Below are 144,179 nucleotides of genomic sequence, written 5' to 3' on the forward strand. Positions count from 1 at the left end.
TCTTGAGATATGTGAAGGCTACATAAGAATATGGTCTATTTTATGAGCATGGTAAGCCTTTGGAGCTTACAGGATATATAGATGCTGACTAGGCAAGAAGTGCCTATGATAGGAGATCTACTAGTGGGTATGCATTTTCCCTTGGTAGTAGTATGGTTAGCTAGAGCAATAAGAAGCAACCCACAGGTGCACTCTCTCGTATTGAGGTAGAGTATAGAGGTGTTGCACTGTAGCTGAATGTGAGGTAGCATGGCTCATGAAGCTTCTTGATGATTTGGGCATGCAAGAAGTCAGGCATGTCACACTTTATTGTGACAACATGAGTAGTGTGCTCCTAGTCAGTAATCTTGTCTATCATGATAGGACTAAGCACATTGAGGTACACTGTCACTTTATCAAAGAAAAAGTGATTGCAAGTGACGTTGATTTGATCCATGTGAGGACAGAAGACCAAGTTGCAGATATCTTTACCAAGTCATTGGGTAAAGATAAGTTCGTACATTTCAGAGACCTACTTGGAGTGAAGTACCACACTTGATCTTGAGGGGGAGTGTTGAGAGTCAAGCTCATAGTCTTTGGTCAATTGTTTACCTTAGTTGAATAAGGTTAAGTCATACTGACTTAACCATGGTTAGATCTAGGTTACTTGTTTTTTGTATGAGTGTGTAGTACTATGTGGAAGGAAATGGATTGAACAGGGAACATGACTGCTACCCTTATGAATTTGCCTTTGTCCATCTCTCTCCCTGATTCATTACACCTTCGGGGTGGTTGATGTCCTAAAACTACCCTATTTTCTATTAGCATTAAAAGTGGGATAAGTAGGTAATTTGGGGCTGCCACTAGGCATGCTATTGCTGTGATAAATCCCACCATATTGACCCTACCCTATGGGGGTTCTTTCCTTTCCAAAACCACGCTGTAAATTGTCACTCTTGCAGTAAACTCTATGGCCTCAAAAAGCTAGATGCTTTTGAGCCATTACATCAACTCAAAGACTTGGTTCTAGCCCATAAATATACTTATGAAACTTTACATAATCACTGATATCATCTACATACACTATCAAGTTTATGAACTAATTTGTATACCCACGTATGGTGAGATTATGTTGATCAAGTTCGTACCATCTACTTGTCAATTGTTCCTTTTCATCGAGGACACAAATGCATGCACCATATGCATCTTGAAGTCATTCCAATCACAGAATTGTTGATTTTACCATATGCATCTTGAAGTCATTCCAATCACAGAATTCCAATCACAGACAGAGCTGCAGCGGCCATGGCTGTCTAATTGGTCAGCCCCGTCACAGAAAGGAAGCTTCACAAAGACAAACGTGTTCTGATTTCTGCATAGGGAGCTTGTATTTTGCAGCAATGTCCTTCGATTCAAGCTATGCCGAAATAAAAACACAAAGGACATGGTGACTCCGAGCTATTCTATTTTGCTATGTAGATGGATTGATTTCTTGTCACAGTGTGACTGCTGAAGGATCACAAGCAGGAGAGAAATCGTTGTACTCACTTGATCTTTCACACAACTGTATTGGAAGAGATTATGTCCTGTGAATCCTTGTCAATTGGCTGATCTAATAATGACCTATCTGATGCTATTCCTGCTGGTATTGGAAATCTTATGTCCTCGGTCTACCTAAATCTATCTCATAACCAGCTGACAGGACAAAGTTCTGTCTCTGTTGCAGATTTGCCAAATATTCAGCTGTTCGATGTATTTGACAACCAATTGGTTGGGCTTGTTCCAGATATAGAAGCTTTCCAGCAATTAAGGGTTTCTTCATTTATAAGAAACAAATGGCTTTGTGGTTGGATCACAAACCAATTCCGATAGGCCTGCTTAGTGCCTTTGAACCAAAGAGATATCTTTGGCCATGTTTCTTTGCATATTGCAATTGCTGTGATTGTTGAAGTTTTCTTCTTATCAATGTTGAACTTGAAGAGTACTTGGATCAATCTTATCAATGATACAAAAACTCAATCAATTCATTTTGGCCCTAGAAAATGATTAATTGAGAATACCAATAGTTTGCATGTTGGACAAGTACAAGTGATTAGAACCTACTTACAGATGTTGGACATGAGATCGAGAATGTCACTATGTATAGACAAATGGTGGGTATCCTGATTTACCCTATCATTACTGGACCAGATCTTAGCTATTCAGTTGGACTGATTAGCCAATTCATGTAGAAGCCTATGAAGCCTCACTTGATGCAGTGAGGAGGATCTTGAGATATGTGAAGGCTACATAAGAATATGGTCTATTTTATGAGCATGGTAAGCCTTTGGAGCTTACAAGGTATATAGATGCTGACTGGGCAAGAAGTGCCTATGATAGGAGATCTACTAGTGGATATGCATTTTCCCTTGGTAGTAGTATGGTTAGCTAGAGCAATAAGAAGCAACCCACAGGTGCACTCTCTAGTATTGAGGTAGAGTATAGAGGTGTTGCACTGTAGCTGAATGTGAGGTAGCATGGCTCATGAAGCTTCTTGATGATTTGGGCATGCAAGAAGTCAGGCATGTCACACTTTATTGTGACAACATGAGTAGTGTGCTCCTAGTCAGTAATCTTGTCTATCATGATAGGACTAAGCACATTGAGGTACACTGTCACTTTATCAAAGAAAAAGTGATTGCAAGTGACATTGATTTGATCCATGTGAGGACAGAAGACCAAGTTGCAGATATCTTTACCAAGTCATTGGGTAAAGATAAGTTCGTACATTTCAGAGACCTACTTGGAGTGAAGTACCACACTTGATCTTGAGGGGGAGTGTTGAGAGTCAAGCTCATAGTCTGTGGTCAATTGTTTACCTTAGTTGAATAAGGTTAAGTCATACTGACTTAACCATGGTTAGATCTAGGTTACTTGTTTTTTGTATGAGTGTGTAGTACTATGTGGAAGGAAATGGATTGAACAGGGAACATGACTGCTACCCTTATGAATTTGCCTTTGTCCATCTCTCTCCCTGATTCATTACACCTTCGGGGTGGTTGATGTCCTAAAACTACCCTATTTTCTATTAGCATTAAAAGTGGGATAAGTAGGTAATTTGGGGCTGCCACTAGGCATGCTATTGCTGTGATAAATCCCACCATATTGACCCTACCCTATGGGGGTTCTTTCCTTTCCAAAACCACGCTGTAAATTGTCACTCTTGCAGTAAACTCTATGGCCTCAAAAAGCTAGATGCTTTTGAGCCATTACATCAACTCAAAGACTTGGTTCTAGCCCATAAATATACTTATGAAACTTTACATAATCACTGATATCATCTACATACACGATCAAGTTTATGAACTAATTTGTATACCCACGTATGGTGAGATTATGTTGATCAAGTTCGTACCATCTACTTGTCAATTGTTCCTTTTCATCGAGGACACAAATGCATGCACCATATGCATCTTGAAGTCATTCCAATCACAGAATTGTTGATTTTACCATATGCATCTTGAAGTCATTCCAATCACAGAATTCCAATCACAGACAGAGCTGCAGCGCCATGGCTGTCTAATTGGTCAGCCCCGTCACAGAAAGGAAGCTTCACAAAGACAAACGTGTTCTGATTTCTGCATAGGGAGCTTGTATTTTGCAGCAATGTCCTTCGATTCAAGCTATGCCGAAATAAAAACACAAAGGACATGGTGACTCCGAGCTATTCTATTTTGCTATGTAGATGGATTGATTTCTTGTCACAGTGTGACTGCTGAAGGATCACAAGCAGGAGAGAAATCGTTGTACTCACTTGATCTTTCACACAACTGTATTGGAAGAGATTACGTCCTGTGAATCCTTCTCAATTGGCTGATCTAATAATGACCTATCTGATGCTATTCCTGCTGGTATTGGAAATCTTATGTCCTCGGTCTACCTAAATCTATCTCATAACCAGCTGACAGGACAAAGTTCTGTCTCTGTTGTAGATTTGCCAAATATTCAGCTGTTCGATGTATTTGACAACCAATTGGTTGGGCTTGTTCCAGATATAGAAGCTTTCCAGCAATTAAGGGTTTCTTCATTTATAAGAAACAAATGGCTTTGTGGTTGGATCACAAACCAATTCCGATAGGCCTGCTTAGTGCCTTTGAACCAAAGAGATATCTTTGGCCATGTTTCTTTGCATATTGCAATTGCTGTGATTGTTGAAGTTTTCTTCTTATCAATGTTGAACTTGAAGAGTACTTGGATCAATCTTATCAATGATACAAAAACTCAATCAATTCATTTTGGCCCTAGAAAATGATTAATTGAGAATACCAATAGTTTGCATGTTGGACAAGTACAAGTGATTAGAACCTACTTACAGATGTTGGACATGAGATTGAGAATGTCACTATGTATAGACAAATGGTGGGTATCCTGATTTACCCTATCATTACTAGACCAGATCTTAGCTATTCAGTTGGACTGATTAGCCAATTCATGTAGAAGCCTATGAAGCCTCACTTGATGCAGTGAGGAGGATCTTGAGATATGTGAAGGCTACATAAGAATATGGTCTATTTTATGAGCATGGTAAGCCTTTGGAGCTTACAGGATATATAGATGCTGACTGGGCAAGAAGTGCCTATGATAGGAGATCTACTAGTGGGTATGCATTTTCCCTTGGTAGTAGTATGGTTAGCTAGAGCAATAAGAAGCAACCCACAGGTTCACTCTCTCGTATTGAGGTAGAGTATAGAGGTGTTGCACTGTAGCTGAATGTGAGGTATCATGGCTCATGTAGCTTCTTGATGATTTGGGCATGCAAGAAGTCAGGCATGTCACACTTTATTGTGACAACATGAGTAGTGTGCTCCTAGTCAGTAATCTTGTCTATCATGATAGGACTAAGCACATTGAGGTACACTGTCACTTTATCAAAGAAAAAGTGATTGCAAGTGACATTGATTTGATCCATGTGAGGACAGAAGACCAAGTTGCAGATATCTTTACCAAGTCATTGGGTAAAGATAAGTTCGTACATTTCAGAGACCTACTTGGAGTGAAGTACCACACTTGATCTTGAGGGGGAGTGTTGAGAGTCAAGCTCATAGTCTTTGGTCAATTGTTTACCTTAGTTGAATAAGGTTAAGTCATACTGACTTAACCATGGTTAGATCTAGGTTACTTGTTTTTTGTATGAGTGTGTAGTACTATGTGGAAGGAAATGGATTGAACAGGGAACATGACTGCTACCCTTATGAATTTGCCTTTGTCCATCTCTCTCCCTGATTCATTACACCTTCGGGGTGGTTGATGTCCTAAAACTACCCTATTTTCTATTAGCATTAAAAGTGGGATAAGTAGGTAATTTGGGGCTACCACTAAGCATGCTATTGCTGTGATAAATCCCACCATATTGACCCTACCCTATGGGGGTTCTTTCCTTTCCAAAACCACGCTGTAAATTGTCACTCTTGCAGTAAACTCTATGGCCTCAAAAAGCTAGATGCTTTTGAGCCATTACATCAACTCAAAGACTTGGTTCTAGCCCATAAATATACTTATGAAACTTTACATAATCACTGATATCATCTACATACACGATCAAGTTTATGAACTAATTTGTATACCCACGTATGGTGAGATTATGTTGATCAAGTTCGTACCATCTACTTGTCAATTGTTCCTTTTCATCGAGGACACAAATGCATGCACCATATGCATCTTGAAGTCATTCCAATCACAGAATTGTTGATTTTACCATATGCATCTTGAAGTCATTCCAATCACAGAATTCCAATCACAGACAGAGCTGCAGCGGCCATGGCTGTCTAATTGGTCAGCCCCGTCACAGTAAGGAAGCTTCACAAAGACAAACGTGTTCTGACTTCTGCATAGGGAGCTTGTATTTTGCAGCAATGTCCTTCGATTCAAGCTATGCCGAAATAAAAACACAAAGGACATGGTGACTCCGAGATATTCTATTTTGCTATGTAGATGGATTGATTTCTTGTCACAGTGTGACTGCTGAAGGATCACAAGCAGGAGAGAAATCGTTGTACTCACTTGATCTTTCACACAAGTGTATTGGAAGAGATTACGTCCTGTGAATCCTTGTCAATTGGCTGATCTAATAATGACCTATCTGATGCTATTCCTGCTAGTATTGGAAATCTTATGTCCTTGGTCTACCTAAATCTATCTCATAACCAGCTGACAGGACAAAGTTCTGTCTCTGTTGCAGATTTGCCAAATATTCAGCTGTTCGATGTATTTGACAACCAATTGGTTGGGCTTGTTCCAGATATAGAAGCTTTCCAGCAATTAAGGGTTTCTTCATTTATAAGAAACAAATGGCTTTGTGGTTGGATCACAAACCAATTCCGATAGGCCTGCTTAGTGCCTTTGAACCAAAGATATCTCTTTGGCCATGTTTCTTTGCATATTGCAATTGCTGTGATTGTTGAAGTTTTCTTCTTATCAATGTTGAACTTGAAGAGTACTTGGATCAATCTTATCAATGATACAAAAACTCAATCAATTCATTTTGGCCCTAGAAAATGATTAATTGAGAATACCAATAGTTTGCATGTTGGACAAGTACAAGTGATTAGAACCTACTTACAGATGTTGGACATGAGATGGAGAATGTCACTATGTATAGACAAATGGTGGGTATCCTGATTTACCTTATCATTACTGGACCAGATCTTAGCTATTCAATTGGACTGATTAGCCAATTCATGTAGAAGCCTATGAAGCCTCACTTGATGCAGTGAGGAGGATCTTGAGATATGTGAAGGCTACATAAGAATATGGTCTATTTTATGAGCATGGTAAGCCTTTGGAGCTTACAGGATATATAGATGCTGACTGGGCAAGAAGTGCCTATGATAGGAGATCTACTAGTGGGTATGCATTTTCCCTTGGTAGTAGTATGGTGAGCTAGAGCAATAAGAAGCAACCCACAGGTGCACTCTCTAGTATTGAGGTAGAGTATAGAGGTGTTGCACTATAGCTGAATGTGAGGTAGCATGGCTCATGCAGCTTCTTGATGATTTGGGCATGCAAGAAGTCAGGCATGTCACACTTTATTGTGACAACATGAGTAGTGTGCTCCTAGTCAGTAATCTTGTCTATCATGATAGGACTAAGCACATTGAGGTACACTGTCACTTTATCAAAGAAAAAGTGATTGCAAGTGACATTGATTTGATCCATGTGAGGACAGAAGACCAAGTTGCAGATATCTTTACCAAGTCATTGGGTAAAGATAAGTTCGTACATTTCAGAGACCTACTTGGAGTGAAGTACCACACTTGATCTTGAGGGGGAGTGTTGAGAGTCAAGCTCATAGTCTTTGGTCAATTGTTTACCTTAGTTGAATAAGGTTAAGTCATACTGACTTAACCATGGTTAGATCTAGGTTACTTGTTTTTTGTATGAGTGTGTAGTACTATGTGGAAGGAAATGGATTGAACAGGGAACATGACTGCTACCCTTATGAATTTGCCTTTGTCCATCTCTCTCCCTGATTCATTACACCTTCGGGGTGGTTGATGTCCTAAAACTACCCTATTTTCTATTAGCATTAAAAGTGGGATAAGTAGGTAATTTGGGGCTGCCACTAGGCATGCTATTGCTGTGATAAATCCCACCATATTGACCCTACCCTATGGGGGTTCTTTCCTTTCCAAAACCACGCTGTAAATTGTCACTCTTGCAGTAAACTCTATGGCCTCAAAAAGCTAGATGCTTTTGAGCCATTACATCAACTCAAAGACTTGGTTCTAGCCCATAAATATACTTATGAAACTTTACATAATCACTGATATCATCTACATACACGATCAAGTTTATGAACTAATTTGTATACCCACGTATGGTGAGATTATGTTGATCAAGTTCGTACCATCTACTTGTCAATTGTTCCTTTTCACCGAGGACACAAATGCATGCACCATATGCATCTTGAAGTCATTCCAATCACAGAATTGTTGATTTTACCATATGCATCTTGAAGTCATTCCAATCACAGAATTCCAATCACAGACAGAGCTGCAGCGGCCATGGCTGTCTAATTGGTCAGCCCCGTCACAGAAAGGAAGCTTCACAAAGACAAACGTGTTCTGATTTCTGCATAGGGAGCTTGTATTTTGCAGCAATGTCCTTCGATTCAAGCTATGCCGAAATAAAAACACAAAGGACATGGTGACTCCGAGCTATTCTATTTTGCTATGTAGATGGATTGATTTCTTGTCACAGTGTGACTGCTGAAGGATCACAAGCAGGAGAGAAATCGTTGTACTCACTTGATCTTTCACACAAGTGTATTGGAAGAGATTACGTCCTGTGAATCCTTGTCAATTGGCTGATCTAATAATGACCTATCTGATGCTATTCCTGCTAGTATTGGAAATCTTATGTCCTTGGTCTACCTAAATCTATCTCATAACCAACTGACAGGACAAAGTTCTGTCTCTGTTGCAGATTTGCCAAATATTCAGCTGTTCGATGTATTTGACAACCAATTGGTTGGGCTTGTTCCAGATATAGAAGCTTTCCAGCAATTAAGGGTTTCTTCATTTATAAGAAACAAATGGCTTTGTGGTTGGATCACAAACCAATTCCGATAGGCCTGCTTAGTGCCTTTGAACCAAAGATATCTCTTTGGCCATGTTTCTTTGCATATTGCAATTGCTGTGATTGTTGAAGTTTTCTTCTTATCAATGTTGAACTTGAAGAGTACTTGGATCAATCTTATCAATGATACAAAAACTCAATCAATTCATTTTGGCCCTAGAAAATGATTAATTGAGAATACCAATAGTTTGCATGTTGGACAAGTACAAGTGATTAGAACCTACTTACAGATGTTGGACATGAGATTGAGAATGTCACTATGTATAGACAAATGGTGGGTATCCTGATTTACCTTATCATTACTGGACCAGATCTTAGCTATTCAGTTGGACTGATTAGCCAATTCATGTAGAAGCCTATGAAGCCTCACTTGATGCAGTGAGGAGGATCTTGAGATATGTGAAGGCTACATAAGAATATGGTCTATTTTATGAGCATGGTAAGCCTTTGGAGCTTACAGGATATATAGATGTTGACTGGGCAAGAAGTGCCTATGATAGGAGATCTACTAGTGGGTATGCATTTTCCCTTGGTAGTAGTATGGTGAGCTAGAGCAATAAGAAGCAACCCACAGGTGCACTCTCTAGTATTGAGGTAGAGTATAGAGGTGTTGCACTATAGCTGAATGTGAGGTAGCATGGCTCATGCAGCTTCTTGATGATTTGGGCATGCAAGAAGTCAGGCATGTCACACTTTATTGTGACAACATGAGTAGTGTGCTCCTAGTCAGTAATCTTGTCTATCATGATAGGACTAAGCACATTGAGGTACACTGTCACTTTATCAAAGAAAAAGTGATTGCAAGTGACATTTATTTGATCCATGTGAGGACAGAAGACCAAGTTGCAGATATCTTTACCAAGTCATTGGGTAAAGATAAGTTCGTACATTTCAGAGACCTACTTGGAGTGAAGTACCACACTTGATCTTGAGGGGGAGTGTTGAGAGTCAAGCTCATAGTCTTTGGTCAATTGTCTACCTTAGTTGAATAAGGTTAAGTCATACTGACTTAACCATGGTTAGATCTAGGTTACTTGTTTTTTGTATGAGTGTGTAGTACTATGTGGAAGGAAATGGATTGAACAGGGAACATGACTGCTACCCTTATGAATTTGCCTTTGTCCATCTCTCTCCCTGATTCATTACACCTTCGGGGTGGTTGATGTCCTAAAACTACCCTATTTTCTATTAGCATTAAATGTGGGATAAGTAGGTACTTTGGGGCTGCCACTAGGCATGCTATTGCTGTGATAAATCCCACCATATTGACCCTACCCTATGGGGGTTCTTTCCTTTCCAAAACCACGCTGTAAATTGTCACTCTTGCAGTAAACTCTATGGCCTCAAAAAGCTAGATGCTTTTGAGCCATTACATCAACTCAAAGACTTGGTTCTAGCCCATAAATATACTTATGAAACTTTACATAATCACTGATATCATCTACATACACGATCAAGTTTATGAACTAATTTGTATACCCACGTATGGTGAGATTATGTTGATCAAGTTCGTACCATCTACTTGTCAATTGTTCCTTTTCATCGAGGACACAAATGCATGCACCATATGCATCTTGAAGTCATTCCAATCACAGAATTGTTGATTTTACCATATGCATCTTGAAGTCATTCCAATCACAGAATTCCAATCACAAACAGAGCTGCAACGGCCATGGCTGTCTAATTGGTCAGCCCCGTCACAGAAAGGAAGCTTCACAAAGACAAACGTGTTCTGATTTCTACATAGGGAGCTTGTATTTTGCAGCAATGTCCTTCGATTCAAGCTATGCCGAAATAAAAACACAAAGGACATGGTGACTCCGGGCTATTCTATTTTGCTATGTAGATGGATTGATTTCTTGTCAATGTGACTGCTGAAGGATCACAAGCAGGAGAGAAATCGTTGTACTCACTTGATCTTTCACACAACTGTATTGGAAGAGATTACGTCCTGTGAATCCTTGTCAATTGGCTGATCTAATAATGACCTATCTGATGCTATTCCTGCTGGTATTGGAAATCTTATGTCCTTGGTCTACCTAAATCTATCTCATAACCAGCTGACAGGACAAAGTTCTGTCTCTGTTGCAGATTTGCCAAATATTCAGCTGTTCGATGTATTTGACAACCAATTGGTTGGGCTTGTTCCAGATATAGAAGCTTTCCAGCAATTAAGGGTTTCTTCATTTATAAGAAACAAATGGCTTTGTGGTTGGATCACAAACCAATTCCGATAGGCCTGCTTAGTGCCTTTGAACCAAAGAGATATCTTTGGCCATGTTTCTTTGCATATTGCAATTGCTGTGATTGTTGAAGTTTTCTTCTTATCAATGTTGAACTTGAAGAGTACCTGGATCAATCTTATCAATGATACAAAAACTCAATCAATTCATTTTGGCCCTAGAAAATGATTAATTGAGAATACCAATAGTTTACATGTTGGACAAGTACAAGTGATTAGAACCTACTTACAGATGTTGGACACGAGATTGAGAATGTCACTATGTATAGACAAATGGTGGGTATCCTGATTTACCTTATCATTACTGGACCAGATCTTAGCTATTCAGTTGGACTGATTAGCCAATTCATGTAGAAGCCTATGAAGCCTCACTTGATGCAGTGAGGAGGATCTTGAGATATGTGAAGGCTACATAAGAATATGGTCTATTTTATGAGCATGGTAAGCCTTTGGAGCTTACAGGATATATAGATGCTGATTGGGCAAGAAGTGCCTATGATAGGAGATCTACTAGTGGGTATGCATTTTCCCTTGGTAGTAGTATGGTTAGCTAGAGCAATAAGAAGCAACCCACAGGTGCACTCTCTAGTATTGAGGTAGACTATAGAGGTGTTGCACTGTAGCTGAATGTGAGGTAGCATGGCTCATGCAGCTTCTTGATGATTTGGGCATGCAAGAAGTCAGGCATGTCACACTTTATTGTGACAACATGAGTAGTGTGCTCCTAGTCAGTAATCTTGTCTATCATGATAGGACTAAGCACATTGAGGTACACTGTCACTTTATCAAAGAAAAAGTGATTGCAAGTGACATTGATTTGATCCATGTGAGGACAGAAGACCAAGTTGCATATATCTTTACCAAGTCATTGGGTAAACATAAGTTCGTACATTTCAGAGACCTACTTGGAGTGAAGTACCACACTTGATCTTGAGGGGGAGTGTTGAGAGTCAAGCTCATAGTCTTTGGTCAATTGTCTACCTTAGTTGAATAAGGTTAAGTCATACTGACTTAACCATGGTTAGATCTAGGTTACTTGTTTTTTGTATGAGTGTGTAGTACTATGTGGAAGGAAATGGATTGAACAGGGAACATGACTGCTATCCTTATGAATTTGCCTTTGTCCATCTCTCTCCCTGATTCATTACACCTTCAGGGTGGTTGATGTCCTAAAACTACCCTGTTTTCTATTAGCATTAAAAGTGGGATAAGTAGGTACTTTGGGGCTGCCACTAGGCATGCTATTGCTGTGATAAATCCCACCATATTGACCCTACCCTATGGGGGTTCTTTCCTTTCCAAAACCACGCTGTAAATTGTCACTCTTGCAGTAAACTCTATGGCCTCAAAAAGCTAGATGCTTTTGAGCCATTACATCAACTCAAAGACTTGGTTCTAGCCCATAAATATACTTATGAAACTTTACATAATCACTGATATCATCTACATACACGATCAAGTTTATGAACTAATTTGTATACCCATGTATGGTGAGATTGTGTTGATCAAGTTCGTACCATCTACTTGTCAATTGTTCCTTTTCATCAAGGACACAAATGCATGCACCATATGCATCTTGAAGTCATTCCAATCACAGAATTGTTGATTTTACTGCAAAGCCCTTTAAATGAAGAGAGGCAGAAGGATCTTTGCCTCATTAGTGCATGGGTAGATGTGAAGACAAGCCTCTAGCTTAGAGATCCACTCTTCCAAGCTAGCCAGGGGTGGGGATTGTCCATTAAACTTGGTAAAAATGATTGTTTCATGCAACTCATTAGTGCCCTGTTACCCATACATTCCATGTGGTGCCCATGCATATGCTATCTATGAGGGCCATGCTAACCAAATTTTCCATAAGGGCCTTGCTAGCCATGACTACCATGTGGGGCATGCTGCCCATACATCCCATGCTATCCAATTTGAAAATTAGGGCCTTGCTACCCAAAACTACCATGTGCATGTTTCCCATGAGTGCCATGCATCCCATGCTATCCATAAGTACCTTTTGGAGTGTGATGTCCACATTAGGAAAAAATGAACTCACAAATGGGCATTTTAGCCCCCCCTCTCTCCTCCTTAAAACAAGGAAAAGAGGAGAGAAGAATAGTAAAATAATCCTCCTCTCTCTCCACTTTTGCAATCTCATTTTACCTTTTTTATATTATCTACAAAGATATACTCAAATTCCTTTTCTCTCCTCATTGAAGAAGTCTTTTTCAACCAAATTTTACATTCAAAAAGGAGTTAGTTACGGGAGTGTGGTGCTTCGTTTTCAATGCAAAATGATTAGTAGATACGAGGTAATTGATTTATTAATCGAGAACAAGGAAAATGAAATTTCAAAAGTTCCTTTTAAGATATTTTGGGGGTTTTTTATATCCTAGCTTTTGGTCAAAAAATAAGCCAACTGGTCAAATTTCGTGTTTTTTGGAGATGTTTTTGGAGGCAAAATAGAAATATCTAAAATACGAAAAGTCTTGGACATCCCTACCCTCTGAGCTATTTCCCCCCATATCTATACTCTCTCATGGCTCTATCGTGGCCTCTTCTCTATGTTTATGCAACCTTCATTAACAGAGTGAATTACTTACACCCTCCTTTCCCTTGGTACGTTTGTGTGCCTCTATGTGCATCTCCACTCTACCTCTTGTGACAACCAAGTAGGCTCCCCGTTTCTATTAATAGTAAAATGAATATATGAAAGGAGCTGCATATTGAGGTAGAGATTGAATATGCCCCATTATTCAAAAGAACCCAGCGTACCAGTGTCAACCCTCAGGTTTTGCAGAGTTACATGCAAATGGGATTGAAACATGTGGATTTGTGGGTTGATGGGGGAATCTACCCAATTGACTTGTTAAACAATAGACCTCCAACTTTCTCAAGAATCACAAATTTGCTGAAGTATGTGTGCGAGGGTGAAAATGGGTTACTTGGTTATACTAGGCGGCTCAATGATCAGGGGTTCAAAGTATTTACAACTTGCCAGACAACCATAAAAATTTGCCATGATGTGATCGTTGCACATCAACTTCATATACAACAGCTCATAGGACAAGTGGTACAACTGAATGACACTGTAATTCAATAAAACAATCAAATTATTTCAATGCAGGATACTATCCATGACATTGGTATCTCATATGAGGAGGCAAAGGCACAATTGGAAGACTTGAGAAATATCAATAGAGCAAGCTAACACAGGAGCGCAAAAACGAAAGAAGAAGCCAATCAATGACTTAATTGTGAATAGTGGCCAGTGGAAGCAATGTATCAAAGCATGTAAGGTAGCTCAGAAAGAGAACCTAGGTGAGGGTGAGTTTGGATCGTGTATTAGTAGATTGCTGAAGGCAAGTACACTGGAAAATGCTTTGAGTAATCGTAAGTTTAAGGTTGTGAAGAAAAAGGTGATTGAGTACACATTAAAAGATGTGTCCAATGAGTTCTCAACTGTGGATGCACAATCTATTTGTGACAGGGCCAGCATTAGCACAACGACTTACTCAAAGATATTCAAAGGTTTGAAGGTTGGGTTTGGTCGTGTGCTGAAGAGAAATAGAATCGTGCCTCTTCCTCAACCTTCAAAGTTAATAGAGGCCCGACGGTAACTTAATACAAAGGTTTTGGAGTTGATAGGAGATCCCATGCATATTCAATGTGTGGAAACACTAAAGGTTGGGACCAAAAATGCATGTGAGGTGAAGTTCACCAAACTCAATAATTACTATTTAGATTTGAACAAGGTGCAGTCAGCAATGGTAATATACTACAATATGTCTATTGAGGAATGTAATGGTAAATTGCAGTTTGTTATAAAATTAGATGAAAGTGAGGTTGTCAAAGGAGTAAAGCTTGAAAGAGTTAGTGTAACTCTGATGAATAGAGCTTTACAATTCGACAAGAACAACAGGAAACTTTAGTGTTCAATCTGAGTGCCATGTGTGGTGGCTCGCTGCATTTGAAGTTCCTAAGGAAACATTTGAGGTGTTGCAACTATTCTTTATGCACACAAGCATTCTGAGCATCATCAATCATCAGAAACATGGTGAGATGATCTTGCAGTTGAAGGGTATGGTCAATACTTGGTTGAATGGCATCTTGCAGGAGACTAGAAAACTTTAAAATGCATGTGTGGAATCTCCAATGGTGCAAATACAAAGAATCCATGCCTATATTGTTTGACAGAGAGGGTGGAAGGAAAGGACGGAAAGAAGAACTGGCGAAAGGTGGCAAGTGCTGCACCGACACGCAATACAGAAGATCCCACTTGGAAGCCCATCTTCAACATTCCCTTGGATCGTATTCACATTTTTTCATTGCATGCTTTTGTTAGAATCATGGAGAAACTTGTATATGAATACATTTGCTTTGCTTATAGGATGCAACCAGGAAAAAAAGCCATTGCAACGTATAGGAATGTGGAGCGAGTGCTATCAGAAATTGGGCTACACAAGCATCAAGTGATGATTGAAAAAGATGAGAAGAGATCAGGAAAATCTGGTAACTTGCCAAAAAAGCCTTTCTTTGGAGAAGCAAAGGCTAGGAAGTTTCTCTCAGTACCCATCAATGAGGAAGGAAATGTCATGGTTCATAGGCCGCAGGACTAGGATGGGTGGAAAAAGTTACATTTTGCAGTTCCTGATCGAAGTAATGGAGGAAAAACAAGATTGGCCAAAGCTAAGGTTTGGATAATTCTTAACAAATTTGCTCCCTCACTTCACAAGATGGTGTTTAACAATGAAGATAAGAAAGAATTTATCAATGTTGTGCATAGCTTCTACAAAAACATGGTGGAAGCATGGGGCAAAAGCTATATCACACATTACATGGTGCATACTAAGTTAATATTTTAAAATTGTATGAATTGTATAAATTATTGAGCATAGTTTTACTCATGTGTGATATGTGTCTTTGTAGCATATCCTTGAGGCACATGGGCCATACTTTGCAGAAAAGGGAAGCATTGGAATTTGGTCCACACAAGGGATGGAAAATTCACATTGGATAGCGCATGGTGCATACCAAAGAAAAACTGATCATGGTGGAGGGGTGAATGGTAGCAATCCAATGATCCAATTGCTATGTTGGTGGTATAGGATTATAGTAGTGGATGAAGCTAAACTCTCGCAAAAGAGAGCAAATGAAAGTGTTGATGAATCAGCTCCATACATGATGGAATCACGTCATGTCACTAAAAGAGTGTGTTATGAAGCCTCAAGTGCCAAAGAAAACCATGCCAAATGGTTAGAAACAAGGCTTCAACAAGGCAGCAAATGGGTTCGAAAAGAGCTAAGATAGTAAGATGAACAATGTGAGTCAGTGTGAATGCAATTCATAGTTTAAGAGAGAAAGAGAGAATGTGCATCTATGTGAATGAGTCTCACAGCTTAGGGTTATATAAAAGAGGGTTTCACTTTCTATCTTATTCATTGAGTTCTCACATCTCTTATGTAGGAAAGATGGCTAGGTCTAAGGCAGTTGCAAATAAGCTTTCGCTCAGAGCCCCATAGGGTGTTCAGTCCCTTGGAGCATCTACTAGCTCAGACACAGCCCCTTCTCAACCTAATCCACCTTCCTCAAGTCACCCTCACAAGGGTCCTCCTCAGCATCCCCACAAGAAATGCAAGTGGAAGCCAGGTACAGTGGCCTTGAGAGAAATTAGAAGGTATCAACACTCTTTTGATCTCATCATTCTGAAGGCGAGCTTCTCGAGACTTGTTCGCAAGATTGTGCAAGACCTCTACCGCACAGAAAGCAGGAGGTGGTTTTTGGTACAAGGTCAAGATAGACCTGATTGCTTCACAAAAGAATGTCTTCATACTCTACAATGTGCTACAAAGGCCTTTTTAGTTGACCTGATGGCTGATGCTCAACATTGTGCAATACATACGAAGCACATCACTGTAACTCCCAAGGACTTCCAACTTGTAAGAAATCTTCAAGTAGTGAAGGATGCATTCGTTCCAATGGAATGAACACAGTTTGCAATGTTATCTTTTTTGGCATAGTGTTATCCTCGTGCATTGGACATATGACTATGTCCCAGTGCAAAACTATTGTATGCGCCCTTAAAATATGAATTAAAATTTTACACTTGTCCTTCACTCTCAACTTTAATTGTGCATCTTCGCTGTATTTTCAATTCTTACTTACAGTTTTTGTAAGCACTATCAATTTCAATAGGAATAACATGCAAAAATTTGACATTTCTTGTTGTAGACTTTACTCCTAATGCCTCTGTATAGTTTATGTGGTGCGAAGTTTTTAAGGGCCAGTAGTCACGATGTTGATTTCTCAATTATCAATCCATCCATAATTTTGGTGTGGGATAATTTTTAAAATACTAAACTATATCGAAATGTGACAAAACTTCACATGCGCACTCGTTGGGTAGCCAAGAGCCTTTTTTTTAATGAAAAAAAAGTGTCCGTAGACCCTTGGTCTGAAGTCTGGCATCTGGAGCCACTTTTCAGCACCCAACGAGTGCGCGTGTGAAGTTTCATCGCATTCCGATACAAGGTTATGGATTTACGATCACACGATGGACAATGTGTATGAAGCTCCATTAACCCGATTTCGGGGTTTAAATGGGTTAAAAGCTCATTCTTCTTCTCATTTTCACATCTTGATTTCTTTGCTTCCTCCATTTTCACATCCCCAGCCTCTGTCTCTTCTCCGTCTTGCCCTCCTTGCATGGCACGGACCAAGCAAACATGTCACCGTTTTGGCCCCGAGAAGACATCACGCCAAGGCCCGCCACCTGGAGCACAAGGTGGAGGCTCCTCAAGTGTAGCAACAGGTGTTCCCTGTAGAGCACAATGACCACCACAAAAGAAGAGGAGATGGAAACCGAGCACTATCGCTCTTCGAGAGATAAGGAGAATCCAACGTGGATATGAGCTTCTCATCCCAAAAAGTTCTTTTCATAAAGTTGTTCGAGAAGTCATGCAAGACTTGGAGTTGAAAGGGATGGGAAGATTTTGGGCACGAGTCCGGGATGGCCCACCAGCAGAACGGTAGACTGTTGCAGCCATGGAGGCCCTACAAACCGCTGAAGAGGAGTTTCTCATCGACTTGTTTGACGATACAGAGCTTGCAACCATCCATGCAAAGCATGTTACAATCACAGACAAAGATATGAACTTTATCATTTGGCTTCAACACAGCAAGGGGACCCCGCCATAGTTTACTAGATTAATGATGCAAGGTTTGTAATGGGTGTTACAATGCCATAACATCTTGGAAACCCAAAAAAATTTGTACTCTGCCACATTGGAATATTTATTTATATATACATAATATCTCGTGCGATGTGTACTGAATTCAAATAATTGAGTAAAGTTGTTTTGTTTTGTTTCTTGAAATGCATGACTCTTAATATTTTTTTAATGTACGAACGTATCAAAAGTAGTAATACGCGTTCAATTATGTTAATATATGCAGATGCGTCATTCACGTACCACACATTATCATCACACTTACACAATCGCAAGTGCAGTACTACACGTTGAATTATGTTAATGTATGCAAATGCGTCATTCACGTACAATACATTATCGTCACACTTATACAAACCGCACATTTATTTTATAAATATTTATTTGTAGGGACAAAGTAAAGTATCTTATATTCATCAAGAAAAATACATGTGATGGTTGTTAGTGATGGTAGATACAAAAAGTCGATAGCTAATAAGAACTCTCAATTGTTCCTTGGCTTTTTCTTCGGTCCGATGAAAATATAAGTTCCTTCTTTGCTTCAAAAATGATGTGCTTCCCCTTCAGCTCTTTGTCCAGGAGAAGTGGATCTGACGCTTTAGTGAGGTCACCTAATGTTGCAAGCACACACATAGCTCCACCTCAACAAATAAAGAAGCTTTGACCGCTTGATTAGCACCACCTTCTCTAAGCTAGATGTCATAGGTATCACTTGAAAATGTCCAAACTTGGTCAAAGCTCAAATTGTCATAATTATTTCTTGCCCTCATGGTGAGCACTTCTTATGGAAAACCACCAAATCTGTAACTCCTTGGTAGGAAGCTAGGGCCTTGGTCAAAACAAATCATGCTATAGTGCTTCAAATTCAGCATCGGGCACAAGGTAATCCTTTTCAACCAAGATTATATCCTCCTGTGCTGCTATGATCGCACTCACAGTATCTAAGCTTGTGCCATCATATCTTTCAATCTCTGCCATTGTTGGATGCACATCCGTGTAATCATAATCGATCAGGTCTTCCATTGAATCCCTGAATAGGATAGAAAACAACTCTTCTTCCTTGATTTCCAAGTATTATAGTACATCTGATAAAAGTAAGTATTGTACACCATCTACTTCAATGGGTGTCAAGGAGGCAAGGTTGGGTTTGTCGACTTGTGGCTGTTCTGAAGAAGATGGCACCATGAGATCCAACCCTTGCTCTATCACCACTTGATGTTCCTCTTCAACATTTATGAGCTCTTCAATTGGTTCTTCTCCCATGTATGTGATACAAACAACCTGTGAAGTTGTATCTTCATCGCTCTCCTCCTCTAGGGGTGTATCCAATGCAAGGAGGTAAATTGCCAATTCGCAATCACACTCCACGAGATCCAAAGGTGATGTAGGTGGTGCACTTTCCATGGAAACAGTGCATACTCTATGCAAAGGATCCACATGGGCTAGACTACTCACCACTTTCTGGTGATTCTTCCCTGTGCCTGAAATACTATGAGCTATTCCAAAGGCACCCAAGTCATGTCGGATCCCTCGATGGAGTATGTGCATGTAGCAATGGTGCTCACAAAGTCTTCCAAAACCTCAAGGGGGGGATCCAGCGATGAGAGCACGCTTTCAAGGTTGAAGTTCTTAGAGAAAACCTGGAATATCTCGTCACCTTGGTTGGCAAAGATAGTCTCGTGGATCCACTCATCAAAGTATGCACGAGCATCCATTGTAGCAGGTAGGAGGGATGTGGTGGATATAAAGAGATAAAGAGAGAAAGTGTGAAACGAAACAATGAAACAAGAACTAAACTAGTTCTACCTTAAAAACCTTAAGTTTTAAACCATTAAGGATTGTTCGTATACGATATTTAGTTATGGATTTACTTACATCTTTGTAAAGTTTACATGCATATGTAAATGTGTTGATGTGGAAAGTGTGTAACAAGTGTATGATTTTGCATAAATACCATAATTTTTAAATATTGCAAGTTTGTAAGTGACAATATTCTATTGGCCAAAAAATCCAAAATTTTACAAGTGTTGGATATTACAACTTGTGGTGTTGGGATTTTTAGGGAGACTCTACAATTTCTAAAATATGTGGAACCACACACTTTCCGCTGGTAATAGTATCCTCAGCTTGGCTTCAAATTTTCCTACCATCTAGTTTAAAATAGAAGCTAACATGTGGATTCTGCATTAACATTGTAATTTCCTGCCGCATTATACTCAAGGGCCCAATCATCCTCCATTTGCAACACTTGGGACTCGTGGCCCTCACAAATGACAGTAACATCCACAGATGCACTTTCACGCATGTCTTGATCAAGGCACAACCATTTACCCTTGAGCATCCTCCATCTACGATACTTGAACACTAGGCATAAACTTTGTCGTGCGACAAAGTACTTGTAATTGGAAAGGAAAGTTAGGTGATTCATCCCAAAGTAAGATAATAGTCAACTAAGAGAGAAAATTTTTACCTGAAAGCCATGTCCCTTGCTGTGACTCAACACTCCACTGTGTCAGGACTATGAGTTATTTTTTATGTCCAAGTTTTGCCTAGAATCCTTGTTACATAGTCCTCTGATGTATTTTTTATGATGTGCGTGCTTTTGGTACGTCTCAAACCCTTACATTCCTTGACCATGTATGCAAAAATTGCAATCGGTATGAACCAGCTTAAATGTACATTCTTTGAGCCGATGCTTGGCTTCATAGAATTCAATATGTCTGCGGAAATTTTTGTGCTATACATGTGCAAAATGTCGCTACTACACAATGGCCATTCTATGCTATTGAGATTCGATATGTGCATATACTCAAGGGTTCCATATTCTCGACTCCCCTTGGGTAATATGTACTTGGAGTCATAGAAAAAAACAAGGTCCTCTGCAAGTTGCTTAGCTGTACGCCCCTCAAAGAGCAATCTACCAATTTTGAGGTGGTAACACTTAAAAGAACCAGTGAATCTCTCAATATTTTGCCACTCACAACAATCTGAGGGGTATACTTGTGTAAATACAAGACAAGTTGTTACATAGGTATCATGAAAGTTCTCATTCTCAATGAGTTGCAAATACTTATTGTTTGCAATGTTTCATTGAAAGGGCACAGTGGGCGCAATGTGTATTTGTTTTTGCATGAATACATGTTGTACAAATGCCTCTGTTACAAGGTGCGAATCAACTTTCATTTGTTTGAGAGCTAAAATTTTACCCTTCTAGTGCTTTGATACATCTGCAATTGCAGATGCTTTCACCCTGAAAGCTCCCTTCATACTTGGACGCATATGTACCCAAGATGAGCAATGATACATATCAGTGATCCAATTCCCTTCTTCATCTTTTCTATTACGTACTTCTATCGAGAGAATTCTTGTTCTTCTCTCAGGCATTATAACCTATGCATTAGATGTAAAGAAGTATGCATTAACCCCTAAATAATAAGCATTTTAAGTCTATCCAATAATCACCAATATGCCATAAAATTCAACATGGCATTAAGAGATGTTTACACTTTTGTAAATAGACATAAACATCGATATCGAAAGGCATGTGGATATATACATCAACACAAAGTATAGATTTAATTTCAAGACATCACTTTAATCATACCATTTACATGAAATATAATGAAAAGAATAACACAAGAATACTCAGAGAATTTCGCCAAAATAAATTTCATTATAATGAAGAGGAGTTTGATTTGACTCAATACATTGTATGAAATGTGGGTATTATAGAGTAGTTGTTATAAGGATAGCAGCCACACATGGCATGCAAATCTTAATAGGCACATTGGATTGACACGTGAGATATTCTAAGACTCAACATTGTGTGTTATATGGATGATATGATACAAGAGTTTCATGGATCATTGCCAATTGTCATGGAGATCCAAATGGACACATAGGACCAATAAAGCAGAGGATTTTTGAACCATTGACTTCCAGCAGATCCATATCATCCAACACAAAGGAATCACTCATCACATCAAAATAGTTGATGGAGAATTATATGCTTCACCTAAACCTTGTACAATACCTACATGTACAAAAAAAACACCTACGTGAATCCCTTTTAACAAAAATACTTGCATGAATCCCTTTTAGCAAAAAATATCTAGATAATTGCATGAATAGAAGGAATACAAAACAAGGCCAATTTACCTATAAGCTGATTTGCTGAAGATAAGATTGAATAATTGCTAATCAAAACTCATTGCAAATGATGGACATAAGAAAACATCAATCCCATCAAATATAAAAGTCACTAATTAAATGAATAAATTTTGGTACCACAAAATATGGTAGATCTACCTGTAAATTGAGCTACAGAATCTCTGATGTACTTTGTGTTAAGTGCTACAACAATAATTTATCCTTAAGTTAGAACTAGCATCAAACCCTATTGTAAAGATAGTAGAAAAGGAATAATGCAGAGAGGAAGAAAGAGAGAGTTTGTGTGAGTATGTGGGAGAGAGAAAGAAATGAGCACCTATCCAATCTTGCCCAAATTGATCTTTGCAAAAGACAGTTTTGCAAGAGTTAGTATTTACATGAAGGTATACTGAAAAAACAGTAGAAAAGAGAAAACATACACAGAGAAAGAGAGAGGGAGAGAGAGATAAGCACTTATGCAATGTCACCCAAAATGATCTCTGCAACAAAACAACAACAAGGGCTAGAACTAACATTGTGTTGTATTGAAAAGATATTAGCAAAAAAAAAAAGCAAAGAGAGAGAGAGAGAGAGAGAGAGATTAACACCTTTGCCTCTTGCTCCAAATAAACTCTACAAGAAAACAACAATTAGAACCAACATCAATTTCTATTGAAAACATAACATAAAAGAGAAACAACACATAGAGAGAGGGGGAAAGAAAGGAGAGAGAGACGAGCACCTCTGTCTCCTGCCCCAAACAACCTCTACAATAAAACAACAACAACAATAAGAAACGACATCAAACCCTATTGAAAAAATAGCAAACAAGAGAAAATGCAAAGAGAGATGGGCACGTGTGTTTTGCCCAAAATCTAGAGCTGCGTGGAGAAGAAAGTGCAGAGGTAAGCAGAACACTCAAAACCCTAATTACTCTCAGCAGGGAGCTTCAATGGAGACGAAAATTCACGAGTATAGAGAAGAGAGGGAAAGTGGTATGTTGCTCAACTTTTGGGTCAAACTGATTTTGTGAGAGGGAATAAAAACCAAAATTGAAAATTCTCCAAAAAAAGGGGGGAAATACGAGGTGAGAGAAACTCAAATTTTGTGTACTATTCATTCTCCCTTTTTTTAATCCCCCACTACCCCTTTTTTTAATAGAAAACCTAAGATTTGGAGAGAGAATATTCACCCTCCATGGATGTCAACATCTAGCCTTCCTATTGGACAATCCAAAAGGCCCACATCTTAAATTATATTATTTTTAAGGGCCCATTTGTGAGTACATTTTTTTCCTAATGTGATTTTGGGTAGGCATCTAGCTGCCATTTCTAGTGGCTAGCTATCCCATGGAAGGAATAGACGGATTGGAAATGGGGGATGTAAGGATAGGCTCATCATGCCTTGTTGAGGGCTCACCTATCTCATAGGTGCTAAAGGGAATACTTGCATCCCAATGATGCCTTGCTGGCCATGCACAATCTCCAAGGGAGGGGGCCGGTGGTTGGCCTCAAGATTGGACATATGCTCCTTTGCTTGCATCTAGGGGGATTTTCATGTAACACATATTGGGGAATATGGGAATTTTCCATAAGTTTGGGATATGCGGTCAAATCTTTGGATTTGTCATAATTTGAACACTATAACTCCAAATCAAGCGCTCTATAGCTCAATAGATTCCATTTTTCAAGTGCTTTCCAATGATAGATCACATCATATGGTTTTGAGAAACTTATGGGCATGTTATCCAGGTGCCATCTTTTTAGTATTCAAAAAATGGAAATTGCTCACTAATATTGTGTTATGTTGGCATAATGTGTGAGTAAGCATAGAGTAACGATCCAATTCAGGGGACATTTCTCTAGGAAGATTCTCATGGTCCTCTTGGGCAAAGCTAGGGTCATTTATTGATGCCTGAGAATCCTTGATCTCACATTGAAACTCCTCTTGGGCCTTTTCCTTACCTCTTTGTCTTGCCATGCTGAGTGCTATCCAAACAAACCCTCTCGCACAAAATTTGAGATATCTTTAGCTAGAAGCTCTAATCGAGGAAGTTTCTAATTCAAAATGGAAGGGAGAGTGCCCTCTAGAATCTTATGCAAAGAAAAATTATCACATAAATATTTTAGAATTGGCTGTGAGTGACTTTCTGTGGCAGTACAGAAGGTGATTGCAGTGTGTCCCATAGGACCACTACACACAAAAGTGGATGTATCTCTCCAATGGGAGCTCCGATCAGGGATCTTTCTGACTATACTCAAAGCGGACAAAGCCCTATTCAAAATGAGCTATGGGATTTTAGCATAGTCCTCCAAATCCCTTTTGTTCTAAAAGGTTCTATGGAGCAGTCTTGGAATGCTTGCACCCTATCTCACAGTCTGTCTTGGTCAATATTGTTTGACCTTTTTATGATGCAAAAGCCCTAGAAAACTAACTGTAGCATATATATAACCTCTAGACCATACTATAGCATCCATACATGGCCTATGCAACTACCTGTAATGATTCGACAAACTCAACAAGAGTCCCAAGTAGCATACATTCAACTCACTACATATGTAGTGTGACTTACATCCCATATGCATTTCCAATGTTCTTCCAATGGTCTTTGGGATAGGAATGGCTTTTACTTGCACCTACAAACAAGTTGTTGGGCTTCGAGACTTGAGGGGTGTGCAAAGTTCCACCTTGAGCCAGGTTGTGCATCCCTTCAGCATCATTAATGGCAAAAGGGGGGGGGGGGGGGGTTGCTCCACTATTGGCTTGCCATCTCGCCTAGCATCATCCTTGATTACATCAGTTAAAAGAGACATGACATAAGCATTATATGCTTCTGTCAACTAGCATGAAATGCATATTTTGGAAATAGACTTTCAAGTTTCATGAGATGTAGGAGCATAATAGAAAATTGAATGGGGAAGGGTGTTACCTTAGCAATTCAGTGACTCACTTGCTTACTTATCCCTTTTACAACTACCATGCTGATCATCCAAACTCTTTGAACCACTAGAATCTCCATCAAATCCCAAATGAATAGTAGATGCATCATTATCATTTTGACACTTTCTTTTTTTCTTTTTCTTTACCTCCAACACTAGTAGTCACATTTAAAGATGTGGGACTACTGGTTAGTATCCCAAATGATAGCTCTAGATCTAGTACTAAATGATGTTTTTGGACCACTAAGGTCCATGATTCTTGCTTTTCTTTCTAAACATGGCTATCTTGATCATCATCACCATCATCATTGAATGCATCACCACTAGATGCATACATTGCTCATCTCATAAAAAATAACATTCATGCTCACTCTAAACTCACTTGTGATAGTGTTATAACAAGGATACCATTTTTTCTCTAAAAGGTATCCAATGAGAATTGCCATGGTTACCAAATAAAACCTTCATGTTATGATCGCATTTATACATCTCTTCACAGCTTATCTCAATGCGTATTTTATTTTTCATCAATACTATGCAACAAATCAAATGAACATAAAATTCTTATTTATCCATAGGGAAGTGTAAGCCTCAAGTACAATTATTTAGAAATAGATAGAGATTGGTTGGGATGCTTTTTCTTTCAAGAGTTACATCAACGCTAGGTTAATAATTCCCTATTAGATTCAACTACAGGGATAGAATAGTAGTATGGATTGGGGGAATGGATTCTCAGGAAGTGGCAAGTCATGGGAAGTTCAAGAAATCCATGTTTTTGATAGCCATGACGTTCATTTTGTCCCCTTACTTTAATTATGTCTGTTGGCAAGACTTTGACCACCTCCTCATAGATATAGCGATTTTGTTCTACTTGCCGACATCCGATGTGTAGGATCGAATTCACATAGGCCTCATGGATGATGAATAACTTGATTGCTATGCATCCTGTAACACAAGGTTTGTTTACTAAACATAGCAAGGCTTGATGGTCCATAAAGAAAGTGAAAGGCATGGCTAATAAATAATGCCAAATTTTCTTCGTGGCAAATACCATGGCTAAACCTTCTATTTCTGTTGTTGAGTAGTTCATCTCGGTCTCAGTGAGTTATCTACTAGCAAAGCTCACTGGATAGTCAATATTGTGTTCACCAAGTTGAGACAACACTACCCCCACAGCGAATTTTGAAGCATCAATATGCATGTGAAAGGTAATGGTCCAATCTGGGGCTCGTAGAATCAGTGTTGTGGTCACAGCCTTTTTCAATTCCTCATATGCGTGTTGGCATTCTTTATTTCATTCGAATATAATCAACAATTTGTATAGAGGTCTAGCAATGAATGCATAATTCAATACAAACCGCCAATAATACCCCATATGTCCTAAGAAGCATTGAACTCTCTTATACTTGGTTGGGGGTGGAAGATCAACAATGACCCTAACTTTTGAAAAGTTTGTGACAATGCCGTTCTTCAACGCACGTGCCCTAGGATGCATCCGTGCTTTACCCAAAATTGACACTTTAAGGAATTTAGAGAGAGACCATATAGGCGATACCGTTCAAATACTACTCGGAGTTTATCTAAGTGTTCTCTCCTGTTCGACTGAACACACAAGTCGTCTACGAAGACTTACCCTGTTCCGAGTTTGTCGCCATGACTTATTATGAGGAAAGGTTGTGAACCATATCGCCCCTATGGTGCCATGTTCTAAGATGGTTGATTGTGAATCCTTGTGAGCCTGGAACTCTTCCCTGGTGTGATTCGAGGACTCCAAGTGTCATTTTACCCTTGTGCAAGTTAGAAAAACGTGTTATGCGTGCTGTGAGTGAGATGCTATGTGGGAGGCAATGGCGTTGATCTCTCATTCCTATGGAGCCTCTACAGTGGGATGGCTAGTCTCGCCATAAGAGGCTCAGAGCCATCTACGCGTCCGATGCATAGACAGTGGTTGAAGTAACTCTAAGTCATGGTGACTCAAACTCAAAATAGGGGGCCCAACTGCCTCGCTCAAAATGAAAACCCTGCAAGCTAGGAGGCAAAAACGATGGTTGCTCCATGAGGCATGGCCTACATGGAGGAGGTGGGGAGACATGGGTTGCCCATGCCTCACACTCCCTTCCCTCATACCATGTCTTTAAATAAAGTTTACATAAGGCGTTGAAAAGTGGTTGGAGCATTAATCAACCTGAAGGGCATGACTATGTAGGGAAAGACACCCCAGTTAGTGTCAAGAATCGCGTGGTGGGGAGAGTTGCTCAAGATGCTGCGCTGAACACACACAGAATGCACAAGGAGAAGCTCACTCAAGAGACAAGAAGAGAGATGGAGGCCAAAACGTTTTCTTGCTGGTTTCTTCTTCTTCTTCTACACACTTTACAATGTACACAAAGTCTAGATAAGATACAACATAAAAGGAAAGTGGCCTACTAAGTTAAACAATGCATAACCAATTACACTAGTCGACTGGCGCTATAACTATGCCAGCTATAAATAGGTGTAACGACCTGAATATAATAAGTAATGAGTCAATGGCCATGTGAGATACATAATGACCACCGACGTGCTAAGTGTAGACGTGTGGACCCATCTAACCAGGCGGTCCATCATCCATGTCCACATGTGTTGAGCTTGCCATCTCAACAGTTAGTGGAGAATGCAATCTTATGCCTATCATCAAGATGCACCTACACCTGATTGTATCCAGAGAAACCGTCTAGAAAACTGTAGGCCTCTTTGCCTGCCATTCTTTCGAGCATGTGCTCGATGTATGGCGATGGGTAGTTGTCCCTCTTGGTGGTAGCATTCACCTTCTTGTAATTGATGCACGCTCTAATCTTTCCATTTTTTTCATTACAATGACTATGGGTGACACCCAGTTTGCATGCTCAAATTCATAGATAAATCCCACTCTCATTAGCTTGTCAATCTCTTCCTTGACCGTAAGAGCATGTTTTGGATTCATAGGGTATGCTGCTGCTTGACCGGCCTTGCGTCTAGCGTCATGGGTATGTTATGAGTCACTACACTCAGATCTACCCCCTTAAGCTCTTCTAAGGACCAAGTGAATATGTCTATATACTCTCACAAGAGAGCAATGAGACTTGTCTCCTCTTCCTCCGTCAAGTCATCGGTAATAAAGACAGGTCGGGGTGGTGTCTCCCCTTCTTGGACTAGGTTCACCTCCTTGACTTTGGCAGGTCCCTCGATGGGTTCACTTGCTTACCCTTGACGTTTGGCACCCAGCAAGATCACTACCCCATCACCCTTCTTGAACTTCATAAATCTCTTAGGGAGGTCCTATGGTTTTCGTTGTTCATCTGCTCATGCATCTTTAGTCTATTTTTCCCTTTCTTCCTTTAACTGTCTACGCCTCAGGTGGACGGATAGGTCCACCTTGGTATGTCTAGTCTTGGAAGGCCTAGGTATTTTTGGGTCACTCTCTAAGCTCAGTTCCGACTCAAAATCAAACTCCTCATCTTTGCTAGAAGAGGTAGTCTCTCTCGGTGGTCGTAGCTCAGAGGGTGACTCAGTTCTAAGCATTGGCATGGCACTTGGTTGGGTTAGATTTGCTTGTTTGAAGTCTATGGCTCCTATATATTCCAACCAAGCATTGTCACAATCCATGCACATGATCCCTCACTCTATCCTGAAGGTATTCTTTCTCTGTGGCTTGGAGTCTACTCATATCTGTTCTATCTCTCGTCCTTCAGTATTGTATTATATGGTATCTATCTTACCCTCACTCTCATCACTGAAGAAGCGACAATCTTCATATTTGTCATTGGAAGCATCTTCATCTAACTCCTTGTCATCTCCTAGGTCTTGGTATGTCTCGTGTCTTTGATCGAGGACTAGGGCCCAATTGTACATGAGTTTTAGATCATACACCCTGGTCCATTGCCACCTTGGTTCATCCAAGTTATCTTGAAGTGGCTTGAAATTTGATGTTGGATTGCCAGCTAGCTTGTCAGTCAAATACTCTAAAATATCCTGGAGTTCCCTCTTGTTGTTTGGCACTTGGAAAGTGATAGGGTTGGCGAAGATTTCTTGCCGTCATGCATATCGATGCCAAGGGTATACCCTTGGGTTTGCTGATCATTTTAATGGCGTGTTTGTACTCCTCATTGTCCGAAAACGGCAGGTTGATGGTAGCAAGGACATGCATCCAATCTCACTCGTCTTTAGGGCATGGGATATACTTAGTCAGGGGCCCGTAGGATTTCTTGATCTAAGCATCACAGAAATGGCATTAAGGTCAATTGGTTTAGCCTTCCAAGAGTCCATTTCTACCCTTACGGCTTCTATTCTATTGCCTAGGAAGATGAGACCATTCCCCCAATCTTCGATCACTCTAGAATGATGAGACCATTCCCCCAATCTTCGATCACTCTGGCATGATGAGACCATTCCCCCAATCTTCGATCACTCTGGAATTGTGCATCTAGGGTTAGCCCAATAGGATATCGTAGTCCACCCCCTTCATGACTATAAAGTCAACTGAGAATTGGACTCCTACGATTTTCACTAGCCAAATTTTTAGCACCTCAAATGGCTTCACTTTCATTCCGTTAGCTAATGTGGCATTGAACCTAGTAGTCTTGACAGGTGGGTTGCCCCAAGTCTAGAGCACTGCGTGGCTCAGTACACTAACACCCACCCCCTATGTCTACAATCCCTTTCCTTGTTGTGTCGCCTAGGGCAGTTAAGATTGGCAAGACCGCATGTATCTCGATGCCTTCCCAACAAGTATTAACGTGGAAGGACTTAGTCACAGAATGCAACACCAAAATCGGTATCTATGTCTCTGCTTCATGTTTTTGTAGGTCTGCAACAGCTTGCTCTCGTGATCCTTCAACCCACTGCTTCAAGTATTGCCATAGGGTCGAATACTACCTAAGTAAATCTCCGAGGTTTAGCGTCACAAGGGTGGTCACTAGAGTGGTGAGGATATCATTGATTGCTTGTCTTTCTCCTATTTCGAATTGTCCTGGCCAATGGCCATGACTAATTTGCTAGCCCCTAGCGTTAAGGCTTTCCCTAAGTAATACTGCTTGCGGCGTAGTCGCATCTCTCCATTTTGGTCAAGGGGGTGAGACTAGTGTGCTTATGCTAGAGAGATCCTTGATCTTGTCCTCTAAGATGCGTTCAACATCTTTCAGGTGTTCTTGGGCCTCCTTTACCCACTCCTTCACCTTCTCGATGGCCTCTAGTTGGCGCTTTGGGTTGGGGTACTCCCTGACCTTAGCACTTCCCTTTTCAGCCATCTTTGGGGCTGATGTCTCTATCTCAACGGCATCTGTGGCTTTTTTTCCCAGCAGGTAGCATTGTGGCACTCTCAATTTTGAGTGTGACTTTAGCTTGGAGTTTCTTCTTCCTTCACCTATGGCCCTTCTTTCCTATCGAGGCTGCATCAAGATTGCTAGGACCTAGCAGTGATATGCCGGTCTACTTCATTTGAGCATGGGTCATGACATGCAATGGATAGGTGTAGCCTCCCCATCAAGATTCTCGACACACCAAACAGGCCCAATGGGATGGATGGCATGCTAGCCAAACTTGAGGATGGTTTTCACTTTGGACAATCAACGAAGAGATGAGTGATTCTACACTCAAGGCACCTTAGGTCAACCTTGTCTCTATTTTGTTGCTCCCTTTCAGGACATTGTGAAGAGATGTATCCTGGGTGACTGCAATTCCAACATACGATTGGTTCTTGGGTCTTCCCTCCTAGGCCTCTACCTCGTCCCCTACCTAACACCATCACCGAAACTGGTCAATAGTCCACTGCATTACCCTCATCGTCGTGCGAGACGTAACGGTATATGTAAGTCTCTTCTTCATTTGGCTCTTCCATGTAGTGGATTGGAGAATCTCTCAAAGAATGGGTCACATAGGGACAAGGCAGTCTAGGTATTCCAGTAGCATTTATGTCCATTCTAGGAACAGCCGGCTTAACGTTGTTTGGCGCGGGAAGGGCCAATGGGGCTCCCCTTCCAAAGAATTTTTATGGCCCATTCGCTAGGTAAGATTGACCGTATGATTGTGAGTATGGAAGTCTTCTAGGCAATCTACAATGTGCAATGTCATGACCAAACCTACCGTAATTAGTACAAGGTCATAACCTTGGTTCTTAACACTCGGCTCACAAAAGGTTTTCGCCACAGTACACACATTGGACGTGTGGGCGCATTGGTCATCTTAGCATCTCCTTCATCTTGGCTATTTCCATTTTCATGTCAGCCAATTCTTGGTTAGTGTCCATGGCCTTTCCCTTATCTTGGGTACTTGTGCCTAATCACTCCCTGGATACTGAAGCTCTCTCCAAACTACTAGAGTTGGTCTCTTCTTGGTTCGAGTTCCTGGAGCTCCTCTCCTTCAACTAGTCGTCTACTTGAATGGCTAGAGTGTCTCGCTGCAAGCTTGAGTTGCCTGCCAAGGCTTTATAAAGCTCCTCATTTCATATTCCACTGATGAATACCATCGACACTGCTCTTTCGGTCAGTGGTCGTTCACCCATCGGGATTCTCTTGAAGAGACTCCTCATGTGGGTCACATAGTCACGGATGTCCTCTTTTTCTTTCTGCTTGACATTCATAAGTTTATTAATAGGTTGTTAAAGTATCCAAACTTGAAAAATCTCTTAATGAAGAGGTTTTTGAGGCCATTGAAGTTCACTTGCTCTGCGGCATCTAGACTCGTGTACCAAGTCCGACCCTTATTGCTTAAGCAAAGCCTGAATGCTTAAGAGCGCTAAGTCAAGTTGGTGAGATCGTTGGCCTCGTAGACCTGCTCGAACTACTCTATGAAGCTGTATGGATCATTGTGGGGTGAGCTGCTTAGCGACAATTGGTATCTTAAACTGGCTCTTGGAGCCTCGCTTTACCCCTAACCCTGCTAGTAGTGAAGTCGTTAATGCTGCAATGCTCTACTCTGCCACTCTGTTGTCTAGCAATCGCTTCATGAGAAGCTCACTTAGTGTCAAGTCTCCTTCTAGCACTCTCTCATGGTCAGTTCGATTCCCGCCTGCTAGGTTCAGTACTCATTGTATCTCTCGTATCTCTGTGTTCTACCTCAAGCTCCTAGTCTACTGGTCTCGGTTATATTCCACTATGCCTTGTAGTGATTTATGGGCTAGCTTCCTTTCCTCCTCTAAGTCAGCTATGATGGCTTCTGCCGTTCTGCCACGGCCCTCATACCGAGCGTGAGAATCATAGCTATTCACCAACTACTGAATCACTTCTGGGAAAACTCCCAAGTCGAGTTCCTCGTTTTGCCTACGGTCTGAGCTTTCTTCTAACATGGTTGCGTTCTCGTGCTCCACCAAGTTGTTGATAAGGTTAAGCAAGTCGGGTAGATCCACGTTTTTGTCGATGTTCGCTTGGTCCTACACTGGGCTCTGATTACCCGTTTATGTCTTGGGATCTTCTCCTATTGGTGGGTTCCTTCAAGTTCTTTTATCTAAGTAAGTTCCTTAATTATTGCATACAATGCTCAAATTACCTCCACTCTATGTGTGTGTGTCCTTTTCCGTGCACTTGTGCTCAATCACGCTTTCAGTTGTTCTTAGGTGTACTTCAAGTGCTAGAAATCAAGGTGAGTGCGAAGAACAAGTGTCTAAGGGGCTTACGCACTCTCTTTTTGTCTTAGGCTTGATAGGCTTGTCCAATCAATTTATGGTCGTCTTGATAGGTTGTAGGGTTTCTTGCTCCTTTGTCTTACTCGTTTTAGGTTCGTTTCAGGGTCTATGACTCCACCGGCTGTCATTAAGGCGCTGACTCTCTCAACAACCTACTCAAGCTGCTAAGCAGTTGCGTCCTACAAATTTTCCTATTCCTTGCGCCAGAATCAAGTTATGGGTGTCGGGATGGCTCAAAAAGGTTTGCACGGTTGAAATCTAGTTGGGTCTGGTGCAATTTTCCAAAAAATTTGTAAAAATCCGACTCAGTCCAACTCGTCCGAATTGCAGGGGCCATTGGGACAAGCTGAGGGACGAATAGAAACAATGGTTGAATTTGCAGCTTGAACGGCCAAATGGACGTGACCGAGTCAAATAGGGCCAAGTGGAAGTGGCCGAGTTGGTTTGGACCAAGGGCCAAATCCAAACAAGGTTGAATGGTACGTTCGGATGGCGGACCGAGGCGTGAGGGCCGAATTTAACGATGTTGGCCGAGTTTTTCGTTTGAAAGGGACAAATTGGCCAAATGCAAGAGAGCCGAGGGCTAATTTTGGGACTTGGCCCAAAACCAAGCCACTTGGATGGGCCGAGTTGTACACGATGACGGTAGTGCTAAGGATGATTTCATTAATTCTGGAAATCCAAGCAATCACAAGGCACACAAACTTCCAGATCACAACAAGGACATAGGAGGAAGGGTTTGATATACCTGGCGTGTGCGAAGGACTCTTGGATGGCAAGATCGAATTGAATCACCAATGGAAGCTCTCTCTCTCTGTCTCTCTCAATGGTAGGGTGAAAATGAGCTCTTTTATGGTCTTCTGGCCCTTAAACCCCTTCCCGGGTAAGGTCTTGCTATCCCCAATCACTCACTTCCTGACATTAATCATTTCAAACACTCTTTTTTTCCCCATTTACCATGATTTGTGCCCTATTTTGCCCTATATTATAGTAGTAAATCCTATGCTTTTCCAATCTCGATTTCTTAATCCTAACCTACGCTAAATGCAACAAGAATCAAAAGCAAATAACTGAAGTGATTTCCCCTTCTTTTCCAATCATCAAGCAACCAAAATTACAAAAATACTTACTTGTATCAAAGATCAAAAATCCAAACTTCCTACCTATCTCAAGCTCCATTTCGGGGATGAATCATGTGGGGGCGACCCGCTGACCTCTTATTGCTTCAAGCATTCTAAGCCAAGCACTAATGGCTACCTCTTACATAGCCAACATGCTATCCATCTCTACGAGTGTAGTGAGCTTACCTCCATGCCCGATCGAGTTACCTCCTCTCTTGAGCACTCTAGTAGATCCATAATCCAAGTGCAAGCTTCAAGCAAGCTCCATTCTCAACCTCCATGCTCCAAGCTCCATTGTCGTGAGCAAGATAAGATAAGAGAATAGAAGAGAAGAAGAGAGGAGAAGATGGAGAGCTTCTCCTCTCTTCCATGGTCCCTCACCCTCACACACTTACTCCCTCACACTCTCACACTCCCTCTCTCAAGCACAAGCTCAAGCAAGCAAGCAAGAAGAAGAAGAAGAAGAAGAAGAAGAGAGCTACTTTTGGCCATACACAAGAATGAGCTTCTCATTTGCTTTTTAACTTTATATACAAACCCTAAAAGCCCATGGGCACCCATCCCTTTTTACATGACCAGCCATTGTGGCAATATCCATTTTCCTATTTTTCTCTTCTTGCCTCATGCCTTAAGCCCACACCCATCTATTATTTTACAAATGGCAAAGGAGGGAGCTTGCTGCTCTCTTACAAGAGTTTTTAGAGTTTTTTTAGGCACCTTCCATTTAAAATTGTGCTTTTTGCCTCAACTTAGCTTTAGGGGCCACCTCTGTGTCTTTGCTCTTTTTTTGTCCTTTTTCCACTCTTTGCTTCATATTTCCGCCATCTTGAATTGAGGTTAACATACAGATAGGTAGTCCCCCTCAGTGAATACCAAGCTTTATGGATATATTCTTCATAGTAAAAGGCAAACAATAAACTTGCATACTTTTAATAATAGGAGCAGAGGAGCAAGATCTAGATTACCTTGAAAAAAAATTGGCTCAAGCAACAAAAATGAAGTTGGAGCATCAAAATAAGGAAAAATGAAATTAAATAAGCATAGTTTATAAAGAGATCCCTAATCTATAAATAGATGGCCCCCTCAATGAATCAAAAAAGCATGATCAATAATTCCACTTTTAGATCCTTATCCAATCGTGTCCACAAATGGACAACTGGTCCATGATTAATACATTTACTAGAGTTCTCATTATGCTCAAAAATAAAAATACCAAATATGTGGTCCCTTTACATCATGTATCCAAAATGAATGTCCACCTCCACTTCTTCATATGCCATTTAAATCTTCCGTTCTCTTGTGCATGGTCCCCATCTCATTGAACAATAGCCAAAATAAAACTCTCAAGTCTTTGATTTGGATTTTATGTGTCAGGGAAGGACAATCATAAAATTTAAATTAGTTTTCTTAAGGGAAGGTTGATACATTATCATATGTTGATTTTTGTCCATCCCAAGCACATGAATGTAGACATAATACATGTGCTTGCAAGCCAGGAAGGGTTTGCTTTTCAACTCTCTCTTTTGAAAGTCGGGACACATGCAAAAGGGCTCAGGATTGACATGCACCTCATACAAATGCTTTGATATAACATAAAATATGACTTTCTCATTTGCCACCACTACTTTCTCTTCCATGAAAACTACATCCAATGCCTCAGCCAATGCAATTTTTCTTTCTAAATCCTTAGAAATACCATGTCTCCATATTTTGCTTCACTTGCCACTTGAAGAGGTAAGTGGTCCTATCCCATGGGTCGTAGTATTTTTGGGGGTAAGTGGAATGCCATCATGCTTGAATGCAAAACCTCCTTTTATAAGAATTGAAATCTCCTCTATAGAAGCATCAGTGCCCTTGTTAATAGACCAAATCCTTGGTCGCAAGGGCACATGCTTAACTTGTTTATCAACATCCCATGTATGCTCCACATCATGATTGCAAAACCAGAACCATTGTGCAATAGGCCTACCTTGAAATTCCCTCTTTGACCAAAATGAAGGGCATAGTAACTCAGGTGATCTAATTTCTATCACATTGTCGCACTTCTTTCTATTTATAATACCAAAACATTTTCATTTGCAAGTGGGCATTCTCCTGATGGTCCACAAACTTCTATGCATTTCCTCCTCTAAGACAATATTAGTTGGGAGATCCATTTCAATTGGCACTGCATGCACCTCATGGTCCAAGCCTACTTCTATAGCTTGGTCATTTCTATTTTGAAAATTTATCTTGTGTGGTCGTCCTTTTTTTTTCCTATCCCTTGACTCCATTGCATAGCCAGGTTTATGAGAGCTACAACCATCTAGAGCTCTTCTTTTCCTTTGAAATATTTCTTTGTTCCAAGACATGAAAGGCTCTCCGTACAGGGGGGTGCCAAGAACTGCTCCTTGAACTGTTCAAGCTATGAATGCAAATGAAGGGGTGTTTCTTGCAACCACCCTATTAATAAAAGCATCCATGTCGGGACCACTTCCAGAGTATCTTTCAGTTGTGAAGGTTAGTTACCTTGAACATTGAATATATGAGTTGATCAAGTCAGTGACACATGCATCATACAAACCAATTTTATTCTTTCCATCCTCCCCTGCCAACCAACTTACATGCACCCTCTCATGAAGATTTGTGTTGGAAATACAAGCCCTCTCCCAAAAGGACTCAAGGAAGCCTGCAACCCAATAAAAAAGTCAGCAATTCCTCTTACATGTCTATTTTGTTCTTGTACTTGGATATTCCCACCCCAATGATATTAGTACATGTGCATGTAACAAATAGAAACAAATAAAAACATTTACATGTGTAGTACTATCCCAATGGTCTATTCTATTCTCCCACCATTTGATCCATCTCTTCAATGCTACGGCACTATCTCGAGGTAATCCCACTTGCTGCCACCAATTTTGTATAGCTATGGCATTCCTCTTGCCCTCTTCAATGGATTTTGAAAGCCGCCACCTCTCACATAAATTCAAGTGATGCTTCAGAAAGTTTGAAGGCACGTATTTTGTTGTGTGCTTTTGTAAGCTTTGTTCCCAGTGAAATAAACACGATCGCTCTCTTCCTTCCAACACATTCTCAGGTCCCCCATTGAAAATCGTGTGGATTGCCATCCAATTTGCACTTGCTTCATCCGCCATAAAACCTACAAAGTCTACAAAGAGGGTGTCCACACTCGAGCATCACATTATTAAGGCATCTCCAAAAGAGAATTTTTGTTTCTATATCCCCTTCCTTTGTATCACAAATAGAAATCACCATGATCCCCTTCAAGCTGCAATAAAAAATACAGTGATTAGCAACTAAAATATGTCAACAAAAATTGATAACAAGTAAGGTTCCCGAATGAACCATGGATCATACACAGAACAAGACATCATTGCCCAATCATGTATTCTGTGTGTAAGGTCAAAGTGAACCCAAGACTTGCAAAGGTCTCCATTTCCTAAGCATCGCATTCGATTTACCAATTCCACTCTAGAGTCGAATCATTTAGTATACATCTTGAAAATGTAACTTTTTTCACCCACCCCTCCTTGCCTTGGAATCTACTGCCATGAAAAAAAGGAAACACAAATATTTTTTTCAAAAGACTCCAAGGCATTTGTCTCATTTATCTTCACATTGAACTTAGGTATAATCTCAATGGGTTTTCCTTTACTTTCCCCTTGTCTTTCTCATTGTGATGCCTATCATTGCACATTTTATGGCACTACAGACTAATATGACTTTGTTGCCCACAATAATGGCATGTCAAAGAGGAGTTATGACCACAAGACTTGCTATGAGATTACCCATGCGACTAAGACTTGCCCTATTGGATTGTGAGTCTCTACCACGATTATTATTATCAATTCCATCATTTCTATCTCTAACAATCACTACATGAGAAGTAAGAGGTGCATCAATATAATTCATGTTTGCTTCTTCCATGAGTAAAGCACTCTCTAAAGCACTAGATTTAACACCATCCTCACGGAGATTAGCACTCATAGCAGCATAAAATGTATCCCATGACTCAAGCAATGTGGCAAGCAAGAACAAATACTTTATGTTATCCTCAAACTTGATGTCTTGCGAGATGAGTTGGCTGAAAATAGAGTGGAACTCATTCAAATGGGTAGACAAGGAAAAATCTCTGCAATTTCTCCTGAGATCAACTCTACTTGTCACAAAGATCAAGTATCTTCTTCCATAACTCATATGCACCACCCTCAGTAGAGGTAACATTGAAATACACCTACTTAGACAAATAGAGTATGATCATAGACTTGCATAACTCATTTAATTCATCCCGATATTCTCTATCCCAACTATTTGGCTTTATGCCCTTTGTCTTCAATGGATTGACATGCTTCTTCTACATCGATACTTGCAATATTTGTATCTTGCAATATTGGAAGTTGTTAGCATAAAGCTTTTCAATGTTGAAAATAGTACTATAAGCTAATTAATGAGAAGTACTTGCCATAATAACTACAAAAAAGATTGTAGAGTACAAGAGTATGGGTTGCTATAATTACAACAAAATAGCCCCAAAACTAATCCAAAAGGGTGAGCAAAATGGTGGGAATAAAATATAGTATAGCTATCTACAAAATGCAATCAAGAAAGTGCCAAATCAAAGTGTTTTCTCTCCAAAAGAATGTTAAAAACAACAAGTATAGCACTACTGTAGTAAATGCAACAATGTATCTCAATCCAATAGTGAGTAAACATAGAAAATGAAAAGCTACCACTACCTAGAAGATCCAGATAGCAATTGGGATAGAAATAATGCAGCTAGTAATGAAGGCATAGAGCATCGATACCAAAGACTATCAAGAATTCAAAGTTCCAGTGAACCATGCATTCCACAAGTGTATACATCATGCATGTAAAAGATCTCAGGAGCAATTGCAGAGATTTGCCAAATGCATAACAAGCGGGTTAAACAGCAATGATACTCAATACATAACCATTATGCATGTATACATTACTATCAAATTGTTGACAGAGGTTAGTGCTAGTGTCCAAAGCATATGGAATCAAATCAACCCACAAGCAAAAGTAACAGCATCAAGTAGTATATATGAGAGCATAGACATATGTCAAAAGAGTTCCATTGTCTCAAAGAACCAAGCTTTGCCAAATGAATACAAGTGTCTCCCACTAAAAGTGAATCTAGATGCAAAGTGAGTAAACCAAGCTCAATGCATCAAGCACATAATATCCAAATGTCCAAAGCATATCAAAGATATATTCTAGAGTAAGACATTTAGTAAGTCTTCAATACCCATAAGTGGGAAGGTCAAAGCAACTGATTAAGGTGCAAATACATCAAGCAAGCTCAAATCCAAGCCTCAAGGCATGTCATAGGCATATTTGGACCCAAACATTAAAGCCAAGCGTCAACACATACATGTGGCACATGCAAATAGCATGAAGACATAACATGCATAAACCTTCTTAGTTAAAATGCTTGTTTTCCACACTCTATGCAACACTACAACTCTATCATCATTGAGCTATGCAAGCTCAATACATCCCAAATAGCACCTCAATACATCCATTGATGATTCTAGCACCAATACATGAGCAGATGAGCATTAATGAAGCTTAAATATGAAGAGATGGCTATTCTAGCCTTGTATACATCAAGTTTTTTGTGTGCTACAACAGTAACAAACCAATACCACTCAAAACTGGGGCTCAAGATCAACCCACTAATACCAAGAAAAGTGTCGAAGTGTTTTCCCAATAGCCAGAGAGCAAAGCATAAGTTGTAGTCAACACGTAAATCTAGGACAAGGGGCTGTAAAATCCATGCAAATGGCACCTATTTGCTGATGCCAAGAGCTAGAGCTAATTGAGATCAAATAACTCTTTTCAATGTTCAATGTATCCCTTGGAAGGTCCTCAAGTATTTTGGAATAAGCTGAATCAAGTTGGGACAATGAAAAACTCAATGCATATCTCAGGAAGAAGAGACAATGGCTACCATGAAACCTTTAGCTGATGCTTCTTCATAGGCTTTGATGAAGCTCCTCGAATGCCCACTTTGATACTAGTTGAAAGGTGAGTGAAAGGTGGAACTATAAGCGAAAGCAAGAAAGGAGTAAGATCCATGGAGGTTTAAATAAGAAGAGAGAAATCAATGTGTGGGAACTCCAACAGTCACAATGTATGACTTGTCTTCCCTTATTCTATTGTAACTAAAAGAGTAAAGAATAAAGTGATAGTGATAGGTTCCCACCACCTGTAGCAGACATGTGTGTGGGTACTGCATATAAGTAAATGTAGGTAGCTAGGCACATGTGCGGCCTTTAACCTGCAATAATGTAGTAAAGGTAAGGGGTTGTCAACAAGCAGATCATTTAGATCCAAATGGTCATTGGCCTCCATCTCCTCCTCGTGATCTATAAAAATGTTGCCTAAAATACAACATGCATTTATAATCTTTGGCAAGAAATGGATATCATGGTTTTGAATAGTTTTACCTAAGTAAAGCATGGAATGTTCTAGTCTAACAAAAGCATGCTTGACAACAATCCTAGTTGATGACTGCATGTTGTTGTAGCTATGTTTGTTGTCATTGTTGTGGTGAGCTCACCTCTTTGAGAATTTTTGAAAAGCTATGGAAAAAGAGGGTATCTTCTCTCACCAACAATGAACTCTTTGATATGAAGCTCAACAAAATCAAAGGGAGTACCTATCAATCTCCTTTGCTTGTGGCATAGTTTGAAGAAAGTGGAGTTCCATAACACTTTGTTGTCATGAGCCAAACCTAGCCATCCAATATATGACATGGAAGAAATGCATATTAGCATCCCTAGTTCCTTGCACTATCATACTATAGTAGCCATAGCAATTGAACCAATCAGCTCCACTTTCTAGTGGAGGCAAATCAAGCTTCAAATGCATAGCATCGATTATCCATAACAATTAGGAAAGCCATCATGTTGTACTTTGAATCCTTCATTGACTTCGCTCAGCTTGGACTTGGTTTGAGGCCATTGCAACAAGTGTTTATCATTTCCTCCCAAGGATGACGTGAACTCATAGACTATTTTAGAGACCATGGATCAATTTCATCCAAAACACTCTAGGACATCAATGCATCTCATGCCAGGTGCAAGGGAAAGAATAGCAATCACCACTTTTCTCTCAAGTGAGAATATTCTACTAGAAACCTTGTGAAGTGCAACTTGGGGAATATGTCCTTGTCACATGTCATTTTAGAACAATAAGACACAACCTCAAACAAGGCAGTAGGGAAGCAAAATACATTTGTAAATCTTGCATCATTTGTGTGTGTACGAGTCATAGTGGTTCCACTAATTTATTGATGATCTTGGTTTGCATACCTAGACATTAGGGAATCTTGGAATTATCATCACTTTATGGCACTTGTAGCACACCAAATTGATGGTAGTTTCTCTAGAATGAAAGCTTCCTCATCATCGCTCTCTTCTTCCTCAAGTTGGTGTTAACCCTCAAACAAACAAGGTGGAAATTTTGAAAAATCCAAACCAGAAGACAAGGTCAACGAAAAGGTGAAACGGAAGACGAAGGCATGCCATGAAAAATATGGAAACACAAGAGGTGCAGAAAAGTCCTAAATCAAGAAAAAAGGTGCACAAGAAAAAGTGCGAGTCTATACTTCTGTAAAAAAGTGCAAGGTGCACAATGATTTATTTTAAGAGTGCCAGGCTCTCGCCGGTGCAATTTGTAAAGGTAGATGGGCGATAGGAAGGAAGCTAGGAAGATAGGAGGAAAATGGGAAAAAGGGCCTAGGCCACGGTCGGCCATGTAGAAAAGAGGATAAGGGGATGACCGCCCAAAAGGGATTTAGGGTTTTGTATATAAAGTTGAAAAGTGAATGAGAAGCTCATTCTTGTGTGTGGCCAAAAGTAGCTCTCCTCTTCTTCTTCTTCTTCTTCTTCTTCTTCTTCTTCTTCTTCTTCTTCTTCTTCTTCTTCTTCTTCTTCTTGCTTGCTTCCTTGCTTGAGCTTGTGCTTGAGAGAGGAATTGTGAGACTGTGAGGGAGTGAGTGTGTGAGGGTGAGGGACTAGGGAGGAGAAGCTCTCCATCTTCTCCTCTCTTTTTCTCTTCTCTTCTCTTGCTCACAGCAGTAGAGTTTGGAGTGTGGAGCTTGAGGATGGAGCTTGCTTGAAGCTTGCACTTGGATCGTGGAGCTACCAAAGTGCTTGAGAGAGGAGGTAACTCGATCTGGCATGGAGGTAAGCTCACTACACCCGTAGATATGGATAGTGCATTGGCTATGTGAGAGGTAGCTATTAGTACTCGGCTTGGAACACTTGAAGCAATAAGCGGTCCGTGGGTCTTGGCGGTTGATTGCCCTCTACATTTTGGTTCCGTTTGCCAAGACCAATGAATTCAAACCTTGAGCACTTGCGCACTTCGAATCGAGCATCGAAGTAGGGTTTTCCCAAACCGGTTCTTGAGTTAGGTAGGTAGGAAGCAAGGGAGTTTGAAGAGGTATTTGATCTCCTTAGCAAGTAGGTTTCTGGGTTTTCGGATTTGGAAAAGCATGTTGGAGTAGTGTAGGTATTTCTTTTACGATTTTTGCTTGCAATTAGGTAGGATAAGAGCAAAACATTGGAGCATGCAATAGGGTTTTTTGTTGCTGTATAACATGGTTAAACAGAGAAAAGAAGGGCAAAAAATGAAAATTTGGGTTAGATACCGGTAAGGGGAGAAAGACTAAGGTGAATGGAGGCCTGGGTAGGGTAATAAGAGGCTAGGAGTGGCAGGGAAGACTAATTTTCATTGCAAGGTTTCAGGACAGTTGAGAGAGGGAGAGAGAGCTTCATCGTGTGGACCTGCTTTGATCTTGCCATCGAGGAGTCCTTTGCCCAGTATAGGTAATTCTACACCTTCCCTTGCATGAGTAGCTAGGATCTGGAGAAGGTCTAGATTGCTCAGCACGATGAATTCTGTGGAGTTTGGTGAAAAACGCATTGCACTCGGTCCATCCAAGTGACGGCAATTTTGGGCTGAGTCCTAGAATCAGCCCTCGGTCCACCCGACTCGGATTCCCTGCACTCGGCCCACGTGATTCAGACACTTATTGCTCGGCCCGTCCTAGTCAACCACTCAGCCCTTTTTTGACTCAGCCCGTTTGAACAAGCAACTCGGCCAACACCTTTAAATTTGGCCCCTCATCCCTCACGCCTCGGCCCCATTCGAACCCCCCACTTGGCCCATGTGATTCGGACAATCATCACTTGGCCCATCCAAGTGATCCACCAATTTAATATTCGGCCATTTGAGTCCACCACTCAGCCCCTGCAATTCGGATGAGTTGGGTGGCTGAGTCAGAGTCTTGCAAATTTTTTGGAAATTTGCACCAGACCGAGCTAGATCTTAACGGTGCAAACCTTCGTGAGCCATCCCGAAGCCCAGAACTTGATTCTGGCGTAAGGAATAGATGAATTTGCAAGACATAGCCGCTTATAAGCTTCCATAGGCAGTTGAGAGAGTCAACACCTTAACGATAGCCAACGAAGTCATAGACCCCGAAACGAACCTAAAATGAGTAAGATGATGCAGCAAGAAACCCTAGAACCTGAATGGGCCAATCTAGCCAACAAGGGAAAAAAGGCCACACCACACAAACATGTATAGGTTGCATTCGTACTGCATCTGGTCAAAGCGGAGTGCAACAACCTCAAGCTGCAATTGCGAGGATGACTAGACATGACAGTCCTAAAGAGGGATGCACCTTGAACGACACTACCCAGACGACCCAAGATATCAGTAGAGAACTCAAATCTAGCTATGTAGTTGGGGGCACAAGGGCATACATTAGAAGAATTAAATTTACAAGCCAAGACCCGGAAGATGAAGACATAGTACCACCTGCTTATATTAGGGTCAAACTCACCGCAAAAAGAGAGTATAGTGCCGATGCTCTCATCAATGAAGGGGCAGATTTCAATATCTTGACCTATGAAGCATGGACTCTACTAGGCCAACCAGAGCTCACACCGACTAATGCAACTCTTAGTCCATACGTGGAATGCCCACAAGCACTCATAGGAAAGTGCAAAATCCTTGTAACTATTGAAACTAAAAGCTTGCCTATCCTGTTCCATGTTGCTAGTTGTGGAAAGGAAACCCTCCCAGGACGACCCTTCAAAAGGGCGACGAAGTGTGAGGCTAGGTGACCTCATCAAACCTTGAGGTAAAGACAAGGAGCGTTCTAACATACTAGGCAAGCCTGGTAATGAGAGCAAGGACTTGTTGAAAGAGTTGATACAAATGCAAGTTGAACAGGGAAAACCTGTGAGTGAGGCCATACTCAAAACAAGAAGGTCAGGAGGCAATGCCAAGGATGGGCTTTGGACTTATAAATATCATAGAAGACCCCAAAAGAAGAGCAAACCTTATAGATGAAGGTATCAATGGAGAGATAGCACAACGCTGAGATGGATATCCAAAGCGTTGCTACATGCTCAAGGGTATTATGCAGGTAACCGATGGATTTGGGTACCAAAAACCCCATGCTAAACTACCTCTGTCAGCTAAAGGCCAGGACATATCAAGAGCGAAAAAGTGGAGGAGAAAATCTAAACAAAAAACTAAGTCTCGAGTCAAAAACATTGGAGTGACCACCGAGCCCCTCACGAGTGAAATTAAGAAACCAAAGGAGATTATTCGAAGGGTAGATCCTCAGTCTAGCGTGCATATGTACCTATCAAGTGTACACAAAGACCACTAGAGCCCAAGGAGCCTTCGATTTCCCAAGAGAATAACGATTGGCTTAGGTGCAATATTGCTCATGGTAAGGTTGATTGCTCAGCAAAGCAACTGGCACAATCATCTAACAGCCACACGAGTAAATCTCTCAACTAGTGTCAAGTCCACCTAGGAGCCCCAAATCTCCTACACCCTCTTTTCCTAAATAGACACAAGAAGCACAACAGCAGTCGTCGTCAAGTGTAGCTGCTCAATCCCAATCCCTGTCTCCATCTAAGCTTCCAAATGTCCAAGAGGTGGGACATGACACCACCCTTAGCTCTCAGCCTAAGGATTTGCCTGTGCAATCCATTGTGACTAGCTCAACTCATGCTCTCAACCTACATAAGCAAATGCGCAAAGGGCAACAAATGACATGGCCACTTCCGACCTGCTTAATGACTTGACATCGCAATCTATCAATAGTGGCCAGTCCACTAAACTAGCTGCTAATACCTCCAATCAGGAATCACAGCAGTCACAGCCTTTGACCATGACAATGCCTCTTGCGGAATGTGTCTTTAGCAATTCACCCATGGAAGAGGTGTCGCAATCAACATCCTTGACATCTCTAGCACTATCGAAGCACCGCTTGAGGAGAAAGCTCTCGAAGATGTGGCCAAGGAGATGGCACATTTGACCAATCAACCTAGCAAGGTTGTCCAGCAGGTCACAGCTACGTCCCATGAGGACACACTAGAGAAAGAGAAAGCTGAGGCCCAACAAAGCATATCAATAGCTGAACTAGTTCAAGGTCCTAAGTCTTTAAGGGATACACCTTCACTAACCAAGAAAAAGAGGGGAAAACAACAAAAACAATGGTAGTTGCAAGCGGTTGGGGACACCAAGAAGACAAAGACCAAGAGCACAGAAGGGCTTGAGAATAAAGTGTTGAGCCTACCCACTAAGGAACCCATGGCCATCTCTCCTAGCAGCAGTGAAACCTCAGGCATATACGTGTGCTCTAATGAGTCAAAGCAACCATTACCTTCAACAGTCTCTTGCAACACTCAATCCACCAACAATAGAACTTATATTGACCAGTTAAGAGTGGATACCACACTGTCACAATAGGGTGACAAAACTAGACCAGTCACATCCAAGGAGAACCATGACACAATAGCAACAAAGCCTCTGGAGAAACGTGAAAACCCCAAGGACATAAGCAATCCTAGCATTGACCAATCTCGCTCATCTAGGCCCAAGCCCTGAGCTATGCTAAAGCCTAGGGAAACTCCAAGAACCTTGCATGAGATAGCAACCGAGCAAGACTTCATAGAGCATAAAAGTGTCACAAAATGCTTAACTGAGTTGGATGCTAAACTCAAAGTATTCTCATGTGTCTACATCCTTGTCGCAGACATGGGTACATTCCCTAAGGAGCAACTTGAGGAATACTTGTCATTTTCCCTATCTTGGGAGGAGCAAGAATATCTTAATGAGCACTGTGACAAGCTACTACATGAACGCATGCAACTCATCTCTGATGAGGAGGCCGATGAATTGCGCTTAACTATGACATTTAACAAAGAGCTTTGCCAACCAAATCTCTTAGAGATAGAGCAATTTAAGCAACAATCAAAGGGTCAAAGTCAATTTGAAGAATGTTGGTTTGAAAACCGCGTTACAATGGCCGAACTAGGAGCCTAGATTATGATGATCTCAAAGGAGCGATTGGCCAAATGGTGGTCTCAAAGGGACCTAATCTATGTGGCGCCAACTTTCTTCCAAAGTACTAACTGCATTCGGGGCATGGACTTAGTCGGAACTAGTCAAGAGAACCCTCTGGTTGATAAGGTTCTCACTGAGGAGGAGGTACATGTTGCGAGTAGACTTGGACAAGGTACCATGCTTCTCGATGTTGCAAAATACCTGTTGTTATTAAGTAGGTTGCCACAAGTACTGGATGCGTGTGCCACACTCCAGTACAATCCTAAGTTCTACAATTGGTTTTTATCCTCATGAAGTGACATGGGTCCATAAATATGTACATAAATAAACAATGAATTTTGTAATTGTATATAGATAATGCAAACACACGTGAGCAATGATAGTCAAGCATAGGGAGAAAATTTGGGTTTGATAGGATGAGCTCCTAAGGTCCTCTTCTCACCACGCATTTAGGAGTCATGTGATCGATCCCATCTCCAAGTAGAGTGCATGTAATCCTCATGGCAGCCATGGGAAGCCTTGACCAATGCCTCTGAGGGCATACACGGGCACCGTCCTATTCTACAAGCTTTTCCCATTTATACTCCATCCTTCTGAGGACGAGCCATGCCCCATTCCATCTCAACCAATCCGTGTAACTATGAGTGAGTAAGGATTCCCTATTGGCTGGAATACGCCCTGCAATCGAGGCATGGCTAACATCAATAAGGGGGCCATCCCTCTACAACGACTACTATGAGTTTAATTATCTACTGGTTAATCCCTTTCATGCACATAATTCCATCCTGCCTTTGGGCCTAACCCTTGGTTCACTTCTTGCAGGTTCCCCCACAATAGCCATCATGGAGCACCCAGTGCAATTGGCTTGCAAGGAAGCTATCTACTATCGGAGGAAACATATGGCACAAGCTCCTCCACCAGAGCGCTATGTGCCTACCCTTAAGAGGTATGCATCAAAAAGAGACCCTATAAGCGACACCACCCCCAATGCAGGCCGAAACTTTCCCTGGCTAGGAGAACAAAGGCTCAAGGGAACGCCCTGGGGGTGGCAACTCGACCGTGCAGGCCCTCACTAGATGGTCGGACACCAGGTGCTCAAAGGAAGAGAAGGAAGCGACAAACAAGAGGGAATTCGATGAATTGTTTAAAAGCATTCTTGAAACGGCAGCAGGCAGGGACTACACCATTTGGGTCCCAGCCGATATCTCCCTTGCCTAGCTTGATAGGAGCCCCTCACCAGCAACGCCCCTGTCACCTCATCACCCGGACTCGCCCCACTTCATACAAATAGAATAGCCCTTGTTTTGTATAAAATGCTTAACAAATGCTCTCTGGCCACAACTTTTTGCCATTAAATGGTTCAAAGGGGAAGACTCTCCAATTGTGCAAACTTTCTATATCTATTTTTAATATATTTCACAACTTTAACAAAAATCAAGCACATGTAATATGCATATAAGTCAACACCATGGGATTCTCATGAGTGATGACTCTTTGTGTTGCACCTATTACTATAATTGAACAAATGATTTGCACATACCTTCACAAGTTGTCAAGTGGATACAAGATGCATAGGTCTCTATACAAAAGTGTTCAATGTCCAAGATGCCACAAGACCACCAATCCCACATGGAGCCATCATAGAAAAAGCAATAGAAATACCAAGAACAAAGAGCCACGATGGAAGCCTCACTGCCGAAAGCAAGGATCACCCTTGCAGATCGCCCACATCGCATGGCCCAAAGAATAGTCATTGACTACTCCCTCTTTCTGGGTCTCTACAATTGGCTCATGGCAATTATTACCTCAGTTGTATCGATGTCGCATGTTACAAAGAGGTTTTGTGAAATCTCAGGTGTATCTTACCATCTCCACAATTGTTCCTCTCGCAACGAGGCTAGTAACACAATCGACGTTGTAATATCCATCTTCACAACCTTTGACTCTCTCCATTTCCTAGTCCCAATGAAAGAGTGATGGCCTCAACGTATTGTAATGGTTTATTTTCAAAAAAAAAGAGACAAAGCAAAAAGAAAGAACAATCACAGCAAAGAAATAAAGAAACAACAAAACAAAAATTTAAAAAAAAACACTCACAATCACAGCACAACACCTAGGGGTCCTCAAATTGGGTGCGTCCAGTGACCCCGGTTGGCTGGCTCTATCCGTAATCCCCTAGTCCCTTTCCACATTCCCCACAATTGTTTAGGGCACATCAAAGGCAGGACATACCTAGGGAGCTTGTCTTGCCTATGGTTAGACATGTCACCCTGACCCATTGCGCGATTTCTTTTTTTTGCATTCCACTTCCGTACCATTGCAAGTGATTGTGGTAAGCAACGCACGAAGGGCCATGGAAAGTACACCATACTCATTGAACAAGTCCTGTAGCTACTAGCTACCAAAAGCTAGGTGTCAATGTGTTCAATTATTCTACATTGTGTTGTCACATCGCCAAGGATGTCTCATACACCTTCCTGTGTACTTCTCCTCAACATTCACAACTTTGCTTCATCCACACGCTGCTACGAGGAACCAAACCAGTGGTCTTCTAACTATGTGATATCTAAGTATGCACATGCACTCACATAATATATGCACCACAATATATACATTGTTTGGGTCCTCAAGTGTAGGACATTACTCTCGGCTTCAACCTATCTCCCAAACTAATCAAACCATCTTGTGCATGATAAGAAGACTAGCACTATCCCCAAGGAGAGACCACATCTAAAGGTTTTCAATTGTAGGTATTGCAGACTCTAACGACAGTTTCGTCGGCTCCTCATTGACACTCCAAACTGAATTCTTATCCTTTATCATCCTACAAGCCCACCAACGAATCATCGCCCGCCCCAGAATCCCCCGAACATCAACACCTGTGCCAACCCATAAGGAAAACTCCCAACAAAAACCGGCCCTATCCCCAACTTTAACAACCCTATCACCAACCAAGCCGGCCAACCGAGTGCCCCCAACCACCTTCATCTACACCACCACTAAAACTCCTCTAAGATAAACCACCATAGTCCCTTCCACCCACATCTTTGGTGCATGCCAAAGCCTGCTACCTACGACCGTCAATGCCATGGAACTGGCACTCATCTAGGAGGGGGGTAATGTTAACCCTTAGATGAACAAGGTGGAAAATTCAAAAAATCTAAAGCAGAAGACAAGACCAAGGCAAAATGAAACGGAAGAAGAAGGCGCGCCAAGAAAAATATGGAAACACGAGGTGCAGAAAAGTCCTAAATTAAGGAAAAAACATACAAGAAAAAGCGCAAGTCTATACTTCTGTAAAAAAGCACAAGGTGCACATGATTTATTTTAGAGTACTGGGCTCTCACCCGTGCAATTTGTAAAGGTAGATGGGCAATAAGAAGGAAGCTAGGAATATAGAAGGACAATGAGAAAAAGAGCCCGGTCATGTAAAAAAGGGGATAAGGGGATGACCACCCAAAAGGAATTTAGGGTTTTGTATATAAAGTTGAAAAGTGAATGAGAAGCTCATTCTTGTGTGTGGCCAAAAGTAGCTCTCCTCCTCCTCCTCCTCCTCTTCTTCTTCTTCTTGCTTGCTTGAGCTTGTGCTTTAGAGAGGGAGTGTGAGGGAGTGAGTGTGTGAGGGTGAGGGTGAGGGACCGGGGAGGAGAAGCTCTCCATCTTCTCCTCTCTTTTTATCTTATCTTCTCTTCTCTTGCTCGTGGCAATGAAGCTTGGAGCGTGGAGCGTGGAGCTTGAGGATAGAGCTCACTTGAAGCTTACACTTGGATCATGGAGCTACTAGAGTGCTCAAGAGAGGAGGTAACTCAATCGGGCATGGAGGTAAGCTCACTACACCCATAGAGATGGATAGCGCGTCAGCTATGTGAGAGGTAGCCATTAGTGCTCAGCTTGGAACACTTGAAGCAATAAGTAGTCCGTGGGTCTTGGTGGTTGATCGCCCTCTACAATTGGTCATGACACAATGTGGGAAAAATTTCATAGCCCTCCCCTGGATTGTCAACAAAGTGATCTATGTTTGTAGCAACATAATCAAAGTGAATCTTGTGTTGCACACACTCAATCACAGTTATGCTTCAAGTGACACTGGATCCAGGATTTCTTTGCTACAAAAATGTCTAGAGGGTGTAGAAAAGGTTTCAAAGTTTTCCATTTGAATGAGAATGTATATGCGAGTTTTTCTTCCAATTACAAAAAGGTTTGTGAATTTTTCAAAGATCTATTTGGCCAATGTATTCACTTTTGCATCATCTCTGAACATAGGTAAGGAGACTGACAAGGAAACTTTAGTAAGACTCTAAATATAATTTGCAAGGTTTAATATGCTAGTCAAAGGTGAGAACTGGCAAATAGAGAGAGAGAGAGAGAGAGAGTGTGTGTGTGTGTGTGTGTGTGTGATATAACATGCAAGTCAATGTTGCCAGTAGAGAGAGAAAGAGAGGGGGAGAGGGAGAGAGAGTTGGGGGGCGTAAGGCACATGTGAATGTACTAGTTGTGAGAGAGAGGCCTTTGAAAACATAGAGCCTGAGGGTATCATTGGTCATTGGTACCAACCGGGCTATTTAAGACTAGCACATGGCCATGGTAGACTATCGGTATAAATGTGCCTTGGTCAAGTTACTTATGTGTGGTTGGTGTGGCTCTAACTTTATTGTCGTCCTCTACAAGCCGTTTATTAATATGAAAGAGCTTAAGTTAAGCTTTTAAAGCTTAATCTTGTAAGTTTTGTTCTTATTGAGAAATTGTTTCTTTTAAAAGCAATGCTACAGTTGGTGATAGTACTTCAAGTCTTCAATTTGATGGGAATGAAGATAGAAAAGGGATTGGAGTGGTTTTGTAGTTGCCTCATAGTACTAGTCACATATCTAATGGCTAATTTGCCTCCTTCCTCTGTGACTAGTACTAGTTGCTTCATAGTACTAGTCACCTACCTAATGGTTGATTTACCTCCTTCCTTCTCTTAACCAAAACCACTTTTGGATTGGTAAAACTACTAGTAGAGTGGTTTTCCTATTGTCGTGGTATTGTAGAGGATTAATAATGAAAAAACCACCTTTGATTATCTCTTACTTCAATAAATTGACAAGAAGTACACAATGAATGTGGATAAAAAGTCTTTTAGCCAAAAACCCTTGGTACTACAGAGTCTTCATCTAGTGGATACAAGAGTGAACCTTGATGCGGATGATTGTGTAACCCTTCAAGATGGATGTATGCTTCCACAATGACATCGACAAGTTGACCAATAACTATGCTATGACACCAATATTGAGGTCCTTCATCATACAACTAGACTTATTAACCCAAAATTGAAAAGAACACAATTTGCAAGGGAGAAGAGAATTGAGAAAGAATCCACAACACAAGATTAGGTAAGTCTCCTTCCATGCATGGGTTGTGCCTTCTAGGCCTTACAAGATAATTGCATCTAGATAAATAAATTACATGTACACATACAATGTCCTTGTGCTAATGAGTGCCCAAAAATATACTAATTCCATGCTATGAGGCATACAACCATAAATGATTTTCTACATATTAAAATGCACTTCCTCAGACATTTAATCCACATAAATCCTTCTAATAATCTACTCACCACAATACAAACACATTAGCTCCTTGCTATCGTATTGTAGAGGAGGAGGAGATGTTGGTGGCAGAGAAGGTGGTAGTGGTGGTGGATCCCCAACATATGAGAGAGAGAGAGAGAGAGAGAGAGAGAGAGAGAGAGAGAGAGAGAGAGAGAGAGAGAGAGAGAGAGATGGCTGATGGCTGGTGGTGGTACTAATGATGAGGAGGAGGACATGTTGGTGGTGGAGAAGGATGTGTGCTATTCAAAATGGCATACTTTCCATATGGAATTAAAAATAGAAATCATTCTAGTGCTTCTTATGAATACTCATCTAGTTACATACTTTTGTCTTCTTACAATGAAGTCTTGTAAAACTGGATATTTTGAACATTTCACTAAGAAGTAGATTGTCACTCCACAAACATTTCTAAAACTGGACATTTTTAACATTTCACTGGGAGTGGATATTTTGAACATTTCACAAAGAAGTAGACTGTCACTCTAGAGACATTTCTAAAAATAGAGGCATTTCACAAAGAAAGAAAGATATGTGTAGACATTCTTCTATACCAAGATTATTAGGTTTTTTATATAATTTTGTGTATTGAAGTGTGTTCTATGGCATTGCATATTCATTCACAAATGGGGACAATATTGCCCCCATGTTTTCCCCTAATTTTGAGAGATCTATGCTACCTCACCACCATACTTTTCATGTGGTACCCATGTAGACAAGAACACTATGTATATGATGAATGATGTCATCTTATGTTCTCAATTTTGAATACTCTAATAACCCATCTTGTTTTTGTAGGGTCAAAATGATGTAGCAATATAACAACATGTTGTTCAACCTTACTGTCAAACAACTCGCTAAAGGTTTGTATCATCATTTTTTATTTGTCAGTCAACTTTTAGAATAGAACAAAGAACACAAACCAACTATTCAAAGTAAACCTTTACAACAAAGGAGTTGCTCTCATGATGGGAAATAGCTTTTAGCACAATTTTTGGTTTTCAAAAGCCAATTGTGTTCACATGGGGGGCTTCCAAGAACCCCCTCTAAAATTTTCAAGTAAAAAAACCTTTGAGAAGCCATGCCATGTTGGGCCCGCCACTCAAATATTCAAATCAAAGGAACCATGGCAACAAACTGTATGCACTTTTCTCGACACCAATAATGACAACCATGTGTCTTTTCTCAAAATAGAGAGGGATTGAAGGGGAGCTACAAGCTCTACCCTGAGACCTACGGACCACTTATTGCTCAAGTGTTTCGAACCGAGCGGCCATGACTACCTCTCACATAGCCGGCACGCAATGCCTACCTTACAGGTGTAGGGAGCTTACCTTGATGCTCGATTGAGTACCCTCCTCTTTCTTGCACACCGGTAGCTCCACGATCCTTGAGGCAAGCTCAAGCAACCTCAATCCCTCTCCCATGAGCTTCATCCTCCATAGCCACACGCAAAACAAGAGAAGAGAAGAGAGGAGGGGAAGATGAAGAGAGAAGATGGAGAGCTTCTTCTCCAAGATCCCTCACTCTCACACAATCGCTCCCTCACTCCCTCACACTCTCTCAATCCCTCTCTCAAGCACAAGCAAGAATGCAAGAAACAAGAGAAGAAGAAGAAGAAGCTTTGGCCACACACAAGAATGAGCTTCTCATTCACTTTTCAACTTTATATACAAAACCCTAAATCCCTTTTGGGCGGTCATCCCCTTTTTCCCTTTTTTACATGGCCGGTCATAGCCTAGACCCATTTCTTATTTCCTACCGTTCTACTCTATCCTATTCCCAACTAATGCATACAATTTGCACAGAGTGAGCCTGGCGCTCTTTTACAAGGATTCGGGAGCGCTTTCACACTTAATGGTGTGCTTTTTACTCATTTACTTTCCTTGGGTGACTCTAAGACTTCCTGAGGGTCATGCCCGTGCTTTTAATTTTTTCAGGGTCTGGTTATACCGGTTAAGGTGCCTTTTTCTTCCTTTTGTCCTGCGCCTTTTGCTATTTCCTTTTTTCCATTTCCCGCTCCTATGTGATGCGGTAAACATTACCCCCCTCCTAGCCAAGTGCCAGTCCCATCGCACTGCGGTGGGACGTAGTGGCTAGTTAGGACGACTACTAGGTGGAACAGGTAGGTGGCTGACACTGCTTCCAATGTGGTTGGGTGAATGATAATGATGGGGTTTAAGGACGATAACCAGGAAAGATTCCGGCGTGCTTTAGGCTCCATGAAGATACTCGGAATCTTTCACCCTGTTGTGGCGCCCCTTATGTAGCCGGTCGTCTTTTGAGTATCCGAAACGCTTGAAGCAATAAGCAATCCCTTAGGAGGATGGTATTGGAGGGATTTATTCTGGAGAAACCCCCCGAACACTGTTTGCCTTGAAAATCCGTGGCCTTGATTGAAGACCCTTGTCTTTGAGTAGAAGGTCTTCAGTTTTGAGTTGAAGGTCTTCAGGCTTGTGGAATCAATAAGCAATCCGTAGATCTTGAGGCATTGGGCATGGATCATTGGACGATGAGGTTCCAAGATCTATGCCAATGGCAGTTCTACCTTGACTTGGTTCAATCAGGGTAGCCATCAACAGGCAGATGGCTGGTGCCAGCACATGAAAAGAAGTTTTGATCATTAAAGGTTGCCGTGGGCGATCCTCTTCCGCGGGTAGCCATTTCTTGAAATGCGAACACAACCTACAAGAAAAGTTGTGCACTCCCTAAGGGGTGTGTCTGTCTCGGCGTGTAGTGTGTGGTGCCCGTGGCAGTGGAACTGGGAGATGGGTCTAACCTTGGGCAAGCCCTTGGTAATGTCCCACACTTGAGGACCCAGTTTGTGTGTCGTTGGAGGTGCGGTGCAAAAATTAGGGTGACATGTCTGAAAGTCCTGCCCCCTTGATGTGCCCTAAGTGTGAAGTGGGAAAGGGACTAGGGAGAACCCTAGATGCAGTGAGTGTGGTGCACAATAACAATGAAGGGAGACTACAAGCACATGTGAAGTGTTCTCCTTGTTAACTTGCTTAGTAGTAGATTCATATTTCAGCTTTGCTATTTTTTGCTCTTGTCTTTCTCTCGAGTCACCTTGTCTTTGTTTCCTTGTGGCTTTTTCTCTCTTTGCTTTCTTTTATTTTATTTTCTTTTCTTTTCTTTTCTTTTCTTTTTTTGAGAATGAGAGAGGGAGTACAATTGTCAAGGCATATCACACCCATTTAATCATGAGGTGGTCGCAGGCATTGAGATAAGAATGCGCGACTTTGTAGGTATTCTTTAATATCGGCCTTAGCTCTCAGAGGAGTGGTTGACAAGAAAGGGTGATTACACCTTGTGAAGCAGGTGTCACTCATATTTTCTAAGAGCTCTAGACAGAAGGAAGGAAGGAGAGTAGCCCGCATCATTAACCTAGTCATAGCTCTACTATCTATTCCTAGGTTGATATCAAAGAAGAGTGGGGGGAGACGGGCTTCCTCTGCTGTGGATTTTTGGAGTAGCAGGAATTTGATAAGTCGAAGGTAATTACAAGTGGTCAAAAATGTTCGATCTGGATAGGAAGAGAAGTCTGCAAGGAAACGATTTATAGAAGGAAGTATATCTTCTAACCTAAACACTAAGCATTCCTCAGGGCTCCTAGCATTTACATTATATATTTTTGGGAAGTCGTAATCCCCATGCAAGTCTCTATCATAGTCCACTCCATGCCTACGGGGGTAGGGCATGTAGATAGGATCATTGCGCTCTTTGGGGAGTGAACTGCAAAAGGCGGTCCATGCATCAAAATTGGTGTCCCAAATCCTCCTCCACCATTTCAGCTGTGCCTCATAGCCTTGGACGGTTTTGGGAACCAGATTGACCTTATCTTCCTAGTAATCCTGTGGTTCTTGTTGCCACCTAGTTATTATCAGGCTCCTCTCTTCAATCCACCTGTTTGCAAGTTCATTAGCCAGATCCTTGATCTTGGCTAAGACTCCTAGAGGCAAGGCCTGGTCCAGAGAGCGTGGGAAAGCAAATGAGAGCTCAAACAGCCTTTTCTGGAACTCTCGTTGACGCCAGATGACCAACTCCTGGGGCTAGTCTACAAGATGTGCATCACCTCTCAATGGCATGGGCTCTTCAGGAAGTTGTCTTGGAATCGCGCGTGCTCGACATTGGGCCTTCTCAGCTAATTCTTGTCTTCTCCTCCTTGCTGCAACTATACGCTCAGGCAGATAGGCATCTGCAGGTTCTTCCTGTGGGAGATCGGGTTGAGGCGGACTCGGCATTCTTTATTGCTCTTCTTCATCACCTTGCTCGAAATCCGGACCCTCTTCGACATGTCGCTCAACCACCACAGATGGGATGACTGGCAGCAGTGGTGGTGGCTATTCATGCTCCTCAAAACCTAGCTCCTTGAGCTCAGTAGTGGAAAGGCCCGTACAACGTAAGTAGTGGAATTGTTGCTCCTTAGTGATCCCTATACTCGTTGGGAGATCCCGCTCTTGAAGACCATATCTTAGAGCTCGGGTGGTCAGCTCCAACTTTCTTTTCATCTTTTCCACTGGATCATCGCCCTCAGCTTGTGTGACATGGTGTACCGTGTTGAGGAAGGCCTGCCGCTGTGTTTTAGTAGTTATTTCGGCAGCTTCAACCCTAGCTTCTACAAAGCACCCTTTCGCATTCTGCCACTGCCAAGTGTTCAGTCAAGTCTCTCACCTTGTCAAAATTATTCCTTTCCCAATCCATAGCTCTTTCTTCCATCCTTTTTCTCTCTTCCTCTAGTTGGCTCGCCAGGGTGGTCACTACCTTTTGCTGCTCATTTGTTAAAAACCACAACTGGTTCCTTTCTCTTAACTTCTGAGCCAGCTGCTCTTCAGCAATCCCTTTGGCTTGATCTACAATGCTGAGCCTTTGGTGCATCTCGACCAGTATTTCTGATTTTTCCTGCACTAGCTGCTCTTGGCTTTGGATCTGAGCAAGGAATAGCCTTTTTTGATTGAAAGCCATGGCCATGAGGGCCTCTACATCTTCCTGGGAGGTCTCCAATGCATCTTGTAATCTTTGTGCTTCATCTTGTAGCCATTTTTCTTCTGCTGTGCTGAGACTCCTAGCCCTTCACTCTTCAGAAACTCGATTGCACTTATTAATCTGCTTTGTTCTTCTAGCTCCTACCACAAACGGAGCTCCATGGTATATTCTTGTGGTGTACTGGCTTTGCCTTCCTGAACCTCCTGTATTAGCATTTCCACTTGAGCGACCTTTTGTTGTAGATCATTGTATTGCTGCACATGTAGCTTTAGACTCCTTTGCTCTGCCACCAGGTTCTGCTCTTCGTCTTCCAGCCTTTGTCTAAGGCAGTTTTCATGGTCCTGGGCTTCCTTTGCTTTTGCTACTAGCTGGTCCTGCAGGGCCTTCATTTCTCTTCGTCGATTGGCTCCCTGCCTTGAGACTTCTAGCCCAAGAGCAGCTAACATTTCTTTTTCTTTTTCGAGCTCCATCAAGGCCACTTTATTCTCTTCCTTTGTCTTGTCTAGTTGTGCCAGTATCTCAGCCACATATGCGTCATAGTGTCGGCAGCCATGGGAGTATGGGGTGCGGTGGTTGATGCCTCCAGGCTTTGTCTTTTAGGGTCTTGCCGTGACTCTGCATCTGCGGCAATGGGCCTTTTCAATCCGGTTTTTGGCACGATCTCGGACAGTTGGCTCACTAGCATTTGCATCATGTTCATTAGCTGTGCCGTGTCGAGGGGAGGTGTGGGTTGTGTGGTGGTTGTAGTCGTGGTTTCAGTCGTTGCACAAAAGAGGAAGGAAGTGGATGTAGTAGAGACTTGCCCTTTCCTACAGCCACTGGAGCTGCTTCCACACTTGAACTAGCTTTGGCTTTATGACGGGGGCTCACAGGTTCGAGCTCTCCACCCCCGTGGGTCTCTTCCACAGATCTTTGTGTAGCCTCTGCCAACTCGTCCAGCTCCTTCAGTCTCTGCTCTTCAGCTTCTTCTTCCGCCCTTCTTTTCCTGTCCTCTTCTGCCTTCTTTGATTCTTCTCTTATCTTTGCAAGCTCTTCCTCCTCTTTCCTCCTTCTTTCTTCCTCAGCCCTCCTAAACTCTCTTTGAGCCCTCTTAATTTCAGCTCCTTCTTCTTTGCTTAATTCCTCTTTCCTTTCCTTTTGTCTCCCGTCCCCTTTCTTTTGTCCTTCTGGTTTGCTTGCTTGTGTAGGCGGCACCTCCTGCTCTCCCTTGTCACTTATCGTTCTTTCACTTGATTCTTCTCCTTCGTGGTGAGGTGGGCTTTGATGTGGTGGGCTTTGATATGCAGCTTGCTCTTCCATCACTCCAGCATTCTTCATTGCTTCATCTATGATGGCTGTCAAAACACCACCATATCTAATTGTGGCCACCTTTGAGGCAGGTTTCTTCCTTGTGGAGCGTGCTGTTGAGGCAGGGGATTTTCCTCCTGCTGGTGCTTCCGCTGGAGTGAGAAGGGCAGCTGAGCTTTGAATGGTTTTCTACATGAACCCATTCCAGTCTACCTCCTCAGGGACTCCTGCTACGATGATTTCTAACAACGAGACCCCGATTCTATTCATCAATGCGTTGTACCTTTGGCCCGAGAAGAGTGTGTGGATCATCTTCGCTTCACCTTCACTGCTGGATCCGGGATGTCAGCCAAGCTGATTCCATCCACTGTGTGCACCTCTTCTTTCTTTATCCCCAGCATGGCGTAAACATCTCTTCTCGGCCGCCTCTCTTTCTTGGGTACGAGCCCCAAGGCCTTCTCTACGATTGCCGCATTGAGGGGCACTTCAACTCTTCTTTCCTGCTCCCCTGTCCTCACTGTGACAGTGCCACGGTTCCTGCCTTTGTCAAAGTTCCTCAGAAATTCAACACACATGCCGTAATCCATGGCCTGCCCCACCTTTTCCACATACTTGTGGAGGTGGCATCTATCCACCAATTCTTTGATCATCTCTTCTTCAGAAAATGGGAGTTTGCCCCCTTTGTCTTGTCCTGCCATGGTGGTTACCTATCAACACACCATGCCAACATTAATGCTTAAAATTCAGCTTATTTCTAATAAAACTCAAATTTGAGAGAAAAATGAATGTGTCAAAAATTGGTATACTTGCTTAGAGGCTTGAATTTTAGAGACAGGCTCACAGCAGCAATTGCTATTGTTTTCCCTTTGCAGTATCTTCCATTGAAACTCAATTAATCATAACATTCTGCTAGATAGCATGACTCTCATTTTGCTCTGCTCTTGCTCACATTGCTCCCCCCCCCGTCTTGAATCTTTCAAAGAATCCTTCCTAGGATTAGCACAGGAAGTACGAGGCAAATAACGTTTTTCGTGGATTGACTTACTTAGCCAATAACCAATCATAGAAGCTTGGATTGTATTCGAGTTGGGCATGACAATAAAGAGCAGATGGTTGGATGGAGACTTGGGAGATGTGGGTCAAGACATCATGAAAGAGATCGCCAGTATTAAGGCAGCTTGCAACATGTAATTCCTCTTCCGTAAGGAATTGGTCAATGTAAGGGTGAGCGAGCACATGGTCGTCTAAATGCTGGTTGCGGGTGATGGCCAAAACCCTAAACAAGATAGGTGCCACATAAGTAGGGTCATATTCGATGGTTTTAACTGCCCTGCATTGCTCAGCATTGGTCATTATCCGGCAACCTTTTTTCTCCCATTGGATTCTCAAAGCAAACCACTGCCGCAAGAACATGGAAGGCGAGCTTGCCATCTGCGTGAGCTCTTGCAACTCGTGCTCAGGAACAGAACGAGGAGGCTTACGATATGAAGTGATTAGTCTTCTGAGGGCAACTTGCTCCTTTGAGATTTCGTCGTTTGCTATCAGTTCAACAGCAATTTTGGGGAATTTAGTGGTCATAAGTTCATATTCTTCCCAAGTGCATGATAATGCATGAACATCCGAAGCAAGTGTTTTGTCAAGAAGACCTAGGTCTAGCCTCTCATAACTTCTAGCGAATGTAGTGAAAGTTTTGTCCAACATCTTGATGCGGGTTACTAAGTCATCCCCAGAAGTCACGGCGAGGTCTTTAGCCAAGGAAAGGAAAGGTCGTACCGCGTAGGAAGGTTTAAGACCTGCTAGTGGGAATAGTGCAAATGGACTGGATAGTGGTGACTCCATCATTGGTGTCACAGGTGTGGCTTTGCATTCCAAAGCACTTTGAGGTGCTGTAGGAAGCTCTGGGGGCATGGGAGTTGTGCTGGGTTCTGAGTGAGCAGTCATGGGGGTATTTAAGTTCTTTGGATTAGGTAAGTCTAAGGCTTGTGGCATTTGCTTTGGTCGATAGATGAGCTGGGGCTTACTAGCCACAGCAGGCAATGGTTTGCTGACTATGCCCTGGGCACCATGTGTGCAAGCCTCCCTCACTAGGGTGAGATTGCTTGTAGATGAGCTTTTAAACTTGCCATTTTTAGCCACCCAAATCCAAGGGTTGCCCTCGTAGTATCCTTGTGCTCGCAAGAGATCTTTGGGGATCTATCGCGGCGTGGTTGTGTGTCTACATCGATAGCGTCTAGACTGCCTCTTAGGCCGTGATGGTGGCTGATTATTTTGGTGTTTAGAATCACGTTTGGGTGGTCTACCCAGATGTGGTTTTTGCCGTTTTGGCACCCATATAAGCTTGGAATCCTTGGCCTTGTGAGCACTCTTGGTGGGTTTAGGCCTAGGGTCGAGAGCCTGGTATGAGGCCTTAGTTTTCTTCTGTTTAGACTTGGGCTGAAGCGTGGTCGTAGGGGTTTCTACCGATGGCTTCGTAATGGTGGAGGAGTCAGGATAGCCCTTGCTGAAAGTCGTCACTATATGCATGGCGGTTTAGGTTGTAATCCACATTACAGTTCATTTGCTTCTTGAAAGTATGACCTAATAGTGACATATTACTAGCTCCTTTAGTGTCAGGCAACACATGGAAGAAAGCTGGTAAACTTTCAGACTCGATAGAAACGACTACCTTGCACTTCCCAAGGAGCGAATAAGCATTACCTCCAAATGGGGTGAGTTTGGCATTAGTGGGCTGTAGTTTCGGTTGACCAATGTGTGTCCAATGGTCATGCGTCAAGATGTTGTAGTCGGCACCTTCATCAATCAAGGCATCGAAAGAATACGTTGCTCCTGCTGTGACTGTGATTCGTAGATACGCCAGTGCCACTACTTCTTCGTCCTGATCTGTAAGGTCGGTTATAGTAGCCATGCAGACGTTCATTGGGGGTTCTAGCATGGGTGGCTCATGTAATGGATGGGAAGGAGGATAGTACTTCTTTATGCGGCTGCCATTAAAAAAGCCTATTCCTTCGCCTTCAAGTGTCTCTAACTCAACATTCCCTGTTCTACCAATCATGCGTACTCTGAAAGGCCCTAGCCCCCGAAACTTCATCTTCTGTTTATGTCCTTTCACAGAGTATAGCAGAACAAGGTCCCCTTGTTCAAAGTCTTGCTGTTTGACATGCTTGTCAAACCACATCTTTTGTCGAGCCTTCTCACAAATCAGAGAGTGAGTGGCGAGGAGTCGAGTCTCCGTTAGGCGCTCTAACTCCACTAAGCGATTGGTCCAAGCCTCTCTTCCCTCCCAACGCTCCTAGACTGCTATCCTTAAGCTAGGGATGAAGAATTCTAAGGGTAAAATGGCTTCAGTTCCGTACGTCAGCCTAAAAGGCGTCTGTCCTATAGCCGTTTTATAAGCTGTGCAATAGGCCCACAAGGCCACCATTAGCTTGTTGTCCCAGTCACTTCTTGAAGTATACACTACCTTTGTAAGCACGTTGACTAAGATTTTATTCGTGGATTTGGCTTGGCCATTAGCCTAAGGGTAATAGGGAGAGGACTTCCGATGAATTATTAGGAAGATAGAGAGCAGGTGGGAAATCGCCTCATTAATGAAGTACATGCCTGGTCGCTTACAAGTTCGATTGGACAGCCAAACCATGAAATGACCTACTCCCACAAGAACTTTGCAGTGGTTCTAGAATCATTCTTCCTCGTGGCTCGTGCCTCTGCCCACTTCGTTAGATAATCGGTTGCCATGATGTAGGGAGCTTGGGAATATTGTGCCACGGGACTGATAGGTCCAATAAAATCGATGCCCCATTTTTCAAAGGGTTTTCAGGCTATGACAGGGGTCAACTCCATCTTGTCCTTCCGCACAGGCACTTTGGTCCTTTGGCACTCATCGCAGTGCTTTACGAATTTAGCTGCTGGTACAACCTACACCTTTCAAAGACAACTCTCAATTTCTCTAAGTGTTCGGCCCAACTAGAGTGTATGCATAAGTCGTCTACAAACACCAGTTCATGCCTAAGCATGTCCTTAAAGATAGTGCACATTAGGCGTTGAAAAGTCGCAGGTGCGTTCATTAGCCCAAAAGGCATGACAATGTAGGCGAATACACCCCATTCCGTGACAAAGGCATTCTTGTGCCTATCATCAGGGTGCACTTGCACTTGATTATAGCCCAAGAAACCATCCAGAAAACTGTAGGCTTCTTTACCTGCTACCCTCTCAAGCATGTGCTCGGTGTAAGGTAAAGGATAGTTATCCCTCTTTGTAGCAGCATTCACTTTCTTGTAGTTCATGCACACTTAGATTTTTCCATTTTTCTTCATGACAATCACAATAGGTGATACCCAGTCCGTGTGCTCGATCTCATATATGAATCCTGCCCTCATGAGTTTATCAATCTCCTCTTTTACTGCATGGGCATGTTTGGGATTCATGGGGTAAGGTCGTTGTTTCGTTGGCACTGTATCGGGGACCATTGGGATATTATGAGTCACAACCCTAGGGTCGACTCCCTTAAGTTCATCCAATGTCGAGGAAAATACGTCAATGTACTCTTGCAAGAGTGCAACAAGTTTGGTCTCCTCATCCTCCATCAAGTCATCTGCAATGAATATAGGTCTTGGCTTTTCACCTTCCCCAGCCAAGTTAACTTCCTTGACTTTGGCGGGTCCCTCGATCGGTTCACTAGTTTGGCCTTGTCTTTTCTCACCTAGCAGAATCACCACTCTGTCACCCTTTTTAAATTTTGTAAACCGTTTGGGTAGATCCTGCGGTTTCTTTTGCCTTTCTGCTTCTGAGTCCTTTGCTTGCTTCCTGGCCTCCTCCTTTAGCCTCCTACGCCTTAGGTGGACTGGCAAGTCTCCCTTGGTGCGTTTGACTTTGGAAGGTTGTGGTATCTTGGGATCACTCTCAATGCTGACTTCCGACTCTGAGTTAAACTCGCATCCCTCACTTGAGGAAGGTGTTTCCCCATGGGGTCATAGTTCAGTAGGTGCATCCGTCTTGAGCACTGGGATTACCCATGGTCGTGCCACTCCGACTTGCTTGTAATCCACGACTCCTATGTGTTCTAGCCAGGATCTGTCACACTCCATTCGCATGACTCCTTTTTCGTTCTGACTGGTCCTTCCTCTCCTAGGCCTTGAGTCTGCCCTGATTTGTTCTATCGCTTTTCCTTCCGTGTTGTACTCTATTGTATCTATCTCTTCTTCACTCTCCTCTCCCGTAGAGCGACAATCCTCGTACTCCTCGTCATCAGAGTCCTGTCCTTCTGACTGCTCATCATCACCTAAGCTTTCCTCTCCAGTCTCCTTGTCATCAGTAACTAAAGCCCAATTATATAACAAATTCAAGTCGTGGACCTTGGTCCATTTCCATTCTGGCTTAGCTAATAGATCACGTAGAGGTTTTAAGTTAGCAGCCAAGTTGCCTTCCAGTTTATTGGTCAGATACTCTACGATTTCCTGAAGCTCTAGTTTGTTGTTGGGGATATGGAACGAGGCTGGTTTGCCTGGGTTGAGTGAGCTTCCTGCCATCATGCAGAGTGGCACAATTGGCTTCTCAATTGGCATGGTTGGGGCTTTAGCAGCTTGCCGATATAGTTCTTCCTCATCCGAGAATGGTAGGTCAATGGTTGCCAAAACGTGAATCCAATCCCTCTCATCCTCAGGGCAAGGAATATATTTAGTGAGTGATCCATAGGGTTTGGTCATTTGAGTAACGCCTTTCAGCATAGCTGAGATGACATCTAGGTCAACGGGGGTCGTCTTCCAAGTGTCCATCTCTACCCTTACTGCACTAGTTCTGTTCCCTAGGAAAATCAAACCATTGCCCCAGTCCTCAATGACACACGCATTCCCCATCCAAGGTCGGCCTAATAGTATGTCGTAATCCTCTCCCTTCATGACAATGAAGTTTACGGAAAACTGCACACCGGCAATCTTTATTGGCCAATTCGAATGGTCTTACCTTCATTCCATTTGCTAACGTGGCGTTAAACCTGTCAGTCTCTACAGGAGGGTTTCCCCATGCCTCTAAGACTGCATGGCTTAGTACACTAACACCTGCGCCTGTGTCTACAACTCCTTTTTACATCATATCTCCTAAGGCTAGGACAGGTAAAACTGCATGCATTTCAGTGCCTTCCCAAAAAGCATTGATGTGCAAAGACGTAGGAGTTGAGTGTAGAGTTAGACTTGGGATCTGTGCAACCGCATCATGATCTTGCGGATCAACACCCGCAAGTCTTGTGTGTCCCTCCATCAAGTCTTTTAACTCCTGCCATAAGGAATGATTCTGCCTAAGCAGGTCTTCCAAGCTTAGAGTTACTGGAGTAGACAACAAGGTTGTGAGGAGGCTACTGGGCTCTTGTCTTTCCCTGAGGCTAGCATTTCTAGGCCATGCGTTCTGTCTACCCTGGCAAGTTTCCCCTTGGCCTTGCTGAGTTGCCCCCAGTGGTGCAGGTATGCTCGCAGCTTGTGGTTTTGAAGGTGAGATTGGTGTGCTCACGCTGGAGAAATCGTCAATAGGATCTTCTAATATGGGTTTAGCATCCTTGAGGTGCTTTTGGGCGTCCTTGACCCACTCCTTGACCTTAGCTATAGCCTCGAGCTGCCGTTTGGGATGGGGATATTCCCCTACCTTGGCGCTCCCTAGCTCGACTGTCTTAGGAACTGAGGTCTCCGCCTCTGCGTCTGTGACCCTCTTTCTAGTTACTAACCTAGTCACTTCCTCGATTTTAAGAGTTATCTTTGTATTGGTTCTCTTTTTCCGTCTCCTCCGGCTTTTCTTTCCTATTGAGGTTGCGTTAAGGTTACTTGGCCCTGGCAAAGAGATGCCTGCCTGTTTTGTTTGAGCTTGCGTCATAACATGTAGTGGGATGGGTGTATTCTCACTGTCAAAGGTTTCCACTCCAAAAAGCCCCAAAGGCACCGATGGCATGTTGGCAGAGCTGGTTGATGGCTTCCGCCTAGGATAGTCAGGAAACAGATGTGTGATTCCACACTCTATGCATCGGAGATCCGCTTTGTTCTTGTTAGCTTGTTCTCGTTCTGGGCAGTGTGATGAAATATGGCCTGGGTGGCCGCAAGTCCAGCATGTGACTGGATCTTGGCTTGGCCCTCCAAAGCCTCTGCCTCTTCCTCTTCCTAAAGCCATCACCGGCACCGACCGATAGTCCATCAGGACTGGGTTGCCCTCCTCGTCATAGTATATGTACGAGTTGACATATGTTTCTTCCTCATTAGGCTCCTCCACAAAGTGAACAGGAGCATCGCTAGATGGGTGGGTTACAAAAGGCCCTGGTGGTCTGGGTATACCAGTTGGGTTCATCTCCAGCCTAGGTACAGCAGGTCTTGACTCAGTCGGTGCTGGGAGAGCTAACTAGGCTCCCCTCCCAAACAAATTGGGTGGCCTATTACCTAAGTATGGAGGGTTGTATTGCTACGCGTATGGGAATCTCCTCGGCATTCTGCAATGCACGGCATCATGCCCGAATCTACCGCAATTTGAGCACGGTCGAGATCTAGGATCTTGGCACTCAACTGGAAGGTGATTGCCGCCGCAGTATATACATTGTACATGCGATCTCACAGGCTTCCTTACCAGCTCTTGCAGCCGTGCAATCTCCATTCTCATTTCTGCCATCCCCTAGTCGTGGTCTACACTCTTTCCCTTATCCTGCACACTAGCAGTTGCTTTTTCCCCCGAAGTAGTTGATCTCTCAGGGTCCCTCTAGCTTGCACTCTCTCGGTTGGTAGTCCTCATGCTGCATTCCCTGAGTTGATCATCTACACGTATTGCCTCCTCGAAAACTCTAGCTAGCACGTCTCGTTGCAAGGTGGAGTTACTGGCCAAAGCCTTGTAGAGCTCCTCACTCCAAATCCCGTTCATGAACACTGTAGACACTGCCCTCTCGGTAGGTTGCTCATTGGCAGGGATTCTCTTGTAGAGGCTACGCACCTAAGTGGCGTAATCCCTAATGTCTTCCTTCTCCCTTTGACTAATATACATCAACCTAACGATGGGGTTATCCGAATGCCCTACCTCCGAAAACCTCTTGATGAAGAGGCCCTTAAGGCGAACAAAGTTCGTACGTTCTGCGTCATCTAGACTAGAATACCAGGTCCTCCCCTTATCGCCTAAGCACATGCCGAAAGCTTGAGCTCACTGCGCAGGGTCAGTAAGACCGTTTGCCTCACATACTTGCTCGAACTGCTCCATGAAGATGTACGGGTCATTGCTAGGTTCATATCTAGCTAGTTGTTTTGCTACGATGGGGATTCTAGTCTGCCCTTCTACCCCTTGCGTGACTCCCAATCCCGATAGTAGCGCGGTGGCTAGGGTAGTAGCACTCTGTTCAACAGACGTATTGTCCAAGAGTCGCTTTGCTAGCAGTTTGCTCAATGTCATGTCAACCTCTGTTGCCCGTTCCCTCTCTACATTTGGTCCAAATTTGGCCGCTCCAGCTAAGTCTAGAACTCGTCTAGCCTCGTGCATATCTACGTCTTGATGTAGCCTTCTAGCCCTTTGCTCATGGTTGTAGGCAATTATGCCTTCTAGCGCTCTCTTGATTACCCTTCTCTCTTCTTCCAGGTTTGCTACCACTTCCTCTACAGGTTTGCCCTGGATCACGGTCCTAGTGAGTAGATCGTAGTTGTGGACCAGTTCCTGGACCGAGGTTGGAAATTCTCCTAAGTATAATTGGTCCTCTCCTCGTTGCCTCTTGATCTCGACATTGTTTCTGCTTCTAGCCCCACGAGGTTGTCAATAAATCCAAGCAGCTCCAGCAGTGTCCAATCCTCTAGATTGTTGCTTTCCGTGTCTTCGTGTCTTCTCCAGGTCCTACTAGCAGGGCACTTAGGCACCTCTCTAAGTCTTAGGGTCTTCTCCTACTAGTGGGTTCCTTAATGTTATTAGATATCCTGATGTGTTTCTTGTTATTTGAAAGTAGCTGCAATCCTTATTCACACGTTATGCTTAGTGCTTTCGTAGTGCTTGGTGCGAAAACAGGCTTTTCTCTTTTCTTGCAATGCAAACTTAGTGGAACACAAGAGTGAAGTGCTGATGCAGAAAGTGTTTAATGCGAACTCCACTCTATTTCTCTCCACATTCTTAGCCTGATTTGAGTTCTAAGCTCGGTTCCCGGCTATCCTATGGTCTTTCTGAAGGTCTGTGCTGCGTTTTCTATTCTGCTCTAAGTTCGATTGGTCTCTGAGGTTCTAATGGTCAAACTGGGTCTTGGGGGTGTTCAGGATTGTGTCCTGGGGGTCAGGTCTGTGTGGCAGGGTCAACTAAAGATCCTTATTTTTCCTTCTGGCAGGATGGTTCGATTCCCAGAATCGGACTATCTGATTCTGGGAATCGGACAGGGCTGGTCCGACTCTAGTAGTCAGATAGGGCTGGTCCGACTCTAGGAGTCGGACGATCCGATTCTTGCAGTCGAACAGAGTGGTCCGAGTCCAGTACTAGGACAGGTCGGGTCCGATTCCTAAAGTCTGATGGTCGGACTATGATGGGCGGTCCGAGTGCCACGTGGCACGTCCGATCGGACACAGGGCTGGTCCGACTCCCTCAGTCGGACGGTCCGATTCTTGGAATCGGACGGTCCGACTTCAGGACTCGGGTGGTCCGATTCTGGGAATCTGACCACTAAGACCTGGTTCGACTGCGTCTGGCGGCAGGCGCGATTTCGACGCGTTTCGATCCCACTTGACGCCTGCTACACACAATCACAAGAGACTTTCCAGATATGATTAGGGCACTACTAAGAAGCACCAAACTCACCTGGAGTAGCACAAATCGATGGCACCCAGAATCGTAATAGCGCTCCCTCTTCCTGGCAACCAGAAGCTCTCTCTCTCTCTCTCACACACAAAGCTAACCAGTGAAATGAGGTTTACCCTGGCCTCCCAAGCCTCTTAAGGTCCTTTCCTAGCACTGCAAAACCTCAAAGCCAGTTCCCTTTTCCTTGTTTTACCCAGAAATTTGAATCTGGTCCCTTGTTTCCCTGTTTCCAGCAGCAGCCAAAACCTTCTGTTTTCTCTTTTCTTAACCTAATCTAACCTTAATCTAGTGCAGCCAAAATGCAAAACAATGATGCAGAATGGTAGTCCTACACTAATGCTTCCAACAAACCAAAACACTTACTTGTTTGACGGATTAAAACCTCCTAAATCTCCTAGCTATCTCGAGCACCGGTTCGGGTTGCAAACCCTACTTCTATGCTCGATTTGATGCACACGGCGCTCAAGGCTCGATTCCGTCGGTCCCGGCAACGGAACCAAAATGAAGGGGAGCTACAAGCTCTACCCCGAGACATACGGACCACTTATTACTCAAGTGTTTCGAACCGAGCGGCCATGGCTACCTCTCACATAGCCGACGCGCAATGCCTACCTTACGAGTGTAGTGAGCTTACCTTGATACTCGATCGAGTACCCTCCTCTTTCTTGCACACCGGTAGCTCCACGATCCTTGAGGCAAGCTCAAGCAACCTCAATCCCTCTCCCATGAGCTTCATCCTCCATAGCCATGCGTGAGACAAGAGAAGAGAAGAGAGGAGGGGAAGATGAAGAGAGAAGATGGAGAGCTTCTTCTCCAAGATCCCTCACTCTCACACAATCACTCCCTCACACTCTCTCCATCCCTCTCTCAAGCACAAGCAAGAAGGCAAGAAACAAGAGAAGAAGAAGAAGAAGCTTTGGCCACACACAAGAATGAGCTTCTCATTCACTTTTCAACTTTATATACAAAACCCTAAATCCCTTTTGGGCGCTCATCCCCTTTTCCCCTTTTTTACATGGTCGGCCATAGCCTAGACCCATTTCTCATTTCCCACCATTCTACTCTATCCTATTCCCAACTAATGCATACAATTTGCATAGGAGTGAGCCTGGCGCTCTTTTATAAGGATTCGGGAGCGCTTTCACACTTAATGGTGTGCTTTTTACTCTTTTACTTTCCTTGGGCAACTCTAAGACTTCCTGAGGGTCGTGCTCGTGCTTTTAATTTTTTCAAGGTTTGGTTACTGGTTAAGGCGCCTTTTTCTTCCTTTTGTCCTGCGCCTTTTGCTATTTCCTTTTTTCCATTTCCCGCTCCTCTATGCTATGGTAAACATGAATTTTTCACAAGGTCACCACCCCTCAAGTGTTTTGATGCAAAACTGCGGTTTCACATGAAAATTGAAAACCCCCCCATGTGGTCTTGGGGAATTTCCAGTTTTCAAAGAAAAATTTTTAAAAACCTCCACCCACCCAAAACCCCCCACAAGAATAGCCCCAAACTTTCCTAGTCACTTTTGAATGAACTTGTATATAACAAAAACATAAACTAATATAGCCAAGCAAGGTTGGTTTATCTTTTGTTTCTTTTGAGAAGAAAATTCACCAAAGTATTTCTATTTTTAAAAATAATTCAAAAACACCCCTCAAATTTTAAAAAAATATCGAGACACCCTTTATATTTGGTCAGTCTGTTGCTAGGTTCTAAAATTGGTAATGACTTTGCATAAGTTTTTCTGATAAGTGTAAATAAAGTTCTAATTAAGATGGGAAAAAGTAGTAAACTAAAAACAAGACAACACTATCCAATATATATTCTAATTTAGTCAAAGTCTTCAAATACCCTCAAATTTTGCAAAAATTCTCAATATACTCCTTAACCTTTTATACAAATTAACTTATACATTAAAATTTACAACTTTATATGAGGGCAATCGTGTTTCATAAGTACAAGATGTTGACTTGAGAGACATGTGTATCATGTATAGAAGATAGCTATGGGGGGGAAATGAGTGACTCTCCATCTATAAGCCCCTCCTAATTAGGAGATTGCTAAGAGTCTATTGTGACAGGATGCACTCTAAGGTAGCTTCTCTCGATAGACAAGGGCGACAACTAGGTATTGGATTAGCACACACACGACATCAAGCTCACATTCCCCCTTTGGCCTAATGTTGCATAACTTGCTCATGACCCTACGTTGTGTCATTTAGCAAAATAAATGCTATCCTTCATGAGCTCAAGTTGATTACACACCTAATGATGAACGCTCACTTTGCAAGTTTTAACCAATCAAAGTGCTTATTTAGGGGTTGCATGTCCACTCTTCTTTATACACAAAAGAAAACAAGACTTGTTTTTTTGCTAAACTTGGTCAACCATACTTTATAAAGTGATGGACAAGGGTACACTTTTTGCAAGTGCAACCAATCAAAAAATGATATGTTTATTATTTTTTGATTGGTTGCACTTGCAAAAAGTGTATCCTTGATATGTTTATTATTTTTCATTTATTTACAAAGTGTGTCCTTTTGGTGTGTAAAGGTATTGTGTCCATGTCCACTCCTAGTTTCAAAAAGTGCATACCATGCTTTGAGCAGGGATTGGGTGTCCTGTCACTCAATGTGTTACCACCTCCATTTCCCATGTGACAGGTATCACTCAAGTGCCTCGTTGGGTCTTCGGTTAGGCATCCTCTAAAAAATCTATGGATTGGAAGCTTAGCTAATGTGTTAAAGGCTTTGCTTGGGGAGTATGGTTGCAAGATTGAAACTCAAAGAAATTGAGGGCAATTACACGCCGGGCAATGACCCCTGCTCGCCCTCAAAAGACAATTTGAGACAATGTTTACATATTGAATGGCATCTATTTCATCAAAAAGTCAAGCTTGCCCTAGTGGTATTAAGTACGTCTATACAGGCCAATTGATGGGGGGTTCCAATCCAATTATATGTGTGACATTTTTTAATTGAAAACATATTGTCTTTTAGCATATTGGGCGTGGATGGATATCGAGATGGGGAAGATTGCAAGCACAAAAGTGTACATCGGCTGCGAATTGCAAAACCTAAGTAGTGGTGACACGTGGTTGATGGAAACATTTTTTTTTCTTCAAACTTATACATCGGCGCGGGACCACGGGTGTGTAACTGGCGTGAAAGGGGGCTTGTGCAAGGAGTGGAGCACATGGTTTAATTCGATGTTGTGCCCCATGGGCGGCATGCTTGGTTAATGGGATAGGAAATGTGGGGTTAGGAGGAAGAGCAGGCTTTTGTACTAAAGATCGGAGAAGAGGCGATAAGAGAGAGAGAGAGAGAGAGAGAGGCAGGGAGGGAGAAGATTCAAGAAGAGGAAGAGAGATCCTGTGCTCTTTTGTGATGGCGAGTGCCAAGGCCACTTGGAATGGGGCCATCCTGGCCTCCACAGACAAGTACGAAACTGTGGAAGGGAATGTGTATTTCCCCCCAGAGTCTGTCCACATGCAGTACATGAAGGCCAGCTCCACCCACACCACCTGCGGCTGGAAGGGCCAGGCCTCTTACTACACCATCGAGGTCGACGGCAAGCAGAACAAGGATGCCGCCTGGTTCTACCCTTCTCCGAAGCCCGCTGCCGCCAACATCAAGGTCAGTAATTCTGCCTTACAAAACGTTTGCATCATTTGCATCCTCATCATCATGATCATCATCATACCAATGTCAAGCAATTCTGTTTTTTCATCATTATCATCATCTTCACCACCACCAGTACCTTGTAGGTGAGCGATTCTGCCTTATCGGGCATTTTCTTCATCGGGCAACACATCTAGGATAGTTATTCTGTCATTAATTTTCCATGGTTGTCGGCGTTGTCATCATTGTCTGCATCATCATACACCACATAGAAGCTGTTACTCTTAATCGATCTGCTGTCGTCATCGTCACAATGTATTATCATTGTCTTCATCGTCATACACCACATCTAGGGCTGTTACTCTTAATCAATCTGCTGTTGTTATCGTCACAATGCATAAGCTATTATGGAGTCATCTGCTGCCATCCTTGTCATTGACATCATTGTGCAACACATCAAGGCAATTAAATCTGTCATCAAGTTGTCATTATTGTTGTCATCATCATCAACACCAGGCACCTTTTTGAGGTGAGCAAATTAGTCAAGTACAATCTCGTGCCTATTTTGTCCCAGAAATCATCAGGTGCGTTAAATCAATCATGATCATTAGTAAAATCTTTTCCTGCATAGACACTATAGTCACTATAATTAGTGTAATTATAATCAGCATAATCTTCTGTATTTTGTCCCTCAGGTTATCCATCACCATACACGATCACTATCATCAAGCACTCTTCACCAGCACAAGACCCTGATCACGAGACCCTTTCTGTTCACATCCCATCATCCACTATCAATTTTAATCACTTTTCAATCTGTCATCATTATGACTGTTATCCCACCCATCACTTTCAGTCTGTCAGCATCCTCACAATGTAGAACCTCCTAACTTTTAGTTTATTGTACGACATGCCTGTCCATTTATCATTTCTTTTCTGCATCATTTCTACCCCATGCATCTCCTTCTCTTGCTTGTTATGCCTTTATTGAAGTCATTTAGATCTGTGCATGACATGTTGGATGTGTTATGTTTGACAGGACCATGTTGCCTTTTGGAAAGGGGTTACTGTTGAGAAGAGTTGAAGGATTAGGTCACTTCGTCAATTTAGAAAGCCATCAATAAATCCATCTTGCCCAGTGTATCTGACATGAACACAATTATGGCACTGTTCTTGTCTTCTTAACTGGTTGGTGTCGATATTTTTCTTCTGGCTTTGTTCAATGGATATTGTTGGAACCAGTTCATCATGTCAATTGAATAAGTTTGGAGAGGTTGTTGGATGTTAATTCCTAGAGAGGGAGAGAGGGGTTGGTGGTTGGGCGATGAATTTTGAGTGTGTGATCAATGCCTTGGAGCTGAGATGGATATTTTGATGAACTCATGGGATTAAATTTGCTTTAGTATTATGTATATATAACTGTGGAGAAAGCAGCTTGAATTCATTGAATTGAGAATGAGTGCCACAAGTCATGACGATGGTAAGGTCACAGCATTCTGGAAGTCATTGATCTAGTGTGGATGGATGGGACTGGTGTGAATTGAGGAACAGCATGATCTGTATCGTTGTGATTGCATTATCTGAGAGGTTGCAACATCAGACCTTCCAGCTTCAGCAACAAAAACAGAAGCCTGTTTCTTATTTAGCAGCAACGTACAAAATAGTGTAATCACTTCCTTTGAAAAAAGGGATCCAAAAAAGCATGCGATTTATCCTGTTCATACACAGCATACAGCTGGTCAGCATAAAGAATCAGAATTGATTGATCACACCGAACTGAAAACCCCTTTGGGGCAGCAAAACTCCATCCACCTCATCATTACTATCTCCATCGTCAGAAGTTCAGCGAGCTTCTTTAGAGACAACGTCATTGTCTACATCTGCATTGCTTTTGAAGCTTGAATCAAGAACATGCACGTCATCATCACCAACATCATCATACACAGCATATAGATGCCAAGCATAACAAATGGCACTAGATTGATCACCGAACTGAAAAGTGCTCCTTCAGGGCAGCAAAACTCCATCCACCTCATCATAACTGTCTCCATCATCAGAAGTTTGGAAAGCTTATGTAGAGAGAGCATTGTCTGTCTGCATCTGCATCGCTTCTGAAGCTTGCATCCACAACATACATATCCTCATCAGCACCAATATCACTAGGATCATCTGTGTAATTCATTTTGTGATATCCTCTTGATCATTGGCAGAGCACTATCTTATTGAGCCATTGGAATGGCTGTTGTAGATTCCGGGGCATGTATAATGATATGTTGACAATCAACAGTACTTGTGTTTGCGACCCAACAATTGCATGCAGAATGAAAATCTACAGAAAGAAGAACCAAGATTTTGCAGGGAGTGCCCAACTGGGGCTCTGGATCCTTGATCCCTTGATCTGCAACAGCACGACGAGAATCATCATTTGCATGTGGTGAACAGTTGCAACCACAAAGCAATTGGCACTGCAGGTTATTTCTGCAGGATAGATTAGTGGATTCTGGACATTCTGTAAATTCTGCTTTGTCTTCTCGATGCCTTCCATGGGGCTGCTGCAGAACGTTATCTGCATCAGTGTCACCAGCTGTATTTAGTGGCAGCAATGTGCCTTCGTTTTTGTGCCCCCATTGGGGTTGCAGGTTTTGTTGTCTGCATAGGCTCCTTGGCCTTCCTGAATGTGCCCTTCATCTGAGGGCCGTGGGGCTGTGTTAGCTGCATGTGCTTAATCTGAGTGATGAGCATTATCTGCATTGGGGAGTTCCTCCACATTGCAAGGGTATTCACCATGGGTCTCTTTTGATGCATGCCAAGTTTGTGGCTGTGGTATGGGATCCATGCTTGTTGGGAAGGGCCACCCACAAGGAGGAGAGCCCAACCATTAGATGCAGTGTAGTGAATTGAGGAACATTCTGCATCAGAATATGTTTTGCTCTCACCCCTGGGAAAAGGAGGCCGCCCACCTTTGGGGAACAGCAAGAAGGGAGAAGCCTGATGGACCATCTCCAAGCGCTCTGACAGGCAGGGCTTTCAATTGACTGGTATCCTTTCAATGTTGACTGCATTAAGCTTCCATTTGACAAATTCTTTAAAACTCAGGTGCTTACAACTTTGGCTGGGGGCAACACAGCTCAGGCAATGATGTACCCCTAGTCATGAGAAGTCCCTCAATCAATGAAGTAGTCGGATGTTAAATATACAAAATAACTTCCAGTTACATCTGTTGCATGGTTGTCTTTTCAATGATTGCCAAGTGGGAAGGCGTTATTGGTCTTACCATCCAATAGGGACAATACTAGATATGATCATCTCTAGGCATTAGCTTATGCTCGTAGGTGTGCGTGATGCTTCGCACCAGCATTGAAGCAACCCTAGTCAGGGTTCCAAGACACTTCATACGGCAAGAGGGCTCTCACATAAGCATCATTTTGCATCATTACCCCATTTGAGTGAGTTTCTTAATGATATAGACATATTATCTAAAGTAAGTCACAAAGATACTACATTGATGATGGTAGAAGCTACACAATCTAACATTGTTTACCAAAAATCCATTCGAGTGAGTTACCCAATGATATAGGTATGTTATCTAAAGTAAGCCACAAAAGTCTTACATTGATAAGCTTAGTGACCTAAGTGAGCTACACAATCTTACATTTTTTCCTAATTTGTTTTCTTATAGGTAGACGTACTATTTATGTTAGGCTTCTAATCCACGTGGTTTTGAATAATATGTCCCATGCACCTAGCTCCAAAGATTTATTACAGCCCATTGAAAGTGCCAAGGTAGTTATGATGATGGGCTTTCCATGAGAGCCCATTGGAGAGGGCATGAAATTGGGGGATATTTACAAATTATTAGGATGTTTACAATTTCGATTCAAATAGAATATAATCCATTAAAATTATGCAAGCCTAATTTGTGTGCTTGTGCGCGTACAACTTAGAAGCTTATACCTAAGATCAATTACCTAGAAGTATGCATCATGAAAACAAATTCTTTCTTGAAAATTAGATAGAAATTTTGCTATTGTCAAGCATGATATCAATCAAGAGATAGTAGAGAGAGTTAGCTCTCAATGTGTCGCACCACATGCTACATGCTACATGTTGTCTCCGCTTGCCTCCCTTGTTTTGAGTTGGCCACTTACTCTTGCTCATTTTGAGTTGTGCACTAGCTCTTGACCTATTTACACTACCTCCCTTGTTATGAGTCATACTCTTGCGTTGTGCCATTTGTCTTGCACTTGAGAGAGAGAGAGAGAGAGAGAGAGAGAGAATATTGTGTTGCTAAAAAATGCTTGAAGTGTGTCCCTTTCTACTCATCTCTACTTTCTCATGTACTTACCTTATATTTTTCACCATGGTTTTCAGAAACTTCCATCACATAATAGATTCACATAATAGGCACTTTGATGGGCATTCAAACATATTGTACTTGTTTCCTTTGAAATCAACTTAAGACTTTTGAAGAGGTGAACTTATATCATTGAAGGTAAACCGCCTTATGTGGTCCATATTGGTCCCCTTTTCTTCTTTTGTTTAGGTATGGCTTTCTTTAGGCTTATGGAAGGATCCTTGAGAATTTCACATTGACCTTGATAGTTGAAACCTAGCAACTCTTTATGTCGGACTAATAATCTAGCAACTCTCCTCTCTTAGTAGCACGCATTATTCTATCGGTTGTCCTTGCGAAGGAAGAGGCATATAAGCACATGTTGACCAATTTGCCCGAGATGAAAATGCTTCAATAGTTGACTAGGTGGATCCTCTTCAATTTAGCTTTGATCTACTTGTATTTTTTTTCATATCTTTTAGGTTGTCTACTATCAACTCTTAATTGACCTCTTCAAATTTGCAACACACACACACACACACACACATTGTGTGTGTGTGTGTGTGGCATCCAAATCATTTCTACTTGCTTTTGAGAACATATATGACTTGCAAATTTGTAGGGGGGAGAGAGAGAGAGAGAGAGAGAGAGAGAGAGAGAGAGAGAGAGAGAGAGAGGTGACTCCCAAATGGTTTAGGATACTTGGAGGTCAAGAGAATCTTTATAAGTCTTCTTGCAGCATGAGATGGGGAGTAGCAAGTGATTGTTCAAGAGAGCATTGTGAGCCAACCTTTACTGTTTAGTCATGTCACATTGACTAGCATAGGTGGGAGGCTAGTTTGTATTCAAAACAATTTTGATGTAGAGGTCTCAAGGTCTCAAAAATGAAAGAAAGAGAGGTGTGTGTTGTGGCCATAAGGTCTTGAATTTGAGGCGCTTTAATGTGTGCCAAATGAGAGAGAGAGAGAGAGAGAGAGAGAGAGAGAGAGAGAGAGGAATAATATCATATTTTTCTTAATTATATAGTCATTTCTATCTAGTTTAGTTCTTGGGAATTGGAGTGAGCACTTTGGGAATCATTGTATGGTCACCATGTTAGCTTGGTGTTAGGTTTAGTATATGTCTGAATTATATGCTAGTATAGATGATTAGCTTCATAGTTTTTGGATCATTTAATCGAAATGTCATTTTATTATCTACTAAATTATATTTCTTTTTTCTTTGCTACTCTTTCTTCTTCCTCCCTCTCTCTCTACGTGTGTGTGTGTGTGTGTGTGTGTGTGTGTACATATATGTGTGGATGTGTGTAGATATATGTATGTGGTCTCACAAGTCTATCCTCTCTCTCCATCTCATTGTTTTTCTATCATCTCTTTTATATTTTTTTCCTTGATTCTTGTCTCATCTTTTTTTCAACTCATATGTGTGCATGCGTGTGCACTTGTGTTTGTTTGCAAGGATATATTTGTGTACAGATGTATGTGTGTGTATGCATTTATGTAAGTTCATCTTTTATAAATTTGCATCATTTTCTCTCCTCTCTTTTATTTTCTCTCTCTCTCTCTCTCTCTCTCTCTCATTTTGCTTATATATTTACATGTGGGCGTGTGTGCATGTGTACATATATGTGCATATATGTTTGCATATATGTGCATGTGTATTTCATGTATACATGTATGTGTGATAATATAATGTGTATATTAGTTGATGTTTTTGGAATATGTAGACATTACATGCGCATTCAATCCTAATAACATTGTCATTAAAAAATAGAAAATTAATCGTTTCTTTTATAGTGTATGTGCATTTGTGACTTTTTTTAGAGTATGTACACATTACATGTACATTTTCATACATTAAAATATATATTCTCCTCTCATCTCATATATTCAATTAGAAAATAAATTTATGAGAGAGAGAGAGAGAGAGAGAGAGAGAGAGAGAGAGAGAGAGAGAGAGAGAGAGAGAGAGAGAGAGAGAGAGAGAGAGAACCAACTTTGAAAGACTTACCTTTCCTCTTTTCTCATTATCAAATATCCTTCAAAAGAAACCCCTCTCTATTTCTTGAACACTAAATTTCTCTTTTGAGATAGATAGTTCTACTTTAGTTCTTGGAATTGGAAGGAGTAATATTTAGAAGGTTTGGGAGTCATTGTATGGTCGCAATGTAAGCTCAATGTTAGACTTGGTAAATATTTGTATAAGGTAGTATAGATTGTTAACTTCATACTCTTTGGATTGTTCATTCAAAATTGTAATCTATTATCTACTTTGAATTATAACCCTTCTTTCTCTACTACTATTCTCTCTCTCTCTCTCTCTCTCTAAATGTGTGCGCCCGCATACACATCATTTTCTCACACACACACACACACACACACACACACACACACTCTCTCTCTCTCTCTCTCTCTCTCTCTCTCTCTACATGTGCACATATATATGTGCATATATATGGATGTGTAAATATGGTATTCAATACATATGTTTGCACTTTTGTGGTCTTGTGTGTGTGTCTAATCTCTCCCTCATTGGTTTTCTCTAAAATCAATTAGACTTTCAAATCACCCTCATTGGTAAAAAGAAATAGGGACCAATTAGACTTAGTACATTCTTTTTACCAATGAGGGTGATATTCCTTTTCATCATCATATCATCCTTCATTGGCTTTCAAATCCTAAATGGTAGCTTTATGCAAATCAATGATAGTAATAGCTTCAGCCATCTATTTGTGAATATCACACTAAGGGTATCCTTCTCTAAAGCCAATTTCTCTTTTGGAAGTGTTGATCCATCTTCATAAAAAGAAATAGGGACCAATTAGACTTAGTACATTCCAAAAGTTTGATAGAAGCAATCAATAGCTCTTTAGATGGACAATGAGATGGGGTACTTGTTGGCATAAACTGATCTTCAAATAATTGACATAACTCCTTCCACATGAAGTTAGAGACAATGGCCAATGACACCCTAGAATTGCTTGGCTAGGCATCAAAGTTGTAGAGGTTTCCTTTTGCAACATGGTGACAATTTTCTTAGCTAACAACAAATGAGTAGCACTAGGTATTGATAGAGTAGAGAGAGGCTAGAAAATGGCCTCATTGATATTTGTAGGGAAAAGGTATAAAATAACACTAGTAGACCAATCCAGTCTATTGTTTATAAGAGGACAAGAATAGTAGAGTGCAATATCAATAAGAGGAAACTAAAGGGCCATAAAGTTGCGTTTGCATTTTGCAATAGAGAATAATAATGGAATAATAGTGGAACATGCTAAACCACTATTGGGGGTGCCTTTCAGACTACACAAGAATACAACAATGCACATACATAAACCAAGAAGAACAAGGGAGAGTACTTGCAAAACCACAGTACCAGGAATGAGAAGTAAGTATAGAAGAAGAGATTGACAATTGGCAAGATGTAATAGAAAGTCTGCAAGTAGTCCACAAGCCTACACCAAAAAATTAGACATGATCCACACACACGTGCAACTGACAACTTCATGTAATGAAAATATACAAGTACCCATTCAAATCCCATTATCAGGTATACATAAAAAAGAGAAAAATCATTCATACCATCCCATAGATAGACACAGACACAGACATAGACTAGATGGAACTAGACTTACACACGCATGAACAAGACAATTGGAAGATGGGGGGGTGGGGGGGGGGGGGGGTGGGGATCGATTTCCATGATAAATAGTAAAAGATTAGACTCCACACAATTGAACCCCATTCATGTTTACGTGTTTCATTCCTAAGGTATAGCACACTGAGTGCAAAGGACTAAACAGGTTTGTTTTATTAAATGAGAAGGTAATCATTGGTTCATTAATCAAATATTCCATTTATGCAAACTGAGTCAATATTTCATAACCCATCCCCACTCAAATATAATTGACTTGATAAGCCTCTATAATGCAATCCATTGTTACAATTGGATGATTTGTAGCATAGAGCGCATGCATGTGTGATGGCATGGATTGATTTTAGTTACAATTTAATGTGTGTTGCACATGTGCACATGCACATGTGAATAGTGGGACTCAGCTCATTTTAAAAATTAAGTGGATTATTGTGCAAAGTGCTCGTGCAATGACGAGGATTTATTTTATCAATATTGATGACCAATTAATTTTAATTAAAAATTATTAGGATACACTATGACTTTGTGGTGTAATGACAAGTTGATATTATTGAAATTTATCTGTGTGTTGGGGGTGCATGTGGAGAAAGGAAAAGCAAAATCCCTAATGGTGTGTTAGTACACTCGCAAGGTCTAAAGGCATGAAGTGAAGGTGAATGAGCCCAAGCCCATGACTCTATGAATCCACATGGAAAAGAAATAGTGGGTCCACTATCACATAGATGACCACTATTCATAAACCCATAAAAATACTAATAAATCTAAAGAACATGGAGCAAGGAATTACAGTTTGATCGATAGGGAAGGTTTGGGGTTTGGTGGGTGGCCATTTGGTTAGTTATATATTATATTTCTAGTTTAAGTGGGTTTGGAGGGTTGGAGTAGTGGCGGGGGTTGTGGGTGATTTGGTTTGTGTTTATTGTGGTTTGTGTTATTGTTGTGTATGGTTATTGTGTTTGTTTTTTGTTTCTTATATTGAAAAAATGAGAATGAATATGAAATAATGTGTAGGAGTGGGTGTTATTTATGGATGGTGAAGTTGTAAATAATTTTATTGAGTGATGGATTTATTTGATGTATGTATGTATGCTTTTTCTTGTTTTTGGATTGCATTACTTTTTTTTTTGGTCTTTTGCTTTCTTTTGACTTGAATGAATGTTTTTTTGTTTTTTTTTTGTTTGTGAGTTTTGTGTTGATTTTGATTTTTTTTCCAAATATGGTAAGTGTTTAATGTTTATAATTTTAATTGATGTTGTGTGTATAAGTTACTTTTATTTTGATTGCATGGTTACGCTAGTACTTAAAAAAAAATGATATTGGGTGTATTTAGGTTTGGGATTTTAAAAAAATATTTGTGTATTTGTGAATTTTTATAAAAAATATAATAATTTTTCAATGGAAAGATGAGTAAAACACCCCATGAGAGGGGGGGGGGGGGGGGGGGGGTGGAAGAGGGATGCAATGGAAGGCCATGTAGAAATAGATGCAAAATTGATGTAGCACATGCAAAAACATGGGCCACACACACATGGTTTGCACATGAACAATAGCAATAAGCACATGCAACAATGGAGTGTGCATTGGGACCACTATTGTCAGCACAACGAAATTATGAAAAAGCTGCATGTGAATGAGCTTCGAAAAAAGAAAAATACTTGGGGGCACATAAAGAACACGAGGGTGGGAAAGGGGGACTTGGAGAGGATAGAGGGTGGGTGGTTATAGGTTAGGAGGTGAGAGTGGTATTTTAATTAAAAAAAGGGTTTTATTTTTTTATTTTCTCGTCTATTTGGTGGTTTAGTTTTGTCTATTTTTTGTTTTTTCTTCAAAATGAAAGAAGGGGTGTCGGGTGTGGGCTTTTTTTGATGTCTATTTTAAAAAAATAATAATCAAGTAATATGTTTGGGGCATCTAGGAAGGGATATGTGTGGTTTTGGTGGTGGTTGATAAACCAAAAAAACAAAAAATGTAAAAAAAGTTACTAGATCGCAGGAACTAGTTAAACATGAAAAAGTTGAGTGGATGAAGACTATTAGGGTGGGTTAAAAGAAGAAATTATGCAAAAAATGTGAAAAGTTGGATGTGTGCATGGAAAATGCACGAAGATATGATGACACATAATATGTTACGAAAATTAATACGAAGGGATTAGGAACTCAAAAATTGATGCAGAAAAAAAAAGAACCGTGCAAAGGCATGAACAAGAGCATGATGCCAAAATTTTCTTTTGGTGCAAAATCAAGGCATTCACATGAAAAAAAAACCCACAAAGTGTTTGGATTAATATTAAGAAAGTTGTAGCTCAGAATGGGGTGCAATAAAAAGGAAAATTGGTTCATTTGAAGGGAGAATAGGATAAGAATAACTTGTTTTTACTCACTATTAGTGTATCCTTTAATCCTTTAGGCCCCTTTGCATCAAAGCCCAATATCTTAGATGTTGTCTTCCATACATAGGCATTGAAATCATATTTTTCAATTCTTCCTACCACAAAATCCTCCAACAGCCCCACATAGATTATGCTCATTGTTGAGCTATATTTTGTCCTAGAGAACATGGTAATGTTCATTTTTGAGTTGTATTTTGTGTTGTAGAATAGAGCATAAAGAAACTTTGCTTATGTCTTAAGGGTAGGTTCCAGGATGGCCTCTATTTGTACTCTATCATTTCTACTCACCTCTTTCTTTATTAGGTTTGATATGTGAAAACAACCATTTTACTTTGATGCATTTTCTCCCATCTCTCTAGCAAGTCCAAAGCTTTCTACACTATGTTTGCGTGCAGCAGCATCACTTCCATCTTGTGTTTTCCTTCAATCATTTCTACTAATACTTTTTTATTTGTTTTGTAGGTTCATAGGTGGTTAGAAATTCTATACACTTGGAATAATCCATTTCACGCTCAAACCTTTCCACATATTTCTACAGAGCACATAGCTCCACTAGCTTTGAGGTATTCACTTGCAACTTTGAAGAGTTTTTGGATCTATATGTGTCTTAAGTTGTAGCATTTCCATATTTCCATGTTGAGAGTAAATTTTACTTATTTCTCTTCCAGTAAAAGGGAGCTAGGGCTTGTTGGTTCTTTCAAGTATGATCTTATAACCTACACATGCCATTTTTAGTGTGTCTACATATAACAATAAATGATTAGAAATATTCATGTGTTAGAAATTTTTAAACCATATTGCAGAAACAAAAAGATTTAAATTAAAGTGTCGACATGTGTGTGGCATGTAGTGTGTCCCCTCCACCAAAATGACAAGAATACTTCCTAGGATTGTAGAAGGGTGAATTCTTGGAAACTCTTCTATTGTTCTTTATGTGTGATAAATAACTTTAAATGATTTTTATGTAAAATGATGAATTTTTATTTATATACATTCATTTTTGTAGCAACCATTAATAAAAGTGAGGATTATATTGGAGGGCCATGTAATGATCTATATCATACATGCGTACATCATTGTGGGTTATGTAGGTTAGAACATTAGTTAAGAGGTCACTTGAACTCAATTAACTACATACATGAAGATCTTTCTCACTTAGAATCCAATTCAAGTATGGATGTAGCATAATGTGCTCCTCTAGTGTGTTGGAGCAATGTAGATAGGGTCATACTCATTGGTCATTATTATGTAACACTAGCATTAGTCATAGTATGACAATCAAACCTTTCCCACTCTACATGTTATGTGATCCAATTCTACAAAAATGGAGAGTTGGATTTGGCTAGTGGATCTAAATCATCTAGATCTTCTAGCATAGTGTCTAAGCAACTCTTTTTGAATGAGGTAATCAAGTTTCCTTTGGGAGCTTGTTCTCTAATTACTTATATAGCTATCAATTTTTCTACAATGCTAGGATGCTTGGTGAAGGTGAACTTTGAATCCTCCCACAAACATAGAAGGGACCTAACTATTGTTGTCATGTTATCATCCAAAAGGTCTAGGTCTAAGCAATCATTATTGTGAGTGAACATGATGAAAGTATTTTTGAGGTTTTTAATGCTAGTGATGATGCTTTCACTTGTATTGGTAGCCATATCTATGATTAATGCCAAGATTGAGGGTCTTTCATAAGAGGGATGCAATCTTGGAGATAGGTCTAGTTTAGTGCCACATACATGGTGGTTATGGTTACCTAAACTTGGAAGAGGTTTTGCTTGGGATTGACTTTTGAGTCCTCCAAGGAGAGTGTAGCCTTTGTTTGCTTTGATTATTATTGTTCATGGTTGGGCTCGATGGTGGCAATGATAGCCTTTGGCGATTGCGACTTTGGTGGACTTCGGCTTCAAGAAAGTGTAGTTGTTAAAGATTGAGAAGAGTAAGAGGAAATGGTAGTCATCAATGGTTCCTTATGACTCTTTTCTTGGTTCATGGACTTGTAGTTTGGTAATGAGGCAACGACTACTGCCTTTTTTGGTACCTCTTATTGCACAATCAAACTCTATTTGTAACTAGAGGTTGTTAGGATTCCAAGATCTTCATATTTACCACTATTTGGATTAAGAGTGTTTGCTTTTGTTTTAATTTTGAGGTGACAATAGGCTATGTTGAGTGTGTTTGCACAATAGGCTCTTTCTTTTTGTAGGTGATCACATGTTTGGTTTCTTTGTTCATGCTAGGCTTTGGGTCTTTGTCCTTTGATTTATCAGCTTGCTTGGCTAGTGGTTGTTGTTGCCAGGGTAGTAGGCCAAAAGTTAAGGACATTAATGTAGCTCTAAACGAGAGGGATATTCCTAATAGCTTTGGTAGGCATATCCATTTTCTCACTGCATAATATCCTTTGGTACTAACTCATCCCTTGTATCTTTAGCATCTTGGTCTCAACCTACAGGAAGTGGATCCCATTGGTTGTTTTGTAAGAGGGTTATTCTCTGTTTTTTCTTTTGGGTGTGTCTTGGGAATCCACTTTTTTGGATTGTATTTGCTTAGATGTCTAGCTCAGTATGTAATATTTCCACACAATAAAAGTTAGTTGGTTAGTTTGAAAGTTAGTTAGTCAAATAATAAGTTAATAAGATTACTAACTAAAGACTAACTAAGGTAAGAACTAACTAACATTAATAACTAATAAGTTTTATTTAATTAAAAATATTTTATTTAGAAAAATCGAGAGTCGTAAATCCGATATTTTTCTTGGATTGACAAGGATTGTAGCCACCCTTCACGTAAATTACAACGTGAACGAGACTTATAAGTTATATTAATCACTAGGTTAATGTGTATAGTTTGGATGGTCCAAAAATATTAGATTTTGGGCAAAACTAGTATATTTTAGATATTTTAGATATTATCCTAAAAAAGATATGGAGATTTTTAAAACTAGACGCCATTTAAAAGAAAAGACAAGTGATGTTTTAGTTAGTTTTGGAGAATTTATAAAAATTAAAATAAAGAAAAGTGATTAACAAAATCGCGTGCGCCGTGATCGTAGTCCATAGACAGAAAACATCACTTCGAATAGAGAAAAGGAGTGAACTAAGAGATTTCTAATCAAGTGTCTTGGAGTTTTACCCCCCTTTCGGAGTCAATGGAACCATCAGATTTATGATTTGAGTATCAGATCAGTGATTTTTTCAAGATCCCCCTCCACAAAGAGCTCCATTTCTCAGCCACGTCCTCTCCTCTAATTTACTATAAATATGAGGCATGAGGAGGCACAAGATAGCATAAGGAGACCCCGAGAGGCTGCCAGAGAGAGATAGAGAGAGAAGGATACCCTCCAAGAGAGAGAGAGAGAGAGAGAGAGAGAGAGAGAGAGAGAGAGAGAGAGAGAGAGAGAGAGAGAGAGAGAGAGAGAGAGAGAGAGAGAGAGAGAGAGAAGAGTTACCCTGAGAGGCTGCAAAATTTCATTTATCTTGATTCTTAACTTAGCCATCTTCTCCTACACTCTCCCATCTTGAATCTATTTCACCTTCTTAATCTCTTGAGTCTACTTGCAGACAATGGCCCCCAAGCGAAGAATGTCACGTGCGGATGGCAATCCCATAACCAACAATGAAGCTTTGGGCAAAAGCATCACTATCAATCCAATTGTAGTTTCGGTCGTAAGTAATGTATTTCCAAATTGTTAGATGCTTATTTTCATTCTTGTATGAGATACATTAGGCCCCATACTATGATGCATGAGTATAAATAATTTCATCTCATATATTTGTAAGATGGAGCTTGCGAAGTACATATATCAAGGAAAGTTAATTGCACCTAGTTGCATGTGGCTTATTCGTTGATAGAGCAATTACAAGGAAGAATTGGTCAAGGTTTATGAATGGCATAATCATGACATTAAAAATTGTGCATACAAGCGTTAAGTAAATTTTATATAGAATCGTTCGTTGATCCCAAGAGAGAGAGCAGATATGCGATGATTGCATAGTATTGCTCTTTGATCCCAAGTGCGAGAGTAGATATGCGATGGAAATGTTATCGTGACTATTCTTGCATTGTTTGGGAAGAATGAAATTGGTTTTGTTGGTTGATTGAACAACATCCTAAATGCTTTTACATTCAACTGGTTGTTAGTTGTTGTGTGGATAATTATTTAAAGTACTTGTGATTTATGCTAAATACATGGCAAGGGTCTGTGATGACAAGATGCTACGAGAATAAATGAATGTTTTTCTAGAAAATAATATTAGGACTGAATGCCTTGTTTGTGCTTGATTCTTAAAGGATTTAATTAAGGAAGGATATTTTGCACGGGTGGATCACCTCTATGATCGCACCGCAGATTAACCCAAAGAGGGCACTGCTCGATTCATGGGCCGAAGGTCGAGTGGTGAAAAGGCCAACAGCGGGAATGATGTTTCGCTCCTAGAAAGCTTGCGGTGTTACGTGAGCGGTGATCGAGAGCAAGCCTCACTCACAACCCGATAACGAGACATTAAGGAGTGCCGGTTGGGATAATTGACTTTGTCGAATGCACAACACAACTTGAAAAATTCAAATATTCGATAATACACCACAAGCCACATATAAAAACAAGACAAAACACAATGTCTCTTGAAGCTCAAAACAAGTAAAAACCCGAGAGCATCACACAACCACAACACAACGAAAATACCAATAAGTGAGATATATTTTCGTGCCTTAACAACCTTGCGCCGATGCTCGACGCTTTGAAACCCAAAAGCTCCAATTTCCAAATTGGCATGACTAGAGCTCACTCTAGCATGCGACCCTCCACTCTCCACTGTCCTCTCTCACAAAATACAATTATAATCAAGGAGGAAGGCCCTTAACTCTCCATTCTCATCTCCTTATATAGTTTTCTATCCACACTCACACATATTAGGCTTTTTGCTTTCAGCTTTTGGCTTTTTCTTTTCTACCGCTTTTCACTATTTTCGTTTTTTCTGCCCTATGCCTGTTTGCAACTTGTTTGGATCATAACTTCGTCATTTGAACTCCGAATATATTTGTTCGGGTACTCAAAACGATCAGAACGCATTTGGTCGACAAGCTTGCACGGGTAGAATTACGAAAATCCATAAAGAATGGGCAAAATACTGATATTCATAAACCAAATCATTTTTCTCCATCTTTTATCTTGGACGACTTATTCCCTTCCTTGGCCTATTGTTATTGTAATTGCATACACTTCCAGTACACATGTCCTCTTTTTCTTCAAGAAATACTCACTGATGATGTAAAATGTACGACCTTTTGTCTTCAAAATAAATATTCTCTAGATTTGGACCTGTTTTTTTATGCAGTGTGCCCTAGCAGGAATATGCTATGAAAGAGAACTCCGTGCACAACCATGCACGATTTGAGAAAACATGTAATTGATCGAATCCATGACATGTTACCATTCAAACAATGCTCACAAAAAAAAAAGAATGCAATGAAGATATTTGTGCCTAGCCTATCTAGATGTGCTTGTGCATCATGCAAAATGCAAACAAAATTCCTTGTTAATTTAAATCCTTATCTTCACCTCTCAACACTCTTCAAAAAAATATAACATACTCCGCTCCTCCCACCCCCCATAATCTCACCAACACTCTAGAAAAGATGGTCCTCAAGATGTTGAGCAAATAAGAACAACCCATCTCACAATTGGCGGCGTCCTTCACGACCCTCTAAACTTACCTAACCTCCTTACATGCTCAACCAGAGGTTCCTAACTTGGTGATGAAAATCCCAAATATCGTGCATGCAAGAAATGTGCATGCTCAATAACAGGTGCTCTCTCATGTGCGCGTGCATCTAAAACTTACTGCATATAGCTGTAGCGGACCTCATGCCGTGCTAGTGCTCAGTGATGGTCCAAAACGTGCATAATTCCAACCCATGACATGGAAGTATTTGATAAGAACATGAGACGACCGCCGAGTGCAGAGCATCAACAAGTGCAATGTGAGGTACTCGTGAACCCATTATCCCCGTGATGTGCAAGAGTCTCGACAAGAAAACATACCTAGCTCCTCAATGTTTAGTAGCTATTGACAAATACAAGCTTCATCCTGTCCAAAAAAAAAAACCAAGCTCGACCAAGGCTATCAAGTTTCACACTCAATAAATCAAACAAAATGACAGAAGTAAATCCTAGGCTAGACGAACACAAGAAATCCAACTACAAAATAACAAAACAAACTGTCACGCAAATAACTAAGCTAGCAAAAATCAAACCTAACTACAGTTTGACTAGGGCTTTTTAGTTTTTAGAAAAACACTTGCTATATTTAGCCCTCCCCCTAGTCTGCAAACATTCATGTGCAGCAGTTGCTTTCATAAAACGATGCAACATTTATAAGCCAATCAAAAATCGAATCCAATGATCTATCCACAATCTTCTCAACAAACATAAACGGCACATTTCTTTCAAACAACTCCTTTATAGGTAGACAAAACTCATCAATGAAATTCTCATCAAAATCCTTGAGACAATCCTCTTCATCTAAGAAAAATACATCATCCTCCAAATTCTTCAAATCCCAACCATAATCCAACATCTTCAAACCCCTCAAATTGCAACCACCTTAAAAAATATTCAAATCCCACAAATCCCAACCATAATCCAAAATCTTCAAACCCTTCAAATTGCAACCACACTAAAAAAATGTTCAAATCCCACAAATCCCAATCATAATCCAAAATCTTCATATCCCACCCATCCTCCCTAGGAAAAACCATGTTACTTTTAGAGTCTCTAAATAAAGTTTTGACCCTTTCTTTGTTGCCAATGTCAAATTCATCCATTGGTTCATCTACAACTTCTCCTAAAGATACTATGTAAGGATCTCCCAACTCAATATCCAAATGAAACACAACATCAAAAGGAGTCAACTCCAGACTCATAACACCACAAGAACCAAGAACATCCACAAATGGGGTCACTTCATCATCAACAATACAAGACTTCATCAAGTCTTTCACACACAAAGAGTGGTAAACGCCTTCCATAGTATCCTTACAAACACCCTCACAAGAAACTGAAGAAAATTTCACCTCTATATCATCACAAGTAACATCTTCACACTACAACAAGTTTGGGTCTAAAACCTCAACCAAAGACTCCTTAACTACCAAATCCCAAACTACCTCCTCACAAACCTCTTCCAACTCTATTTTCTTGATTTTAAACCACTCTTCCCTCAAATTCTCAATCCTTTTTAAAGCCTTACTCAAATTCTCTCTCATATCCTCATCAATGTCACTCTCAAGATCCTCAAAACCCCAATCAGAATCATTATAAACAATATCAAAACCTTTAGAAGAACTCGAAGAAACTAAAAGACTATCAGATGAAGTGTTCTCTTTGACATTGTTGCCAAAAACAATCAAACAATCATCATCACAACTATCAAGGAGTAAGAGATTAGGGCTACTCAAAATAACATCATCAACACCACAAACAAAAGCCTCTCCAGGGCTACTCAAAACATCACCAAACAGCTCACAAGACTCAACTGACTCAACAACACCAATACCAAAATCACAACATGAGTCAGAACCTAAAACCTCCATACTCTCTTGATCATTAAACTCACAACAAATCTCCACAAACTCATTAGGCAACAAATTTGAACCCTTAACTTCATCTTGAAAATTTACAGTTTCTAAGCCCTCCGCCTCATGGTCTTCTAACAAACTCAAAAATTCATCCTCAATTCTCTCTTCATCTTTCAAACAATCAGATCCATCTACTATCACCAAGGCAAACAAGCTCACTCTCTAAATTATCTTTACTCTCTTCAACACTGTCATGTCTATCAGAATTTTCATCACACCTTCCCTCATCAGAAATATCAAAACTTTCTTGACTCTTATCCTCTCCCAAGGAACATGAGAACTCTTGGTCCTTAAAACAATCTGGTCTCTCATTTTCTTCTTTACAACTCAGATCCATCTCTAGCTCATCTTTATAGTCCTTAAGCTCCAAAGTATCATCAGTCGATCCCTCTTCTTTAGTTAAATCACTAATCACTGAACTAGAAGTATTCGTGGTCAATGGGTATGAATTCACACTCCTAGACTCTTCACTCCAATCAGTCAAACAAGTATTTTTTCTTCTCAACCACCCTAGGGAGTTTCTCCTCACATACTTCAATTGATTTGTCACAAGTCAACTTATCTCTCTGATGGGACCTGAAATGGGCTAGCACTGGCTATAGCACTAGCTGGACCTCATGCTCATGACACACAAACACCCTCACGGCCTCGCGGACCAGGAGCGTCAATCTAATGCTAAAGGACAAACTGTCCTAAAGCTTAATTTATGCGTTTATAGTTTATAGTCCAACGGTTCCCTTAAGCTCCTCAAAGGGAGAACCCATGCACATTGACAATGCCACGATCACACACATATGGAGGCAACCTCTCGGTAAAAACACCGGGGCCCCACTGCAGCTCTCCTACATCGCAGGGATTAGCCCTTTGATGCACTACTAAACATATAACACAAACGAATACAAACTCTTCTCTTTTATATTTCTCGTATTTTCAAGAGATATACCATGTGTCCTCACTTAACAGTCCCTTAGGAAACCGACCCTCTATCCTACGGCAAGGGATAACCTCACACTCTCAATCGTGGGTCAAATTCCTAAGAAAATAATTGCTATGCAATCTAGGAGATTTTCCTTTGATACCATGAATATGCATAGTGCATAATGTGAATGGGCTAGTACACAAACAAAAGAAAATCGGCATTGTGCATCGTGCGAAACCAATCTTTTCATGATTTTCATGCTAATGTTTATGTAATGAGAACAGGCATTGAGCCTTACGCTCATGCTGCCTTTTCCTTTATTTTAAAACCACGTCTTATAGGCATGATGCAACACATAAATCAGATTTAAGATTATACTTTGATGCTCAAACTCCTCTCTTACCCTACCGTTTAATGTTTTGCATTCGTTGATAGGTGAAATAGTCATTTTATGTGTATTTTTTTATAGAGAAAGCGATAAACACGGACAGAAACATAGAAACGAAGGTAAACTGAGGCCAACCTTGTGCTCTAATTTCATTATACATTGCACAAACACTTATGTAAAATTTTGAAATTTTTCTTTTATCGTTTCCTAATTTTCTCCCATTTAAAACCCATTTTTCACAAATTTTTGGTATTTTTTCTCTATTTTCTTCAATAAAAAATGACTAGAAATTAAGATTGATTGTGGGTTGTGGCCTTTAGGTTTCTTGACAAATTTTTTTTAGGTTTTGTTGATATTATGTCTCATATCTTCCCTTTATTTTGCAAAAAACTCCCATTTTACCCCTTAAACGCATGTTTTACGGATTTTATACTATTAATTTCAGCCATATCACTTTTGATTTTCTGATTTTCAGAGCATAAATTGATCAAACTCATATCAAACAACATTATGATGCATAATCAGCCCATGGGAACAATATTTCATCAACCAAATAGCATAAAGCTCATTTTTTTTCATAAAAATTGAATTACCGCTTAGGCTTTGTGTCTCGGGATCTCGGTTTTGCTACGGGACTGCGGGTCAGCCCTCATTCAATGTCCAGCACCTTCAAAATCAGCAATTTTCATGTCTTCATTGATTCGGAAGCAATCCGGTTCCAACCGGATAAGCTTTCCTTCACCATTCTTCATTTTCCTCTTGCACACAAGAATAGCCCCTTAAGGGAGAGAGAGGGAGGAGAGAAAAGACTAGAATCAGAATTCTTCATTCAGGCCACCATTGTAGGAGCGAAGGGCGGTGATATGATCAGCAGGGAGAGTCAAGCCCCATGATCAATTGGGTGGGTTGTTTGCAGGTTGTCATCTCCATTTCCCCCATCATGAGGCGCATTTTTCGGCCGTTCCATGGCTCCCTCTCCTCCACGTGTTTTTTTTGCTTCTCCTATCTCTCCACGTTTGTCATGTGGCATAAAATGCTTCTTGGCCCCAAAGCTTACTACCCCACTTGGCCAAAACAAGTCCACCTTTTCAAATCTTGCCCATTTGTTGGCCATTTTCCCGTTCGGGCTCCAATCGAGTGCTGTAAATTTTTGGGCGTCTGGCTTGACATCCCGCATTGGCTGGCAACTCCTGACAATCCGCACGACAGTCTGAAAAATTATTTAAAATCAACAAGTGTCACTCGGGCGCCTTTTAAAAATCGTATTTCACTTTGATGCTTAAAGTTGTCCTAGCTGGAGCCGCTGCCTTTGATGTTGAATATTTTTCCCCTGAATTCTAGATTTTTTGGAAAATTTTAGGCACATCCCGAGCTCAAAACTCCGCTCTCATTGGCGACCACGGGATAGGGCAACTCAGCCCATCGAATCCCACAACAGATCTGCACAAAACAACCAAAGGAAGCATCAAGCTGATACAAAATAGATACATATACTAAAAACACAGCACAGTACTCATCCTACCCCTTGACAAAACCAAGACATGACATCCACAAGGAGTAGGCCTAGCATAATCTGATAGAAGGTCCGAAGCTAGTCATTAACCAACTACTCCAACATGGCGAGACTAAAAAGAACGATCAAAGAGGTTGCCCTAAGTGGTGGTCTGAACTACCTACCTAACTAAGGACAACACAACTAGGAGATCCTACTAGGCGAGGACTCCTATAGCCTGATCAAGAAGTATTTTCTTTCAGCACATTTCTTCTTTTAGGGTTTTATTTTTCCCATACTCGGGTATGTAAAAAGGAGGGAGCTAAGCGTAGTGACCCAAGGAGAACAGGGCATCGGCCTCAGGTCCTGTCTCGGTACCCAAGAACCTACCAAGCCCTAGCAAGGCGATACTTAATCCTTTTCTGATGCTCACTTTTATTTTCGCTCCAACCTTCCTTACTTTCTTCTTTTCTAGCAAGAAGCTACCCCTAGGAAGACAAGGCATCGGCCGCGGGCTGACTCGTCCCCAGGAACCTACCAGGCCTTCGCTAGGCGATGATCAACTGCTTATAAATTTTCGTTTCTTTTCTTTTCAATTTTTATAGGGGGTTAGAACCCCTTTTTACACACCTTTGTATATATTTATTTTCTTTGAGATATTCAGGGTTTCTTTTTCTCTATCAACATTATTTTTCTTCTAGCAAGCTTCTCTAACTGCCTCACAACTAACAAGAACTCCTAGAACGGCTGCCTAGCAGGCTAGCAAACAGGGTCACTAGGACTTCCTTCTAAAACAGGTCTTTTGGTGCTAGGCAATGTCTTTATAGGAGGCAACAACTACTTAGACCTCCCTCAAACATACTGAACCTAAACCTGGGACTTCATGCCTTGGTTGCCGGTCTCCAACAAGAAAAGAAAATCCCCTACAAGTACACAGACACAAATAGCATAAAAACACGGTACTCATAAATGAGAGATATCACCTGGATAGGGCCACGAGAAGCTCCCGCGCAACAAAGGCTTCTTCCAAGCTCTTCTTCAAACCTGTCTAGCACAAAACTAAAACAAGAAATCATTAACCGTACCTGCACTAAACAGACAACTGACCCTCTTGGCCTAATGAAATAAAGCACTTCACTACAAAACTTGGTCGGCCCTCTTGGCCTAATGAAATAAAACATTCAAAACCTCGCAAAACGGGCTCTCTTGGCCTAACGAGATCAAACAGAATAGCACCTACACATCCCTCCCCGAAATAGTACAAATATACAATAATAGGCTTCTTTCCAAGGAGGAAAAACACAGAGCTCATAGCCCTAAACTAAATGCATAAGGTTATGACCCATCTCTCCTGCATATATAGTAAGAGGCATACGCATAACATGTTGTCTAATCAACCAATGGGTCCAGGATAATAACGGTAGATTGGTCTCGACTACTCTTTGCATCACCCATATCAACCATCATATGCTATATATAGCATGCTTTGATAACATTCCCCACAAGTGACCGGGTCCTGTTTCATTGTTGATAACAATGTCCAAATTAGGACCACAGTTAAAGAAAAGGTCTTCTTCATAAGCAAGATTTGCCAGTGAATCCGCAAACTGATTCCAGTAGCGTGGAATTAGTTGAAAAGACACTCTCTCAAACTCAAGTAGGGTCATCGCAGTTCAATGATACATACAAAGAATGGGATTCTGCACTGTGTATGTCCCATCTAGCTGATTCAAGATCAATTGGGAATCCCCTTTTACTAACAACCGACGAATACCACCTTGTTTGGCAATATGCAGTCCCATAATCAAGGCTTTATACTCTGCCATATTGTTAGTGAATCCTACCCCGAGATAAGCAGCTAACTTCATCATAACTCTACGTCGGGGATCTCGGATTACTACTCCAACACTCCCTTTTTTATTAGGGCCCCTGGACGCTCCGTCAAAATATAGTGTATACGTGCACAATGGGTTTACACAGTTTGCCATCACGAACTTCTCTATTCGTAATTATGGTAGTCAAAATCTAGCATGTTTAGAGGGTGAACTGATGGCTCCATCCCACCTTCTTCATTGAACTCAACAGGGATACTTGTCAACAGTCGTAAGTAGTGATGGCAGAAGACTTTAATCTCCCACACAAAGGTTCCGTCTTCTTGCTCAATCACTTTGTATCCTTTGCTCCACCAGATATGGGTGCTCCAAATAAGGAATTAACCGCCCCATCAACTAGCTTTAAGCTTTTTTGTAGGTCTCAAATCATCCCCAGCATAGACCTGCAATGCATTTTCCCCGTGTTAGCATACTTAGAAATAATAAGGTTTAATCTTATTAAGATTAACCTTATTTTTAAACTCTACTCCCTGTAGATCAGCTAATAGAGCCGTAGATCTATTTTTCCCTATCCTAACAATCTTGTAGGGGCCATCCCATTTAGGTTCCAACTTCCCTGGAAACAGCTCCCTACGTACATCATAGTACAGAACTAATTTCCCTTTTTTAAAGGTATACTTCTTTGCTCTAAGGTCGTGCAACTGCTTCATCCAACGTTTGGCTACCTCCTGGTGTAATAAGCTCTGCAGTTTCAGCTCATCCAGGTGGGCTATGGTCGTGAAACGTTCAAAAAGGGAATCCTCATCTCCCAACGAGTGGTTAATTGCAAACCGTATGGTTGGCAACTCGATTTCGAGGGATAACACACTCTCTTTTCCATAGACTAATTTAAATAGAGTATGGCCGGTAGCTCGCTTGAACGTTGTATTGTACGCCCATACTGCCACATACAACTTCCTGTTCCAGTCTTGTTTCTTCTCAGAGACTATTTTGGACAAGATACCCATAAGCTGCTTATTAGTACTTTCGACTTGCCCATTTGCTTGTAGATTATAGGGGGTCATTTTATTATGCTTGATTTGCCAAGCTTTAGTCAAGCTTTTGATCACTTTGTTCAAAAAATGGATTCCACGGTCCGACACTAATTCTTTCGGTAGACCGAAACGGCAGATAATCTGCTCTAAAAGGAAACTTGCAGTCTCTTTTGCATTGTCCTGCCTTGTCGCCCGCACTTCTGACCATTTTGTAAAATAATCAGTTGCTACTATAATGTACCTCTTCTGAGTAGTAGACGACAGGGTGATAGGACCCACAAAGTCAATGCCCCACTTCTCAAATGGAAGGATAGCCATGATAGGTGTAAGTGGGTGTTTCCTATTCACTCGGTTGTCATGTCTTTGACATGTATCAGATCTCTTAACATACTCAAAGGAATCTTGGAAGATGGACGGCCACCAATATCTAGCTCTTAATGCTTTCTGCGCCATCAACTGTCCATCGAAGTGCCCTCCACATGCAGAGTCATGGCACTCTTCCAAGATGAAAGGAACCTCGTCAGGCATCACACATCGGTGATAGATATCATCAACACCCTGCCGATATAGTGCTCCTGCAATCAAGGAAAACTTCAAAGCCTGTTGTTTGATTTTCCTCTTTTCTATCTTTTGATAAACCAGCTCCGAAATCTCCTATTGATAGATAATGCGTAATAGCAGCATACCAAGATGGGATAGAAGCTGTATCAATTTTAAACATTTTCTCAATATCACTTCCTTCAGCCAAAGTCTCTTCCGGCTCCCCAAAATCCACAAGGCATTCCACAATACCCTGCAACCTCGGTGGCTTACTCTTAATCTCATAATCGAACTCTTGCAAAGTGATTAACCACTTTGCCAAATGATCAGGCGGTTGCAGCTTGTTCATAAGCAATCTAAGCCCTTCCGCCTTCATATAGAACACTACCTTTTCATAGAGGATGTTATGCCCAAATTTCTTAGTCGCAAAGACCATCCCAAGACACAACTTCTCCATGTAGGTATAGTTGATCTCTGAAATGCCTAATTTTTTACTAGCAAAAGCTATCGGATGATACCACTTGTCCTCCCAAATTTGGGCTAAACAGCAGCAGCTGATGCTATGTATAGTGGACTGCTGAAAATATATAGAACACCTCGCCTCTTTTAGGTGCTTCCAAAACGGGTGCTTTTACTAACTCTTGTTTCACATCCTTGAAAGCTATCTTACAAGGGTCGCTCCATTCAAATAGACAGCTAAAGGATAATAAATTCGTTAATGGCAACGTTCTTTCTGCCAAGGCATTTATAAACCTCCGATAGTACCCTATCGATGACAGAAAGCTATGAACCTCTTTCAGAGTGCGTGGTGGACTTATAGCGACTATGACCTTGATCTTTTCGGGGTCAGTTGTGATCCCTACTGAACTGACCACATGGCCTAGCAATAGCCCATAAGGCACTCCAAAGACACACTTCCGTGGGTTAAGAGCGATGCAAAATTGTCTGCAGCACTCAAAGCACTTTTTTAAAATAATCAACATCCTTTCTCTTACAGTGGCTACCCCCAGGTCATCGATAAACACTTTCAACTCATCTAGGGAGATGTCACCAAAGGTCTTGTCTGCTGCTCGTTGCCATAATCCAGGTGCATTGCATAAACCCAAGGCCATCACATGGTACGCAAAAGTACCAAAGACAGTAATAAAAGTTATTTTCAACTTGTCCTCTTCTGTAATTGTCATCTGGTTGTATCCTGCAAAGCAATCCATGAACGAATATATTTCCCTACCCGCTAATTGATCCAAAATCTGGTCAATAAATGGCAACGGGTAGTAATCCTTAAATGTCTGCTAATTCAGCTCTCTAAAATCCACACATAGTCAGATCTGGTTGTTTTTATTCTTCTTGATGACAACTGGTGAATACCATTCTGTGTGCTGAACAGGGAAGATTAAACCAACTTTCCTTAACTTCTGTAACTCCTCAAACAGCTTGTCCCTCAATTCAAAAGGCATATGCCTTACTTTCTGATGCACAGGACGACTGCCTTCTTTTACAGCAATAGTATGAACATCTAGGCTGGGAGGAATGCCTCTCAGCTCATCATAACTCCAAGCAAAGATATCGCGGAATTCTTGAATCAAGGACACATAGTCCTCCCTTTCTGCTGAACTGAGCATGGAACCTAATTTAATTGGCCACAAATCATTTGGCGTGCCAAAGTCTAACTCAATCACATCCGCGTCTCTTATCCTATCTTGTGGCTCTATCAGCTCATTTAGAGTTATCTGATAAATATCCTCTGTAGTGGACCCCTCTTTAGATTCGTCACTGGATGATGTCTCACTACCATATGGATCATCTACTGTCTCTAATTCAGTAGAAGATAAATGAGCTCTCTCACTTTGAGGAGACTCAGGGTAAGCATCGACTATCACTCGATTAGCACCTCTACCTACGACCACTCGACTAGCGGGTATATCGACTTGACAGTCTATTCGTAAGATCCAAGGCCTCCCTAGCAAGACTTGATAGCTAGGACGTCCTGCAAATCTGATCACCCTAAAGTTCAAGAAGCATTCTACACTTGTGACTATAACATGGACCTTAGTAACGTAACCTTTTGGTTGTCTCAGACTATCATCAGCCATTCTAAGAAGGGTAGAGCTATCTTTTTGGATGCCTAGACCCAGCCTCTCCATTACCTCTTGACGGAGGACCCAGTGTCTACAATAGCATGTTCCACCAATATTCCATCCACATAAGTTGGAACCCTAGGGCAATTCTTTTCAGCATGATTAAACCAATCTTCCCCTACTCGTGCTATGCCCAAAGGTTCTACAATATACCCGATACGCAGGATCTTCTTGAATTCCTTGTGTACTCCTGAAGATAATTTGATCAATTATAGAAGGTTTATGTCTGGTTTGACTTCACAAAGAGAACGTGCTAAATCAAAATCATGATAGGTAGCCAAAGCTCTCTTTTCTCGCCAAACCATCCTCTCTTTTGGTCTATGGACCGGTTTTGGTACTTCTTTCTTAGCTCTTTCCTTCTTTCTTGGTACTTCCTCATCCTTCTTAGGATCGATTTTTTTGTCAATGGGCCTTAGAGGTCCCCCTTCCACGCTGGGACTCTCGACTTGCGTCCCCTTATCCCCGTGTTTAGGGTTTCCCTCAACTGATTTTGCATTATCTTTGTCAACCTCTTTAGCCTTTTGGCCTCTTGTCACGGCTCTTAGGTTAGAGATTTCAGCGTCATTGACACGTATAACCTCGATAAGGCTGACTCCATTGCCTTGTGGCAGTTCCTCTATAGTGGTTTTTCCCCTTTGCGGTATTTGTCTTCGTACATAATTTTGTTGCAAGTTATTACCTTGCGCTCTATGATTAACATGACATGGCTGTTTCCTCCCTTGTTGGAGAGAACTAATCTTACTCCAACAGGTAGCGGCTAAATGGCTCGACTTCCCACAAATATCACATTTAACATTTGGACAGTTTCTAGGAAAATGTTGTCCACCACACCACTTACAGCTGAATCTTGAGGGTCCACCCTCTTCAGGGCGTCGACTCCTTATCAGATTCTGCTGCTTCTTCAAGAAATTGATGTCAATAGCTATTTGCTGATATTGTTTAGAAATCATGTCAGTGTAGTGCTTCATCATATCCTTAACTTCGCCAAGGACATTAGATGCACTCGACTCGTAGCCTTGATCGTCTACCCGTCGTTCCATTGGCCTAACAATCTGATTTGGCATTGGTTGTTGACTCACAGGAACAACATTAGGGTTCGAAACTTGGCCTCCAATATTTGGTGGAGCCAATTGACTTGCCATAGGCATAGTCACACTGGGAGGAGCTAGCAGCAAAGGTACATTCTGAACCATGCTTCCTCTCCCATTAGGGTTAGTCATAGGCATCCCTTGACTTCCATTTGTCAATGGTAGATTGCCTCCGGTACTAAACCCGCCTTAAAATTCATTCGAGAGGAGTAGGCCGTTTGTAATCGTGCTTCTACTCCCTCTGCCCGTGTAATAGCAGTGTCTATATAAGCCAAAGCCACACTGCTCAATTATACTTGAATATTAAAATCCAATCCATGCAAGAAGTATTGCAATTGGGCAGCCAACGGAATAGGAACGTAAGTTTGTAACTTACGAAATACTTCCTTAAGCTTCTTGGCATAGGCTTTCACATTCTCATGGGGGTCTTGGCGCATTACATTCAAGACACACAACCAATATTGGCCACCTCTTTTAGGGGCATATTCTCCTCGGAAAGCTGTATAAAATTGATCAATTGTGGTTATGGTTCTAGAATCTATGCTGTGATACCATACCGCAGCCCTTCCTTTTAACGTCATATTAAAGAACATCATGAGATGTCCCTAATCTTGGATGCGATAATTGAACATTAATATTTGGAATTCACAAATGTGAAATTCCGCATCCTCTTCAGCTAACCCATTGAAAATGGGCAAAGGAACTCCTAAAGCTGACAAATTCAGCGTCCCTGCAGGAATTGCAATGGGTTGTGCCATGGCGACAATCGGATTAGCAATGGGAGTTTGAACTGATAGAATCACACCCCCACTTGAAGTGGGTAGACTTGGTAGAAGAGAGGAAGAACTTGCACTTCCTCCTGCACCTAACGGACTATGTGGAGCAGTTGGGTTACTAAGACCACTGCCTCTTATGCATATCGGGCTACTCCTTTGAGGAGAATAATGGCTTACGATCTCTAACCGCCGTCTAGCCCTCTTAGCACGTTCTACTTTTTGTATTTCGGCTTGACGGTCCTTGTCAGAGGACATAAACTAACTTTTTGGTCCCTAGAAACCCTAGATTCGAGAACCACCACTTGTTGGCGGCTCCCGACAGACGCACCATTGATGGGACCTGAAATGGGCCGGCACTGGCTATAGCACTAGCCGGACCTCATGCTCATGACACACAAACACCCTCACGGCCTCGCGGACCAGGAGCGTCAATCTAATACTAAAGGACAAACTGCCCTAAAGCTTAATTCATGCGTTTATAGTTTATAGTCCAATGGTTTCCTTAAGCTCCTCAAAGGGAGAACCCATATGCATTGGCAATGCCACGATCACACACATATGGAGGTAACCTCTTGGTAAAAACACCGCGGCCCCACTGCAGCTCTCCTACATCGTAGGGATTGGCTCTTTGATGCACTACTAAACATATAACACAAACGAACACAAACTCCTCTCTTTTATATTTCTTGTATTTCCAGGAGATATACCATGTGTCCTCACTTAACAGTCCCTTAGGAAACCAACCCTCTATCCTACGGTAAGGGATAACCTCACACTCTCAATCGTGGATCAAATTCCTAAGAAAACAATTGCTATGCAGTCCATGAGATTTTCCTTTGATACCATGAACCATGCATAGTGCATAATGTGAATGGTCTAGTACACAAACAAAAGAAAATCAGCATTGTGCATCGTGCGAAACCAATCTTTTCATGATTTCCATGCTAATGTTTATGTAATGAGAACAAGCACCGGGCCTTACACTCATGTTGCCTTTTCCTTTACTTTAAAACCACGTCTTATAGGCATGATGCAACACATAAATCAGATTTAAGATTATACTTTGACGCTCAAACTCTCCTCTCACCCTACCGTTTAATGTTTTGCATTCATTGATAGGTGAAAGAGTCATTTTATGTGTATTTCTTTATAGAGAAAGTGATAAATACGGACAGAAACATAGAAACGAAGGTAAACCAAGGCCAACCTTGTGCTCTAACTTCATTATACATTGCACAAACACTTATGTAATTTTTTGGAATTTTTCTTTTATTGTTTCCTAATTTTCTCCCATTTAAAATCCATTTTTCACAAATTTTTGGTATTTTTCCTCTATTTTCTTCAATAAAAAATGACTAGAAATTAAGATTGATTGTGGGCTGTGGCCTTTAGGTTTCTTGACAGCAAAATTTCAGGTTTTGTTGATATTATGTCTCATATCTCCCCTTTATTTTGCAAAAAACCCCCATTTTACCCCTTAAACGCGTGTTTTACGGGTTTTATACTACTAATTTCAGCCATATCACTTTTGATTTTCTGATTTTCAGAGCATAAATTGATCAAACTCATAGCAAAAAACATTATGATGCATAATCAGCCCATGGGAACAATATTTCATCAACCAAATAGCATAAAGCTCATTTTTTTTCATAAAAATTGAATTACCGCTTAGGCTTTGTGTCTCGGGATCTCGGTTTTGCTACGGGACTGCGGGTCAGCCCTCATTCAATGTCCAGCACCTTCAAAATCAGCAATTTTCATGTCTTCATTGATTCGGAAGCAATCCGGTTCCAACCGGATAAGCTTTCCTTCACCATTCTTCATTTTCCTCTTGCACACAAGAATAGCCCCTTAAGGGAGAGAGAGGGAGGAGAGAAAAGACTAGAATCAGAATTCTTCATTCAGGCCACCATTGTAGGAGCGAAGGGCGGCTATATGATCAGCAGGGAGAGAGTAGTCAAGCCCCATGATCAATTGGGTGGGTTGTTTGCAGGCTGTCATCTCCATTTCCCCCGTCATGAGGTGCATTTTTCGGCTGTTCCATGGCGCCCTCTCCTCCACGTTTTTTTTTGCTTCTCCTCTCTCTCCACGTTTTTTCATGTGGTATAAAATGCTTCTTGGCCCCAAAGGTCACTACCCCACTTGGGCAAAACAAGTCCACCTTTTCAAATCTTGCCCATTTGTTGGCCATTTTCCCGTCCATGCTTTGATTCAAGTGCTGTAAATTTCAGGACGTCTGGCTTGACATCCTGCATTGGCTGGCAACTCCTAACAACCTGCACGACAGCCTGAAAAATTATCAAAAATCAACAAGTGTTGCTCGGGCACCGTTTTAAAATCGTATTTCACTTTGATGCTTAAAATCGTCCTAGCTAGAGCTGTCGCCTTCGATGTTGAATATTTTTTCCCTAAATTTCAGATTTTTTGGCAAATTTTAGGCACATCCCACTTCCTCAAAAGTCTTAGGGTTTTTTTACCTCTAATTTCACTCTCCAATCATCTAATTTCAACACATTTATAAAATACATTATCTTCAACATAACTGGGGCTATCTCACCTTCTAACAATGTTAAACTCCATCGATTCCACAATCCTTCAAACTCCTTAGCAAAGTCCTCAACACACCGATTATATTTTTGAACACAAGTTTCTATTTTCACCCACATTTCACTTTGACTTTCTCTTTTTTTAAACCTAGATAGAAAAGCATTTTTAGTAGTCTCATAGTCCAATTTCTATCTCTTATATTGCAGGCTTCTCTCAAAGTCAAGCAACCAATTTTGTGCTTCTCCCTACAATTGATACCTAAGAACTTGGAGTTTAGCCCCAGGATTGGTCACTCTCCCTATTAAACAACACAGCTCTATTTTTTCTAAAAATCTTTTGGGATCTTCAGAATGATTACCATGGAACTCAGGAAATTCATTAGCCATTTTTAACAATCACAAGAAATCAAAACAAACTCACATTCAAAACAACAACAATGTCAATTTCGGCACTCCTCAGTGGAGGTACAAAAAAGAGATGTTACGCGAGCGGTGATCGAGAGCAAGCCTCACTCACAACCCGATAACAAGACGTTAAGGAGTGCTGGTTGGGGTAATTTACTTTGTCGAATGCAGAACACAACTTGAAAAATTTAAATATTCGATAATACACCACAAGCCACATATAAAAACAAGACAAAACACGATGTCTTTTGAAGCTCAAAACAAGTAAAAACCCGAATGTAGGTAGAGCATCACACAACCACAACACAACGAAAATACCAATAATTCGAAAACAAACCAAGTGAGATATATTTTCGTACCTTAACAACCTTGAACCGATGCTCGGCGCTTTGATACCCAAAAGCTCCAACTTCCAAATTGGCATGACAAGAGCTCACTCTAGCATGCGACCCTCCACTCTCCTCTCTCACAAAATACAATTATAATCAAGGGGGAAGGCCCTTAACTCTCCATTCTCATCTCCTTATATAGTTTTCTATCCACACTCACATATATCAGGCTTTTTGCTTTCAGCTTTTGGCTTTTGCTTTTCTACTGTTTTTCACTATTTTCGTTTTTTTTGCCCTATGCCTGTTTACAACTTGTTTGGATCATAACTTCGTCATTTGAACTTCGAATATAGTTTTTCGGGTACTCAAAACGATCAGAATGCATCTGGTCGACAAGCTATCGCGGGCAGAATTACGAAAATCCATCAAAAATGGGCAAAAGATACTAATATTTTTAAATCACATCATTTTTTTCCATCTTTTATATTGGACGACTTATTCCCTTCCTTGGCCTATTGTTATTGTAATTGCACACACTTTCAGCATACATGTCCTATTTTTCTTTAAGAAATACTCACTGACGATGTAAAACATATGACCTTTTCCTTTGATCCTTGAGTCTTCAAAATAAATATTCTCTGGATATGAACCTGTTTTTTAATGTAGTGTGCCCTAGCAAGAATATGCTATGAAAGAGAGCTCTGTGCACAACCATGCATGATTTGAGAAAACATGCAATTGATCGAATCCATGACATGCTACCATTCAAACAGTGCTCACAAAAAAAAAAAAGGATGCAATGAAGATATTTGTGCCTAGCCTATCTAGATGTGCTTGTGCGTCATGCAAAATGCAAATAAAATTCATTGTTAATTTAAATCCTTATCTTCACCTCTCAACGCTCTTCAAAAAAATATAACATACTCCGCTCCTCTCGCCCATAATCTCACCAACACTCTAGAAAAGATGGTCCTCAAGATGTTGACCAGATAAGAACAACCAATCTCACAATTGGCGGCGTCCTTCACGACCCTCTAAACTCACCCAACCTCCTTACATACTCAACCAGAGGTTCCTAACTTGGTGATGAAAATCCCAAATATCGTGCGTGCAAGAAATGTGCATTCTCAATAACATGTGCTCTCTTATGTATGCGTGCATCTAAAACTTACTGCATATAGCTGTAGCGGACCTCATGACGTGCTAGTGCTCAATGATGGTGCAAAACGTGCATAATTCCAACCCATGGCATGGAAGAATTTGATAAGAACATGAGACGACCCCCGAGTGCAGTGCATCAACAAGTGCAACGTGAGGTGCTCGTGAACCCATTATCCTTGTGATATGCAAGAGTCTCGACAAGAAAACATACCTAGCTTCTCAATGTTTAGTAGCTATTGACAAACACAAGCTTCATCCTGTCCAAAAAAATACCAAGCTCGACCAAGGCTATCAAGTTTCATACTCAACAAATCAAACAAAATGATAAAAGCAAATCCTAGGCTAGACGAACACAAGAAATCCAACTACGAAATAACAAAACAAACTGTCACGCAAATAACTAAGCTAGCAAAAATCAAACCTAACTACAGTTTGTTGACTAGGGCTTTTCAGTTTTTAGAAAAACACTTGACAGCGGGTCAGTTTGAGCTCTGGGCACCCCTTGCTAGGTCTAGAATGGAGTTGAAGACCTCCGTGGCCCCCAACGTCTGGGCATGTTGGGAGATTCTATTCTAGATAAAGGATTGAGTTTGTGGTGCCATGAGATTTGGACCAGTTACTTTTGTAGGGCAGAAGAGATACTTCTGTTGGACAGAAGGGATACATAATTTCTCTTGTTATGGGCAGGAGACAAAGATAAACTTGAAGATAAGTTAAGGAACTTGTTTGAACTTGTTTGTCAATAGATTGCTTGCTCTGTTCTCATGTCTGTGCTATAAGTTATGCGAACGAACCCCATTCCCTAAAAGGCTTAATTAATGAAGCTGACTTTAAGTGTCACACATAAATGTGGTAGGACCTAATTAGAAAACTAAATCTATTAAGGGAAGTAGGTGGACGGGTCGGGTCTGTCTTACGGCAGGGTGGTCCCAGAAAGCTGGGAGGCTTCTCACAAGGTTTACCATCTTTGACCCTAGAAATTGTTAGGATAGAACCTCGATTCATGCCGTTTTAGGGGACCGAAATGGGACTATGCCCTACGGGCAGAGAGGTTGAGCAGCGCATCCCTCTCGTTTCCCATTCTCTTTGAACCAAGTGCAGTATGGGTCTGCTTTGGATTGGATATCTCTGCGTAAAGCAGGATGTCCAAAACTTGAAGCTAGAATGCTATTAGGAAACCTTGATAACTAGGAACCTGAATTTCAGGTCGATCCTAGTGGGTTCAACCGTGAACGTTCCGTTGCGAGGCAGATTCGGAAAACCCTAGGTGACAAAGCTCGGAGCATTCCATGGGAGTGCCGAGCAGTGACACATAGATTTGTTTCTCGATAGACCGCTAAAAGTGTGCCTAGATAGCCGATGGGCGGGCACCTCACAGTTAGTATTAGAGCCAAACTTTGTAATGATACGTGATTGATTAATTTATGGTTTGTAGACATATCCTAAATAAAATAATCTAAGCAGTATGGCTTGATTGTTAGGCACCTTCTGCACCCACGAATGTTGACATGCAAGAGAAGAAATTCTTCTCAAGCAAATTAAGGCACCTGAGTTTGATGGAGAAGGGATAGACATCGCAGTTGAGGCAAAGATATGGATTGAGTCGATGGATGACTATTTCTTTGCTTCGGGAACTGCCTCTACCAATCAAGCAATGATAGCCAAACTTAAGTTAGTTGGCCATACTCGATTATGGTGGAAGCAATGGTGCAAAGATGATGGTGTTTCTGAAGCCACTGTTACTTGGGTTTTGCTAAAAGATGTTGTACACATGCAGACGATACCTTCCGCTAACCTACCAGACTTTGAAGATGAATGAATTCTTCAAGCTAAAGCAGCTAGAATTAACTTTGGAAGCTTACTACTCAAAGTTTGTAACCCTACTAAAATACGCACCACTATGGATGCGTCCAACGGACTTGCAAGGCGCATTACTTCGAGCGAATCCAATCGTCCAAGAATTTAAATCGGAAAATTGTAGTAAAGATGACTCCCGAGATCTGGTTAAGAGATGCCATACATGTAGAGAGATAGGGCACATCCGTAGGAGATGTCTCTACCATCAATGTTTCCATTGTAATGAGCTAGGACACATCCAAGCAGACCGCCCTGATCTAAGTCCAGAAGATGTTGAGCCTCCAAGAGAACGAAGCTACACAAGTGCAGCCTATGGATATATGGAGGAATCAGATGAAGACGAAGACCTAGAACCGACAACACCTCTTTAGGATGACTAGAAATTCTAGAAATTTTGTCAACATGAAATACAACTTGTATTGGAATAAACTTTACTCTTGTAACTACAGTTAACTTGAGTAATATGAGTTGCATCTATTTTGAGCCTAGAACTTGTTAATGATTAGAGATACACTGGTAAGGAATGATAGTTATAAATTGCAATGAATTTTTATTTAGTCCTTCCCTCTCAACTAATATAGATTGGGTCTTACCAGAATGTCGAAGCTTGGAAGTATTCTTTAGTATTACAAGCAAAGCCAATTGTCCATGGAGCTCAGTCCCGAACTAAGAATCTGGTAATGTAGTTTCCAAGACAAAGGACTACTCCAATCTGCTAAAAGAATCCTAGGACACTTTGGTCTAAAGAAGAAAATCCTACCAAGGACAACCAAGAATCTTGTGACCACAAGTGATAAAGCTCCTCGCTGTTTCTATTGCAGGGAGTTAGGTCATTTCAAAAGGGAATGTCCAAAGCACCCTAAACAACGATACTCTGAGTGCCACAACATTGGACATAACTACATTAATTATCCCAATAGAACTTGAAGAGAACTTGAGCTTACAAGAAATGAAGTTGTACAAGCTCTAGTGATCCAGAATATACCAGGTGCTTAGGAAAAACCTAGCAGATATCCATGAGATGTAACTACAATAAATTTTCTCTTGTAATCAGGACTTGGATATATCAAATACAATAGGTTATTGTTGCAAAAGACCGCATGCCTGTGAGTGATCAGAGTAGCGTAGTGAAAGCATGGTGGGCCCATAACCCAGAGGTTTCAAAATAATACCCCCTGTTTCTCTCGAGTTGAGGACATCTTGATTTCTCTAAGGGAAGGAGGATGTAATATTTCCACACAATAAAAGTTAGTTGGTTAGTTCGAAAGTTAGTTAGTTAAATAATAAGTTAGTAAGATTACTAACTAAAGACTAACTAAGGTAAGAAATAACTAACATTAGTAACTAATATTTTTTATTTAATTAAAAATATTTTATTTAGAAAAATAGAGAGTTGTAAATCCAATATTTTTCTCGGATTGACAAGGACCGTAGCTACCCTTCATGTAAATTACAATGTGAATGAGACTTATGAGTTATATTAATCACTAGGTTAATGTGTATAGTTTGGATGGTCCAAAAATATTAGATTTTGGACAAAACTAGTATATTTTATATATTTTAGATATTATCCTAAAAAATATATGGAGATTTTTAGAACTAGATGTCATTTAAAAGAAAATACAAGTGATATTTTAGTTAGTTTTGGAGAATTTATAAAAAGAAAAATAAAGAAAAGTGATTTGCGAAATCGCGCATGCGGCGATCGCAGTCCATAGACAAAAAAAAACACTTCGAACAGAGAAAAGAAGGAGTGAACTAAGAGCTTTCTATCCAAGGGCCTTACGGTTTTGCCTCCCTTTCGGAGCCAATGAAACCATCAGATTTATGATTTGAGCATTAGATCACTGATGTTTCTAAGATCCCCCTCCACAAAGAGCTCCACTTCTCAGCCACAAGCTCTCTCCTCTAATTCACTATAAATATGAGGCATGAGGAGGCATAAGAAAGAATAAGGAGACTTTGAGAGGCTGGGAGAGAGAGGTAGAGAGAAGGATACCCTCTAAGAGAGAGAGAGAGAGAGAGAGAGAGAGAGAGAGAGTTACCCCGAGAGGCTGCAACATTCCCTCTATCTTGATTCTCAGCTTAGCCATCTTCTCCTACACTCTCCCATCTTGAATCTATTCCACCTTCTTAATCTCTTGAGTCTACTTGTGGATAATGGCCCCCAAGAGAAGAAGGTTACGTGAGGATGGCAATCCCATAACCAACAACGAAGCTTCGGGCAAAGGCATCACTGTCAATCCAACTGCGGTTTCGGTCGTAAGTAATGTATTTCCAAGTTGTTAGATGCTTATTTTCATTTCCGTATGAGATACATTAGGCCCCATACTATGATGCACGAGTATAGATCATTTCATCTCATATATTTGTAAGATGGAGCTTGCGAAGTTCATATATCAAGGAAAGTTAATTGCACCTAGTTGCATGTGACTTATTCGTTGATAGAGCAATTACAAGGAAGAATTGGTCAAGGTTTATGAATGGCATAATCATGACATTAAAAATTGTGCATACAAGCGTTAAGTAAATTTTATATAGAATCGCTTGTTGATCCCAAGGGGAGAGCAGATATGTGATGGTTGCACAGTATTGCTCTTTGATCCCAAGGGGGAGAGCAGATATGCGATGAAAATGTTATTGCGACTATTCTTGCATTGTTTGGGAAGAATGAAATTGGTTTTGTTGGTTGATCAAACGACATCCTAAATGCTTTTACATTCAACTGGTTGTTAGTTGTTGTTTGGATAATTATTTAAAGTGCTTGTGATTTATGATAAATACATGGCAAGGGTCTGTGATGACAAGATGCTATGGGAATAAAGGAATGTTTTTCTAGAAAATGATATTAGGGATGAATGCCTTATTTGTGCTTGATTCTTAAAGGATTTAATTAAGGAAGGATATTTTGCACGGGTGGATCATCTCCATGATCGCACCACGGATTAACCCAAAGAGGGCACTTCTCGATTCATGGGCCAAAGGTCGAGTAGTGAAAAGGCCAACCACGGGAATGATGTTTCGCTCCTAGATAGCTTGCGGGTCAGTTGGAGCTCTGGACACCCCTTGCTAGGTCTAGAATGGAGTTGAAGACCTCCGTGGCCCCCAACGTCTAGGCATGTTGGGAGATCCTATTCTAGATAAAGGATTGAGTTTGTGGTGCCATGAGATTTGGACCAGTTACTTCTGTAGGGCAGAAGAGATACTTCTGTTGGATAGAAGGGATATATAATTTCTCTTGTTATGGGCGGGAGATAAACTTAACTTGAAGATAAGTTAAAGGAACTTGTTTGAACTTATTTGTCAATAGATTGCTTGCTTTGTTTTCGTGTCTGTGCTATAAGTTATGCGAACGAGCCTCGTTCCCTAAAAGGCCCAATTAATGAAGCTGACTTTAAGTGTAACACATAAATGTAGTAGGACCTAATTAGAAAACTAAAGCTATTAAGGGAAGCAGGTGGACGGAACCCTGATGGGTCCGTCCTACGGTAGGGTGGTTCCAAAAAGCTGGGAGGCTTCTCACAAGGTTTACCGTCTTTGATCCTTTTCCCATTCTCTTTCAACCAAGTGCGGTATGGGTCTGCTTCGGATTGGGTATCTCTGCGTAAAGTAGGATGCCCAAAACCCAATGCTAGAATGCTATTGGGAGACCTTGATAACTAGGAACTCAAATTTCAGGCCGATCCTAGTGGGTTCAGTCGTGAACGTTCTGTTGCGAGGCGGATTCGGAAAACCCTAGGCGATAAAGATCGGAGCATTCCATGGGAGTGCCAAGCAGCGACGCTTAGATTCGTTTCTCGATAGACCGCTAAAAGCGTGCCTGGATAGCTGATGGGCGGGCACCTCACACAGTAGTAGTTGGCACTCTTTTTGTGCTCAGACTAATCACTTGAGCAAAAATTTACCCCTCTCACTACAAGTATTACTAGGTGTAGTTGGGGTCATTGGCAAGATTTCTTGCTTTGATGGAGTAAGTTTGTCCTTATTAAAATCTTTGATGATTTCATGTTGGACAAGGCCATATGTATTTGTTGCATATCATAATCTACACTCTACTTGACTTTCCATTTGAATATCAACCCAATAGTGTTTCCTTCTTAACTCTCACTACATTTGGTAGTAAATAGAAAATGTTGGGGAGGCTTTCAATCTCAATGGTCAATATCACCTTGCATTTCTCTAGTAGGTATAAGCTACACCCTCATATACCTTGATTTTGATAGTAGTGTTGTGATCAATTGAGATTTTCCAATCTTTGTCCTGTCCTTGTGCATTATAACCTTGTGATCAACTCCCTCATCCATTAGAGCATTGATCATGTGCCCTCTTTGTGCAATGAGCTTGACCCTAAGATAGGCTAGTGGTACTATTTCTTTTTCTTCAAGGTAAATTCTAGTGATACTCATAGCACGCCATAGCAATGATAGGCTACACCCTCATATACCTTGATTTTGATAGTAGTGTTGTGATCAATTGAGATTTTCCAATCTTTGTCCTATCCTTGTGCATTATAACCTTGTGATCAACTCCCTCATCCATTAGAGCATTGATCATGTGCCCTCTTTGTGCAATGAGCTTGACCCTAAGATAGGCTAGTGGTACTATTTCTTTTTCTTCAAGGTAAATTTTAGTGATACTCATAGCACGCCATAGCAATGATAGGTGGCAAAAACTCATCAATTCATGTAGTGGATGTGTAGATGGAAACTATTTCGTGATACAGATTCTATTCAAAAGTTAATCCCCTCACCCTTTAGAGCATCTACCTCCATATTTCTCATTCTACTAATTTGGTGTACTTGGAAAGGATCAAGAACTCAAAAAATCATCTTCTATGTGTGACGTCTGTTGGGGGGTCCAGACTTCTCCCCTTCTAAATGTTGACTGCTATGAACATGGGTCCAGACTTCTCCCCTTCGCCAACCAATTTGACTTCCTTAACCTTGGCAAGTCCTTCAATTGGTTTACTGGCATATCCTTGTCATTTACTATCTAGTAATGGTAATCTAATCTCCTTTCTTGATCTTTGTTATTGGTTAGAGAGACCATGAGGTTTCTTTTGTCTCTCACCTTTAGAATCCTTGTGATTTTTCTTCCTCTTCTCTGTCATATTCATACACCTTAGGCTGATTGAAAGGTCCCCCTTGGTGCATTAAGCTGCAAATGATTGAGGGATTTCTAGGTCACCATCAAATATGACATCGTACTCAAAGTTGAAGTCACATCCTTCACTAAAAGAGGGTGTTTCACTTGGGGGTCAGAGCTTGGATTTGACTCCTACTTCAGAAAAGGTTACTAATTCACCTTAGTTGAGTCCTGCTTGCTCATAGTCAACAGCCTCAAGGCACTAAGCCAAGTCTCATCACAATCTATTTTGACTACTCCTCCATGGGCAATGTAGTTTTTCCCTAGAAATGTGACTTTCATAATAGGAGTTGAAGACATGTACATTTTCTTCATGGAGTAGCAAGACATCAAGTGAAGACTTTATGCTTTCACACATGCTTGATCATCAAGATACATTAATGGAAAATTTCCTTCTTTCTAGCCCCTACTACTTAACAATATCAAATGGTATTTGCTACATGTGGCCAATCTCTACACTCTCAGGAGTCTCAGATGTCGGTATTCTATTGCTGATTGTTTTGTCAACCTTACCCTTTTTTCCGTGGACTAAAGCTCCATTTTGGAGAAGTATGAATTTCAAGCCTTGAAGACAATCAATGAAAAGTTATTGCTTTTGTTGGCTCCTTAGTAGAACTATAAGAAGGTGATCATAATAAGTGGTCACTATTTTGAGAGTATAGAGTCATCTAAGGGTATATTACTAGAAGCTACACATCATTGTGTTTCTATGAGTTTTATTGAAATTTTATGCCAAAAGCCTCATCAAAGCTCTATGGAGAACAAATTGAGTGATATGAAATCTTTAACTTAATTTTTAGTGAAGGCTAGAGGATCATCCTCTCTCTTCTTTCATGCCATCACTATATCAATGCATGGATGCATGAATTTTATAAAATTGACTAAGTTAACGCACCACAACATTTGGAATATTGAACAAAGTCATGGGTTGGTGTTGAATTAGAGCATCCACAGTAAATTGAACATATAAAAATGTACTACAATCATCATATGGGTGAAGAGCCACAAAAATTGACCCTACTCCATAGCAATGGGAAATCATTTCGTGATGTTATTCCAAAGAAAGGACACCATGTCTTTTCTTTTGGCCATCTTGACGATGAGGCCAGTTCACCACTCTTGCTTTAGTTTTATCAAGATCAACAAGAGGCAAAACTATTGCAAGTCCTACTCTCTCCTTATGAAAAGTACAAAAGCTAATCCCTTTGTTTTCCTTATCATGAGAGCCAACACTACCATGAACTCCTTCAGTGAAGTCTATGCTCTTTTCGACTACCATCAAGAGTTGAAGTTCCTTATCATAGCTCATTGGAGAAGTGGAGCAATAATATTGATGTAGTTATCGTTGTTCATCTTAACTTTATTTATGTATGTGTGGGCCAATGCTTTATGGGAAGAAAGTAGTGAAGAAAACTAGGTTCTGTCTCATGTCAAAAAACACGCTTCATGTATCGATGTGATTTGAGCAAGGTTAACTTGAGGCATATTTTCAATCACTCTTGAGTACAACAGTATGCTTGGATGAAGTGGAGGGCTAAGAAATGTTCAAATTTAGTGTTGACTACTCCTAAGCCATGGAAGTGCTTGGATGAAGTGGAGGACTAACATCTAAGGAGTTCTTATATGAAATTGTGTTCTCATAGGATATTTGTGATTTGGATTCAAATCTTTTCATAGGGATTGTAATCCAACTTTTCTTTTTGTGGTGCATAATATTGATAACATCTCTTATTGATCCAATAGAATTACTTATCTCTCTCTTCTTTCTTGAATTTCGTGACAGAGATCCCACGTCTTTTCCAGCATACACATGCATCCTTCTAACAATGTTGTCTTCATAATCTTTGATAAAGTATAATCACTTAATTGAAAGTGTAGCTCTAATCTAGCATCTTTTCTTATGCTTTGATAGCACATTATATATAATCACATCCATTGATTTGCCAAGGAATATGATAGTCTATCAGTGTCATCAACTCAAGGTATGGCAAAAACCTATTATCAAGCTTGTACTAGCAATCTCAACTATACAAGACACAGTGGAGGAGTGGAGAAAGCTAATAGTTTAGGAGAACTACACTAATGGACATAAAAAGCTATCCATTGAGCGAATAGAAAAGTAGTAAGAAAATTTGAAATCAACAAAGCATTGCAATATTTGGAGAGACAAAGAAGAAAGAAATCATGGGAGAAATGTAACAATGAAACATACTTTGTGATGAGAAACTAGACAAAGACACTAAAAGGCTTGGATACCCATAAGTTCTTCATAAGCCCCCATACAAAATGGAATAAATACTTGAGGAGTTGTGGAGAAAGATTAATACAAATAAACACTTATTACCTTTTGTAATGATATTTTACATAATAGATTACATCTCATTTTTTTGAAAAATATTATTTCTTGCTAAAGTGATAATACAATGCTCAAGCTCACTCCTCTACTCATGGCCTCTTTGAGGATGGCTCAACTTCATCATATACTTGTTACTCTAGTTCTTTTAAAGATTTTTCATCAAATTTTTAAATTTATCTACTTCTAAGTAAGCGTCTTTTTTCATATTCTACAAGTACATTTGGATCCTTGATCTTAATCATTAGGCCAAATGTTGTATACATTAAGTGATATTTATCACATCGTATGTGGCAATCAGCATTGGCCAAAAATTGTAGAGCTCCTTGTTCCTCCAAAAACTCTCAGTATGCATCTTTTTCCATACTCTATAAGTATATTTGGATTCTTGATACCGTTGTAGGAGAGGTTTTTGTCGAAAGGTCAAATCCACCGGGGATTAGAGGTAGAAGGAAGTAGAGATAGGAGATGGAAGAGAAGAAAGAGAATAGACAAGAGGTAAACACGACAAAGACAAAGCACAATAAACTAAATCAATATGGATTAAAAGAACTTGGAATCTTTGCACTACTCAGAAGCAATCTCTAGGCATTAGATCTCCTAGAGCTTCTTCGTAGAACAAAACGTGCATCAAAATTACAGCTCCTTCTTTGCTGCTCGAAACCCAAATATCATGGCTCCGTTGGCTCCGAAAGGGGGGTAAAACCCTAGGACGCTTATTCACGGATCTCCCAGATCGCTTCTTCTTCCTCTTTCAGTTCAAAGTGCAGTTTTCAGCCTATTTCCAGCGATCACGACGCGTGTGATTTCGTCCATCTATCTTTTTTATGAAAAATCGATGACTAACTGAAAAAGAAACTTGCTTTTTACATGCCATCCTAATCTAGAAGCTTTTCTAACTTTTTCAGATTTTTACAATAAATAATATAAAAAATAGGCTAAAATTATCCAAAAATCTAGTATTTTTGGATAATCCATGCAACTCATACTAATACTAATGACTCAAATCGCATTGACTCTCTTGATTAATAAGAAGTCGGATGATGATGCATTCCATGCTTTTTCACATTGCGTCCGCATAGCATCACGACACTGTTCATTAGGCCAAATGTTGTATACACTGAGTGATATTTATCACATCATACATGGCAACCAACATTGGCCAAAAATTTGTAGAGCTCCTTGTATCTCCAAAAAAATTTTCTTCTTTGCATTCCACCTATTAGGATACCCTCCAACATACAATGTAAAAAGAGAGAACTTTACATTTTCCCTTGAGAACTTGTGACGAAGAAGAATAAAAATTAGAAAGGTGAGCTCTTTGATATAATGGCCCAAGGTAGAGTCCTTACCTGAACCTCCCTTCTATTTGTTGGTGGCTACACGACCAATTAACCCACCCTTGAATACAAAAAGCTAAGAAATAGAAAATATACCTTGTGAATTATAGTAAAAATCTTATGGAAATTAATATGGTATCTAAATGGATATAATTTGTGAAACAAATATTTTGATTTACATATGAAACTAGCAACTCCTCACTTCATATTTGGATGCCTTATTTATCAATTTGCAAAGACTTAGGAATTAAGTCCTTAGTTGATCAGCCCAAGTGAGATACATTCAATTATTCATGTGTTGCTTCAAATATTTCCTCTAAAGGAAGGGTTGGCTTATATTGGAGTGCACCCTTGTATATCATGGTCAAAGTATCTACTGTAGAGAAGTATTCTGTATCCTAGACATTTGAATCCAATTTTGTGCAATCATGGTTAGGTAGATAGTAGTTCTCCTTAGTGATAAAAAGAGCTTGGATATCAGACACTCATAGGAGAACATACTACCTTTAGCCAATAGGAAAGGTGGATAGTAGAGTTGTAGGAACTTTACCATCATCCTCCTCAACCTCTTCTTACTCACTAATTGAATCCATGTTTATGTTCTCTCTTCTCAAATCTTCACAACATTTAATTGATTGCTTTATTCCTCTCACTAGCTACATCTATTGGTAGAGGAACCTCTTCCACCTTATCAGTCTTTGCTTCAATAGGCTATTGCATATCTTATGGGTCTTGGACATGCTCTTTTCCTTCATCTCCTAGTAATATATGAAAAAAGTAAATAAAACCATGAAAGTGCTCCATGACATGCCACTTCTAATTGTGTGCATAACACTATAAATTTTCCTTCTTCATGCCCTCAAGAACCTTCAATACTTCCCTATTAAATATTTTTCTTAAGGGCTTTAAATTAAGAATGAAATTGTTCATATGAACATACTAAAGGCCATCAATATGAATCTCTCTAGTAAATGTCTACTCCACAAAAGTGGCCTCTTGCTCCTCGAGGTACACTTGTTTGGTCCTAATCCATCCCGCCATAGAGACAGTAATTGAAAACACTTGGGACACCTTATGGTAACATATTCTCTTGTCTCACTCAGGAAAGGAAATCTAAAAGCATATCGCTAGGGGTGCCTTCACTCCTCCTAGGCTCTTGTGGAGGAGGGTTAAGAGTGCCTTCACTCCTTGAAGGTTTTTGAGCCTCTTTCGCATGCTACACCTCAATAGTATCCATATGCAAACACATAACTATATAAGAAGCTTTGATCGGTATTAGGTTCAAGGATAGACCTGTACAATGCAAGAAGAGAGGTGGGGGCATCCACGCAACATGAGGGGGGAGGGGAGGGGTTCCAAAATCTCAAAGGTCCACCCTCATGTTATGTGGATCACCCCTCTTGAAACCCATACAACATGGGGGGGGGGGGGGGGGTTTTGGAAAAATCTCAAGCCCCCCCTCATTGTATGAGTTACCCCTGAGACCACACAACATAGGGGGTTTTGCAAAATCTTGAGGCCCCTCTCCTTTGTGTTATGCAAGTCACCCCTTGAGAACCACACAATGCAAGGGGGTGCAAAATGTGAGAGAGGGATACAAAATCTTGAGAGCCGCCCCCCCCCCCCCCCCCAACATTCTGTGGGTCATCCCCACAAGGACCCCATGCAATGCGAAAGAGGGAAAAACCTTGAGGCTCCCCTCTTGTACTATGTGGTTCAATCCTTGGGACCTAATTAACATGAGGGGGTTCCCTCCAAAAATCTAGAGTGAGCCACCTGTGCGAAAATTTGGATGGAGCCCACGCATTGTAAGGATCCTCCAAATTTTCAGAGGGAATACCCTTCAAAAATCTAGAGGGAACCACCTCAAATTATAAGGGTCCTTGTGGTGTGACCCACACAACGTGAGGGGAGGGCCTCGAGATTTGAGAAGGGCACCCCCTCGCTTTGTGTAGTCTACAACAAAAATTGATTGAGAAAACAACTTAGGATGAGAGACACACCTTAGGAGAGAAGGACCTTTGATCATGAGAGTGAGAGAGAGTGTGAGTGAGCTATGGGGGGAGAGAGAGAGAGAGAGAGAGAGAGAGAGAGAGAGAGAGAGAGAGAGAGAGAGAGAGAGAGAGAGAGAGAGAGAGAGAGAGAGAGAGAGAGAGAGAGAGAGAGAGAGAGAGAGAGAGAGAGAGAGAGAGAGAGAGAGAGAGAGAGAGAGAGAGAGAGAGAGAGAGAGAGAGAGAGAGAGAGAGAGAGAGAGAGAGAGAGAGAGCATTGTGTGCTACCCTCCTTATTTGCCCATTCTTGTTGCTTCATTCTTGGCTCTGGCTTGTTGTGTGTGCTCTTGATGGCTCGCTTTCTCCTTGCTTTAGGGTATAATTCATAAAGTGATCTTCATCATAAATTGTCTTGCTTTCCTTCTCTCTTTTTTGAAGTTGTTGGTAGTAGCAAAATTTCCTTCAAGCTACCAATAAAAAATTACTCCTTTCGATGAATGTTCTCTCTTATCTATCAATTAGTCTGCAATGGTTTTCACTCAATTCCAAGTGGGGGTGAAGCGTAATTACAAAAATTACTATTGAATTACACAAAATTATGGTTTCCACAACCATATGGGATCCATGCTCAATTATTGAAGATCGAAAACTTGGAGTAGCAGGTCAAGGCAAGATATTTATAGTTGAACCAAGGGGTAGCCCATTCTCAAATTATTATGGTCCACATCCAACAAATTGTGACCTTATCTATGCCTAGATTGTTCCACTTTCAAGGGAAAATTTGTTCCCATTGTGAAAATGGAGAATTGATTTGATGTTGACTTGGACATTTATAGCCTAGTGTATTGTACATTTGGTGGGTACATGTGTAATCATATCTATATGCTCCCATTAATTTCACATGCATAAGTGGACATTTATGATGATGTGGCATCGACTCACCTCAACAATGCAATTGCCTTATATAGCTCAAATTTGAAATTTAAATTTTCATTTCATAGGTTGCATGCCTGTCGAAAACTTCATAGCCTTCTCATCCTAGATATTGTTGGTACTCTTCCATGGTAATACTTTCCCACTTGCAAAGCTCCCATAATGGGATAACAAATAAGCTCAAATAGCACCCTCTCCTCATATTATGTTGGTCCAACCCTTGCACAACTTGAGGAGAAGGGGGGTTTCTCATCTTTACGACCCCCCTCTTGTGTTGTTTGGGCCCCTAGGTTGGTAGAGGGGCTCATGATTTTGGAAACCCCCTCCTTGCATTGTGTGCATTTGGCCTCTTTCATCCAAATTTTTCAATTTCTCAACATTTTTTCTAGTTTTTCACCCTTTGGAATTCTAATACTTTTTTTGTACTTTTTTGTAGAAATGGCTAAGATAAAGTAGACCATTAGACTAGTATCATTGAGAGACCCTCACATTGCATGGTAGTATCAACCTTTAGGGAGAGCATGCATAAGGGATTGGCCTTTGATTCTAGGAAAAATATGCTTGTAATGCAAGCTCAGATTCCAAGAAAGAGATACCCATAGCAAAGGTCCTTCCTAAAGGACATAAAGAGGATCATGGACCATTGTAAGCATGCCATCCCAAAGATCCCATTTATGAGGGTTATTAAATATATATGCAAAAGAAGAAATTTGTGTTATCACTGGCATTCCTTGATATTGGATTGCCTAGCGCCAAGGGACTTCACATCCCTTAGGCTTTTGACATTCAGATATGACAAATTATTGAGCCTGAATAGCATTTCAAGAAGATAAATAAATGGAATTGAGGAGATACCTCCCCTCGAAAAGAGTAAGAAGGTGAAGGTGACTGGTATCATAGGAGAACCCTAACATTCCCACCAAACAAGGCTAAATACTCAGAGAATAATAATTCAAGAAGAAAGAGAAACATGTGAAATAAAGGTCGAGGAGGAGACTAATGATATTATTGAGATTAATGAGACTCATGAGATGCACATTAGTATACATAAGGACAACCATCATGTGTTAGATATGCTTGACCAATCCTTTGATGTTGTACAACCTCTATGAAGATGCACCAGGTGTAGAAATTGAGTATCTTGGAGCTCAGTGAGAAGGATATTCCAGTGCTTGTAGACCTACAGAAGGAGATCGATAATCACATGATGAATGCTATATTAAAGTATATTATTAATTCATAATACTTTAAAAATTTTACACTTTTCTTATAAGTAGATAGCTTGAAAATTATTATTTATTTAGTTTTGACACTTAATTCTTGTAAATCTTTCATTTAATCAATAAGACAAGGTTTTTATTATAGACTCCCAACTATCTACAGTGTTGATCAAGGACAGGACATCCATTGTGAATGTATATCAATGGTATAGAGATTGCAATTTAGATCTCGTACAATACTTTTGTGATGGCATATGATAAAAGGTAAATAACTATTTTGTATGTTTTTTTTAAACATTCCAAATATTGTTTTTGGTAACCATGTTGTCCTTCTTACCTTGTAGATCTCATTGGATCTTGATAATATTTAATATTACCATAAGGAGATACTTTTTGGCCAATTCAATATATGGTTACCATGATGATATAAAAAATATATTCCTTAAGCCAATGAGAGGAAGAGAGAGAGAGATAGCAACTTTTGTTTTTATTTACCAAAATAGATCTATTGAAAAACTTATCAAAGGATTTGAGGCCATCACCCAAGACTAGGAAATGCTAAAGAATACATGTATAGTCAATTATGGAGTACTAGAGCAAGGTGATGGCCATAGTTGTGTGGATGGAGGGTTTGCTACAACGTCAAACTACTCCTAGAGAATCTATTCGGGGTTCAAACAAGTGAGGTTAAGTTTAATTTTTTATAAATTAATGATGTGTAGTATTGATGAATTTATACTTAGTCTCATTTTATTAATTTTATGCAGGGTGATCATTTGGCAACCTACATAGGTGAAAACCTTCTTCTATTTAGAGTAGAGATGGTTGAAAATCTGATCAACTACACAATACATAGAAATGTTTCAATAGCACCTACCTATGTACCTCCACTACCTTATCCAATACCTAGAGAAGTCAGAAGGGAAAAACCCCATCTGAATGCCATAGATTTGGATGATGTGGAGCTAAATGATGAGGTAAAGGACATCATCAATGGTTTAGGGACCTTAGATATATTGCATGTGCATTCCTATCAGATAGGTTGTGGCAATAGGAAAACATATTTCATGATAATGTACCCACATAAAGTATTTATCTCTTTTCTTTGGGACACCTGCACATAAGACTTACCATGATTAACATTATTAGAACATTAAAAAACATGTATCTTAGACAATGTAATATAGCTTTTGTTATTAAAAATAGAGTTACTTGTCATTTCATGATTTTTTTGTAGGTTATAAGGCTAAGAATGTGATACGGATCAACTTACACCAATGTCTTGGCACTACATGTCAACTTCTACAAAACCACGAAAGAATGATGTTTATAGGTTGATTAGCTAGAATTAAGTCAGCATTGTCTCTATATGTTTTGGATTGTTGAGCGATATGGGATGTATAGATTTTGCTTTAACGAGGATGAATAAGACTGTTGGCTTGGAGAGGCACAATCTGACCTTATAGAGGGAAGAAAAAGAATAACATGCTAAGGGAGGAGTTGTGCACATTGGAGATGCTTCGGATCTAGGCTTAGAACCATTGAGGGACATGGAATGAATGGCATAGAGATCATATTTTCCATGTGTCAAATGATGTGGTGGAGGCAAGTATAAATCAATCAGGTAACTCCATTGATGTCATTGGTGGGTATAAAAAGATCTAAAGGTTGCCTTTGATGGGATGATTCTTGGTGGAATCTATCTACATTATTTAGTCCTTGCAATATATCATGATGCAATTATACAATAGGGTGGATTAAGCTTGCACTTGTGTTAAAACAAGGGAGTTGAGTAGAACCTTAAAAGCATGGCTTAATGCTTGTCATGCTAATCATTGGCTTTCCTTTAGGCTAGCTTGCTTTTGGAGGCTCACACTTTGTTGGCTGCATGGTGATGATTTGGGAAAAAACTGCAAGACATGGATTGGGGAGAGGATTTATTTGGAAAATAGATGGTTACATGGTCATTAGGCGACTAGATGCAAGGAGGAGAAGGTTAGGAGGAAGGAAATAAGGGAGTGACTGGGCATCACAGTATCGACATCATCATGTGAAGGGTAACAAGGGAGGTTATCATCGACGCAATACGGGAGAGAGGAGGATGACATTGTAATGGACGACATAAAGGAGTTTGAAGACTTTTGCAAGAGCAAAGGGAAAGCGTCAATTGACAATGCCTCATACACCTCAACAGAATGGTATTGTTGTTGACACCTCATACACCTCAGCAGAATGGTGTTGTTGATTATGCCTCATACACCTTAATAGAATGGTGTTGTTAAATGCTGAAATTGCACCATTGTGGAAATGGTAGGTGCAAGCTTAAGGGCAAGGGATTACCTAACCAATTTTGGGTAGAAGCTGTTAATACTATAGTCTACATTCTCAATCGGAGTTACACAAAGGCTCTTAAGGGAAAAACTCCTCATGAGGCCTATTCTAGTAAGAAACCATCTATCTCACATTTTAGAACCTTTGGATGTGAATTTTATACACATGTTCCAAAGGATAAGTGAAACAAGTTAAATGCAAAAAGCACAAAATGTATCTTCTTGGATTATAGTGATGAGAAAAAGACTTACAAATTGTATGAACAAGAGGCAAAGAAGATCATAGTGAGCCATGATGTGGCATGGGGGTAGTCTTCCTTGAGCTCCCTCTCCCACAAGATGGCATCGTGTGATGTGCGTTGATAGCTCCACCCACTATACGTGAAATCTCATCCTGCAAGCCTTCTGGATTTCCTTGTAAATATACTCGTGCCTTAGTTGCACCTTGGAATACATATTCGGGCCTTCACTTGGACTTGTGGTTTTTCATGCCGTGTTACCTTCATTCTGTGTCGTGTTACCTTGTCTTGTGACCTGTTACGCTTCCGCTAGCTCATGACATGTTACGTTTCCGCGTTCCGTGTCATGTCATGATACGCTTTCGCAAAACTGTGGGACTGCTGATTAGAGGGTGATCCCTCATGAGGCAGGTTCCATGGGGTGGGTGTTGCCTGCCCCATAACATGCTTAAGAAGGAGGGCCGGTTACACTTGGTATCAGAGCGAACTCCTCGGATGGTGTGTGATGACCCCCGAGTGAGTGAGCTTGGTAAAAGAAAAATTTCTCCTGTGCAAAAATCAAAGGCTACTATGAGAAAATATGAAATTGAACAGAGGTATGCAGAGAAAAGGTGCCTTCTAGTAGATTACATGAAGATGGAGTCTTTAAGAGTGGAGTTATGTAAAACCAAGGTGGATACGCTCAATGGCAAAACAAATCCCCTTGGTATAGTGTTGTCGGAGCTGGACCAACACATCGATGAGGTCTGCAATGACCTTGACTTGTGTCATAAAGAATTAAAGATATTGAATATTGGTATTGCAAAATGTTGTGAGTATCTTTTGAAAGTAGGCGACTGGGATACCCTGGATCATGAAAGCACCCTAAAGAGAGGGATTGCTAGAGACTATGGTAATAATGCTGTTGTAGGCAGCTTGCCAACATCAGAGCTTCAGAAAAAAAATCTGCTACGTCCAACTTCATAGCAGGTGACCACATCGACCCCGACTACCCACCCGATCCCAGAACCCAAACCATGTCACCGAGAGCCCAGTTCCAGCTCGAGCAATGATTATTCCAGTGGCTATAGTGATGAATCTTCGGAGTCTTATGATGATGAAGATGACTATGATGAGTCAAGTAAAGATAAAGATGACTTTGCGGAGTCAACTGATGATGAAGACGACTTTGTGGAGTCAAGTGATCATGAAGAAGTAGAAGAAAATCAAGAGCAAAATGTAGATGACGAAGCAGATGAAGATGAAACAGATGAAGATGAGAATGACAATGCTAAAGATGGGAGATCGGTCTATTCCGTCTCAAAGAAGACCGCCATGGCAAAGGTTATGCTGCGATGGGTAGAGGCCCCGAAGGGAAAAAGGGGCCAGATGGAGCCAGGTTCAAGCTCGCGGGTTGGTGACCCTCAATGTGGCACGAAGTCAGATGCAAACTCATGTGATCAAGTTATTGTTAAGCTGTCGAAGGGCATGGGCATGTCAAAAGAGGATGAGTCAGAAATCGAAAATCCAAATTTAGATGATGATACTATTAAAGACTCCTGGAGCTGGAAGGATAAACTAACGGGCACATCTCGTGTTGAAGACTCCTAGTGCCAGGAGGATAAACAAACGAACACCCATCAGGATAATTCCTATGAAGACTCCTTAAGCCGGGAGGATAAACGAAAGACCCGTTTCCATGCTGATACCAAAGAAGAATCCTGGAGCCAGGAGATTAAACTAACAGGCACTTACCATATAGAAGACTCCTTGAGCCGGGAGGATAAACAAACGGCCACATTCCATGTCAAAGACTCCTTGCATCGAGAGGGTAAACAAATGGCTATGCTACTTGATAATATTTTCAAAGACTCATTGAGCTAGGTTGGAGGGGAGCTATGGAGCTCTACCCCGAGACCTACGGACCGCTTATTGATCAAGCGTTTCAAGCTGAGCGGCCATGGCTACCTCTCACATAGCCGATGCGCAATGCCTACCTTACGGTTGTAGTGAGCTTACCTTGATGCTCGATCGAGTTCCCTCCTCTCTCTTGAACTTCGGTAGTTCCACGATCCTTGTAGCAAGCTCAAGCAAGCTCAATCCCTCTCCATCAAGCTCCATCCTCCATAGCCGTACAAGAGAAGAGAAGAGAAGAGAAGAAGAGAAGACTAAGAGAGAAGATGGGGAGCTTCTTCTCCACGATCCCTCACTCTCACACACTCCCTCACACTCTCTCAGTCCCTCACTCAAGAACAAGCAAGAAGGCAAGAAACAAGAGAAGAAGAAGACGAAGCTTTGGCCACACACAAGAATGAGATTCTCATTCACTTTTGAACTTTATATACATGCCCTACTTTTTGGGTGGTCATCCCCACTTTTTACATGGCCGGTCATTAGCCTAGGCTCTCTTTTCTTATTTTCCACCATTCTAACTTATCCCATTCCCAACTAATGCATACAATTTGCACAGGAGTAAGACCGGCACTCTTTTACAAGGATTCGGGAGCGGCTTCAGATTTAATGGCACACTTTTACTCTTTTATTTTCTTGAGGTGACGTTGAGGCCTTTTGGAGAGGTTGTCATTCAAAATTTTCAGGGTCTGACCTTTATTCGGAGCGCCTTTTTCTTCCTTTGTCCTGTGCCCTTTTGATTATCTCCTTCCTCCATTTTTTTGTTCCTTTGCTCCATTTTCCGATCCTCTGTGCTGCGGTAAACATTACCCCCCTCTGAGTGCTAGTTCCATGGCACTGGGGTGGGGAGTAGTGGGGTAGTTGGGGTTGTTGCTAAGTGAAATTGGTGGGTAGATGACCATAATCAAAAGGTGCTATTGTAAATGAGAGGTGCTGGAGTTTGATTAATGATGACCGGGAGAGATTCAGCCGTACTTTAATCTTCATGAAGATGCTCGGCATTTGTCACACAGTTGTAGCTCCCCTTCTACGACGACTATTAAACTTGGGGATCTCTAATCATTTGGAGAATATGAGGTTCCAAGATCTATGCCAATGGTGGGTCCATCATTGAGTTTTCCTTCTGCTTGATTTGGTTCAGTCATGATAGCCATCAGCAGGCAGATGGTCGGCCACATCAAGCATGTTGGTCCATCTAACCGTCAGAGTATGAAAAAGCTCCTGAAGTTGTTGTAGTGGTCTCCTGTCCGACTTATGGAAAAATTCCTGGTCGTTAGCGGATGCTGTGGATGATCTTCCTTAGCTGGGTTGCCAGTCCACTGAGTCACGATCATAGCCTACAAGAGAAAGTTGTGCACTCCCTAAGGGGTGTATCTGTCTCACAATGTGGTGTAAGTGCATGTGTAGTGGAACTGGAAGATGGGTCTAACCTTGGGTAAGCCCTTGGTAATGTCCCACACTTAAGGACCCAGTTTGTGTATTGTTGGAGGTGCAGTGCAGAACTTAGGGTGACAGGTCTAGAAGTCCTGTCCTTGATGTGTCCTAAGTGTGAAGTGGGGGAGGGGCTATGTATAAACCCTAGGTGTTGTGAGCAAAGTGAGCCCTCGTGCTCTTTTTTTTGTTGTTGAAGAATTGCATATAAGGAAGGTATCCTAGGTAATGCCTATCACCTTCAGTTGGAGTACGAGGTGGTCGCAAGCATTGGGATAGGAATGCACGACTTTGTAAATATTCTTTAATAGCGGCCCGGGCCTTTAGAGGTGTGGATGATAAGAAGGGATGATTGCACCTCGTGAAGTGGGTATTATTCATATCCTTTAAGATTTCTAGGCAAAAGGAGGGAAGCAGGGTCACCCTCATAATTAATCTAGTCATGGCTCTACTATCTATCCCTAGGTTGATGTCAAAAAAGAGTGGGGGGAGGTGGGCTTCCTCACTTGTGGGTTTCTTCATTAGTAGGAACTTGATAAGCCTAAGATAATTACAAGTGGTTAAGAAGGCTGGATTCGGGCAAGAAAAAGATGGGAGGAGATCCTCTAATCTAAAGACTAGGCATTCCTTGGGGCTCCGGCATCAATGTTATATATCCTAGGAAGTCAAAATCCCCATGAATGTTTCGGTCATAGTCAACTCCATGCCTATGGGTGTAGGGCATGTAGATGGGGTCGTTGCGTTCTTCAGGGAGTGAGATGCAGAGGCGGTTCAAGCATTAAAATTGGCATCCCAAATCCTCCTCCACCACTTCGGCTGTGCCTCGTAGCCTTGGATGGTTTTGGGAACCCTATTTACCTTGTCTTGCCAGTAGTCTGTAGGCTCTTGCCTCCACCTAGTTATTATGAGGCTTCTTTCCTCTATCCACCTGTTTGCAAGATCGTTGGCCAAATCCTTGATCTTGTTTAAAATGCCTAAAGGCAACGCACGGTCTAGAGAGCGTGGATAAGAAAATGAAAGCTCAAATGGCCTCATTTGGAACTCCCGTTCACGCCATATGACCAATTATTGAGGCCAATTGATAGGGTTGGGATCCCCTCATAGTGGCACCGACTCTTTAGGGAATTGTCTGGGCAGTGACCATGCTCTGCATTGGGATTCCTGTGCTAGTTCCTGTCTTCTTCTGGCTGCCACAATGCGCTTGGGCATGTGGATATCTTCGGGCTCTTCAGGCGGGAGGTCTCGTAGAGGCGGAATGGACATTCTTTGTTGCTCTTGTTTTGCATCTTGCTCCAAGTTCGAACCCTCTTCGACATTCTGCTCGGCCACTATTGGAGCCACTTGTGGTGGTGGTGTTGGTTGCTCATGTTCTTCAAACCCAAGTTCCTTAAGCTCAATAGTGGAGAGGCCGGCACGGTGCAGGTAGTGAAATTGTTGCTCTTTTGTGATTCTTGTGCCTGTTGGAAGCTCCCGTTCTTAAAGGCTATACCTTAGTGCTCGGGTAGTCAGTTCTAGCTTCCTTCTTACCTTCTCCACTGAATCATTGCCCTCCACTTGGGTGACATGTAGTACTGTGCTGAGAAAGGCTTACCTTTGTGCATTGGTGCATACATTGACAGCTTGTGCCCTGGATTCGGCAATCACTCTCTCGCACTTAGCCACCACTAAGAATTTTGTTAATTGCCTAACTCTTTTAAAATTGTTCTTTTCCCACTCATTGGCTTTCTTGTCCATCTTCCTTCTTCCCTCTTCCAACTCACTTGCCAAGGTGGTCACCACGTGCTGCTGCTCGTTTGTCAAGAACCAGAGTTTGTTCCTCTCCCTAGATTTTCGAGCCAACAGTTCTTCAGTAATTTCTTTTGCTTGATTTGCAATGCTGAATCTCTGTTCTGCCTCAGCAATTAGTTTTGACTTTTCTTGCACCAGCTGCTCGTGGCTTTGGATCTCTGCAAGGTGCAATTTTCTTTGTGTGAAGGCCATGGCCATGAGGGCCTCTATGTCTCCCTTGGCAATCTCCAATGCACCTTGTAGTTGTTGTGCCTCATGTTGTAGCCTTTGTGCTTCTGTTGCGGGGATTGCGAGCCTTTCCTGTGCTAGGAACTCTATCTCTCTCTCCAGTGTGTCTTGTTCCTCAAGTCCATGCTATAGCTGAAAAGCTATGGTATCCTCTTGTAGCTCGCTTGGCTCGCCTTCCCTAGCTGCTATCTGTCCGTACCTTTCTAGTTTGGCAGTTCTCTGTTCCAAGTCAGCATACTGCTGTACTAGTAACTTTAAGCTCCGCTGCTCTGTCACCAGGTTTTGCTCTTCGTCTTCCAGCCTTTGTCTTAGGCGGCTCTCATTGTCCTGGGCTTCCTTCATTTTTGCCTCGAGTTGATCTTGTAGCGCTTTCACCTCCCTTTTTCGGTTGGCTCCTTGCTTTGAAACTTCTAGCCTCAAGGCTGCCGAAGTTTCCTTTTCTTTCTCTAGCTCCACCAAGGCCACCTTCTTTTCTTCTTTTTCCTTGTCCAACTATGCTAGAAGCTCGACCACATAAGCGTCGTAGTTTGCACCAGGTGGCATGGGAGTAGGGGCTGTAGTGGTTGACGCCTCTAGCTTTTGTCATTTTGTATCTTTCCTGGACTCATCATCTACGACAGCGGGTCTTTTTGCTCTGGTTTTTGGTACAATCTTAGCCACTTTACTGACAAGCATCTGCATCATGCTCATTAGTTGGGCCATGTCTAGAGAGGGCGTGGATTGCGGGGCGGTTTTGGTGTCAATTGGCACCGGCACGAAGGAGGAAGGTAGGGGGTGCAGCAAGGACTTGCCCTTGCCTACAGCCATTGGGGCCACTTCCACACTGCCACTTGCTTTAGCCTCATGGCAGGGACTCAAAGGGTCGATCTCTCCTCCCCCATGGATTTCTTCAATAGATTTGTGAGTGGCCTCTGCCAACTCAGCCAGTTCTTTCATCCTTAGCTCGTCGGCTTTCTCCTCCGCCCTTCTTTGCCTCTCTTCCTCTGCCCTCTTTGATTCTTCTCTAACTCTTTTGAGTTCTTCCTCTTCCTTCTTCCTTCATTCCTCCTCCACCCTCCTTGACTCTCTTTGAGCCCTCTTCACCTCGGCTTGCTCTTCTTTGCTTAGTCTTTCTTCCTTCTTCTTCTGGCTCTTGTCAGTCTTCTTATGCTTCCGTGGTTTGGCCGCTTGAGTGGGTGGTATTTTCGGCTCCCCTTTGTCGCTTACCGTCTTTTCGCTCGAACCTTCTTCCTTGTGGTGAGGTGAGCTTTGGTACACAGCTTGCTCATCATCTACACTAGCATCCTTGATAGCCTCGTTGATGATTCCCGTCAGGACGCCTCCGTATCTAATTGTAGAGGCTTTTGTGGCAGGATTTTTTCTTGCAAATCATGTAGTAGAGGCCGAGGATTCCCCACTAGTTGGTGCTGTGGCTGGAGCCAGGAGCACGACTGAACTCCTAATAGTTTTCTGGACAAAGCCGTTCCAATCCACCTCCTCTGGAACTCTTGCCGCAATACTTTCCAGCAATGGCACCCCGGTTTTGTTCATTAATGCATTGTATCTGTGGCTTGAGAAAAGGGCATGGACCATTTTAGCTTGTATCCTTGTCACAGGGTCTGGAATGTCAGCCAAACTGATTCCATCCACCATGTGCACGTCCTCTTTTTTGACTCCCATTATGGCACACACATCTCTTTTTGGGCGCCTCTCCTTCTTGGACACAAGTCCCAGGGCTTTCTCGACAATATCTGCATTACCCTTCTTTCTTGGTCACCAGTCCTTATTGTGACCATGCCACAGCTCCTCCCTTCATAAAATCTCCTTAAGAAGTCAACGTGCATGCTGTAGTCTACAGCGTGTTCGACCTTTTCCACGTACTTTTGGAGGTTGCATTTGTCCACCAACTTCCTCACGACTGGCTCTTGTAGGATGGCTTCATCTAAATTCATGGTATGCTTGAATGTGAACTGACTAAATCCACACGCCTCGATGCTAATTCCATACTTTGTCAACTCCGCTTCAGTGAATGGGAGTTTACTCTGTCCTGCCATGGTAGGTGCCTGTCATCACACCAAGCCAACATTAGTGTTATAAATTGACTCATCATTAATAAAAATCCAAGAAAGAATGCGTGTGACAATTTTCCATGCTGATTCAGAGGCATGAAACTTGGAAATAATTCACAAGCAACATCTATTTTCTCCTTGCATTCTTTCCTATTTGAATTTAGTTGATCATTTTCATCCATTATACATCTTGCTACATCACTTGGCTCTCATTTGCTCCCCCCCCCTTTCCTTAAGTTTTAAGGGAATCCTTCCTAGGATTAGCAAGGGGAGAAGGAGGGCTCGCATGGACTGTGTGGGGAGAGTTACTTGGCCAACAGCCAAGTATAAAGGTTAGGGTTATATTCAAGCTGGGCATGACGATCAAGTTCGCATGGTCGTATGGAAGCTTGGGTGATATAGGTCAAGACATCATGAAAGATGTCAACGGAGTTGAGGCAACTAGCAACATGCAACTCCTCTTCCTCCATGAGGAATTGGTCAATGTAAGGGTGGGCCAACACCTGGTCATCGAAGTGTATGCTGCATGTAATGGTCAAAACCCTAAATAAAAGAGGTGCCACATAAGTAGGGTCGTGTTCAATTGTTCTGATTGCCCTTCTTTGCTCGACATTGGTCATGACATGACAACCTTTTTTCTCCCATTGGAGTCGCAAGGTATACCACAGTTGTAAGAATGAAGAAGCGGAGCTGGCCAGCTGCGTGAGCTCCTCCAATTCTTGTTCAGGTGTAGAGCAAGCAGGCTTGCGGTAAGAGGTGATTAGTATTTTGAGAACAACTTGCTCCTTTGATATTTCTCCATTAGCGATTAATTCGGCAGCAATTTTGGGAAATTTGATGGTCATAAACTCGTAGTCTTCCCAAGTGCATGGCAATGCACGAACATTAGAAGCAAGGGGTTCATCAAGAAGTCCTAAGTCAAGCCTCTCATAACTCCTAGCGAATGTGGTGAAGGTGTTGTCTAACTCCTTGATGCATGTCACTATGTCATCTCTCGAGGTCTCAGCAAGGTCCTTGGCCACTAAAAGGAAAGATCGTCTTTCATACGAAGGCCTAAGACCCGCTGGTGGTGGTGGTGCAATTGGGCTGGACAGTGGTGACTCCATTGATGGCGTCACAAATGGGACTTTGCACTCAGGAGCACTTTGAGATGCTGCAGGGGGCTCCAGTGGCATAGCAGGTGTGCTGCATTCTACTTGAGCCGGTATGGGGGTGTGCAACTCCTCTGACTTGGATGATGCTAGGGCATCTAGCTTGGGACAATAAATGTGTTGGGATTCATTAATCACAACCAGTGCTGGTCTCGCTTTCTTTGCAGTTTGTGCTTTGTATGTGTTGGCCTCTCTAGCTGGAGTGGGGTTGCTCAGAGTTGAGCCTCCTGAATGTCCACTCTTAGGCACCGATATCCAGGGGTTACCCTCATAGTATCCTTTTGCTCGCAAGAGATCTTTGGGGATCCATCACGTCGTTGTAGTGCATCTATGTCGATAGCATCTGAGCTACCTCATAGGTTGTGACTGATAGTTTGTGCATTTAGAAGCACGTTTTTGCGGTTTACACGGCGGTGACCCATGTTGTTTTGGCACCCATATGAGCATGGACTCTTTGGCCTTGTGAATGGCCTTGGCGGGCTTGGTTCTCTAGTAGTTTGAGCACAGGGTGAGATATCACTGCCCTTCTCCTTAGGCTTGGTCATGGGTGTGGTCGTAGGGGTTTCTATCGGTGGCTCTATAATTGTAGGAGGCACAAGATAACCCTCGCCAAAAGTAGTCACTATGTGCACATTGCCTACAACAAGATGGATGCAATCTAAGTTATAGTCCACATTGCAGTTTGTCTACTTTTTAAAAGTGCGACCTAGTAGTGACTTATTACCGGCCCCTTTAGTGTTTGGCAACACATAAAAGAAGACTGGGATACTTTCAGACTTGATGGAGATAGCCACTTTGCATTTTCATAAGATTGAGTAAGTGTTGCCTCCAAATGGGCTGAATTTAGCAATTGTGGGTTGTAATTTAGGTTGACCAATGTGTGTCCAATGGTCATGCACCAAGATATTATAGTCGGCACCTTCGTCGATCAAGGCATCAAAAAAATACGTTAGTTCTACAGTGACTGTGATTCATAGGTAGGCGAGTGCCACTGCTTCTTCATCTTGATCTATCAGTTTGGTAATTGTGGCCACACAGACATTGACAGGGGCTTCAAGCATAGGTGGCTCGTACAACGGATGGGAAGAAGGATAGTAATTTTTCATGCGACTGCCATTGAAGAAGCCTATTCCTTCACCTTCGAGCGTCTCCAACTCAACATTGCCCGTTCTACTAATTGCATGTACTCTGAAAGGTCCTAGTCCTCAAAATTTCATTTTCTGTTTGTAACCCTTCATAGAGTATAGTAGAACGAGGCCCCCTTGATCAAAGTTGCGCTGTTTGACATGCTTGTCAAACCACATCTTTCATTGTGCCTTCTCACAAATCAGAGCATGGGTGGCTAAGAGTCGAGTCTCCGTGAGACGCTCTAACTCCACTAAGCGGTTGGTCCAAGCTTCTCTTCCCTCCCAACGCTCTTGAGCTTCTATCCTTAAGCTAGGGACAAAGAACTCTAAGGGTAGAATGGCCTCCATTCCATAAGTCAGCCTAAAAGGCATTTGTCCTACAACCGTCTTATAAGCTGTACGATAGGCCCACAAGGCCGCCATCAATTTATTATCCCAGTCACTTCGTGATGTGGATACTATTTTAGTAAGCATGTTGACTAGGATTTTATTCGTGGATTCTGCTTGGCCATTTGCTTGAGGGTAGTAGGGCGAGGACCTTTTATGAATGATTAGGAAGGTTGAGAGCAGGTGGGATATCACTTCATTAATGAAGTGTGTGCCCTGATCACTTACTAGTTCAATTGGACAACCAAAATGTGAAAAGACCTGCTCCCACAAGAACTTCGCAGTGGTTCTAGCATTGTTCTTCCTTGTGGCTCTTGCCTCTACCCACTTCGTCAAGTAATCAGTTGCCACAATGATGTAGCGTGCTTGGGAGTACTGTGCTGTAGGAATGATAGGTCCAATGAAGTCAATGCCCCATTTTTTGAAGGGCTGTCGTGCTATTACGGGGGTCAACTCCATCTTATCCTTGCGCATGGGCACCTTAGTCCTCTGGCACTTATTACAATGTTTGACAAACTTAGCAGCATCACAGAATAGGGTGGGCCACCATAGTTGGGATTGGAGCACCTTACGGGCGGTTGTATCCCCACTAAAGTTTCCTCCAGCTATGCTGCCATGTGCTTCTCTCAATACATCATGCATCTCGTGCTCACACTCACATCTACGCAGCAAACTGTCTTGTCCTAACCTATAGAGTTGGCGGGCGATCACTTGGTATGGTTGGATTTTTAAGATAAGTCTCCTTAGCCTGGCTTTCTCAATAGGTCTCTCAGGCAGACCGTTCTCTAGCACTTGAACTACATCATCGGCCCAACATGGCATCAAATCAGCCCTAAACAAGTCTCTTTCGCTAGACAGGCCAAAGAGATGAGCGTCCAGTAGGTCGTCAGGTATGCCTTGTCCAAGAGCTTCTCCTGTGGGTATGCGGGACATGTGATCAGCCATGTAGTGTTGCTTTCCCTTATGTACAACCACAAAAAAATCAAATTCCAACAAAAGAAGTAACCATCGTGCCTATCATCCGGGTGCACTTGCACTTGATTATAGCTAGAGAAGCCATCCAGGAAGCTGTAGGATTCTTTGCCCCCACCCTCTCCAACATGTGCTCGGTATACGGTAACAGGTAGTTTTCCCTCTTCATAGCGGCATTAACTTTCTTGTAATTTACGCACACTCGAATTTTACCATTCTTTTTCATAATGATCACTGTGGGTGATACCCAATCCGTGTGCTCAATCTCATATATAAATCCCACCTTCATGAGCTTATCGATTTTCTCCTTCACTGCATGGGTGTATTTGGGATTCATAGGGTAAGGTCCTTGCTTTGTTGGCACCGCATCTGGAACCATTGGGATATTATGGGTCACAACCCTAGGATCGACTCCTTTAAGTTCCTCCAAGGACCAGGCAAACACATCGATATACTCTCGTAGGAGAGCAACAAGTTTAGCCTCCTCATCCTTGGTCAAGTCGTCAGCAATGAACATAGGTCGAGGCTTCGCGCCTTCCCCTTCCAAGTTGACTTCCTTGACCTTGGAGAATCCCTCAATTGGCTCACTGGTTTGCCCTTGTCTCTTTTCTCCTAGCAGAATCACCACTCTATCACCCTTCTTAAACTTTGTGAAGCGTTTGGGGAGATCCTGCGGCTTCTTTTGCCTCTCTGCTTTTGAGTCCTTAGTTCACTTCCTGGCCTCCTCCCTTAGCTGTCTGTGCCTTATGTGGATTGGCAAGTCCCCCTTGGTGCATCTGACCTTAGAGGGTTGGGGTATTTTGGGATCGCTCTCCATACTGACTTCAGACTCTGAGTTAAACTCACATTCCTTGCTTGAGGAAGGATTTTCGCCAAGGGGTCGTAATTTAGTAGGTGTATTTGTCTTAAGCATTGGAACTACCAATGGTTGTGCCACCCGTGTTTGCTCATAATCCATGGCTCCTATGTGCTCCAACCAGGATCTATCATACTCCATCCGCATGACTCCTCTTTCATTCCAGCTTGCCCTTTCCCTTCTAGGCCTAGAGTTTGCCTTGATCAGTTCGATTGCTCTCCCTTCAGTGTCGTATTCTATTGTGTCTAAATCTTCTTCACTCTCGTCTCCAGTAGAGCGGCAGTCCTCATACTCCTCATCATCAGAATCTTGCCCCTTTGACAACTCGTCATTCCCAGGTTTTTCTCTCCAATCCCCTCTTTGTCAGTGACTAAAGCCCAATTGTATAACAGGTTAAGATCATGAATTTTGGTCCATTTCCACTTAGGCCTAGCCAAGAAATCACTTAGGGGTTTTAGATTAGTAGCCATGTTGCCCTTCAGTTTATGTGTCAGGCACTCTATGATTTCCTGCAGCTCGAGCTTGTTGGTGGGGACATGGAATGAGACTGTTTTCCTTGGGTTACGTGAGCTTCCTGCCATCATGCAGAGTGGCACAATGGGCTTCCTTGCTGGCTTGCTTGGTGATTTAGTAGCTTGCCTATATAGCTCTTCTTCATCTGAGAACGGTAGGTCAACCGTTGCCAAGACATGCATCCAATCCCACTCGTCCTCAGTGCAAGGGATGTACTTGGTCAATGACTCATAGGGTTTGCTTGCCTATGCGTCACCTTTTATCATGGTTGAGATAACATCAAGGTCGGCTGGGGTAGTCTTCCAGGTATCCATCTCAACCTTTACCACTTCTGTTGTATTATCCAAGAAGATGAGATTGTTACCCCAATATTCAATAACTCACGCGTTTCTCATCCAGGGTCGGCCTAGCAGTACGTTATAGTCCACTCCCTTCATGACAATGAAGTTCGTGAAAAACTGCACCCCTGCGACCTTCATTGGCCAGTTCTTTAGGATCCCGAATGGTTTGACCTTCATTTCGTTGGCCAATGTGACATTGAACCTAGCCCTTTCCACATGTGGGTTTCCCTAGGCTTGTAGAATTGCGTGGCTCAAGACACTGACACCGGCACCTGTGTCTACGATTCCTTTCCGTGTTACATCCCCCAAGGCTAAGATAGGTAAGACTGTGTGCATCTCCGTGCCTTCCCAGAAAGCATTGACGTGTAGTGACCTTGGAGCTTAGTATAGCGTTAGGCTTGGAATCTGCATAACTGCATCCTGCTCTTGCAAGTCAGCGGTAGCATGCTCCTCTTTTCCCTCCACCCAATACTTTAATTCTTGCCATGAGGAAAGGTGTTGCCGAAGCAGATCTCCTAGGCTCACGGTTATTGGAGTTGTTACTAAAGTGGTGAGGAGGTTGCTGGGTGGTTGCCTTTCTCCTTGGTCAGCACTCTTTGGCCATATGTTGTGGTTAGCTTACTGACATGCTTCTTCCTGGTCTTGCCTCTGTGGGATTTCATGTGGTGTGGGTGCGTTCCCCGATTGAGGTTGCAACGGTGAAACGGGTGTACTCACACTAGAGAGGTCTTGCATTTGGTCTTCTAGTATGGACTCTACATCCTTAAGGTGTTCCTGGGCATTCTTGATGCATTCCTTGACTTTGGCTATAGCCTCGAGTTGCCGTTTGGGGTGGGGGTATTCCCCTACCTTGGCACTCCCTAGTTCAGCTGTCTTAGGAGCTGAGGTCTCTGCCTCTACATTAGTGACCCTCTTTTCTGTCACTAGCATTGTAGCTTCCTTAGTTTTAAGGGTAATCTTTGTATCTGTTCTCTTTCTCCTTCTCCTCTGGCTTTTCTTTGCCAATGATGCTACATCTAGGTTACTTGGCCCAGGCAATGAGATACTTGTTTGTTTTGTCTTTGCTCACCTCATGACACGCAATGGGATGGGCATATCCTTATCGCCAAAGGTCTCCACACCGAATAGCCCCAACAGTACGGAGGGCACATTGGCAGAACTAGTTGATGGCTTCTGTCTAGGACAGTCAGGAAATAGGTGTGTAATTCCACACTTGGTGCATCGAAGGTCAGCTTTGTCATTGTTTACCTATTTTCTTTTCGGGCATCGTTATGAAATATGGCAAAGATGACCGCAAGTCTAGCATGAGATTGGATCTTGGCTTGGTCCTCCAAAGCCTCTGCCTCTTCCTCTACCTAGCACCATTACTGGTACTGGTTGATAGTCCATAAGGATTGGATTGCCTTCCTCATCATAGGAGATTCATGGGTTCACATAGGTTTCCTCTTCTCACTAGGTTCTTCCACATAATGAACAGGAGCGTCACTCGGTGGTTGGATTACATAGGGCCCTGGTGGTCTGGGTATGCCTATTGGGTTTATCTCTAGCCTAGGAATGGCCAGTCTTGCATCATTTGGTACTGGAAGCACCAACTGGGCTCCCCTGCCAAAGAGGTTAGGTGGCTTGTTGCCTAAGTATGGAGGGTTGTATTGCTGCACATATGGGAATCTCCTTGGCAATCTGCAACGTAATGCATCATGACCAAACCTACCGCATTTCGAGCACGGTCTAGATCTAGGATCTTGGCACTCGGCTGGGAGGTGGTTTCCACCACAGTGTATACACTGCACATGCAACTGCACAGGCTTCCTCATTTGTTCTTGCAATCGTGCAAGCTCCATTCTTACCTCAGCCAGCTCCTGGCCTTGGTCAACACCCTTTCCCTTATCCCGTATGCTAGAGTTCTCTCTCTCTCCTAAAGCTGTTGTCCGCTTTGGAGCTCTCTGACTTGTACTGTCTCGACTGGTGTTCCTTATGCTTCGCTCCCTAAGCTGATCGTCCACCCTTATTGCCTCTTCAAAGACTCTAGCTAACACGTCTCAGTGTAGAGTGGATTTACTAGCCAAAGCTTTGTAAAGCTCCTCGCTTCGAATTCCATTTATAAACACGATAGACACAGCCTTCTCATTAGGTCGCTCATTGGTAGGGATTCTCTTGAATAGGCTACGCACATGAGTGACATAGTCTCTTACGTCTTCCTTTACCCTCTGACTGTCATTCATCAACCGGATGATGAGATTGTCAGAGTACCCTGCCTCAGAGAATCTCTTGATAAAGAGGTCTTTAAGATGGGCAAAGTTTGTGCGCTTAGTTGCATCTAGACTAGTGTACCAAATTCTCCCCTTATCACCTAAACACAACCCGAAAGATTGAGAGCGTTGTGCAAGGTCCGTGAGACCGTTTGCTTCACACACTTGTTCAAATTGCTCCATAAAGCTATATGGATCATTGCTAGGTTTATACTTGTCTAGCTGCTTTGCTATGATAGGGATCCTAGATTGCCCCTTTGCCCCTTGCGTGACCCCTAATCTTGAGAGTAATGCTATGGCTAAGGCTGTTACGCTCTACTCAACAGATGTATTGTCCATGAGCCGCTTGGCTACAAGTTTACTCAATGATAAGTCAGCCTCTACTGCTTGCTCTCTCTCTGCATTTGGTCCTGCTTTAGCTGCACTAGCCAAGGCTAGCACACGTCGGGCCTCGTACATGTCTACATCTTGTTGGACTTTTCTAGCCTTTTGCTTGTGGTTATAGGAAATTATGCTCTCTAGGACCTTTCTAATCACCTTTCTTTCCTTATCTAGGTTTGCTACCACTTCCTCTACTGGTCTGCCCTGAACTACCGTCCTAGTCAACAAGTTGTACTCATTGACTAACTCCTCCACTAAGACTGGGAATTCTCCCAAGTCCAGTTGGTCATCTCCTTGTCCGCCTCGTGATCTTGACATTGCTCCCACTTCCAACTCCACAAGGTCGTCGATCAACTTGAGTAGCTCCGATCCTCTATGTTGTCACCTTCTGGATCTTCATGTCCTCTTAGGGTCCTACTGATGGGGCTCTCAGGTAGCCAACTATGTTTTGGGATATTCTCCTAATAGTGGGTTTCTTGATGTTGTTATGTCTCCTAATGAGTTTCTTGTTATTGAAAGCAGTTGTCAATCTTATTCACAAGTTGTGCTTTGTGCTTTCTAGTGCTCAGTGTGAAAATAGGCTTCTCCTTTCTTATAGTGCACCTTTGGTGATGAAATCAAAAGTGAGGTGCAGATGTAAGAAATGCTCAATGCAAACTCCACTCTTCCCCTCACGTTCGTAGCTTGATATGGCCCTAAGAATAGGTTCTGGGTGATCTAAGGTCTTACTGAAAGTCCATGCTGCATTCTCTATTCTGCTTCAGGGTTGGTTGGTTGGTCACATCGAAAGTCAAGTCAAATTCTAAATTTGTTCTGCTCAGTGTCTAGCCATTCAGGGTGATTCCTCGGATATCCTGTCTGGCCTCTGGCTTCTAAGGGCTAGATTGGGTTTCCTGGGGGGTCAGAGATGTGAACAGGGTGGCCAGGATTGTAGGGCAGGTTTAAAAACCCTCTATTTAAAGTTCTAGTGAAGTGGTCCAATTTTGGGAGTCGGATAGGTTGGTTCGATTCTGGGAATCGAATGAGCTGGTCCGATTATGGGAGTGGTCCGATTTGAGACTCGAGTAGGGTGGTCAAATTTTACTTTGGTCCGATTTTCCTAGTCGGATAGGGGGTTCGACTACTGCGATGGGTCGAGTGGCCCAAATCTGGGACTAGGACACATGGTCCGATTTTGACACGTGGTCCGATTCTGGGAGTGGTTCGATTCTTGGAGTGGTCTGATTTTGGGAATCGATCGGAAAAGTGGTCTGACTCTCGGAGTCAGACGATTCGACTCAAAAAATCGGGTGGTCCTATTCTGGGGGTCGGACGGACTAGTCCGACGGCGCAGACGACGGTCCCGAGTTGTGCACAATGCTTCAAGGTCAATGCCTACTCCCTGGAATCATCCTGTGCCTTCCAAATAGGTGCAAAATAATGCAAGAAACTGCTAGGCATACCTGGAATCAATGTGGCACTTGAATCGATCGGCACTTCAATGATCTCTCCGTTGCTTTCTCACTCACTCACTCACTCTCTCCCTGGCTCTCAAGCTCACTCTCTTCTCAGAAGGCATAATGTCAAATGTGGTGTTTCTTGGTTTCTTGGGCCTCTTATTTCCCCATCCCAGCCTGCTGTAACCTCAGAAATTAATCCCGCACACTCTTCCAACTAGAAATCTGAATCTATGCCCCTATTTACCTATTTCCAGCAGTAGCAGAACCCTTCTGTTTTCTTTCTTTTTCCTATCCTAATCTAAACCTAATGCAATAAAAACCAAAACCAGAGATGGAGATAGATGGTCCTACTCTAATATTCAACAACAAATCAAAATACTTACTTGTTCCAAGAATTAAAACCTCCTAAATCTCCTAACTATCTTGAGCACCGATTCGGGCTGCAAACCCTTCGAAACGGAACCAAAATGGAGGGGAGCTATGGAGCTCTACCCTGAGGCCTATGGACCACTTATTGATCAAGTGTTTCAAGTCGAGTGGCCATGGCTACCTCTCACATAGCCGATGCGCAATGCCTACCTTACGGTTGTAGTGAGCTTACCTTGATGCTCGATCGAGTTCCCTCCTCTCTCTTGCACTCTGGTAGTTCCACGATCCTTGTAGCAAGCTCAAGTCCTCTCCATCAAGCTCCATCCTCCATAGCCATGCAAGAGAAGAGAAGAGAAGAGAAGAAGAGAAGATGAAGAGAGAAGATGGGGAGCTTCTTCTCCACGATCCCTCACTCTCACACACTCCCTCCCTCACTCGCTCATACTCCCTCAATCCCTCACTCAAGCACAAGCAAGAAGGCAAGAAACAAGAGAAGAAGAAGAAGAAGCTTTGGCCACATACAAGAATGAGCTTCTCATTCACTTTTGAACTTTATATACATGCCCTAGTTTTTGGGCGGTCATCCCCACTTTTTACATGGCCGGCCATTATCCTAGGCCCTCTTTTCTTATTTCCCACCGTTCTAACTTATCCCATTCCCAACTAATGTATACAATTTGCATAGGAGTGAGCCTGGCACTCTTTTACAAGGATTCGGGAGCACCTTCACATTTAATGGCGCGCTTTTACTCTTTTCTTTTCTCGAGGCGACGTTAAGGCCTTTTGAAGAGGTCGTCATTCAATTTTTTTAGGGTCTGACCTCCATCCGGGGTGCCTTTTCCTTCCTTTATCCTGTCCCCTTTCGGTTATCTCCTTCTTCCATTTTTCTGCTCCTCTGCTCCATTTTTCGATCCTCTGTGCTGTGGTAAACATAGGTGAATAAAAGAAAGGCCACTTTCCATGATAATTCTTCTGAAGACTCCTTGAGCCAGGAGGATAAATGAATGGCCATACAGAATGTTCAAATCTTTAGAAACTCCTTGAGCTGGGAGGATAAATGAACGGCCATACAGAATGTTACATCTGAAAACTCACGATGCCACGAGTATAAACGAACGGATATTCCCCTTTCAAATAACGCTTTACGCACCGCCAGAAGTGTCACCTTCGCAAGATGGCAGCATATTCAAAAATTTTGGGCTTTTCAGGCCCAACTTTTTTCAAGGGGAGATGCATCTTCACAGCGCACCTCCGCAACTATCTTGTTCCTGGATTGACAGATCAGGCCAATTGGGGCCTTCCTGCTTACTTGATTCATGGATTGACAGATCTAGCCAATTGGGGCCATCTAATTCAGGGCGCCGCATACTGGGCCCTTGCATTCATGGCGTGGCACACTCCAAGCTCAGTTACTCGCCTCGCCTTTTAAGTCCATTGGCAGTTTTTGCACACTCATATTGTCAGGACCATCCGTTATAGCAAGTGAGCACAACTTGTTTTAACTTGGTTATTCTCCATTCTATGTTTGTAAATCTAGTTAGTAGATGGACGAATTGAAGTGTTTCCAATATTAATTGTCTCCCCAGTCTTCTAGTTTGGATCACTCCACCCTTGTAAATTGAGTCAGTAGGTGATTTATTTTGAGTCGAAGAATACCATGTTTCACATTTGTATTTGAGTTAGAGGGCATGGAACCTAGTGGGCAGACCCTGGTCGGCTTGATAGTGAGTTGACAAAGACCCCCAAAGTTTTTTGTCATAGGTTAGGTCTAGCGGGTAGACACTGGTCGTCTTGATAGTGAGACGTGTTTAGACCCCCGAAGTTTTGAGTCTCATCTCACCACCCCTGGTGGCTTTGATTCAAGTTTTGAACCTCAATGTGGTCGTCGAGTTATTTCAAGGGGAGGTGTGTATGAGGGTAGTCTTCCTTGAGGTCCCTCACCCACGTGATGGTGTCGTGTGATGCACATTGATAGCTTCACCCACTATATGTGAAATCTCATCTCACAAGCCTTCTGGCTTTCCTTGTAAATATACTCATGCCTTAGTTGCACCTTGGAATACATATTCGGGCCTTCACTTGGACCCATGGTTTTTCAAGCCGTGTTACCTTCATTCTGTGTCGTATTACCTTGTCCTGTGACGTATTATGCTTCCGCTAGCTCATGACGTGTTACGCTTTCGTGTTCCATGTCGTGTCGTGATACGCTTCGGCAAAACTATGGGACTACTGATTAGAGGGTGATCCCTCATTAGGCGGGTTCCATGGGGTGGGTGTTGCCTGCCCCATAACAGTCCTAAGAAGGAGGGTCTGTTACATGTGGTGTTGAAGGAGCATCCACATACGATGGAGGAGGAGAATATAAAGTCTTTCACTTTATCATCTAACGAAGAAGTAGTTCACTATGAACCTATCCCAAGAGGCAAAGAAGATCATAGCAAGCCATGATGTAGTGTTCAAGGAGCATCCATATACAATGGAGGAGGAGAATATAAAGTCTTTCACTTTATCATCTAATGAAGAAGCAGTCCACTATGAACCTATCCCAAGAGTTGTCCTTACTCTCAAGGAGGAGGAAGCATCATCTTCAAATGATGAGAAAAAAATTCACCAACCTACAATCATGCCACATGAAAAGCCATTTCTATGATGACTGAAGCAGCTCTATGACTCATCAATCCTATGCCTACCACAACTGAGAAAAAGGTAGATGGACCAAAGATGTCATTGAGAATATAGGAGCAAAGAAAGGCTTTTGCTCACATAGTCAATATGGTCTTGATACATGAGATTATGAGAGCAATTAAGGACCCAATAGACTTGGAAGAAGCACTTGCCAATTGAGCATGGAGAGAAACTATGCAAGCTGAGTATGACAACACATAAAGAATGACACTTGGGAGTTAGTGGATCAGCCAAAAAAGAGAAAGATTATTGATGCCAAGTGGGTCTAGAACATAAAGTACAATGCTGATGGTAATTTAGAAAAGCACAAAGCCAAATTAGTTCCACAAGGATTTTCATATATTGAAGGATTTTATTTTCAAGAATCATTTACTCCAACTACTAGAATGATCACTATTTGCACAGTACTTGTTGCAGTGGGCTGCTCTCATAAGAAGTGACTAGTTTACCAAATGAATGTTAAATCAATATTATTGAATGGTGACCTCAAGAAGGAGGTGTATGTGGATCAGCCACCAGGGTTTGAGGTCCCCCCATTCTGAGAACAAAGTTTGTAAGTTGAAAAAGGCATTGTGTAGGTTGAAACAAGCCCCTAGAGCATGGTACTAGTGGATAGATAAATTCTTTCTAGGTTTGAATTTCAAAAGACGTGTCTCAAATGATGCTAACTTCTCGGCTAACTTGTATGTTTACAAGGATAGTGAAAATTCTCTAGTGATTGTCTTATATGTGGATGACCTTCTCATTATAGGTGACTATGAAGATATGATCCATCAGACTCGAAAGGCTTCGAGCTCTAAGTTTGAAATGATAGACTTGGGCTTGTTGTACCATTTTTTGGGGATTGAAGTTTGGCACAAGTGCCTAGAAAAATCTTCATCTCTCAAAAGAAGTATGCATGGGAGATCTTAAAAGCATTTGACCTGATTGAGTGTAGGGAGATAGTTATACCTATGGAGGTCAATGTAAAGTTATCCATTGAAGATACACCAGCACTAGCAAACACCAAGAGGTACAGGAGGTTGGTTGGCAGTCTTATCTACTTGTGTAACACTAGGCTAAATATCAGTTTTGTTGTTAGTGTTTTGAGTAGGTTCTCAAAGAAGCCCCGAGAAATTCATTGGAAAGCTGGGATGCGGGTGCTCAAATACTTAAAGGGAACTCTTGACTATGGTATCACATACAGTTTTAAACATGCTCTTATGGGGAATTGTGACTCATATTGGGCAAGTGACAATGATTTTAGGAAATCAGTTCTTGGATATTGTTTCTCTTTATATTTGGGAATTTTCTCTTGGATCAATAAGAAGCAACCAACTATGGCATTATCTTCGACCAAAGTAGAGCACAAGCAGCTTGCTTTGTTACATGTAAAGAAGTATGGTTAAGGAGGATCCTATGGCATATGGGAGTATATGATAAAGATCCAAAAATTCTAAGATGTGACAATCAGAGTTGCATTACCATTGCCAAAAATCTAGTTTTTCATGCACACACCAAACATATTGAGATCCAATATCACTATGTGTGTGACTTGATCAAGAATGGGATAGTAGAGCTGGTCTATTATCGAAAGAGAAGAATGTAGAAAATATATTCACCAAATCTCTTACGAAGGATCTCCTTCAAATTCATCTTCAGAGACTCGACATTGAACCAAGATTGTAGTTCACCTATGGGGTGGACATTGAGGGGGGGTGTGAGATATACTCAATGCCCCACCTCGTAAGAAACCATCAATGATTCATGGTACTCTAAGTTATAAGGCTCCCACTATGAGGAGGAGTCATGTGTAAGCATGGACATTGGGTGGGTCCTAACTTGTATGTCAAATCAGGTCTATGTGACCACATGGCAAAAAGGTGAGCTTTGTGGATCTAGCCTTTGGGTTAGATAGAGTAGTTATGCTAGTATCAACTCAAGGCAAATGCATCGAGTTGTGGGGTGTGGGAGTTATTAGGGACCCATATTTTGGGGTGTAAGGTCTGTGGAAGTGGCCCTTAGTTAGGGGGTCTCAAGGGGCCAATGGCCCCCTTGACAAGGGTCTAAGGGTAGCGCCCCCGAACTGACAACAAAGGGAGTATTCCCTAGAATATTTCTTGGCTCACTAGGGAAGATTCATAATATGGTCCAACATGTCGACCAGGCTACCTTCCCATGCTATAAAAGGAAAACCCCTCTAAAGCCATTGTCAATCTAGCTCTAACCCAGTTAGAGTTCTTTCAGCTACCCTGAGAGTTATTTGCCTTGGATTGCCATCTAAGCTTCATAATGGAAGTGCAATGGTGGATAGAGCCATCTTTGTATCAGTTTATTTGAAATTAAAGCAGTCTCTATTCTTCTCATATTTGCTATGTGTTTTCTACTCCTTGCTCTGATTCTGTCTACTATGTCGTATAATTTCTACAGCCAATCTTCAAGGTTTGATGGATATATGTATATGTATATATATACACACACACACAAACATACATTATATATATATATGATGTATGTATGTATGTATGCTACCAAGCTACCTTTCCAAACTATAAAACGAAGACCCCTCTAAAGCCATTGTTAATCTATCTCTAACCCAGTTAGAGTTCTTTCAGCTACCCTGAGCTCTTTGCCTATCATTTGTCTAGATTGCCATCTAAGCTTCATAGTGGAAGTGCATAGGTGGACAGAGCCATCTTTGCATCAGTTTGTTTGAAATTAAAGCAATC

General features: G+C 41.6%; 1 protein-coding gene across 1 annotated transcript; it reads left to right on the plus strand.

The window, feature by feature from the left end:
• The first annotated feature begins 71,212 nt into the window (after positions 1-71,212).
• On the plus strand, positions 71,213-72,793 carry LOC148036364 (uncharacterized). Its single transcript, XM_087678358.1, has 2 exons — positions 71,213-71,567; positions 72,592-72,793. The coding sequence occupies exons 1-2, from the start codon at positions 71,319-71,321 to the stop codon at positions 72,634-72,636; spliced, it is 294 nt and encodes a 97-aa protein (XP_087534484.1). The 5' UTR covers positions 71,213-71,318; the 3' UTR covers positions 72,637-72,793.
• Positions 72,794-144,179: the final 71,386 nt, after the last annotated feature.

The sequence above is a fragment of the Lygodium microphyllum genome, chromosome 5 (assembly GCF_053477565.2).
Source record: "Lygodium microphyllum isolate KBCC chromosome 5, Lygodium_microphyllum_v1.1.10, whole genome shotgun sequence".
Taxonomy (NCBI): Eukaryota; Viridiplantae; Streptophyta; class Polypodiopsida; order Schizaeales; family Lygodiaceae; genus Lygodium; species Lygodium microphyllum.

Coding starts and splice junctions, on each gene's coding strand:
- LOC148036364 (XM_087678358.1), top strand. CDS start 71,319: ATGGCGAGTGCCAAGGCCACTTGGAATGGGGCCATCCTGGCCTCCACA. Junction 71,568..72,591: donor CCGCTGCCGCCAACATCAAG/GTCAGTAATTCT, acceptor TATGTTTGACAG/GACCATGTTGCCTTTTGGAA.